Raw genomic sequence first — 144179 nt, forward strand, 5'->3', positions numbered from 1 at the left:
GGTGTTAAAGAAAAAGTGATTGATTTCATTGGTAGATATAAGCATGTGTGCTCAAATTTCTTTTCATGTACCTGATAATGATATTAAAATAATTTTCATTTCTAATTTACAAAGAGATATCAAGGAAAAGATTCTTTTGTATGAGTTTACTTCCTTTCTGCAGTTGTGCGCAATACTCCACAATTATCAATTGGTTGTGAGTCAAATGGAGCATTCCACTCCTATGGCTTAGAGTGATAAGGGGGAGAGTGTTCAACAACCATTTGTGAAGTTCAAACCAACAAAAATCTTCATCAAGTTCAATGATACAATCAACAACCACAATGTGAATTCTACAACAGGTGTGCCTTCTATTTCTAAATTTTTCCAAAAAGAAAGACAATTTACTTCTTTTAATGAATCTTTACATAGTATTATGTCTCAGTTGTTGCACATAAATATTATCAAACTTCTTCCTATAAAACTGGTTGATCCTTCTAAAGTTGCATCCCCTTATTTTGATAATAATTCATTTTGTCAGTTTCATCGTCAGCTTGGTCATGATACCGAGAAATGTTTCACATTGAATGATAAGATTCAAGACTTGATTGATAATTAGACTATATCTATGGCAGGTGTGAATGATAAAGGGAATAAATCAGTAGCTCCTCCTGATAAAAATCTTAAGATTTTCACTGATCCCTTGCCTTCTCATACCTCTAACGTTATTGAGATTGTGCCTAATTCTTTCTCTTCTGAAGAAATACCTCTATGGCTCCAAACTTGGTTAATATGGTAGAAACACAAGATACGCCTAAGGATCCTTGTATTAAATTTGACCCTAGCAAGACCATTAGAGCATCCAATGGCCCTTTATACATAGTTGTGAAGGTTAATAATATCCCTTTCCGTGGTGCCCTTATTGATCCCTCTTCCATAGTTAATTTCATAACTAAAGAGTATATTTTCGCTTTGCGATTGCATAAACCAATATATGGTGCTTCTAATGTGGTTGTGAAGTTATTTGATGGATTCTCTTATCCTACCATTGGCTCTATCACCCTTCCTATTGAAGTTCATACTAAATCCATGGATATTGACTTTGTTATCATACACTCTTCTGAGCAATTCCATGTGAAGTTGGTTTATCCTTGGCTATCTTCCATGAAGGCTATTGCTTCTCCAATCCACAAATGCCTGAAATTTCCTAACAATGGAGAAATCATAACCATGAACCATAGCTTATTTCATCCATCTGAAAGAATCCTCAGTGTTCCTATTGATTTCTTTTGGCCTAAACAATTTCAAACTCTTCCATCAAGGAGTGATGCTCTTTTTCAATCTTATCAAAAATGGAAAAAAGATATGATCTTATCTTTAAGTAAACCTAGATCCCCAACACTTGACATTCATATTATTCTTCAAGATGAGGTTCTTCCCCTCACGGATAAAACTAATCTCCCTCCTAAGGAAGATCGTCAACCTATTCCTATGGATGTGACTAGACCTTCTCTTAAGGAGAACAACAATATTCCCCCTAAGGTTAGACCTATACCTCCTCCTCATGATGGACCTAGTCTTCTTCCTACACCTACCATTCCTCCTTTCTATGTCACAGTTCCACCTCCCTCCTCTTATCGAGAGAAGAGGCCTGCTTCTCCTCCTGTTCAACCTAAAAGACCTCGACCTAAACCTTCAAGTATCAAGGAGAGAAACATTCCTACATTTTCAAGTGTTCCTCCTCCTCCTCAGCCTTCCACTAAGACTCGCTGGAATCATTGTGCAAGATAACATAGATGAAGACATTGTGTTCGAGCTCATGAAGCTATCCCTCAAAATACTCAATCTCCTCAAACTCCAGCAGCTGACATGGTTCCCTTTTCTCCTAAGAAAGATGTTCAACCTACATCTCCAAATCATAAGTTGCACAAAACATGTGATGGTTTTACTCCTATTCGTGTTCTTGCCCCTCTTTCTCTAAACTGTGATGAAGAAATAGGTGAAAATTTTATTCATAATGGCAACACAACTCCTAATGCTTCTGATAGTGAGTATGAATATGTTGATGTGGACAAGCACTTATCAACTAAATTTTCTAAAACCCTAATCCTAGCTCCTAGAATCAAACAAAGTGACTTACAATATGAGCATAGTCCTTGTTTGGATCTTGTGATAGCTCCATCTTCTATGCTCGATGTCTCTCCTCTAGCGTGTTTCTCGCCTTCTTGAAATAGTGATCAGCAAGATCGAGAGGCGGATGTCATGCTAGATTAGCAATATTAGCACTGTAGATCTTATCTCTCTCTCTCTCTCCTTTTTTGCTCTTTTGTGACCATTCTTCTATGTGTATCCCTGTTCTTCTATTATTCCCTAAATGTCTACTTGGGGATGATGCAAAGCACTAACATATTTTCTTGGTCTCTTTCATGTTGACTCAAAAGACATCATCTCTTCCCTTTCTTTTAAGGTAGTGTCCTTCTTTGGGGAATGATGATTATTATATGTACATATACATACATGATATACATGAGTTATCATATAACATACTGACCCCGAGGAAAGTGAAACTACCTCATACCTCATGTTTTATGTTCATTATCCTTGAGTTTATTTCTCAATTGGGGGCTACATCCCTGCGATAATGTGTTTCCTCTCTTCTCTCTCTTGAATTTCCACTGGGGGCTTGGTGCATCTTGCCTCCTTGACATGGTAAAAGTATTTCAATCTTGTTTCCTTGTACTTTACCGATAGTATTGGCATACACTTCTACTCCCGCTAAACTGGTGGCTAAATGTAGTGTCATAAAATTGAGAGCCTAGCAATTTTTTACTGCATTAGGGTCCTCACGCATGCGAGATCGAATTCTCTAGCCTGATTGGAGACCGAAGACTGATCAACCCTTAGAATCGGCTTCTAACTTGGCCTCTGCACCACCCTGTCTACACTCTACCCTAGAGAAAGGGGTAGGACAGGGGTACTTGTCCTCCCAAGACAGGGGCATGGCGCCCCTATCCCTGTCCTATTTTGGGGCAGGACCTTTCCTAAAGCATGCATTGTAGGTTGTGCAATGAGCGGGAAACTTTCCCGATATCAGCCTGTGATGAAAATCAATTTCATTAACCCTAATTGACATGTATTTAAGTTGAATTTTCCCTCTCATTTGGGTAAGTGGTAAGTTGGTCAAGTTGGATAAAATTGTGATCAAGCATTCAAGAGCATTCAAGCATTCCTTTCTAGCATTGAGCATTCTCAAGTCTCCCTTCAAGGCTAGGTATTGTATTCAACTGAAGGATTCAACCATTGAAGAGGAGATTGATTCCAACATTAAATTACACACAAGGATTCTATCAAAATTGCTATCACAACCTCCCTTGAGGTGATTTACATTTCAGTCTTTTATTTACATCTACTTGCAAGTACTTTCTTTCATTACTTGGTTAATTCCAAAATTGGGGTTTGACCTAAAGGCAAACCCCCAATCCCAACCCATTTTCCTCTCTTTTATGTGTGTAGGTTACAGGTGTGCAGATGTACTTTCAGATTCAAGCTCCATTTGAAGAGGCGGAAAAACTCTTTTCATTTCGCGGATTTTTTCGGAGGACCGTGTACATTCCTGCCACGATCCAGGCAACTTTTCCTCAAATTCGTAGGGCGACTTTATCTCGACATATTACTGCCAGATCCAAGTGCACAAATTCATCCTATACTCTGATCTCAAGTTATGATCAGTTCTTTGTCACTTTTGCACTACATAATTTAATCAATTCCATTCCACTTCAAATAGGAAGATGAGGATTAGCTTATCATTCCTATTTCACTCAGAATTATATCTTCTTCTTTTAAGGTTGAATCTAGTGAATTATCCTCTCCTCTTCCAATGTAATTGGGTGAAAAGAGTTTGAAGGGAAATCCATAATGAAACTCTCATCTCTCCTCGAAGGGAAAGGGTAGTTTTCCTCTTGATCTCTCATTCACACATTCATCACATTGCAGGGGTATTACCCCTTCCTAGTTTGAACTAGTGCATTTTTGGCAATGTATTAGTCTAGGGAACTTCAAGCATATTTTATCCTAGACTAATTTTTTGGGCTTCTGTTAGGACCCAGAGGCAACTAAGAGGGGGGTGAATCAATTATCTATTAATTTCAACCCAAATATAACTTAATCAAACTTGATGCATAATACCGGTAAACCAAACTTAATATCGGTTGACAGTTTAACAATTAATAGCAATATCAGTGAAGCTTAATGCATGAAACAAAAAGAGAAATAACATCCACTACACATAACACAGATATTTGTACATGGAAACCCTGTAAGGGGAAAAACCACAGTGGGAAACCTTACCCACAATCAAATGATACTACTTCAGATAGTATGTGTGTACAAATGGGGTCTACACATGCAAAAAGGCCAACTGCCTAGAGCTCACTGCTCAATCACAAAATGAGAGTCACACTGACTACAATAGGATGGTTAAATCCTAGATAATGTACTGCTCAAAATAGCATCTTCATATGTTGGATTCAATACCAGTTAGGCTCATATTATCTACTTCATACCTTCCTTTAATCTTCAAATGATGTCTACGTGAGTAGCTCTACTTATATTCACATATACCAAATATCACAACTTTATTTCATCTCCTATCCTTCTACCATGTTAATCTCACAATTGAGATCTTACATATATACCAAAACCTAAGACCAAATGTGTAGGTCAGCTCACTAAGAATATTATGATAAAATCAATTACAAATGAATCAATATATGATGCATCATGTCGGCTCAATGTATTTATAATAATAACCAATTAGTAAATCATCTCCATAACGTGTCATGCTGCTCTGGAATAGATAACGCATACCGGTACATAACTTAGACCAATTTGCTAGTAACAACAAATATGCCAAGTCGATTAGACCAATAACCAAATCACCAAAACCAAGTGTCCAAACCATGTCTTTGACATAACCAAGTAACCTCTAGATGATAACAAGCCATCCTCTATGTCGGTGAACAATATAACCTATCAGTGAACCAGATACCTGTGACTGTGCATAAGTCACTGAACATGCCAATGAACATAATGTGTCAGTTCAACATAACCAAAGATCTCCAGAAAGATAAGTGTTGACATCAATGACAAAACTAGTGCAACATATCCATAATACCAACAATCTCCCCCTTTGGCATTGATGGCAACACAAGATGGAAAAACCATCTAAGTGCCAAAGCAAAAATGCCAAAAACCAACAACCTCTCGAAGAGATCAATTACCAAAAATCAAAATACAGATGCAGAGAGTAACAATCTCTCCCCCTATTAATAATCTCTCCCCAAAAGATAATGTGTTTTTCCATAGATATCTCTCCCCCTTTAACATCAAATGCCAAAGCATTACAAAAACCAGATACAATCTAATTACAAATAACTACTCCCCCTAAGAAGTAGCTCTCCTTCATCAAAGCCAAAAAAAGGTTTCTCCTTAAATTATGTTGGTTTGATGCCAATCTCCAACTATCTAAGTCTCTACCGGTGAGGGTATAACCCCAAGCTTCTCTCTGAGATATTCAAAAGTTTCCTTACATAACGGTTTAGTAAAGATATCTGCAATCTGCTCTTTAGTATTCACATAAACTAGTTTCACTTCTTTTGCTTCAACATTCTCTTTCAGAAAATTGAATTTTATAGAAACATGTTTAGTTTTGGAGTGAAATACCGGATTCTTAGATATATCAACTACTGTCATATTATCACAGTAAATAATTATAGGCTCTTTGCATTTTACCTTTATGTCCTTTAACATTTATTTAATCCATAATACCTGAGTACAATTAGTTGTTGCTACAACATATTCTGATTTTGTTGTTGATAATGATGTACAACTATATTTCTTGCTCAACCATGAAATCAATCTGCTACGAAGAAAGAATGCCTCACCAGTGGTTCTCTTTCTGTCATCTACATCTCTTGCCCAATTATCATCGGTGTATGCACTTAAATCAAAATTTTCATCTTTAGGATACCATATACCAAGATTTGTTGTGCCTTGTAGATACCAGAAAATCCTTTTTACTATTGATTCATGATTTTCCTCAGGATTACTCTGAAATCTTGAAACAATACATACTACATTCATAATATCAGGTCTTGTTTGTGTCAAATACAGTAAACCTCCAATCATAGATTTATATCTTGTCAGATTAACAGGTGTTGAATCATCCTTCAATGATAGTTTATCAGTTGTAGTCATAGGAGTACTTACCAGTTTAGAGTTTTCCATACCAAATTTCTTTAGTAATTCCTTCAAGTACTTTGATTGACATATTAATACCTTTATCAGTCTTTGAAATCTGCAATCCTAAAAATAATTTTATCTCCCCAATCATAGACATTTCAAATTCTTCTTGCATCTTATTAGAAAAGTCCTTACACAATCCATCTTCTCCTCCAAAAATGATATCATCAACAAAAACTTCAATAACCAAGATGTCATCATAAGTCACTTTGAAATATAAGTTGTTGTCATTATTACCTTTAGTGTAACCAAGCTTCAAAAGATATTTGTCCAATCTAGCATACCAAGCTCTAGGAGCTTGCTTCAATCCATATAAAGCTTTCCTTAACCTGCAAACCATATCTTTGTCATTTGTCAAAGAAAATCCATCAGGTTGTTCAATGTAAACTTCCTCTTCAAGATCACCATTCAGAAATGCACATTTAACATCCATTTGATATACTTTATAATTCTTGTGTGTTGCAAATGCTAGGAATATTCTAACTGCCTCAATTCTAGCTACCGGTGCAAAGGTTTCATTGTAATCAATTCCCCCTTTCTGTGAATATCCCTTACACACTTTACACACTAATCTTCCTTTGTTTCTAATTACCTTTCCATCTTCATTGAGTTTATTTCTGAATACCCATTTAGTTCCAATTACATTTTTTTTATAGGCTGAGGAACCAATGTCCATGTGTTATTCTTTTCAATTTGTTCCAATTCATCTTCCATAGCCTTAATCCAATGTTTATCTTCACATGCCTCATTAACTGATGTTGGTTCAATTTGAGAAATTAAACATACCTCTTCATTTTCCAATCTTCCTCTTGTCGTAACTCCTTGATACTTATTCCCAATTATCTGACTTAAAGAGTGATTCAATCTTACATACCTAGGTGTATTCACTTGTTGTTGTTCTTCAGTCACTATGGAATTCTCTAATGATGCTGGTGTGACTGGATCAACATTCTGTACTATTGTATTCTATATAGGTTCATTTTTTATTATCTCAACTATCAGTTCAGAGTCCATAGACCTTGAATCTCTTCTAAAGTGTTCATCAATCTTCACATTTGCACTCTCAATGATTTTCTTCAATATTTTATTAAAACATCTATATGCCTTGCACTTAGATGAATAACCAAGAAATATTCCTTCATCACTTCTAGGATCAAATTTACCAATATACTCATCTCTCCTAATGTAACATTTGCTTCCAAACATTCTAAAATATTTAAGAGTAGGAGTATTACCAAACCATAGTTCATGAGGGGTCTTACCGGTTTCACCTTTGATGTGAACTTTATTGAATGTGTAAACCGTTTTATTCACTGCTTCTCTCCAATATACATGAGGTAGGTTTGCTTCTTATATCATGCTTCTAGTTGCATCCAGAATAGTTATGTTTTTCCTTTCCACAACTCCATTCTGCTGGGGTGTCTGAGGTGCTGATAGCTATCTTTTGATTCCATTCACTTCACATAATGTGTTAAATTCCTTAGATGTGAATTCACCTCCTTGATCTGATCTTAAATATTTAATTTACTTACTGGTTGCATTCTCTACCATTGCCTTGAATAGTTTGAATTTCCCAAAAGCTTCTGATTTCTCCCTGAGAAAAGTAACCCAACACATTCTAGAATAATCATCAATGATTGGCATAAAATATCTATCTCCTTGTAGACTTCTAGTTCTTGCCAGACCACATAAGTCAATACAAATTAAATCAAGAACATTATTTGATTTTTCTGAAATACTCTTAAAAGTTGTTCTAACTTGCTTTCCAAATTGACATTCCTTACATACCAGATTGTAAGGTTTTACAATCTTAGGTAAATCCCTTACTGTCTTAGTTGTACTGATCTTTACAATGCAATCAAAATTCACATGACAAAGTCTCTTATTCCATAACCAACTTTCATCAATATGTGCAATCAAGCATGTCTTCTCATTGTTATTCAAGTGAAAGATATTACCACTAATCTGATTACCATTTGCAATTTCCAAACCAGTTCTATTCATGATTTTGCATTTACCATTCTTGAATTGTAACTGAAATCCTTTTTCAACTAATTGACCAACACTTAGAAGATTATGCTTCAAACGTTTAACATAATAAACATTGTCAGTGTTGTGCTTACCATCAAAAGATATAGTGCCTTTTCCTCCAATCAAACAAGCTTTATCATCCCCAAATCTTACTAGACCTCCATTGTATTCCTGAAAAGTTAGGAATTTACTTTTATCACTAGTCATATGATGTGAACATCTGGAATCAATGATCCATTCATCCTTTTCTTCAATTTTAGCTTCCAGGGCCTGCTCTACCAGTTGTATAGTAGGTGTCAGTTGATCTTCTATTATAGCAACAAAATCCCATCCATTGTCTGCCAGTTCTTCATCAGAATCATCAGTAACTCCTTCATCAGCATAGTAACATGATTTGTCTTTATTCTTCATAAATTTGTATCTCTGATATTCAAGGTTAGGCTTATATGTTCTTTTAGCTTCTTCTCTCAATCTTTCATGTCTATCAGGTCACCTAGATGCCATATGACCAATTTTATTGTAGTTAAAACATTTAAATGGTTATTTACCTTCATACTTACTTCCAACTAGACCTTTAGGCATTTTTCTTGCAAATAGTGCTTCAAGCTCTTCAAGTTCTTCATTTTCTCTTCTGATGTCTTCAAGTTCTTTTGCATAAAGTGCTTTCCAATTAGATTTCTCAGATGATGATGATGATGTTGCAGATGATGATGATGCTTTGAAGGCTAAATCTATTTTAATTGTAGCAACAGGACCAAATTCCTCAAGCTCAAAAGCTGAAAGTTTTCCAACCAAAGTATCTCTAGATACTGAGGTATTAGGCACTGTTCTCAATTCATTAATAGTAGTTACTTTCATTTTGTATTCTGGTGGCAATGCTCTTAAAACTTTAGAAACAATCTCATCTTCACTTAAGGATCCTCCACAACATTGTATACCCAAAACAATTTCATTAACTCTTTCCATAAAAGCAGAAATTCTTTCATCTTCTTCCATTTTCAGATTTTTATACCTGACCTGGAAGCATTCCAATTTTCCAATTTTGATAGTGGTATCACCTTCATTCAAAGTCTCCAATTTGTCCCAAATATCTTTAGCAGTAGATCGGTCTGATAATCCCATGATTTCTTGATCTGACAATGTGCTCAAAAGTGCTTCTCTTGCTTTGCAATCATTCTCCTGATCTTTAGCCAAGTTTGGTTGATTAGGTTGACTCTGTGTAGGACCAACATAGCCATTCTTTGTAACATCCCATATGTCTCTTCCAATGCAATTCAAATGTGTCTCCATTATGATCTTCCATATACCATAGTTAGTTCCATCAAGTTTCAGACTATCCTTTCTGAAATAGTTAGTTGCCACAGAATCTCCTCAAGTTGTTAAACTTCTGCAAAAAGAGGACTTAGCTCTAATACCAATTGTTAGGACTGAGAGGCAACTGGGAGGGGGGGTGAATCAGTTTTCTATTAATTTCAACCCAAATATAACTTAATCAAACTTGATGCATAATACCAGTAAACCAAAATTAATGTCAGTTGATAGTTTAATAGTTAATAGCAATACCGGTGAAGCTTAATGCATGAAACAGAAAGAGAAATAACATCCATTACACATAACACAGATATTTATACGTGGAAATCCTGTAAGGGAAAAAACCATGGTGGGAAACCTTACCCACAATCAGATGATACTACTTCAGATAGTATGTGTTTACAAATGGGGTCTGCACATGCAGAAAGGCCAACTGCCTAGATCTCACTGCTCAATCACAAAATGAGAGTCACACTGACTACAATAGGATGGTTAAATCCTAGATAATGTACTGCTCAAAATAGCATCTTCATATGTAGGATTCAGTACCAGTTAGGCTCAGATTATCTCCTTCATACCTTCCTTTATTCTTCAAATGATTTCTGCGTGAGTAGCTTTGCTTATATTCGCATATACCAAATATCACAACCTTATTTCATCTCCTATCCTTCTACCATGTTAATCTCACAATTGAGATCTTACATATATACCAAAACCTAAGACCAAATGTGTAGGTCGGCTCACTAAGAATATTACAATAAAATCAATTACAAATGAATCAATATGTGATGCATCATGTCGGCTCAATGCATTTACAATAATAACCAATCAATAAATCATCTCCATAATGTGTCGTGCTGATCTGGAATAGATAACACATGCTGGTCCATAACCTAGACCAATTTGCTGGTAACAGCAAATATGCCAAGTCAATTAGACCAATAACCAAATCACCAAAACCAAGTGTCCAAACCATGTCTTTGACATAACCAAGTAACCTCCAAATGATAACAAGTCATCCTCTGTGCCGGTGAACTAGATACCTGTGACTGTGCATAAGTCACTGAACATGTCGGTGAACATAATGTGTCAGTTTAACATAACCAAAGATCTCTAGAAAGATAAGTGTTGATAAGTGTTGACATCAATGACAAAACCAGTGCAACACATCCATCATACCAACAGCTTCCTCTTGTTTCTTACCTTTGTCTTTCATGTCAAAGGGGGAGAAATATAGTCATTTCTCTAAGAGTTGGAGACTGGGAAGATGATATTTGAGTTTGTTATTGACATTCAGTGAGTGGTTTGTGCTCTGCATTTTTTCTATTTACAAATATGTTCAAGAAGTGTTGGTATGTCATTTGATATTGTCTTGAGATACTCTTCTTGTGTTTTGGTGGTCCACATTTTGTGCTCTGGAGGTTTGTTCAATGTTGGTGTTGTTTTCTAGCAAAGTTTGCAGAGCTCTGCATTTTCAATTTTATTGATTAAATTTTGAATTTATGTTATTCATGTATTTATATTTGTTATTTTGTTTTGGCATGTGATGATGAGCTCTAGAATTATAGTTGTTGATATGTTTATTACGGGTCTGGTTGACCTCAAATGATTCTGTTTTTGCTCCAACATTTGTGGTGTATAGATAACGTGTTGATTTGATTGATATTATGCATTGTGGTGTGGTCCACTTCTCATTCCTTTCCTATGCAGGAATGTTTTATGTAGACCTATTTAAAATTGTGTTTTGGTAAATTATTGTTTGGCCGACTTGGAGAAATTCTTATTTCAAGAGATCAGTATAAATTGAAGATGATTGTAATGTGAAAATATAATTGAAGCTAGTGGACTGAAAAGGAAGATCTATTATTTGTGAATGTGTGCGAAGTTGTGAAGAGTTGTGGTAGAGAAGTGAGATTGTGTGTTGTTGTTGTTTGATACTGAAGGTAGTGAGCCAAAGGTTTCTTCTAACATTGTAGTGTTGTGGTAGTTGTGCTTCAATGGTGGATTCTTTCTTTTTATTTATTCTTCTTCCGAGTAGTGAGCCACCTGCAGTGAGCATTTTGGCAGTGAGCCACCCTTTATAAAAATAATCTTAACCGATGTCACCCTAATAGGTGTTTCATAATTGAGAATTAGCATTATTCTTGGTTTTTCCCTTCTTAGATTTTCCACGTATATCTAGTGTTCTTGTGTGTTCTCTTTCATGCTTATATTTGTTTGTGTTCACAAGTTTGTTTACCAGATCTCTTTCTATTGGAAAATGTTGTCATTGATGTCAACTAGGATAGGTTGCAATTTTAGGTTATGGAAGAGATAAGAAGCATAAATCATCAGTTGTAGAGGTGAAAATGGTGTGGCATCATAGTTCTGAGTTGGCCTCATAACATGCTCAATCCATCAGGTCTAATATATTCTTGTTATAGATTAAAAATGGTGAAAATCAATGTTTTTGACAGTTTTCATCAAGACCCTCCTTCAATCTAAGCGACATCCTTGTGTTTCATTGTGACTTGGTATATCGCTATGATTGTTTTTGGGATATGCAAACCTTTTTATGTTATACCGATAGAGTCTTTTTTCTGTGTAACAGTGTGGTTGTCATGTCGATAAGGTTTTGATTTCGATGTGACACGGCTTATCAGCATGACCCTTTTTTCCCTCTCGTCATCCCTTGGAGCTATACCAAAATAGCCCCCTCTTGTGTTCGGTGTGTCCCCACCACTTTTCCCTTGTGTCTACTTGCATCTAGCTAGAGTTTTTCAATTGGTCCACACAATTCATGATGTAATCCTATGGGGGGGCCTCTTTTTGTTGTGACATAGTGGTTTGGCAAGACAAACTTTGGTCTATATAGAACCCCCAACTCTTGTCGATATCCCTTTGTGTGTGGTGAGTGATGTTGGATGGCAAGGGCCACCTCATTCTAGTGTCTAATAGTTTCTATGTGGCAGTCATTATTTGGTCCACCTGTGCCATGATTATTTTTCGTGGGGCCCTTGGTGATGTGGCTCTCTTCTTTCGGTGTGACCCTCCATTTCAGTAAGACTAAATTTGGTCTGTGTATACCTCCTACCTCTTATCGACATGCTCCTTTTGTGGGGTTCATTGCTTCTCTGTTGGCGGTTGTCTATTGGTCCATGTGTGCTTTTTTCTTTTCGTGTGGGGCCCATCTATCCTCATCGAAAATACCTTTCCTTTTGGCAAGACTAAACTTGCCTCTTGCAGACCCGTGGGAGATATACAAAAAAGACCCACGTTGGTGTGACTTGCATTGTGTCCTACCAAGATAGTGTTCTTTTCGGCATGACAGGAGAACATGTCTCACCAATATTGTCTCCTTATCAGTATGTGTTAGCGGCAAAGAGGAGGAAAACTGAGAGCAGGGGGGGCGGGGGTGAATCAGTTTTTACCAGATCTAAAAACTTAACAAAACTGATAAACTACATTAATAATAAAGATAAGGAAATTAATAGCACAAAACACAACACCAAGATTTTGACATGGAAAATCCGGTTAAGGGAAAAACCACGGTGGGAACCTACCCACAATAAGATGATACTTTGCAGTAGTATGTGTAAATATTACAATAGGGAATGCACATGCATTCAACACACAGCCTAGAGCTCACAACTCAAAAGATAATGACATGGAAGGCTACAAACCTTAGGGAAGTCTCACTAACTTACAACAAGATTCAAACTACAATCCGGAAGGAATGAACTTCACCTATTTATACAAATCATCAACCTTGACAACAAGGTGAGCTAAACCCTCAACTCACAATTACAAAATTACATCACATAATACAAAGATTGACCATTGAACCAATATAATGATATACATGACATAACATGGACCTAAACCAAATTTCCAAATGCTCATCACCATCGATAATCACTTGATTGCACATACAACACTTTGATAATGCAGACACAACCTCGACACCTAAATTACATGAATATATCACCTATTTATACAATTCATCAACCTTGATAACAAGGTCGGCTAAACCCTCAACTCACAATTAAAAAATTACATCACATGATACAAAGATCAACCACTGAACAAATATAATGATTTACATGACATAACATGGACCTAATTCAAATTCCCAAACACTTAACTCCACTGGAAATCATGCCAAGAACAACCATAACATGTTACACCACGAGAAATACTCCATAACACAAAAATCATCACCAGTTCATAGAAACCATCAAAAAATTGCAAAACAATCAATGCAGATCACCAGAACAAATAGGAAACAACTAGGAAACACCATCAAGCATGTTAAAATCATCAAAAACAGCTGCACCAACACCACTTATCAAATCTTCATCTGTCAACGACTGAAAACTCAAGAACAAAACCAATCAGCAACCGTCACGAAGAAAGGTAACTTGCAGAGTGCCAAATCATGAACCATATGAAATAAAGATACAAAAGACCATTACAAACAATCTCCCAAAATCTCAGCTCAAGATCTGATCACACCAAAATATACAGGAGGAAATACTGAACTCTGTAACGCATTGATCAGATAAACAAACTACAAAGCGGGATCAAATGATATGATCAATCTGCAAAGACTGAACCAATTCATAGAAATATGTTGATATCAATGACAACAACATATCTAATCAATAGCAATGTCCAACAATATGACTTGGGGTTTCCCTTGACCCAAATCGGTTCTTGCAGACTGTGGAAGCTATAGCGATAAGAAGGTTCTTTCACTGTGATAATGACAGGGTCTTGGCGAAATCCTTCAAATGGCAAAATTTGACCAAATGACATGATTTTATCCCTTTGAATGCAGCCTAATTGATAATTTGTCCATATGGACAGTTGACCGGATGATAGAGACAAAGATTTTGATGATTTGGAGCACGCAGAATGAATGAAAGCCCATCAGAATGAAAGAAGATATTGCTTGCAAAGATAGTGCACATAAATGAAGTAGTTTTCTATCCAATCAGAGCAAGTCAAGAAATAATGATGTTGCATTTAATGGTGGCCCAGTTTTAGTCTAGTTTGAAGCTAAAGAAATCATATTAGATCTAAGATTACTAAGTATAGGAATCTAATCACCAGGGAATAATCTGAACTTAGAAGGTTACCAAGAGGATACATTTATTAATGACATACAATTGTCTGAAACCAATGTATAGAGAATCTAGTCAGTTTGTAGACAAGAATTCTCATAGGCTAAAAAGATTAATTTTTAAATTCACTCTTGGAAAGAAATATATTGTATGGACTAAGTTGACCGAATTGAAATGTTTTTGTGAGTTGGCAAAGTGATGTTGGAATGTGAGGTAGAGTTGGCCGAGACAATGAGGTGTATGTTAAATTGAAAAAATGAGTGTGCACTCCAAGTGTTGGAGAAGAAGAAAAATAACTGGCAGAGAGAAGAAATTCAAGTGTGTTATTGAACAAAAGGAGGTATCCTTTTGTGATTTGAGAATTGTCGAAAAGAGAGGTGTGGTTGCAAAGAAGAAAGAGAGAAGAAGAGAGAAAGAATTGGATGCTGATGAGAGAAGTGAAGCATGCAGGCACATAGGTGTATAGAAATAGTGAGTTGTGTGTAGAAAGAAAAAGCAATAGAAGTAGAGAAAAAGAATATGCTAAGAATGAATATTGAAGGCAAATTTTGAGTGTAGGAGAAGTAGAGCGCATGTTGATCAAAGAGTGCATAAGCAAGTGGAGTAAGAGCAGAAGATAGAGACTAAAACAATATAGTGCAGTGACAAACAAAAGGGGATAGTCACACCGAGTGTGAGAGAGGCAAAGAATTAGGTCAAGCAACAATCAAAGAGATTGTCTAGAGAAATGCAAAATACAAGAGAAGGAGAAGTTAATTTGCAGAGGCCTAAAAGAAAAAAATAAATATCAGAAAGTAAACATTGCATAGCAGCACGGTATGCATGTCATTTTGATTCTAAGGGTTGCAAAACTCATTTGTAACAAGGCTTCTCATTGTATTGTTTTTAATCATTGAATCATTGTAATTCTCTGAGTGGGTGCTTAGAGCAGGGGTAGGTGCTCTTTTGAGTAGGTTCTCATAAAATCAGGGGTTGGTTCTCCTTAAGGTATGTGCCCATAAACTTCAGGGGTTGGTGCTCCTTTGGGTTGGTGCCTGTTTATGGTAAAAATGGAAACAACAATATTGAAAGACTAAAATAGATTCAACTACAAAACCCTAGCCTAACAACAACAAAGATCCACCATAACATATGAAGATTATATAAGACAATGCAAATCAACAAAATCACAAAGATTATACCATCATATGTCCACTAGGGTTTGAATCTCCATTCTTCCTATCTCCATTGATCTTGCTTGATATATTTTCTCTCAGATTTTATTGTGTGCACAAGAGCTCAATAAAGAACGTAAATGTGGTTGCAAGTAGGCTTGATTGCATATGACAGTTTTGAATGTGTAGTTGAGGGTTGATAATGAAGGAAGAATCCTCTTATATAGAAGACGTTGTAAGAAATGGAGGGATAAGATTGAGAGGTGTAAAAGATAGATGGTCAGCTAGAATTAGAGGGTAGGTAGAGGAAATAAGAAAATAATGAGAGGGTAGGTAGTGTAGGAATTAAGAGATGAATGACATGTGTCATGGGTAGAAAAGGCTAATGAATTAATTAAATAAATAAATATTTATTTAATTAATAAAGGAAATGGGATCAATTAAATAAATAAAGTATTTATTTAATTTAGGGGAAGGAGATTATTTAAATAAATAAATATATTTATTTAAATGAGAAATAAGGCTAGAAGAGGATAAAGTGAATTAATTAAATAAATAAAGATTTATTTAATTAATAGACGAATTAGGCTAAAATAATTAAATAAATAAAGATTTATTTAATTAATAGAAGAATTAGGCTAAAATAATTAAATAAATAAAAATATTTATTTAATTAGACAGGACAATTTTAGGTGTCTACATTTTGCCCCTCTTTGAGACAATGCAGCTTGTCACGGTGTTTCAAAGAAGATAAGATGAACTGATACAAAGTTGCCCCAAGATGGGAATGATATGCCCCCTCGAGAGATTGGATGAAAAATGTTTGAAATGATCACAGACAATCTCTCGATAAGAAAGAAAGGCTAGAAAGGACTGATAAGATAGGATAGAGTGACAGTCACGGGATAAAGAAGACTGACACAAGAGACTAGGGATAGGGTAGTATATAAGATAGACTATGAGGGAAAACATCCACATTGTCATCCGCACACCTAAGAGATCAGAGTGCAGAGAGAGTAGAGAGTAGTCAGCAATGATGGCATTGGTGCATAGATTTGATCACATTCACTGATATCAAAGGCTAGCAGAAGCAGGAGAGATAGTGAGTACCACAAAACCTCCTTGTACCTTGTTGCATTAATTGTTGTCATAAATGCATGTTAGGTAGGGCTAGAAACTTGTCAAGCGGGGGAAAAAATGTTAAGGCACATTTGTGTTGGTGCCAAGTGCGTCTGGGTAGGTTAGCCATGTTTGCGTCGAGTTCAAACACATCTATGGTTTTAAAGGTGTCTATGTCAAATGTGAGCGTGTTTGCGAAATGCAGGCGCGTTTATTCAGGGCAGGTACGTCTATGTAGAACAGAGGCACGTCTGTGTGTTTCACACACATATGTGAAATGCATAAATGTCTATGAAGTATGTAAGTGTGTTTGTGTCATGAATGTGCATGTATGTCTTCAAGGTCGAATCGGAAGTTTTGTGATAAACATATGTTATCGATTGGATAAGTTGCTAAGAGGATACACTCAAACAGGTCCTTTAGGGAAGACTAGGATAACAGATAGGGATAGGATTGATAATTTTGTGATAGAACATATGTTGCCAATTAGGAAACTACTCAAGAGGATACACTCAAGTAGAGGCCCTAGGATAGGATAGAGCGAGGCACTTTGTGGTGAATAGGGAGTACCATATAAATTGACAATTTTGTGATAGAACATACGTTGTCAATTGGATTAAGCTAAAATTGACAATTTTGTGATAGAACATACGTTATCAATTGGATAAGATACTCAAGAGGATACACTCAAGTAGATGCCCTAAAAGATAAGATAAAAGGGGCACTTTGTGATGAACAGGGAGTACTAATAGGATAGAGTGTCATATGATAAATATAAGCACTAGGATAAAAAAAAAGTAGCACTTTGTGATCAACAAGGAGTACTACTAGGATAGAGTACCATATGATAGATATAAGCACTAGGATAAAAGAGAAGCACTTTGTGATGAATAGGGAGTACTAATAGGATTGAGTTCCATATGATAGATATAAGCACTAGGATAAAAGAGTAGCACTTTGTGATGAATAGGGAGTACTACTCAGATTGACATAGCTGATTTGCTTGACTGCAGGAGGACCTACCTATGCTAGAGTCACAGGAGAGATGCCCTTTGACTCTGAGATTACAAGTAGAGCTGACATTTGAGGATAGGGAAGTAGTTGAGGCCATGGGCTTGTGATACATTATGTATATACTTGAGTTTCAAGCAAACATGGCATTGTTGACTGCATTAGCCAAGAGATGGCACTCAGAGATATGCACGTTTCATTTGTCGATGGGTGAGATGAGAGACACCTTAGAGAATGTGTACAGGGTACTACGGATATCGATCAATGGGGAGTTGGTTCCTTATGATTGAGAGGGAGATCAAGAGGCAATGAGACGAGTGTTTCAGGATCCATGACTAGAGATGAGGGCAAGACATGTGGCTTGGGATACTATGACAGCTACAAGATTGGTTGTATCGGTGGTGCTGGCAGGAGTGATCAATGGGTTCCTCTGTCTAGAAAGTGTGACATGAGGGTTGGTTGTGGGATGGGAGAGGACTCTCGAGACATTGGTGACTGAGCACATTGGCTTTTCATGGGGGCCATGTCTACTAGTACACTTGTATTATGAGTTACATCAGTTTATATATCATGGATCAGCAGGATTGGGGTGTGGAGTCACATTACTGCAAGTATGGGCATATGAGCATCTTCCAGTTACACGGTCGATACACTTTAGAGGTAGGGGAAATGGGCACACTTATGTGCATCTGTATGATATGATTACTTCCCAAACATGGATTGGGAGGCTAGATTATTGGCGCCAAGTGATTGATGAGATAGACAGTGTGGTATGGAGGCCTTATCGAGATTGTGAGGAGTGGGAGGATGACGCAGTGGAGCTGCCATATGTGTTCAGGAGTAGTTATTTGATTGGGCAGACACCATATGTTATTGAGCAATAGTTGATTGACAAATTATGCAGGCAATTTGGCAAGATACCATGGATGCCACGGGGTTCAGGGATTAATGCGCAAACACTGAGAGATCAGACTCATTTAGGTTTGTTATTGTCTTATGATCAAGCAATGACATAGATGCAAGAGATGGTTCCCATTCCTTGGTATATTTGGGTAGATGTGGAGGATGCAGGGATGGATGCTGAGTATAGTGCATATTGGGCAGAGTATTCATTTCCACGGTTGATGGATCTAGGGGAGCCGATAGAGGGTGATGGTGGAGATGGTGGAGATGATAGTGGGGATGCTTGAGGCTGAGGCAGACAGCGAAGGTGAGGGGTAGTAGCAAAGAGGAGAGTGGCTCGGAGGAGAGAGGAGAGATAGGTGCATGTAGTCAGGGGTAGAGGTGGATTGCCTTTACAAGTGCCAGCAGCACAGGTTCCCAGATAGGGATAGGGACGGGGACAGGGGGACGGGGGAGGAGAGGAGGAGGGTGAGCTACTATACTTGACCGAGATCTGCCAGGGATAGGAAAATGAGATCCAAGATCCAGAGCAAGATGGGGCTAGGCTCAAGAGATAGATGAGGGACATTGAGTGGGAGAGAGATTAGGCTATTCAGCACTACACAGAGGCTGAGACAACACTGAGGGTAGGCACGTAGGTAGAAGAGGACACAAGGGCTGGATACACCTATGTTCTATGGGCAGGGGAGGAGATAGCCTACTGGAGAGACCTGTATTATGGAGTGGTGCCAACAGATCAGCAGGATAGGAGCTTTCAGAGACCATCACAGACTGCGACAACCACTGGAGGGAGAGATAGGAGATAGGCATCTAGTGGTGGGGTCATGGCTCCTCCACCACCACCAGAGAGAGGGGGTAGGAGAGATGATCGTGGGGCGAGGACTTCCAGGGCTCAGACTCCATCAAGGCCAGTTGGCTCTAAGAGAGGGAGTTCATCGTAGCCATAGAGGGCTCCCTATGTATCAGTTTTGTACCATTTTTGTATGATGATGTAGACACCTTCGGGTGACTTTGTAGCCATGTGTATTTTGACATCATTGTATCATGACACTTATGATTTTTGAGATATATATATATGAGATTATTCATCCTTATAGCAACTATATGCATGTGTACCTATGTGATGTTGCTTCTAGGTGATGCATGTTTCTATATTATGCAATTTATGATAGGGACACATATACATATACATATACATGATGAAATGCAATATTTTTGTTCTTTGTATGTTTTTATATGTTATGCAAATGTAAATGTATGAAATGCAGATGAATATGATACAAATAACTATTTACATTATGAGAATGTAAAATGTGCTATCATTTATTGTGTGTAGGATGTGATGTAATTGTGATATCTATATGTATGTATGAAATGCTAATATGTGATAATGCAGGTGCAAACTACATGAAATGCAAATATTTTTGGTGTGTCATTATACTCATTCATGTGATAGCAAGCTACACGGACTCAAGAAGGATGATGGAGTTTAATAAGAAAGGGGGATGGAAGATAGAAGATATGGAATTGAAAGAGATTCTTGTGCTATTATCATCATTGAGATTTATTATGACAAATAGGTTATGAAAATTGAGGTATATGTTTGACCCAGAAATTCATTGTACCCATTTGCATGGAGATCAGACAGTCACAAACAAGGAATGCCCCAATTCATACTAGACTTACAGTTTCCTCATATCCTTGGACCAGTCATAGCATTAGTAAGAGACAATCCACAGACAGTAAAACAATAGGTGAATATATCCCATCCTCGCCTTTCTATTCAAAGACATCCTCGAGATAAAATTTCTAGTCAGAGACATCCCAAAAAAGATAAAAGGCATGTCACCAAAAGATAAAATCAAAAGAAAACCAAGACTTGATACCAACATCCACTATAATCCTCAAGTTTAGTGTCTCTTGTCACTTGTATAAGTCTATTTGATTGTGGTCACAATTTTTTCGTTCACAAAATGATAAATAGCCCTTAACCATAATGTTGTTTTAGTATGTTGAAAGATTTGATTTATTGAAATCCCACTGCTGCTTGTGTCTCATCTGAAACTGACTGAATCCATGAAACTAATACTTTATTGCGAAGAAGACAGAACTTTATTGTGGATCTGTGATGCAATTGCTCTTTTATTGCGGATTGTGTGTGGATAGACTAAAGAAAACTAGAAGAAATTGTACTCCTCAGAACATGTGATGCTCTTAGTTCCAGACCCATCACTAGACTTAGGATTTGCCTTAGCCACAGATAGGAGTTGATTTTTATGGATGGAAAGGGGTGAAAAGAAGGGATTATTATGAATGGCTAACCAATCTTGGGTAGATCAATAACAAGCCATGATGGGAATGGGTAAGTTTATTATGGATGGATAGGTTGTGAGTGTGTGTAAAGTGAAAGGATGAGATTGAATCCCGAAGGAGGGAGGAGAAATATCTCTACACATGGCGACAGTAACCTGGTTTTCACCATGGTACTTTCCCAGGGCGCCACCAAAGTGGTTTTCATCATTGGACAAATTTATTTCTCTTTACTTTTTTCGATTTTTTTTTTGTGTCACAAGATGCCTGTTGCCAGGTTTTCACCAAGTAACGATTTTTTATTTTTATGATTTTTTTGTATTTTTTTTTATTTTTATTTTTTTTTGTATTTTTGAATTTGTTGATTTTTTTTGTATTTTTGAATTAGGATATGCTCATCAACTATGTGTAAAACCTGCAAAGGTGCATGTTGTTGATAGGATCCTCCAAATTTTCTCCCTCTGGTATCAAAATTTGATATGCACCAGATCCATAGACTGATATGATGATGTAAGGACCAAGCCAATTTGATTCGAACTTGCCCGTCTTCTCTTTGTCTTGCCAATTTTTGGAATTTTCTTTGAGAACTAAGTCACCTACCTCAAAAAGATGAGGCTTAAATTTATGATTGTAACTCTGACTCATTCTTTGTTGATAAGCCTTGAGGTGATTAAAAGCAGTTTGTCTTTGTTCATCCAATAGTTCTAGTTCTTGTAAGCGAGAGACCCTGTAGGCTTCATCGCTGATAATGTTGTGTAAAGAGACTCGCAAAGATGGTAACTCAACCTCCATAGGAAAGATAGCTTTTTCACCATAGACAAGTGAATAAGGTGTGGCTCCTTTAGGTGTGCGAACACTTGTGTGATAAGCCCAAAGTGCGGGATTAAGTTTGATGTGCCAATTTCGGCCAGCGTCATCGACTATCTTTTTGAGGATTTTAAGAATGGTTTTATTAGATGCCTCATCTTGACCATTACCTTGGGGGTAATATAGAGTGGAAAAATGATGGGTAATATGGAAGAGATCACAAAGTTCACGAACATCCTGGTTCTTGAAGGGATGTCCGTTATCGGTGATAATGGAAAGAGGAATACCGTACCAACAAATGATATAATTAAGAATGAATGTAGCAATCTGTTTTCCAGTGACCTGTGTAAGAGGCATAGCTTCAATCCATTTTGTGAAATACTATGTGGTAGTGATAATGAATTTGTGGCCATTGGAAGAAGGGGGTGAATCTTTCCTATGAGATCAAGTCCCCACTGACAAAAGGGCCAAGGAGTCGCAATCAGTTGAATTTCTTGTGTTGGCGCATGAATAAGGTCTCCATGAATTTGACATTGCTTACATTTCTTGACAAACTGATATGAATCTTTTTCCATACTGGGCCAGTAATATCCAGTCCTGATGAGTTTCTTGGTTAAGGTAGGACCACTAGAATGTGGACCACATATACCTTCATGAACTTCGTGTAATGCAATCTGAGCTTCATCCCCTTCTAAACATCTAATAAGAGTGTCATCTAGACCTCGACGGTATAGGATATCGAGTAAAATGACATATCAGGAAGATTGGTGAATGAAAGTACGGGGTTGGTTGTTGGATAAGTCAGGAGGAAGGATATTGTTATGAAGGTATGTGAAAATGGAACCATATAAATGGGAATCAGGACCAATGACACATATCATCTCAATAGGAGTGATCTCATACGAGGGAACCAAAAGGTTATCCACCAAGAACTAATAGCGGATAATAGCGGGTTTCATTTTGCGGTAGATCAATCAGTGAGGCAATAGTAGCCATGGCATCTATAGCTCGATTTTGTTCTCTTGGTATATGATCAAAGGTTATCTTTATGCAATATTGCTTGAAGTCATCTACCATTTTCTTGTAGGGCATTAATTTTTCGTCCTTTGTTTGGTAGTCATCAGTTGCTTGACGAATTACAAGTTGAGAGTCCCCAAAAACATGAAGCTCTTGGTGTAGACACCTAAAATTGTCCTGTCTAATTAAATAAATTAAATAAATCTTTATTTATTTAATTAATTCATTAATCCTCTTCTAAGTCTTTTCTCATTTAAATAAATACTTTTATTTATTTAAATTTTCCTTCCTCTAAATTAAATAAATATTTTATTTATTTAATTGATCTCACTTCTTCTATTAATTAAAAAAAATCTTTATTTATTTAATTAATTCATTAGCCTTTTCTACCCATGACACATGTCATTCATCTCTTAATTCCTACACTACCTACCCTCTCATTATTTTTTTATTTTCTCTACCTACCCTCTAATCCTAGCCGACCATTTATCTTTTACACCTCTTAATCTTATCTCTCCATTTCTTATAGTGTCTTCTATATAAGGAGATACTTCCTTCATTATCTTCCTCCTAAGCATTTTCTAGCATTTGAATTTTCATATGTGATCAAGCTTACTTGCAACCATATTTTTGTTCTTTGATGAGATCTTTTGCACACACAAAATTTGAGAGCAAATATATCAAGCAAGATCAATGGAGATAGGAAGAATGGAGATTAAAACCATATTGGACATATGATGGTATCATTTTGTGATTTTGTTGATTTACATTGTTTTAGGTAATCTTCATATGTTATGGTGGATCTTTGTTGTTGTTAGGCTAGGGTTTTTTGGTTGAATCTATTTGTCTTTCGGTATTGTTGTTTCGATTTTTACCATAAACATTTTGGCACACCCGATGGGACACTTGTCCCTTTTGCATTTAACATATTTTGTTGTAGATTTTGTGTTTTTGAAGTCTTAGATCTAATATTTTCTGACAACATTTTGACATTTTCGTGTCTACGCATTCTGGAACCACATTTTTGTTTTTCTGCCGCATCTGTGATCTCTAAAATTGTGTCTGTGTCACCGATAACATTTTATATTTTTCCAGATTGCAGAGCCATGTCTGTGTTCCCGAATCGCATTCATAATCATTTTAACCACGTCTGTGTTGCAGAGTCGTGTCTATGTTTCAGAACCGCGTTTGTGCAGAATCTAATCGCGTATGTGTTTGGTTCTAGCAGTTTTTGTTTTGTTTAAGTTTTTAGGGTTTCATTTCAGATCTGGTTTATTTGAGCTGTTGTCTTCAAAATCTGATTCTCTTTAACATCCTTAAAATAATATGGTTGAACTCAGTGCAGAAGAGGCATCAAAGATAAGGAAATTCTCAAGACAACATATGACAAGGTTTGATTGAACCTTCTACACTTTGAACTTACTAAGAGCCCAGGTGGGTATACCTTTGTGAATTGAATTCACACTTTCAAACATAAACCCATAGCAAACCAGTCCAGAAAACTAGTGGATCTATTCACCTTGAAATTAACTAAAAACAAGGAATGGAAATTATACTTAAATTCATCATTTCGATCAACAAAACATGCAATAAACAACTTCAATCAATACCAGTGCCTTATCCAAGGTCATAGAGTCATCTAAACTCAAATAATACTCCTCAAACAAAATATCTTTATGCATCCCATTGGCTTGGTTTCTATTAATCCTTGTATATGCCTGACACCTACGAGAACTTATGCATTCTTAATTAAGCTATGATCATCAAAATTCAAAGTCTCTTCCAAAGAGTTTACTGGTATGAGTGATCCCCGCATCTTTAATTTCCCTCCTAAAGAGAAAAACTAGCAAACACTTCTACTAAAAATTGCTTTGCAATTCCATTCAAACAAAATAACCCTAGATTATTCAGAATGAAAACAATAAACAAATTGTAAACACACTTGAAGACGACACAAAGCTTCACTCAAAACCGATGGTCTGTATATTGATATTAAGTTCAATAAATAGTACAAGAAGTTTTTTGAATATTCTCCATTAGACTTAGAAAAGCTCAGATAAATTTCTGTAGCATTTTCTTACAATTCTTTTGCGATCCCTTTTCCTCTAGTCCTCATATCCATTTATAACAACATGGATGCACAAAGCTTCGGACTTCTCGAGGAGAGTTTGTTACAATCATTTCTTTCAAAATAAAGAGGTTACAAGCTCTTTTCGGCCTCTGCAGTTTCTTCAACAAGTTGTTCGGTTGCAACCTCTTCTACCTTTTCAGGGGCACTCTCCAACTATTCCGGATCATGGGTGGCATATTTAGTTGTCCACTCATCATACACCTCTTCTGTCGGCCATGAGAAATTAATCACTTTATCCTTAGTCTTAGTCAACCTTTTCCAAGAATTTCTCATTTTGTTAACTTCTGAATTGAGAAAACCATAATGTGACTTAATTTTCTCTATCTCTTGTATTGTCAAAACAAAGAAAGAAGCATCATCTAAATCAATAATTCCTTTAATTCTTGCTGACAATTTAGCTTCTATCTCCTTAAGCCACATTTGTTTGTCCTTTAATTGATCTGGGCTAGCAAAAACTCCTGGGAGCAACTCAAAAACTTGATCAGTATACTCCTTTTTGCACAAACTAACCTTCCTATCAACATTATCCACCTTTGCTGCTAATTGTACTAAAACTTTAGTGATGTCAAAAGTGGATCTAATGATGGGATTGGCCCTTGCTTCATCGCAGGATACACACATAAACTCTAAATCTTGCTCCCTAGGCCTCCATTTGTCAAAAATAGGTGTCAAAATGGCCTTGTCTCCCCTGAGCTCATTTCATATATCCACAATTTTACCTACATTGTTGTAGAGCAATGAAGCATTCATTGTATCTGCAAAACTGGAAATTGTAGCCCTTACTCTCTCCTCATACTTCTTTGCATATAAGGCCTGAGCCTATTTTAAGTTTTCTAATTCTTGAGGAGTAATTTCAACCATTTGAGAGCTGGAGGGTGCTAGAGATGGTGGAAACTCAATGATAGGGCTGGTAGGTGGAGGTCTTGCAGGAGAAGAGGAGATCATCAATGTTGAAGACTCACCTTGATGATATTGTCCAGTCAACTGGCTCTGCAGCTTAGCAATGATGCTATCTTTACCTCTTACCTCCTCCTTAGCATTGTTATAGGCCTTCAAAACTGTTTCCAACTTGACTTGGAGGGCCTCTTTCTCTTTGGCTTCCTTTTCTGCTACTGCAACACTAAATTTTGCAGTCTCTAACACAGTGCTAGCAGCTTCCACTACCCATGTACTCTGCACTCTCTTCACCATCATCACACCAAGGTAACTTGACCCTGGGGTGTCTTTGCTTTTCTTACTCTCACTTCTCTTGAGAGACCACATGACGTGTGTAGCATTATCCTTATTGAAAGTAATCCCCTCCATGGGTTTGGTCTCCTTCCTCACTGCGTCTAGTACCAGGGCATCTGCTATATCCCACTTGGGTAAAATAAGCACTCCAGCTTGTGCCACCATAACTCTCCCTTGCTCAGGGGTGATGGTTTTGAACTCTTCCATCATCTCTTGCTTTATTTCCTCTTCAACTAGGGCTGGATCTTTATTAGGCTGCTTAGCCTTTCTCTTTTCACATCTAGCATTATATTTATCTATGTTTTGTTTCCATATAAACTGCATAAATGCTTCTGAGGTGATAAAATTGTTGTCAGCCAAGAAGGCATTACTTGCCTGCTTTATCTCAGGATCCCACTCCTGGCCTTTGAGTTCAGTGGTGGTAATATCCATTTTAGCAGCAAGGGGTTCTTCTGGCATTCCTTCTTCCACTTCATCATAAGTGTAGGCAATTTCCCCTAGACTACCTAACTGTAGGAGTTGCTCAGCTGCTGCTTGCTCATTTCCTATATGGATAGGGGATTGGGATGGGGAATACAAAGGTGTATCTGATTGTACTTCTTTCCCTACCCTTTGCTTCTTTGGGCTTTCTTGGATGTCAATGACATCTTGTATCTTCCTCTTTTCTTTAGAGGTAGAGGGCTCCCCTATTGTAGGCATCAGCACATTATAACTGGATTTCTTATGCAGTGTATAATCACCAGGAGGGATTGCTTTGCTGGAAGCTGACCTACTTAGGATCATTCTCACCTTTTCAAGGTTGCTTTTGATTATAGCTTCCCTCTTCTCCTTCAGGGTTTGCATCACATCTTCAAAGCAAACAATTAAAAACTTCATTTTCTCCTCCAGAGGGAAAAAGCTAGATAATGGGTCATAGCTGGCATCAAACTGATGCATGAAATCCAAGGCTTTCTTATAAGCCACCTATTTCTCTTTCCTTATCTCCTACTCATCTAGATCAAACTCATTTCTGATGAGGTCTTCAGGAAACTGAAATTGATGGGGCCTACCTCTACATGTTGCCTTCTTTCTAAACATGTCGTTGAAGAAGTCTTCTGGATCATCACACCTGGACACTGCAGTAGACAAATGATAGGGCTTGAGAAAATCCTCAAAGCAATTCCAACCTCCCTTTGTTATTACAAATTGGTGGGCTATGGTAGCTGCAGGGAAAATAGTCCCTTTACCCCTGCCTGTCAACTCTGCCTCTTATACACCACCAATTTGTCTAAGGATCTCTGCAATTCCCACTTTGAGAGGGACCTGGCAGGGTATCAAGAATGGGGTGCCTCTAAAACCAAACACTCTTAAAAATGTCAAGACTGGATACAAGTAAATGTCACCCCAGTTATGAACAATTTTTATGTTCTCTGCGAATTCTTTTGGTCTTATGAATTCTAGAAGAACCTTGGGGATTCTTGGGTTCTCCAAGCAGAGGAGAGTCCTAATCTTGGATGCAAAGTATTTGTCAAACTTCAAGAAATTGGCATCCTCTCTATCCCATGACAACACAGTACTCCATAATTGTACCGGCATTTTTTCTCCTTCTTTCTCCTTGACAAGGTCTAGTCCACTGGCAAAGTAATCACCACCTTTGAAAAGAAATAGATGTATAAGGAGTGAGTACCATCCGAAAGGCCTATCCACCTTTCCATTCTTTATTCATGTTAACCCTCCATGGATAGCATCAGCAATGAAAGAGGCATAATCAAATGTAATTGCAAGAGAAGGATTCAAAATCTGAGCAATCATTAATAGGTAGTGATTTGGCATATTTGCTTCAGCATCTTCTCCCAAAACTTGGCAAAGTGCCTAATACATTCCTTTAGCTCTCAAGGTGAACATACTTAATGAAAAGGGCTCTTGTATGTTGGGTCCTACAACTGTCAACCCACCTATCTTCACAAAAAACTCCTTGAGAAGCCCGTTCCTGAGATGACTCCTCTGTGCACTGTAAATTTGAGCTAATGATTTGAAATTTATGGGTTCTAGAAAATTGGTAAACTCATTAAGCCCAAAAGCTTTCCTGAATTCTTCAGCATTAATCTCAATAAGGGTTTTTCCATTTATATCCTGAATGCTTCTTGTGACTGGATCATAGTTGAGTGCAATTTGGGTCAACAAATCTATGTCCATAAATACCCCTGGGACTACCAATTTTCCAACATCTAATTCCCAAATACTGTTTTGCGGGGCCGGAGAATTTCTCATTCCAAATCCAATCTTAAATAACCCCAACCTAGACAATCCAACCTGTGGGTCTCTCAACCAGTTACCCTTGTCATACAGTCCTTCTCCTATCTTTAAACAAGGAGCTCTAGGCACTAATTCTTTTACCTTTGATGCTTGACTAGTTGACAACGTCAACTGTTCTAAAAAATCATCACAGACACTCCTTTCTGAATAATTGACTTTGCCAAAAAATTCTCTTTTAGGAGCCATTTAGAAAACGTAAGAAATGAATATCACTCCTAGACACTTATGTGACGAATCAATTATCTTATATAAAACACACCACACAGGAATTACTACACAGGAGTACGAGAAAACTTGTTCTTGACTTGAAGGAATTTGCTCTGCAACTGAATTGACTTGCTTTGTACCTGAAGAAAATAGCTCTGCATCTGCTCCTCTGCAAAAATTCTTTAAAAAACTATCTTCACCCGGTTGATAGGAAATCAAATATTGTACTCAAGGTCTTAACTACAACATTGATTCTGCATGCTTCGGTCGTCCCTTCAAAATTGAATTCATAGGAGAATTCGTATTTTTCGCTCCAACAGGTCACAACATTCCTACAAGTCTTTCATTTTTCTCTTTCGCAACTTCGTGATGCATAACTATCGAGCAGCTTGGTCTTGCGAAATAGCGTCGACCGTCCGATCAAAAGAAACTTGATCAAGTGTTAGACTAACTAACAGCTTTGGCTCCGCGCTGGGTCCCGCTTCTCTATTCACTACATGATACCACGTGGCACCCAACCACTAGCCTTGAAATGTCTTTCACATTTGACTTAACGCTAGCCGCGTGTCCTTTTCTTATGTTGTCGGTTCCACCTTGGCGGGCCCACAGCTTTCTTCTAAGACCACGTGTCACTGGACACGTTGCCATCTATCATGACACATGGACGGCTCTCATTCACTCTCGCTATTTTGTAGGGTATAAAGTACGAGCATCTTACCCTTGTGAAATAGCACGGGCCGTTAGATCATCTTTTAATTGATCGGCATTTGACCATCTGAATAGGCTTCGGGAGGGGTGGGCCCGCTGACTCACTTTGAACACCTGGCATCCAGTCACCTTCAGAGCTGATTCGTTGTTTTTTCATTTGCCAAGAGAAAGCACTGGGCTCCAGTTAATTCTTGACAATTGTATTCGCCAGGTCATCTCCTAACTTGTGACCTGACTCATCTCTGGGGCCCGCCTTTTAACCTTTAATCCTGACCTGCTGACTGTTGTGACTTATGCCGCGTGCCGCCATTTTATTTGCTTTCATCAACCAGCTAGACCGCCTAGGTGGCATGCCATGTCATTTTTGCAACTTTGCTGGTTTTAAACTATGCGCAACTTCGCCTAGCGAAATAGCAAAAGTCGTAGATCCATCCGCGAGATGCACACTAGTTACTGGGCTCGACAACTTTAGGAGAACAACATATAAGGCATAAATTTTGTGATTAATTAACATGACCACCTAGGCAAACAACAAGGGGGGACACTTCCTACGATCCCATGACCCATTACTTAAGTGAATAAAGTAACGAAAGAATAGAAACCAGAGGGTTTTAAACAAACATTGGAGGATCTAAAATCAAAAACCCTTGAACCCTTGAGGCCTAAAACAAAGCTGAAGTATTTGAAAAAGCGCCCTACTCAAAATTTCAACAAACCATAGCCAATCATGGGAAAAGAAAAGCCCATTTTTAATCAGTGATAACATGAGCTATCTTCTATGATCTAGCTAACAAACTGGTGCAGCTTGTCTTTAAAGAAAATCGCATTGTCGAAGGCCCCTTTTTCACGAAGCCTTTTGGATATAAAATTTACCTAACTTGTGTGCTTGGAGAAGGGGTATTATTGCAAAATACTAACAAATCTTTGTTGCAGAACTTTGGTAAAGGTTTTCTTTTGATCTTCATTGTGTGCCTTTGTTGTCATAGATTAGCAAACACTTCAATTGGTGCACTAAAATTGAAACAGTGTCTTTTGTGTCTTGAGCAAAAGGCTCTTTTTGTTTAATCTTTAGAGAGCCTGTCTCCCCATGTGGTCACTAGGACTACTAGTGAGGAGGGAACGACCCAAGTGATAGCAAATAAAACCCACCTCTTCTGAACCACTATAAATAATTGTATCCATGGTGAAATCCATGGGTAACATGTGTTGATTAGTTCATACCGACACTATGTCTCCCCATAAACACATTTGATCAAATTTATCTGATTAATAGTAGGGCGTAACCCCTACCGACTGGGAGCCTTCTGTATTTATAGAGATGAAAGTGTTGCATGTATGGTCACATGAGCATATGCCCTTTCTAGCACCTTTTTGTTTTAGAAAGCCAAAATACTTCTAGTTGTTGGGGCAGGAGGTCGGACCTCTGGAGCGGACCACACACATATGGTTCTTAGTAGAGATACAAAGTTTGCCATGAGGAGTTTTTGTGAGGACTGGTGCTTGGCTGCCCTAGAGAAGTGAGAGTCGAGGGTGGAGCCAGTGGGATCAAGCATCTAAGTATCTGCTTTGAATAGCATAGCCTCGAGGGAAACCTCATGTGGGATCAACAACTATTGTCCTGGCCAACCATAAGAATTGTGTTTGTCTTATTTTAAACATTCAAACATTCAAGATCAAACATCAAAACATTGTGTCTTTTGTGTCTTCAAGTGTATGCAAAACATTTTTACATCAAACAACACACTTTTCTTTGAGTCATTTTGAGTCCAAACACTTGCAAATATTAAGTCCTCATCAACATTGTGTCCTCTTGTCACAAAAACAATCAAAAATTTAGATTTGGTCACAACAAATAACTTCACAAATTTGAAAAATTGCACTCAAATTCTGGAAATGCGTCTGTGTCTGATAGAAAAACATTTGTGTTATGTAACTGCATCTGTGTAGGATAGAAACAAGTTTGTGTTATCATAAGCAAATTGCATTCACAAAATTCTCATAAACGCATTTGTGCAGTATTTAATAGCGTATGTGTTCGGAAACCGCGTCTGTAAAGTATACATGCATGTCTATGTTCAGTATTGGAAAAATTTACAGTCCAGTAAACAAGAGCAATTAGTTTCAGAATTCTTGAGATTCCTAGGTTATTTCTCTGGCTAGCATTCAACCTATTTTTGGGTCTCACAAAGTTCATCATTGCCTTACATCTTGTATTACATCCACATTTGTCTAAAATTGAGTCAAAAGGTCACTTGCTTATCCTCATATTGCTTTGTCAACACAATACATACAACAACATTTTGCTAAGTGGTCCCTCATCAAGGTATATCACCTTTGGGTCTCATTTGGTCTTACTTAGAGTCAAGGTCAACTTACCTCATCAAGAGATCTATCATCTCTTTGGAAGTCACACCTACTCTACCACATACATACTTGGTCTTATACTTTGGACATTGCAAGTACACCTCAAATTCATTTACATTCCATCCAAATCTTGGTCTTCCATACTCTTTCCATTTTCATCTAGTCTCACAAATCTTGGTCAAGACCTAGTTCATGGTTGAAACCTATTCCAAAAAATCTAGGAGAGAAGCTAAAGAGGATCAAGAGTTCATAAACATGAGTGGTTATGAGTATGACAATGATATGTTTTTCAATTCTGATCATACCACATTACCTGACATGGACATCTATAGAAACATTTAGAATGTTGAGAACATAGATAATACAAACAACAATGATACACACAATGACAATGCAGACAACATTTCAGTACATTCAGTAAAAGTGGAAGACTCTATTATGGATCCCCATTTTAATAGATTGGTTAAGTAAATCATGAGAAGAGATAGACAATATTTCTTAGAAATGATGACACAAAGTGGAGGTAATATACCTCATGATTTTGACATGTCACAAATAGTGGAAAATCGACCTATGCAAGAAACTCAACTCAACATGGATCAAAGAAGACCTAATAGTGGAGGTACTAGAGGACCATGTTTCATGTCTGAGTCACCATCATTCTTGTTTCAAAAACCTAAGGTTCCAAATACACATTGTCAAGCTTATGATACTCATGAAAGAACATCTCATGAACAACTCCATCTATATAGACCATTATGGAAATCTTATGCAGATTAATACACTCAATTGCATACCAATTCTAAGGACCAACCTCCAAAAAAATTGGATATCTAGAGGCTTTCTCAAAATTTGGACACAAAAAAAACCCATGTCAAATTTAGGGGCACTACACAAGAACAAGCTCATGACATGCCTATAGAATATGATATGCATGGACAAAGAAGATATTCCATTCCTCATTATGACTCTATACCAGGTGGTCCCTATATGTAGTATCATTATAGACCTCCTCCATAAGAACATGTTTATGATCAATACCATCCATAAATGCAGTATCCTCCTCCTCCACCTGGTGGCTTAGGCATGGGATATGGTCCAAGAAGTCGGTCTCCACCCAAAAACAATTTGGAACAATAGATAAAAGACTTAAAAAAGAAGATGGAGGACGTCAATACACCAAAACTAGCTTACATAATGAGAGATATATGTCCCTATCCATTTGAAAAAAGCATTCCAATGCCTCCATTTCCTTCACGATTTGTGACACTAAAGTTTGATAAATACAAAGGAAATGGAGACCCTAAGGAACATATAAGACACTTTTTCACAGCTTGCATTGAGGTAGCAGTAGAAGAAACATACTTGATGAGATTGTTCCCACAAAGCTTAGGTGATCAAGCTATGGAATGGTTCTCCCAACTTCCACTTGGAATAAAGTCATGGGGTTATCTAGCAGAAGCTTTCATACAACATTTCTCATATAACATAGAGACAAATATATCAGTTACCACTTTATGCAATACCAAACAGAAAGATGGGGAGTCATTTTCATCATTCTAACAAAGATGGAGGAATTTAGTCAGCAGATGCTCTTGTAAAATTCCACAAAAACAAATGGTAGAGATGTTTACACAGAATGTCAATAGAGAAATTGGTTATGACTTGGGGAAAGCTTGTTTGTCCACTTTCAAGGACGTCATTGAGAAAGGCTTAGCAATAGAGAAGGTCTTAATTGAGCAAGGAGTCATTAAGATATTCAAAGAAAATAAAGAGGACTTTAAAGGAAAAGACAAGCCATGATTTTGGAACAAGAACAAGAACACGGTAAATGATGGCATTGTTGATGCTAACACAGTGAGACCAAAAATCATTCTTTTTGGATCAAGTTCTACAAACAACCAAGTAAATACTCAAGCAACTTCAAAACCACGAAGGAATTACACCCCATTGGGAGAACCATTTGAGTCAGCCTTCAAGAAGCTAGTGGCAAACAAGATAATAACAATTCCAGAAAATCCTCCATATGAGCCAAAGGTCAAACCGAATTGGTTGAATGATGATGAGTATTATTAATATCACAAGAGCAAGAGGCATAAAATAGGAAATCGCCATCGCTTGAAGAAAATTATACAGGATCTTATTGATAGAGGTGACATTGAGATCGAAGGACATAAATCCAATCAAGAACATGAGATGTTTAAGGAACCATTCCCTAAACATGACAAGGGAAAATCCAAAGCCATAGATGAGAAAGCCAGCTATACCAAAGCATCCTATAACTATGATTCAACCATTAATCACATTTCAATGGATAACTATGTTTATAATATTCTCATAAAGGACAAAATGCTTGAAAGTTCTACCCAAAGATCCAAAGTTGTCTTGAAAGGCACTAGACCTTCTTCTGAATCTACCTCCAAATAAAATTTTAGAACTCGTCGAGGTAAGGTCACCCTGCAAGGTGCTCCAGCTAAAACCGCTGCTTCCTCTACAACCAAACCTGAGTACGACCTAGTAGAATAATTAGGGAACACACCAGCACTTATCTCCATCCTTGAGCTTTTACGCATATCCCCGCACATAAAGCCATCCTTGATAAAAATTTGAGAGAAACCTTTGTACCCATTGATCTGAACGTGGACCAATTTCAAGCCAAGGTGGGATATCTTTCTGTTCCACATTCCCTTAATTCACTGAAGCTAATGACACCTCTATGAGCCAACCACATAATGCACCTTTACACATTGAAGCCTTCCTCCACAAACATCGAATTAAACGAGTCCTGATAGATGGAAGAGCTGGTCTCAATATATGTACTTTAAACACAATAATACAATTAGGATATTATGATAAAGTTGTGAATGCTACAGACAAAACTACCATCAAGGCATATGATGATGAAGAGCATTCATCCAAGGGCATTGTCACCTTACCTCTTAGAGTAGGGCTGGTTACAAAGGATGTGGTTTGCCAGGTCCTAGACCTTGATCTCACATACAAGATATTGCTAGGACATCTATGGATTCATGAGATGAGAGTAGTCCCATCTACATACCATCAATGCATTAAGTTTCCTCATAATGGAGTTGAAGTAACAGTTAATGGTGATCCTAATCCATTTATATACTGCAATAATTTGAGGCCAAAAGTTGAGACAATCATTCCAATTAATAGAGAGGCTATCCCATCTTCTACATATATTGACATTGAATCATTAAAACCTTCAACATCAAAGCAAGGTGAGCTTAAAGGGAAATATCAGGATAAAGGCATGGGTTAATACACTCTAAATCAAACCATGTGCTTGCAACAAGTTATGAGTTCACCAAAAGAATACGGACGACCACATCCTTCTAAACGGGTATCTCTCATTACTCTAAAATGGGATCCTACTATATTCCAAAAGGGGTGAAATGGAAAAAGAAGACTTATACAAAATGCTTTATAGAGACCCTGAAGATGATACACAAGATCTCATCAAGATACCATGTGAAAAATATGGCAAAGGATTCAAGATCCTATAAAATTTTGGGTACAATGGTAAAAGTCATCTTGGCTTAAGAAAAGAAGGTATAACTCAACCTTTGCAACCAGAATTGACATTTAAAAATAAGCGCTCAAAAGGGCTTGGTTTCATATCTTCCAGGGTAAACAATCGAAAATTAGAAGAATCATTACAAATCATGATTTCCAATGATCAACAAGAGAACCGCTATTTCACCGACTCTAATGAATGGGAATGGGGTTTGGACAAATCCTCTAGTGATTATGAACTCACCGAGACATTCAAAGAACTAGGTGAACCCACAGAAGAAGAGAAATTTTATAAAAAATTCAGATTTGGTCAAGAAACAACCCCTGAGGATCCCACACAATCTTTGTTTTTAGGTTATAGGTCGAAATCATGAAGAATGAGGACACCCATTCTGGAATGCACTTTTAGTGATGACAATTTGGACTCGCACGATCAAGACAAATGAGGAGAGTTCTAGCGATGACCTCGACAACTACCTTGATATACCTGAATATAATTGTATCTTCACCCTTACTCCCACTGACTTTGAAAACATTGAAGGCCTTCCCCTTATCCACCACCAACTTATTGATTGGGAACATGAAGGACCTTTACAGTTCGACACATTCTAAAATGATGAGGCCTTCATCAACTATTTAGGCATATGAGATGATCTTCTGCTTGGGGACCATAAGGTGGGATACACTATAGAACTCAACACCGTGGCATATTTTGGTGAGTGTGTTGGGCCTTCCAGTCGTAAAATATAAAAATAAAAACAAATCATGGGTTTTATGGTGAAAAACACATTGTGGAACTGTCTAACCCCAAAAAGGTAAAAAGAAAGGACATATTTGAGGGTGAAAACCTCTCTAAGGCACCCAAAGATGGAAGGCCTGACATTCTCCCAACATCATATGAAGAAAAATCATCCATGTTAGTAGAGGAGACTATCAAAATGAACATCGGTATAGAAGAGATTCCACACAACATATTCTTGGCACAATCTTCGACAGAGAGAGAAAGACCAAAGTTCATAAGTTTCTTCGCAGAGTGACATATCAATTTTGCATGGTCATATGCCAATATGCCTAGACTGGATCTAGATTTAGTAATGCATCATTTGACAGTTAAACCAGGAGCAAAGCCAGTGAAACAAAAATTAAGAAACATGCATCCACAAGTGGCATTATTAGTAAAGGTGGAGCTTGAAAAATTGTTGGATGTTGGATTCATACAACAAATTGATTATCCTGAATGGATCTCCAACTTAGTACCAGTCAATCAGCCAAATCGCAGCATCAGATTATGTACAGATTTCAGAGACATCAACAAAGCTTGTCCTAAGGATGACTTTCCATTACCAAACATAGACCTAATAGTAGATCTCATAGCAGGTCATGCGATGTTATCTTTGATGAATGGATTCTTTGGCTACAATCAAATAAAAATCGCATCTGAGGATCAGCACAAAATAGCATTTACTTGTCCCTAGGGAACGTTCTGCTGGAATGTCATGCCCTTCGGGCTAAAGAATGCATACGCTACATACCAGAGAGCCATGACTATTATCTTTCATGATCTTATGCACATAACTATAGGAGATTATGTGGATGACCTCTTGGGAAAATCAGTAGACAGAGACACACATTTGGACATCCTTTCAATCATTTTTTATTGGTTAGAAAAATACAAAGTGAGACTAAATCCCAAGAAATGTGTCTTTGGAGTAACCTTCGGGAAGCTCCTTGGATACATTGTTTCACAAAGAGGAATTGAATCTGATCCAGCAAAAGTAAAAGTGATATTAGAAATGCCACCTCCAAGAAATATCAGTCAACTTCAATCTTTACAAGGAAGACTCCAGTCCATACGAAGATTCATAGCACAACTTGCGGATAAATGTCATTCTTTTTAGCACTTTCTACACAAAAACATCAAATTAAAATGGGATGATAACTGTCAACAAGCTTTTGAGATACTCAAATATTATCTTCTAAATCCACCAGTCTTGATGCCACTAGTCCCAAAACTACCCCTGTTACTCTACATATCAGCTACACCTACAGCACTGGGGGCACTCTTGGTGCAACAAGATGCTGAAGGCAAAGAAAAGGCAGTATATTACATCAGTCATACTTTGGTTGGTTATGAGCTTAACTACACACCAATTGAGTGTGTGTGTCTCACTGTGGTTTTTGCTTCGCAGAAATTATGACATTACATGCTAACTCATAAAACTAAGCTTGTCGCAAGGATCAATCCATTTAAGTATCTTCTCAATAAGGCGTGTCCCTTACTCGTAGACTAACCAAATGGGTGATGATCTTGAGTGAATTCTGTTGGCATATGGACACTCTAATGAGACATTGTGTGTGATTGAAGGTTTTGTCATTGATGGCAACCTTGCAGTCATATGGCACCGGCAAAACATCATACTGGCAAAGCATTATTCAAGCAAGATAGTGCACCGACATCAACAAGATCACTCTACACCAGCACTGACACTGGCACAAAAGAAAAGATGTATACTGGCATAGAGGCCGATAGGATTTTTGTTATGTAATATTTTGATTATTATTGCAAGCCGACTTGGCAAATTGTAAAATGACTCTTGTATATAAAAGAGATCATTGTAGATGTAAATGTAAGGAAGCAAAAAAAAAAGAAAGGGAAAATTATTAGGCAGACCTAATGTGTGAATTATAGGTCAAGGGTATATGTAAAGAACAGAGTTAGAACCGGTACTAAATCTGGCATTGGAGATGCTATTATAAAGCAGTACAGATCATTGGATTAGTATAATCCTCATTGTAAGTCAGTGTGACTTCTCATTGAGCAGTGAGCTCTAGGCAATTGGTCTTCCTGCATGTGTAGGCCCCTATTGTAAGTAATATTCTCTTATTGGCTAGTAAGTGAATATTGTGGGTCACAAATCCCACCAAGGTTTTTCCCACACTGGGTTTCCTCGTTAAACATCTTATTTTATGGTGTTCTTTTCATGTGGATGTTTTTGATTCTGTTTATTACATTAATTCTTGCATACCGGTACACTGCTACTTTATGTTCTGCATGTTTTAACTTAAAAAAATTTGAATACCGGTTAGATACTGATTCACCCCCCCCCCTCTCAGTATCTGTGGGAACCCTAATAATTGGTATCAAAGTCTGGTCCTCTATTTTCAGAAGCCTAACAGCTTGAGGAAGATCTTGACACCGATAAAGATGGAAAATATAATGAAGCAACTTGAAGGAGCTCTTACTGACTATGATGTAGAGAAGTTGAAAAATATCAAATTAGAAAATGATTTAAGAGCAGCTCAGGATATCATTCAGGCACTTCAAGAAAATCTTACTGTTACAAGAAATAAGAGAAGAGAACTCTGTGAAAAATTGCAAAATGAGAATGATGAAAAGGAATCACTTAATGATATGATAAGCAAGTTGAAACAAGAGATCATGACAACAAAAAATGAAATACAGGATATGACTATGAGATTTTGCAAAGAGATTGAGGACAGAAAGAAGAATGAAGAAGAATTGACCAGAAGACTAAGTGATGCAGTAAATGAGAACACAAGACTTAGCTATGAAAATGACATGTTGAAGATAGATCCGATGCATACTCAGAATGACTCAAATGAACTAATGAGACAAAAAGAAATCTTGGAAAGGGAATTGGAAGCTGCAAATCAACATAAAAAAAAATTCAAGAAAAGCTCAAAAGAATTTGGTACCTTATTGAAGAATCAAAAACCCAAAGGTGACACTTCTGGAATTGGATTTGAAGTTGGAGAAAGCTCTGGTACTGCAAATACTCAGGATCGCAGCAAACCGGTAAGACCACCTAATACTTATAAATTCAATGGAAAATGCTTTAACTGCAATAAATATGGTCATAGGGCAAATGAATGTAGATCTAGGAATTATCAGAATATCAATCCACCCACCGGTCAATGCTCCAAATGCAACAAAGTTGGTCATAACTCTGAAAACTGTAGAATGAATGTAAGATGTTATGTTTGTGAAAGATTTGGACATCTATCAAACCAATGCAGAACACAAACCGGCATAGGTTATGGGAAAGCTATTCAGAAAAATAATGTAACTTGTTATGCATGTAACAAGATTGGGCATATTGCTAAATTTTGTAGAAGTAAAGTTACACCAGTAGACAACAAAAGTGCTAACTTGAAAGGTAAAGAAAAAGTTGAAGAGGTTAAGCAAGAATTCTCAAAGCAATGGAATAGAAAAGCTGATCTAAATATTGGGAATACTCCTCCACTGGCAGGATAGAGTGATGCTCCACTGGCAAGACAGAGCAGTTCTCCATCGGCAGGAAGTTCTTCATCTAATTAAAGAAAATTGTCTTGAGGGTTTGGCAATCTAATGACACATGTGTTATTATTCCCTCGGTTAGAGAAAAGAAGTTGAAAATCACTTATTACCAGCAGATAAAGTTAAGTGAATACATAACCGGCATGCAATTAATATGGTAGGTAGCATAAAGGACTTTATAAAATAAGGTTTTGGCTCCATTTCATTTCACCATGATTTCAAACCTTCAGAGAGCGCGAAGATTTCCGAGCTAAGGCATTTCGAGCAAGAAGCAAGCACACTCCAAGCTATCATCCATCCAAGATAGAAAAAGGTATTTTATCATGGCATCCACCTCTGCAATTGAATACATAGTGAACCCTACTGTTGTGGAAGTAATTAAAAGACCTAGGCCCGTATTTCAGTTGGTCCCCGAAATAGCAAAGAAGGATGATACCTTAGGTGCATTTTCTCAAATCCCTAAAGGTGTTGTATATGTTGAAGACCCTAGAATGTATATTCACTGCAATATTGAAGAGTTAGGAGATGAGGAAATCAAAACCATGTACAAAATCGAGATATGTGATGATACCAACAATGTCAAAGTTGAACACAAAATCATTGAAACAATAAGATTCACAGAAATCCTTAGCATTCCTGAATTTCCTAAGGATGTGATTAGGATAGTGTTAAGCAGAGTTCATGGAGAATTTTTCTGGTTAGATGCAATTCATAAGATCACCAAGAAAGTGGTAAAGGCTATCACAAGATTACTGGCCACCGATAAAAGACCAGACAAAAACAAGAAAGTTTCAAATGATTTAGTCATAGACCTAACAGGTGCAACATTTGATAAAAGATATTTAAGGGTTAATGATGTAAAGGATACAAATGTAAGATTCATAAGCATGATATTAGGTTACAATGCCACTCATGCCAATAGACTTAACTTAGTTTCAAGTTTATGCATTAAAAGTGCTTATGACATGATAACAGACAATGCAAAAATTGACATCTGTGAATGGTTAAAGGATGAACTGATAGACAACCTTGGAAAGATAAAGAAGGATAAGAAAGGAACCTTCAGATTTGGAAATATGTTAGTGTGTCTAATGCTTCATATAACAAAACAAGTTCCTGGTATAGGACACAAAGAACTTGGATATGACATACCAGTAGGAAAGCAACTGACAGAACTGTTCAATACAATAGGTGAGAATAAGGAAAACAACATTCATGACTTTTTCCAAGCACTAAAGACAAAAATGAAGAAAAGGACAAGGTTATCTTAGGAAATTGTAGATAAATACAAAGATGATATATGCTTTGTTATCAAAAAGGATGAAATATGGATGGAAGCAGTCATCCCAAGGACAATCTGGGTAACAGAAATGGGCTATGAGATAGATGAACACATAGTTGAAACTTATGCCAAAGCACTTTTGGAAGCCCCCAATGAACCTAAGGAGGAAGCATTTGGTAGTGCTGAAACAATAGAAAAACAAATACAGTCTAAGAAAAGAGTGAAGAAGGTAGAAACATTTGTGAGAAAAGGATCAAGACAAGCAAAAGCCATTAAGGAAGATGTATTAAAGAAAACCGGCATAACTGAAGATGAGTTAGCATCCCCAAAACCTGAAGCTCATCTATCACCGGTAGGTACTTCTTCAGAAGGAGACATGCGAGCAACCTTTAAAAGAGTTGTTAGGAAAAGAGATCCCTCATCGACAACCACTCTTTCACCTAGAAGGACAAGGCAGAAGCAACAAGCTGTGAGATCTCTGGTCAGAAAGGTCACACCTAAAAAGAAGTTGACCCCTAAGAAAAAGAAAAAGGCAAAAACTGACTTGGCACCTCTAGACATTTTGTTAAATGAGATCACAGAGGAAGGAAAACTGAAGAACATAGCGAAAATTTATGACACCCTATCGGCTGATGAGAAAGGGAAAGTTGAGGAGAGTGTAATATTACACATGGACATGTTCAAAAAGTTTTTGATGGAAGTCATAAATGAAATTCCTGATGATTTATACAAAAGACTTGAGGCCAGAAGGCAAGGAGTAATTGAACTAGACAAGAAAATAAAGATAGAAAAACTACTTGCTGTATATCTGGTAAACTCCCCAAAAGAAATTGATGATCTGATAGCTCAGGCTAACCGAACAGTTTTTTCCACTGCACACCAGCATATTTCACTGATGGCAGGTAGAGTTATAGAAGTTTCAGAGGAAACAGAAGATGGTTGGGACATATTTCTGGTTGAAAAAGAGAAACAAGAAGAATATAGGAATCCCAAGCCTATTAAGGTATATCAGAAGGATAAGGACAAAGGGAAAGGGAAAACTGCTTGACCTCCAAGCATAAAGGTTAAAGATAACCTACCTCCACCTATAAAAATTACAATTCCTGAAAACCAACCGGCAGCTGAAAGCATGGATGTAGAGGATAGCAATATAAATCCTGAAGTCCTATTCACTGTAAATACTAATACCCAAAAGATCAACATAACAGTTGATAAAGACACAAGTGAAAAATTAGATATGACTAAAGAGCCTCTGGTAATAGGAAATACAGAGCAACCGGCAGAGGATACAGGGAAAAAGATGGAATCTGAGCACAAATAGAGAAACCGATAGAGCTAAAAGCTCCAGAACAGATGCCATTGGTAAGCAATGAAGCAGGAAAACTAGTGCTAAAGGAAATGCGGACACAAACTGACCTACCAGAGGTCAATACAAGCATGGTCACTTCCACCGGTACTCAGTTTGTTGGGTCACCATCAAAGTCAACAAATGTGACTGAGGTATTACTTGAATCCATCAAGAAAATAACTTACTATAGTTCACAAGCTTATAAAGCAATAGATGATTCAATACCAATTTTGAAGATAATTGCTCCTGATTGTAATATAGATAATAAAGATTTTTTAGGACAGTTGGATACATTATGTAAATACATTTCTGGAAATATTGAGAAAATAAAGGAAGAATCTGTAAAGGACATTGTAGAAAAGGAGAAACAGAAATTCTTTGAGGAAGAAATTAAGAAGTGTAACAGAGACTTTGACACACTTCTACCAGAACTGTGTAGTTTGTTAAAAGAGTATAAAAATCTGTATAAAGACACATGCAAAACAAACTTCCTGACTATAGATATTGACAAGAAAATAAGCAAGACACGAGAAGAGATAAACAAGCTTGCAGACAATTTTGTCAACTCACCGGATTTACTATCTGTTTTTGAAGATAAGTTAGCAAATTTTGAGGCAGAATTACTTAAACAGGAGAAAGGGAAAGAGACAATAATAAATAAGGAAAAACACTTGAGATCTAAACTAAGTCCAAGATTGGACTATCTAGCATCTCTATGGATGGAAATCTCAGAAGCATTAACACCAGGAAGTAAAACACCGGCAGAACAATTGCAGCATCTCACTGGTACTGTGAAGAGGACTGAAACAGCAATAAAAGATAGCAAAAAGTTTATGGATAGTATAAACTTAATTTTGGGCGATCTTTTTCAGATAATAACTACTCAACTACAAGGTTGAGGATATGGACCGGTATAACTACAAACTCTACTAACATCTTGACAACCTTTGTCATTGATGCCAAAGGGAGAGTAGTAGGATGAGAAAGTTCAAAGACAGGAATCATATGCTCATGGGGAGCCCTTCATATTTTTGGTAAATTTTTGGTCTACACATTTTGGACACTTTTTTGAAATTTCTCATGAGTGTTGCCATCAATGTCAAAGGGGGAGATTGTTGGCATATGGACACTCCAATGAGACATTATGTGTGATTGAAGGTTTTGTCATTGATGGCAACCTTGCAATCCTATGGCACCGGCAAGACATCATATTGGCAAAGCATTATTCAAGCAAGACAGTGCACCGGCATCAACAAGATCACTCTACACAGGCACCGGCACCGGCACAGAAGAAAAGATGTATACTGGCACAGAGGCCGACAGAATTTTTGATATGTAATATTTTGATTATTATTGCAAGCCGACTTGGCAAATTCTAAAATGACTCTTGTATATAAAAGAGATCATTGTAGACATTTGTAAATGTAAGGAAGCGAAAAAAAAAGAAAGGAAAAATTATTAGGCAGACCTAATGTGCGAATTATAGGTCAAGGGTATATGTAAAGAACAGAGTTAGAATCAGTACTGAATCTGGCATTGGAGATGCTATTATAAAGCAATACAGATCATTGGATTAGTATAATCCTCATTGTAAGTCAGTGTGACTTCTCATTGAGTAGTGAGCTCTAGGCAATTGGCCTTCCTGCATGTGCAGGCCCCTATTGTAAGTAATATTCTCTTATTGGCCAGTAAGTGAATATTGTGGGTAACAAATCCCACCGAGGTTTTTCCCACACCGGGTTTCCTCGTTAAACATCTTGTGTTATGGTTTTCTTTTCATGTGGATGTTTTTTATTCTATTTATTACATTAATTCTTGCATACTGGTACACTGCTACTTTATGTTCTGCGTATTTTAACTTAAGAAAATTTGAATACCGATTAGATACTGATTCGCCCCCCCCTCTCAGTATCTGTGGGAACCCTAACAAATTCGACATTAAATATGTGGATAGAAAAGTAATAAAGGGACAATCTATCACAGATCAGTTAACAGATGCACCCATGATAGATGATGCTCCTCTAACTTCAGAGTTCCCAAATGAATCCATCCTGACGGTATCACACATGAAGCCTTGGCAACTGTACTTTGACGGCTCGTACATGCAACATGGTGTAGGAGCTAGCATCATCTTTATCACACCTCAAGGGGATTCCATTCCAAAATCATACCGATTGTCATTTCCTTGCACTAATAACATAGCAGAATACGAGGCATTAACAACTGGATTATGAATTGCAATTCAGTAGAAAATCTAGGAACTTCATATTTTTTGGGACTCTCAACTTGTAATTCGTCAAGCAACAAATGACTACCAAACAAAGGATGAAAAATTAATGCCTTACAAGAAAATGGTAGATGACTTCAAGCAATATTTCATAAAGATAATATTTGAGAAGATACCAAGAGAAAAGAATCGAGCTGCAGATGTCATGGCTACTATTGCCTCACTAATTGATCTACCACAAAATGAAACCTGCTATGAGTTCTTGGTGGATATCCTTTTGGTTCCCTTGTATAAGATCACTCCTACTAAGATGATATGTGTCATTGGTCCTGACTCCCAGTTATACAGTTCCATTTTCACAGACCTTCATAACAACACCCTTCCTCCTGACTTATCCAACAACCAACGCCGCACTTTCATTCGCCAATCTTCCTGATATGTCATTTTAGCCGATATCCTATACCGTCGAGGTCTAGATGGCACTCTTCTTAAATGTTTAGAAGGTGACAAAGATCAAATTGCATTACACGAAGTTCATGAAGGTATATGTGGTCCACATTCTAGTGGTCCTACCTGAGCCAAAAAAACTCATCAGAAGTGGATATTACTGGCCCAGTATGGAAAAAGATTCATATCAGTTTGTCAAGAAATGTAAGCAATGTCAAATTCATGGAGACGTTATTCATGCGCCACCACAAGAGCTTCAACTAATTGCTACTCCTTAGCCTTTTGTCAGTGGGGACTTGATCTCATAGGCAATATTCACCCTCCTTCTTCCAATGGCCACAAATTCATTATCACTGCCACAGAGTATCTCACAAAATGAATTGAAGTCATGCCTCTTACACAAGTCACTGGAATACAAATTTCTACATTCATTCTTAACTATATCATTTGCTAGTATGGTATTCCTCTTTCCATCATCACCGATAACGGACGTCCCTTCAAAAACCAAGATGTTCATGAAATTTGTGATCGCTTCCATATTACCCATCGTTTATCCACTCCCTATTACCCCCAAGGTAATGGTCAAGTTGAGGTGTAATAAAACCATTCTTAAAATCCTCAAAAAGATAGTCGATGACATTGGCCAAAATTGGCATATCCAACTTAATCTCGCACTTTGGGCTTATTGCACAAGTGTTCACACACCTACAGGAGTCACACCTTATTCACTTGTCTATGGCACCAAATCTATCCTTTCTATTGAGGTTGAGTTACCATCTTTACGAATCTCTTTGCACAACATTATCAGTGATGAAGACTACAGGGTCTCTCGTTTACAAGAACTAGATTCGCAGTTACAATCATAAGATTAAGCCTCATCTATTTGAGGTATGCGACTTAGTTCTCAATGAAAATCCCAAAAATCAGCAAGACAGAGAGAAGAAGGGCAAGTTTGAACCAAATTGGCTTGGTCCTTACATCATTACAGCAGTCTATGGAATAGGTGCATATCAGCTCTCAACACTAGATGAAGAGCCTTTGGAAGATCCAATAAATAGCATGCACCTTCGCAGGTTTTACACATAGCTCTTCAGAATATCCTAATATCAAAAATACAAAAAAAATTCAAAAATACAAAGAAAATCATAAAAAATACAAAAAAATCATAACATATAAAAAATTTTCACTTCGTGAAAACCTGGCAAACAGGCGCCTTGTGACACAAAAAAAGTTGAAAAATCAAAAAAATTAAAGAGAAATAAATTCGTCCAACAGTAAAACCACTTCGATGGCTTCCTAAGCAAGTACCATGGTGAAAACTGGGTTACTAGCATCATGTGTAGAGACATTGCTCCTCCCTCCTTCAGAATTCAATCTCATCCTTTCACTTTGCACACACTCACAACCTATCCATCCATAATAAACTTACCCATTCCCATCATGGCTTGTTATAAATCTACCTAAGATTGGTTAGCGGTTCATAATAATTCCTCCTTTTCACCCATTTCCATCCATAATAAATCAGGTCCTATTTATAGCTAAGGCAAATCCTACATCTAGTGATGGGTGTGGAACTAAGAGCATCACACATTCTAAGGAGTACAGTTTCTTCCAGTTTTCTTCAGTCTATTCGTGCACAATCCACAATAAAGCAACACTTGCATCGCCAATCTGCAATAAAGTTTTGCCTTCTCCACAATAAAGTATCAGTTTCATGGATTCAGTCAGTTTCAAATGGGACACAAGCATCAACAGGCTTCAATAAATCAAATATTTCAATAGACTCGGACAACATTATGATTTAGTGCTATCTATCCTTTTGTCAAGGAAAACATTATGACCATAATCAAATGAACTTATACGAGTGACAACAAACACTAAACTTGAGGACTACAGTGAATGTTGGTGTCGAGTCTTGGTTTTCTTTTGATTTTATCTTTTGGTGACATGTCTTTTAGCTTTTCTCGGATGTCTCTGACTAGAGATTCTATCTCCAGGATGTCTTTGACAAGAAAGGCGAGGATGGGGTATCATCACCTATTTTTCTTTGTTGTATGTGGATTGTCTCTTAGTAATATTATTACTTGTCCAAGGATATGAGGACACTGTGAGTCTAGTATGAACTGGGGCATTCCTTGTGTGCAACTGTCTGATCTCCATGCAACAAGGTACAATGACTTTCTAGATCGAACCTATACCTGGATTGTCATAACCTATTTGCCATAATAAAGCTCAATGATGATAATAGCACAAGAATCTCTTTCACTTCCATATCTTCTATCTTCCATCCCTCTTTCCTGATTGACCTCCATCGTCCTTCCTGAGTCCATGTAGCTTGCTATCACATGACTAAGTATAATAAAATGCCAAAAATATTTACATTTCATGTAGTTTGCACCTGCATTACCACATATTAGCGTTTCATGCATACATATAGATATCAAAATTACACCATATCTTGCACACAATACATGTTAGTACATTCTACATTCTCATCATGTTCATCGGCATGTCATACATTCACATTTGCATAACATATAAAAACATAAAAGAACAAAAAATATATTATATTTCATCATGTACATATTTGCATCCATATCATAAGCATCATATAGAAACATGCATCACATAGAAACAACATCACATAGGTACAAATGCATATAGTTGCCGCAAGGATGAATCATCTCATATATATATCAAAATCATAAGTGTCATGATACAATGATATCAAAATACATATGGCTACAATCACCCGAAGGTGTCTACATCATCATACAAAAATGGTACAAAAACTGATACATAAGGAGCCCTCTAAGGCTATGATGAACTCCCTCCCTCGGAGCCAGCTAGCCTCGATGAAGTCTGAGCCTTGGAAGTCCCCGCCCCAAAATCATCTCTCCTACCCCCTCTATCTAGTGGTGGTGGAGGAGCCATGACCCCACCACTAGATTCCTGTCTCCTATCTCTCCCTCCAGTGGTCATCGTAGTCCGCGATGGTCTCCGAAAGCTCCTAGCCTGCTGATCTGGTGGCACGACTCCATAGTAGTGGTCTCTTCAGTAGGATATCTCATCCCTTACTTGTAGAACATAGGTGTATTTGGCCCCTGTGTCCTCTGTTTCCTGCCTTCCTTCCCTAACTGTTGTCTCAGCCTCCATGTAGCACTGAGTACCCTGATCTCTCTCTCGCTCAGTGTCCCTCAGCTGTCTCCTGAGCCTAGCCCCATCCCTCTCTGAATCTTGGATCTCATCTGCTTGTCCCTAGCAGATATCTCTCAAGGATAGTAGCTCATCCTCCTCCTCTCCTCCCCCCTCCCCTGTCCCTGTGGCTACTCATGTGGTTGTCCTTGTCCCTGTCCCTATTGCTATCTGGGAACGTGTGTTGCTGGCACCTATAGAGGCAATCCACCTCTACCCCTGACTACATGAGCCTGCCTCTCCTCTCCTCCATCTCTCATTTGAGCCACTCTCCTCTCTACTACTGTGCCCCACCTCCACCATCAACCTCTACCTCCACCATCTCCACTATCATCTCCACCATCACCCTCTATCGGCTCCCCTGGATCCGTCAGCCGTGGAAATGGATACTCTACCCAATATGCACTATAATCTGCATCCATCCCTACATCTTCCACATCTGCCCAAATATCCCAAGGCATCAGAACCATCTCTAGCATCTGTGTCATTGCCTGATCATAAGACAATAACAGACCTAAATGCACCTGATCTCTCACTGTCCGTGCGTACATCCCTGAACCATGTGGCATCCACTGTATCCTATCAAACTACCTGCATACTATGTCTATCAACTTCCGCTCAATAACATATGGTGTCCAACCAATCAGATACCTAATCCTAAACACATATGGTATCTCCACTGCATCATCCTCCCACTCCTCACAATCTTGGTAAGGCCTCCATACTACATTGTCTACCTCATTGATCACTCGATGTCAATACTCTAGCCTCCCAATCTATGGCTGGGAAGTAATCATATCATACAGATGCACATAACTGCACCTATGTCCCTTGCCTCTAAAGTGTATCAGTCATGTAACTGAAAGATTCTCATATGCCCATACCTGTAATAATGTCACTCCGCACCCCAATCCTATTGATCCATGATATACAAACTTATGCAACTCATAATACAAGTGTGCCAACAGACACGACCCCCATGCAAACTTGGTGCACTCAGTCACCAATGTCTCGAGAGTCCTCCCTCATCCCATAGCCAACCCTCATGTTTCCCTATCCAGACATAGGAACCCACTGCTCACTCTTACCAGTACCACTGATAGAGCCAATCTTGTAGTTGTCATAGTATACCAAGCCACATGTCCTGCTCTCATCTCTATTCCTAGATTTTGGAACACTCATCTCAGTGCAACCCTATCTCCCTCTCGATTGTAAGGAACCAACTCCCCATTGATCGATATCCTCAGTATCCTATACACATCCTCTAAGGTGACTGTCATCTCACCCATCGACAAATGAAAAGTGCATGTCTCTGGGTGCCATCTCTCAGCTATTGCAGTCAGCAATCTCATATTTGCCCGAAACTTGGGCATATACATAATGTATCGCAAGCCCATAGCCTCAACTATGGCTCTATCCTCAAATGTCAGCTCTGCTCTTAATCCCTGAGTCGAAGGGAATCTCTCTCATGACTCTAGCATCAGTAGGTCCTCCTGTAGTCAAGCCAATCAACTGTGTCAATCCTAGTAGTACTCCCTGTTCATCACAAAGTGTTGTTTTTTATCCTAGTGCTTATAACAATCATATGGCACTCTATCCTAGTAATACTCCTTGTTCATCACAAAGTAATGTTTTTTTTCTTTTAGGGAACCTACTTGAGTATATCCTCTTGAGTAGCTTATCCAATTGACAACGTATGTTCTATCACAGAATTTTCAATTTTAGCCTTATCTAATTGGCAATGTATGTTTTATCACAGAATTGTCAATTTCTTTGGTACTTCTTGTTCATCACAAAGTGCCTCACTATATCCTATCCTAGGGTCTCTGCTTGAGTGTATCCTCTTGACTAGTTTCCTAATTGGCAACTATGTTCTATCACAAAATTGTCAATTTCTTTGGTACTCCCTGTTCATCACAAAGTGTCTCACTCTATCCTATCCTAGGGCCTTTGCTTGAGTGTATCCTCTTGAGTAGTTTCCTAATTGGCAATGTATGTTCTATCACAAAATTGTCAATCCTAGCCCTATATGTTATCATAGTCTTCCCTAGAGGATCTTTTTGAGTGTATCCTCTCAACAGCTTATCCAATCGACAACGTATGTTTATCACAGAACTGTTGATTTGACCTTGAAGACATAAACACGCATTCATGTTACAAATGTGCTTGCATACTTCACAGACATTTCTACATTTCACAAACACACCTGAAACACATAGATGTACCTCTGTTCTGCACAGACATGTCTGCCCTACATAGACGCACCTGCATTTCATAAACGCACTCGCATTTGACATAGACACTTTTCTAATCATAGACGTGGTTACACTTGATGTAGACGTGCCTAGCACAATGCAGATGTGCCTTCCTGTCTTTTGACCCTCTTGACATTTTTTTATACCTACCTAATATGCATTTATTGAGCTACCTAACATGCATTTATGACAATAATTAATGCACCAAGGTACAAGGAGGTTTTGTGGTACTCACTGGCTCTCCTACATCCACTGGCCTCTGATATCCGCAAATGTGATCAAATCTGTGCACCAATGTGTTGGTATTTTGGATGTATTGCACTGGTTTTGTCATTGATGTCAACACTTGTCAACACTTATCCTTGTGGAGATTCTTGGTTATGTTCACCGGCATGTTCAATGACTTATGCACAGTCACCGGTATCTGGTTCACCGGTAGGATATATTGTTCACCGACACTGAGAATGATCTATTATCATCTGGAGATTACTTGGGTATGTTGAAGATATTGTTTGGACACTTGGTTTTGGTGATTTGGTTGTTAGTCTAATCAAGTTTCCATATTTGTTTTTACCAACAAATAGGTCTAGGTTATGGACCGGCAAGCATTATCTATTCGAGATCGGCACGGAACGCTATGAAGATGATTTGTTATTATTGTAAATGCATTGAGTCGATATGATGCATCGCATATTGATTCATTTGTAATTGATTTTATTGTAATATCTTTAGTGAGCCGACCTACACATTTGGTTTTAGGTTTTGGTATATATGTAAGATCTCATTTGTGAGATTAATGTGTGAGTGTGGAAGAGGAATATAATAAGGTATATGTGAATATAAGCAGAGCTATACATGCAGACATCATTCAAGATTCAAGGAGGTTTTGAAGAAGGAAAATTAGAGCTTAACCGGTACTGAATCCAACATATGAAAATGCTATTTTGAGCAGTACATTATCGTTGGATTTAACCATCCAATTGTAGTCAGTGTGACTCCCATTTTGTGATTAAGTAGTGAGCTCTAGGCAGTTGGCCTTTCTACATGTGTAGTCCCCATTTATACACACATACTATCTGCAGTAGTATCATCTGATTATGGGTAAGGTTTCCCACCGTGTTTTTTCCCTTTACAGGTTTTCCACATATAAACATTTGTGTTATGTGTTGTGGATGTTATTTGTCTTTCTATTTCATGCATTAAACTTTACCGGTACTATTATTAACTGTTAAACTATCTACCAACATTAAGTTTGGTTTACTGATATTATGCACTAAGTTTGGCTAAGTTATATTTAGGTTAAAATTAATAGACAACTAATTCCCCCCCCCTCTTAGTTGCCTTTGGGTCCTAACAATTGGTATCAGAGCCTAGTCCTCTTTTTGTGGAAGTTTAACAGCTTGACGAGATTCTATGGCAACTAACTATTTCAGAAAGGACAGTTCAAAGCTTGATGGAACTAACTATGGTATATGGAAGATCAAAATGGAGACTCATCTGAATTGCATTGGAAAAGACATATGGTATGTTTCAAAGAATGGCTATGTTAGTCCTACACAAAGTCAACCTAATCCACCAACCTTGGCTAAAGATCAAGAGAATGTTGAAGCAAAAGAAGTGAAATTGGTTTATGTGAATACTAAAGAGCATATTGCAGATATTTTTACTAAGCTTTTGCCTAAGGAAACTTTTGAATATCTCAGAGAGCAGCTTGGGGTTATACCTCCACTGGTAGAGACTTAGACAGTTGATGATTGTCATCAAACCGGCAGAATTAACATAGAAATCTTTTTTTCCGACTTCGATAAGGAGAGCTACTTCTCAGGGGGAGTAGTTGGATAAATTGATAAGTTGGTATTTTGTAATAAATGTTTGAATCTGGTTTTTGTATTGCTTTGGCATTTGATGTCAAAGGGGGAGAGATATCTATGGAAAAACATATTATCTTTTGGGGAGACATTATCCATTGGGGGAGAGATTGTTACTTTTTGTATCTATATTTTGATCTCTGGTTAATGATCTCTTTGGGAGATTGTTGGTTTTGTTTCTTGGCAATTCTGTTTTGGCACTTAGATGGTTTTTCCATCTTGTGTTGACATCAATGCCAAAGGGGGAGATTGTTGGTATTTTGGATGTATTGCACTGGTTTTGTCATTGATGTCAACACTTGTCAACACTTATCCTTGTGGATATTCTTGGTTATGTTCACCGGCATGTTCAGTGACTTATGCACAGTCACCGGTATCTTGTTCACCGGTAGAATATATTGTTCACCGACATTGAGGATGATCTGTTATCATCTGGAGATTACTTGGTTATGTCGAAGACATTGTTTGGACACTTGGTTTTCATGATTTGGTTATTAGTCTAATCGAATTTGCATATTTGTTGTTACCAGCAAATAGGTCTAGGTTATGGACCGGCAAGAGTTATCTATTTGAGATCAGCACAACAAGCTATGAAGATGATTTGTTATTATTGTAAATGCATTGAGCCGACATGATGCATCACATATTGATTCATTTGTAATTGATTTTATTGTAATATCTTTAGTGAACCGACCTACACATTTGGTTTTAGGTTTTGGTATATATGTAAGATCTCATTTGTGAGATTAGTGCGTGAGTGTGGAAGAGGAATATAATAAGGTAGAATATAAGCAGAGCTATACATGCAAACATTATTCAAGATTCAAGGAGGTTTTCAAGAAGGAAAATCAGAGCTTAACTGGTACTGAATCCAGCATATGAAGATGCTATTTTGAGCAGTACATTATTATTGGATTTAACCATCCAATTGTAGTCAGTGTGACTCCCATTTTGTGATTGAGCAATGAGCTCTAGGAAGTTGGCCTTTCTGCATGTGCAGACCCCATTTGTACACACATACTATATGCAGTAGTATCATCTGATTATGGGTAAGGTTTCCCACCGTGGTTTTTCCCCTTACAGGGTTTCCACGTACAGATATCTATGTTATGTATTGTGGATGTTATTTGTCTTTCTGTTTCATGCATTAAACTTTACCGGTATTGTTATTAACTGTTAAACTGTCTACCAGCATTAAGTTTGGTTTACCGATATTATGCACTAAGTTTGGTTAAGTTATATTTGGGTTAAAATTAATAGACAACTGATTCCCCCCCCTCTCAGTTGCCTCTTGGTCCTAACACAATGCCATCGTTGTTGACTCCTCTCTACTCTCTCTGCACTCTGATCTTTTAGGTGTGTGGATGACAATGAGGATTTTTCCCTTGTAGTCTATCTTATAGACTACCCTATCCCTAGTCTCCCATTTTGGTCTTCTTTATCCTGTGACTATCACTATATCCTATCTTGTCAGTTCTTTCTATCCTTTCTTTCTTATCGAAAGATTGTCTGTGATCTTTTCAAACATTTTCATCTAATCTCTCAAGGGGGCATATCATTCCCATCTTTGGGCAACTTTGTATCAGTTCATCTTATCTTCTTTGAAACAACACAACAAGTTGCATTATCTCAAAGAGGGGCAAAATGTAGACACCTAAAATTGCCCTGTCTAATTAAATAAATTAAATAAATCTTTATTTATTTAATTAGCTCATTAAGCCTCTTCTAAGCCTTTTCTCATTTAAATAAATACTTTTATTTATTTAAATTGTCCTTCCCCTAAATTAAATAAATATTTTATTTATTTAATTGATCCTTCTTCTATTAATTAAATGAATCTTTATATATTTAATTAATTCATTAGCCTTTTCTACCCATGACACATGTTATTCATCTCTTAATTCCTACACTACCTACCCTCTCATTATTTTCTTATTTTTTCTACCTACCCTCTAATCCTAGCCGACTATTTATCTTTTACACCTCTTAATCTTATCCCTCCATTTCTTATAGTGTCTTCTATATAAGGAGATACTTCCCTCATTATCTTTCTTCCAAGTATTTTCTAGCATTTGAACTTTCATAAGCGATCAAGCCTACTTGCAACTACATTTTTGTTCTTTGTTGAGCTCTTGTGCACACACAAAATATGAGAGCAAATATATCAAGCAAGACCAATGGAGATAGGAAGAATGGAGATTCAAACCCTATTCGACGTGATGGTATCATCTTTGTGATTTTGTTGATTTACATTGTCTTAGGTAATCTTGATATGTTAGGGTGGATCTTTGTTGTTATTAGGCTAGGGTTTCATGGTTGAATCTATTTTAGTCTTTCAATATTGTTGTTTCCATTTTTACCATAAACACCTGGATCTTCCACTGAACTGCAATTTGTAATCCAGTTGTTAATGTCTCATATTCTGCTATATTATTAGTGCAAGGAAATGACAATCGATATGATTTTGGAATGGAGTCCCCTTGAGGTGTGATAAAGAGGATGCCAGCCCCTGCACCATACTACGTGTATGAGTCGTCAAAGTATAATTGACAAGGCTTCATGTGTGATATCGTTAGGATGAATTCATCTGGAAACTCTTAAGTTAGAGAAGCATCATCTATCATGGGTGCATCTGCCAACAAATCTATGATAGCTTGTCCCTTTATTTCTTTTTTGTCCACATATTCAATGTTGAATTCACTCAAGATCATCACCCATTTGGCTAGTATGCTAGTAAGCGTTGCCTTATTGAGAAGATACTTCAAGGGATCTATCCTTGCGACCAGCTTAGTTTTATGAGTTAGCACTTAGTGTCATAATTTTTGTGAAGCAAAAACCACAGCAATACATGCACGCTCAATTGGCGTGTAGTTAAGCTCATAACCAACCAAAGTATGACTAATGTAATAAACTGCCTTTTCTTTGCCTTCAACATCTTGTTGCACCAAGAGTGCCCCCAGTGTTGTTTGTGTAGCTGATATGTATAGTAACAAGGGTTGTTCTAGAACCGATGGCATCAAGACTCGTGGATTCAGAAGATAATCTTTATGTATCTGAAAAGCCTATTGACAGTTATCATCCCATTTTAATTTGATGTTTTTGTTTAACAAGTGCTGAAAAGGATGGCATTTATCCACAAGTTATGCTATGAATCTTCATATAGACTGGAGTCTTCCATATAAAGATCAAAGTTGACTGATATTCCTTGGTGGTGGTATGTCTAATATAGCTCTGACTTTTGTTGGATCGGCTTCAATTTCTCTTTTTGAAACAATGTATCCAAGGAGCTTCTTGGAGGTTACTCCAAAGACACACTTCTTGGGATTGAGTCTCACTTTGTATTTTTCTAACCGATGAAAAATAATTGAAAGTGGTGCAGGGCACCTCTACTTTTCACAGTGTTTTCATGACTTAGAGGTGTCTGGTGATTGTCTTGTGTTTACTTGTGTTACAATAATGGGTTGGATCTCAAAGATCACCCTGGATGTAATAAAATGCCTTTGTGTGGTCAATAACCTCTCAGGTGCACATATAAACCTAGAGGTCTATTACGCCATGTGGGCTTCAATTATGAATTTTTTGTTTTATGGTCTTAGAATGTTGTCTTAGGTGTTTTGAAGGCTAATGATGACCTTGGATGTGTTTGACAAGGTTTAGGTGTTTAGGGATTAAAAGTTGCAAAAGTTGCACAATTGTTGTCATTGTTGTCAAGCAACTTTTCAAAAGTTGTGTTGTTCACCAAATCTGGTTAACCCAAGAACACCTGCAATCCTTGTATGAAATAGTCAATTTCAGTCTACAAAACACATCAGGGCTTGGACAACATAACATAGGACCCTAATTGATCCTCCTGCACTTTAGGTTCTGCTAGACCTAGGGGGGCACCCTTTTGATACATTAAATACAACAATCACAAACATATGACTGCATCAACAATAAGTAGATAGATCATTCCACAAACTCACCCAATTTAGGAACACAGTACAGATTAGCTAGATATGTATAAATCATAGATGAAAACAGAGCTTGGAATGAAAAGAACACACCCCTAAACATAAAGGGAAATAGATTTGTCTTTTATATTTGAAAATCTGAAACTATCCCCAGACCTGCAAGACCAGTGCCTTGTTCATTGGGCAATAGAGTCATACACAGAACTGCAAATATGCATCCTAGTCACAAATTGGTTTTCCTTAAACAATATTCCTACATTAACACCTTATACTAATGCATTACTTAATTCCAATCACAAAATTATCAAATCTGAGACACATTCCATTATTCATGACTGATTATAGAGTTTAAAACCTTCACTGAAGGATACCTATAGACAATCACACAATCTCCTTGAAATTGACAAATTTCATCCTCCTTAAGGATTCAATTCATAATAATGGAAATACATACACAGAGACAATACTGTGGGAAATTTACTCATGCCTGACACAAGTAAGATCTGCAACTAGAAAACATATGCTATCCTGCAATATAATCTTTGTACCCTAAAACAAACCAAAAAAATTTACAAACTTGGGTCAAGAAGTTTAGAAATGGAATCCATGAAAACTGGAGCACTTCCTCCAAAATTTTGGAACCCTTACAATTGAGAAGAATTGAGAATAAGAAGAGGAGGGAAAGATCATATCTACATAACACACTACCAAGTGTCCTTTTTTTCTAACTGAGTTTCAATCCCTTTCTCTTTCCCATGGAAACTTCTCTCCAAATATCCCATATTTGTTAAAATTAACTTCCTTATTGGATTCCTTATCCCGATAGCTTTCCGGCGATATATAATACCTGGCATTTTGACCAAAAATAGACCTCTGGGCGAATTAATCATTTTTGTGTGCACAATCATTTAAATTTTTGAATTTTTTATATAGTTTCAACTATAATATTTAACTTTGATTTTTCCCTCTTTTTTGGCCTAACGCCCTGCCACATGGTGACCTGTGATTTGTCGATGGGATCCACTGGGCACCATCTGGGATGACACCTCATCCATCTGCCATGTGTCAGCCACCTATCCGCCACATCATCGCCACTGGACGGCCAACTGGACACCACGTCACCGCCACCTATGCGCAAAGTCAGCGACACCTCAGCAGGACCCGGACTGCAATCTGTCTTTTGCCATTTCACGATGGCTAACCAATGTGCACCTTTCCTTCGCGAAATGACGCTAACCGTAGATCACCACCGAACTTGCACGATCTTTACCCTGCTCATTTTCGCAGAATGCTTTTCGCCATTTCACAGAGGGTAACGGACGAGCATCTTTGGCTTGCGAAATCACACTCATCGTCGATCTTCTCTGAACCTGCTCACTGGTTAAGCCATCTGTTTCCTGCAAAACTCATCTGCCTCGGGATCTGTGCCCGTGTGGGGTCCACATGTCGCCATCTATCAACCTCCTTGGTCACCTTGGGAAGCGTACCCATGCGCATGGAGTCCGCTTGGGCACCCATCAGCAACATCCATCAAAAGCCTCTTGAGGCTTTAACACTATGGTTATATGAAGCTTTGGATATAAATATCAAAAAATGCTCCCGCCCAGCCAATGTGGGATAATGTGTTATGCCTGGAATGCATTTTGTGAAGGTTTTCTAAGACTCTTCATGGTATTTTCGACCTGCTACTTTGATCCATGCCATAGAAGAGGGAGAAAATTGGAGTTTAAACACCTTCCATCATGCTCCCTGAAGATCCATGCCATAGCAGAGAGGAGGACCTGGCAATACACTTGCCAATGGCATTTGCTTGAAAGATTTGGTGGGTTTTATACCAGCCACGCAGAAGATCATTTCCTTTACATTGGCCAATGAACAAGCTTGGGAGCTGATAAAAAATCTCAAACTCCACTCCATCCATCTTCAATGTCTTTCTGCATTTGTTAGGAAAGTTCTAAGTGCTCAAAAACCACGCAGAGGGGAGGCACGTGAGGGAGTTTGACTATTGTTACACCTGCCAAATCTGCATTTGAAATTTGTTTTAAAAGACATCGCCTTCCAAATGACCACGCAGGGAGGAGGGAAACACCACTTGCTACAGTTTGAAAACCCCCCATGTGACCTGCCAGTTTCCATTTTCCACGTGAGAGAGGGGAAGATGGCTTTACACCAGCCAATTTGCATTTTCTTTGATTTCTCTGCAGCTGCCAATTGTACAAGCTTGATAGTTTCTACAACCTTGCTTATACACCAAACGCAGAGGAGAAATTGACATAGGCTGTGGAATTTGGTTATACAGCAGCTAATTGCATGCCTGAAGATTTATTAATTTGCCTTTACCAGTCACGTGGGAGGAGGAACTGCACCAATTGCATTTGCTAATGTAAACACATAACTCACGTTTTACACAGTCATTGCATTTGTATTAAATTTAAAAACTTCTTCACTGTTGACTCCCATGGCAGAGGGGAGGAGGATGTTGGCTGGGCTTTATGCCTGCCAGATGCTTTTTCATAAAATCTAAATGTCTTTCCTAATCCATGCAAAGGCTAGGGGATGAGTGTAAGGTTTGGCAATTATGTATCATTTGAAAGCTTGATAATATATTTGTTGATCACGCCATGTTCAGAAGTTACAACCTTCTGGCTTAAATGGAAACCTTGCCATACCTTTCACCGGTTCTTTCAAACAACACAAAAGCACATAACATTCTACCAATTGCTCTAACTCCCTCTAACAAGCCTCTTCTCTGAAATGTCAATATCATTATGGAATTGCTCGAAGGGCCAAGTCACCAGTAAAATTAATACTGCAAAGGCATGAGCCAGGTTGGGCCCCAAAGTGGGTCTGACTAAAAAAAAAATTGTTTTCATGCAAATGACCTTCGGAATGCTTTAGTAACCTTAAACTTACCTCTAGAATCGATCGGCACCATTTTTGGATCATTAAATTGAGTTTTGCAACTTTCAGGCACCTGTGCCACATTTTCGCATTTAATCGCGAAGACGTAATTTTCAAATCGATCAAAACACCTTTCTGGACCTCACCATCTAACAGGCGTGTACTCTAATATACAAGCATGAACTCTACCAAACGGTTTCTCCAGATGAATCTTGAGTGAAGAGATATTAATTGTCGAAAATGACCAACTGGCTTTGTCGACACTGCAAACCTAATGAAGTCAATGTTCTGGCAACACGATGCCTTTCTCAAAAATACCAAATGACCTCCATAGACCCTCAAATCTGATACATATGTACCTTGAAGTACATATTAAAACTTAGAATACTTATTTCGACCAAAAGGATGACTTCGTGCAAACGGCGCGCTCATGAAAATAGCAACTTTAACTGATATGACAATGAAAGTACAGATCACTGAAACATATGGCTCGAGGAACCCTCTTGAAAACCGATCAAACGGATTGGTAGGAGCTTGAGATTTGAAACATAGCTTTTCATTTATACCAACAATAGCCCAGAATAAACATTTTGACATGCCATTTACTGAGGCAACTTTTACACTTATGCAAAACAGGGCTCCGACTAGCAGTTGAAACAGGGACTTGCCAAAACATACAAACTGCAAATGGATTCATGAAGACTTGAAATTTTCCATGTTGACTCACATTTATGCATACAATTCAATCCATTTTGAAATTCTTCATGACGTTTAACAGGGCAAAATATGTAGACACCCAAAGTAGGCTACTTGATAAATTCTGCATTTGTGCCTAAAATATACTTTCAACTCACCCCTCGAAATGGGTACTTGGTAAACTTATCCAAACTGAATTCTGAAAGTTGCACATCACTGCATAGGCCAGAAGAAAGGTGTACAACAATTTTCCAAGCCTTACCCCTTGAAAAAACAACTAGCTCCATTTTGCCCTCTTTCTGACTAGGCCATTCAGACTGACTCATTTGGAAATGCAGAGCAAAATTTTGAAATGGGCCTCTAAACTTGACTCAAATTTAATGAGTCCCAACAAGTTGTCGGTTGGAATGTAACTTCTCCCCAACAGTCATTGTAATACCCTAAAAATGGTCATCTAAACCATGAGCTCCTAATCTCGACAACGTCAGCAAGGTCCTAACCGAATGCAATTAAATAAATCTTGAGCACACAATTAATTTCTAAAATCATCAATGTCACATGGCAAAATTAATCAACCAATATTAATTAAATATTTGTTTAATTAATTAAATCATTCCAAATAAATCATTTTAGACAATTATCTTATTTATTTTATTAAATATCCTAGCATATTTAATTAAATAAATCAATTTGCCATTAAATCATCAAAAAGAGGAATTAATTTAAAAGATAAATAAAAATTGTCATAAATCTTCAAAAAAGGAAACAAATCAAGAAAGAGGAATTGGAAATTATGAGCACAAATCTTTAAAAAATGAATTAATTGACAAAAAAAAAATTAAAATTTGAGAAAAGAAATCAATTGGAGATAATCTTGAAAAAACAAATTAAAAATTGATAGATAATCTCAAAGAAAGTAATTAAAACAATTAAATATTAAAATTGAATGTGTAGTCACATAAATCTATCCACTTAATTAAATGAATGTTTAGTATTTATTTGATTATTTAACCATCAATCAATAATTAATTAAATTAATATTTAATTAATTCATCTTAACCCTCTTCTCCTATTAATTAAATAAATTATTCAATTTATTTGATTTAATTCACTTAACCAAATTCAGACCATTAATTAAATAAATAAATCATATTTGTTTAATTAAAATCTTCTCTCACATTTAAATAAATTAATATTTATTTAAATCCCCCAAAATCCCATCTTTCAAATTTAAATAAATTAACATTTATTTAAATCACCTTTATTCTCCACCCACTTGCATTTTCCTACAAATGTAAGTTGCACAACTATTTTAAATAAATAAATTATTTATTTAAAATCCTATTTATCCTCACCCACTTGAAACCTTTAATGGTTTCCCTTAAAATCTTCAAACTTAATGGCTTCCTTCTAGAGTCTTCTCAAACCTTTAATGGTTTCCCTTAAAGTCTTCAAATTTAATGACTTCCTTCTAGAGTCTTCTTAAGTCTTTAATGGTTTCCCTTAAAGTCTTCAAACTTAATGGCTTCTTTCTAGAGTCTTCTTAAGTCTTTAATGATTTCCCTTCAAGTCTTCAAGCATTTAAATGCTTTATCTTCCTTTTTCTCATTTTAAATAAATTAAGATTTATTTAAAATCCAAATTTCACATTCACATTTAAATAAATTAATATTTATTTAAATATCTATCTAAATGCAAATAACACCATTTAATTGAAATAAATGATTTTATTTAAATTGAAAATCTCAAAATTCCTCCCACTTGCATTCTCCTACAAAATCCACTTGCATGCCTAAATCCCTTCTAGATTCTTCTAACTCCTCCTAATTAGCCTAATCCTATCCTAATCATTGTCACATTCCTAAATAAAAGGAAGTCACTTCTCAAAAACTTCCAAAGTCTTCAATAACCATTAAAAGCTTTATGTCTTCAAATGGTTAACCTCTATAGTCTTCCAAACCATTAAAGGCTCTTACATAACCATTTATGGTTAACTCACCTTTTACCTTTGGTTCGAGACTTTCCTCTAACTTAACCATCCTTTTGACTCATGGGTCTCTTCAAAGCATTTATTTCTTTGACTAAGGTAACCCTTTAACCCTTGCACATTCATTTATCCCTTGGATAAAAGGAATATCCAATAACCTAACCCTAACCCAACCCACTAGGGTAAACATCATGTCCCCTCAAGCATTTAATGCTCCTTATCTCTCCTCTCAAGTCTCCTCATGGTGACACTTGTCAACATGGGATTGGGTTGAAAGTCTCACATGAATTGAATATCTTTTAATCCTAACCCTTGTTAAGATTTCTCAATCTTAACCCTTCATTTTATAGAACCCTTCTCCTCAAGCAAAGAAGGAAGCATTAGAGTATTGTTGTTATATTGGTATTAGCATAGAGTTTTTTCATAGCATCACTATCTACACTTGCATAGCATTTGTTTATCATTTTCAACCATCTTGAATCTCCATATGGCATCCATGGCTAGTGCTAAAAGCTGAGAGCTACACTCATGCGAAACTTGGAGAGGAGAGGATCAAGGGAGGAGTAACTATGAGCATCTTGATTAGCATTTGGAGGAGTATAGTTTATCTATTCTATATTTGTATGTTTTCTATTTCATACTTAATATCTCTCTTGATATGCCTGTTTAGGATAATCTTTTGTTGCTAACACTAACGTTTGTTTCTTGTGCTCTTGTGTGTGTTGCCATCAAACAGATTTTCTAATCCTTTTTGCAGAGCATCATTTGGTGAACCCGACGTGAAAGAATAGAATTTTGCTTTTAAATTAGCTTTCTTTCTTTTTTTTGAATAAGCCTTTTTAGTTAGTTGTTTAGAATGTTTTTTTTATTAAATGGTTTCTTTTTTTAGAATAGACTTTTAAATTAGTTGTTTAAATTTTATTTTTTTAATTAGTCTTTTAGAATAGATTTTTTTTTAAGTTTCTTAAAATAGTTTTTATTTAAAATTATATTTTTTTAATTTTTTTTAAGTAGTCTTTAAATTAAGTTTTTTCTAAATTAGTCTTTCATTTAGTTCTAATTTAGATTTTAAATTAGTTTTTAATTTAGTTTTCGATTAGATTTAAATTAGTTTTATTAATTTAGATCTAATTTGTTTGTTAGTGTGATTTGTGTTAATATGATTAATTTAATTTTGGGTTTACATCTTGTGCAGGACATAAGGAGCGTCTTTCTAACATATTGTTGTAGGTGTTGAAAGTGTCAAATTTGCAAAAAAAAATTCCTTAACATGTTCTAATTGGAAAAATTGATCAATTCTAGGATAGTCATTCACATTGTCTTCATTTTGCTATCTTGGCTAAAAAGAACATCATGGTTGTTGGAGAGCAACATCTCCAATTAGATAGAACATTATTGCAATGACAAGTTAAAAAGAACAAGTGTATTTTGTGTTTGGCACACTTGTGCAAATAGAGTTTGTCGAGTGGTCCCACTTCTAACACACACTATCCTCTCCCTTGGCTTTCGTGGTCCTAGGTGCAAGAGAAAAGTGTTAGTAACACTCAAGTTTTATCTTTTTAAGAGAGGCCTGCCAAGAGATCGATCACTCTTGGGAATGACCTCACGCGGTAAATCCTTTGAGCCGCTATAGAAATCAGGTGAGAGCAAAATCTATAGCCTTGGGTATAGTTGTTCCTATAGTGTAACTTGCCGAAAGGACAAATAGGCCCCACCACAAGTTACAAGGCTCTTAAGTGAGTCACTGCAAAATGAACTTATGTCCAAAAACATTGAAAATTACTAAACACCTTTAAGTAGTAGCCCACCCATTCTATTGATTGAGGATATTTGTGATAAATTCAGTGCAAGAGCATAGAAGGTTTTTCTCCCAAGATACTCACCATACATATTTCCTTGAGTAGAAACATAGCTTTTTGAAAGGTTACTTGTAGCTCGATAAAAGTGGTGACTCCCCCATCATAGGGATCATCTATTTGTTATTCTCATGCAAGACTTAGTATATCACATCCTTACCTGCCACGGCGGGATTCATAAGGTATGTAATACCAAAGTCGAAGAAATATCAAGATGTGGGCTGAAATTATCGCAACTGGCCATTTGACCTTAGGGATAAAGAGTGTTTGAAGTGTTTTCACTTTTAGTCAAGACCAGTGAAAATTGAGCCGACTTCAGGCTTTGGAAACACCTAAAATACATTTGAAGGAAAGGGTCATAAAAAGTTCAAAAGATTGGGTTGATCTAGACCCATACTTACTTGTGCCTTTTTAGGCAACATTCTTGTGTTTGTGTGCTTGCTTTGTTTTTTTGTCAAAGAAACATCATAAATCCAAATCAGAACAAGTATTCATCCAACAACAACTTTTTCAAAAACACAAAAGATCAAAAACAAAAAAAAAAACAACGAAAAGTATCAAACTATATGACCATTCTTCACATCTTGAGAAAGAAGAATCTTCATCAACACATCAACTTTAAGAAAAGACCATTGAGCTCAAAGGTTTTTATCAAAAGGAGGAAATTATTCTATCTTAATAGAAAAATCTTTGTCTCTCATAGAACCTTCTTGCATCACATGCGTCTATACCTTCAAGGGAAATCAAACGAGTTTGATCAAGAATCATTAAACCGTGAAGCTTTTACTCAACATAGAGCTTTGAGTTATCATCAAAACAAAGGAGGAAAAATCAATCCTACCTTCTTTCCAGATATTTGTATCACATATAACGTAGCTCAGGAAGAACCACCAACTCCCGAAAGAGAAGAGGAAGAGTTTGTTCCTTTTGTGACACAAAGCTTTTATTGAAGTTCACATCTCATCCATTATCATATCCATATCTCATCAAATCCACTTCCAACTCTCAAAACATCAAAAGGTTTTTGTCCTAAGTTCTATTTCAAAATATTGCTTCAATCAAACACAAACAAATCACTTTTAGATTGTCTCTACATCTAGGATAAACTCTTCCTAAGAGGCATTTCTACACAGGTTAAAACTAGTCTATGAGTAAATCCTCTCATTGTTAGGTAGTTGAGTCTGTAACACATCTCAGATCTCTCTAAACCTTAGCACATAAAACTTTGTCAATCAAACACAACAAGCAATTCAAGAAAGAACTTTGGTAGCATCTACCTTTAGTGCTAGGGATCTGTATGCAAAACACTTCACCAAACATCAATCTTTCATTTCATCACCAACTCATCATCATTTTCATCAAACTTCAACAAAAAGTTATAAACAAAATGGCTCATACTAGATCAAGATCTAGACAACAAGAAATTGAAGAGGAAGAGGAGGAAAATATCAATGAATTCCAAGAAGCCCTTGGAGGAAAAGTAAATGATGACAACCCAAGTACTCCTACTCCTGTGGCAATAGAAAGGGCACAACACAACCCTCTCTTTAATAGACTTTTTGATGAAATACTTAGGAGCAATGTTGATGCTCAATTTTTAAAACTTGCTCAAGAAGGGGCTAAACTACCTTCTAACTTTGACGTTGCACAACTAAGAAAAGCATCAGAACGCCAAAGTCATAATGAGGATGAAAGAGGTCGAGATCACATCAGATATAACCTTCATCAAGGTAATCCCCCACCTCCTCCTCCTTCAAATGAAATAGACATGTTGCGGCAACAAGTTGAAAATCTCGCCCAACAACTTCATAGTGGTGTAAAAACAAATCAATTTTCTCACAATGACATTTGTCCCTATCCCTTTGATAGAAATCTTCATATGCCACCTTTTCCGCGAGGGTTTGAAACACCCAAGTTTGAAAAGTATAGAGGAAAAGGAGATCCTCATGATCATGTTAGAGAATTCCATTCAGCTTGCCTCGAAGTGGCATACGAGGATACTTACCTAATGCGACGTTTTCCCTAAAGCTTGGGAGGAACAACCACATCATGGTTTTCCCGAATACCAGGTGGCATTAGGACATTTGAAGAACTCATCCAGAAGTTCCTAGCACATTACTCACACAACATTGAACGTGATATCACAATGGCTGATCTATGTAACACTAAACAAAAACCAAGTGAGCTATTTCCAGTCTTTCTACAACAATGGCATCAAATGTCTAGCAGACGTTCTCTTTAGTTACCTGAACAAGAACTAGTGGAAATATTTATTTCCAACTTAATTGACGAAATAGAATTTCACCTAGACGTAAAAGACACAGACTCTTTCAATGACATGATCACCAAAGGTCTAAAATGTGAGCAGGCTCTCATCAAAAAAGGGTTTATCAAAATATATAATGAACCAAAGGATGGCCCTTGCCCGCGCTTCAATAGTGGCAAGCCTAACTTCTGGAACAAAAATAAAAACATCGTCAACGACGGGGTTGTGGATGCAAGAACTATCAAAAGTGCACAATTTATGGTACAATTTGTAGGACAGAACCCCCCACCTAGAATAACACAGTTGCTCCTCCAAGTCAAGGACGCAATACATCTCAAGAGGAACCCAGACAACATCAACAAAATTTTAAACCTAAACGAATATACACTCCCTTAGGGGAACCCATTGAAATGGTGTTACGTCAGTTGGTTTCTCAGAATCTGGTAACCTTACCCAAAACATCAAATTATGAACCTCAAGTCAAACCTTCATGGTGGAGGGATACTGAACATTGCAGTTTCCATCAAGGGAAAGGACATAAGACAAGCATTTGTCACAGATTGAAAGATCTTATTCAGGATCTTATTGACCGAGGTGAAATTGAAATCGAAGGACATGACCCAAAGACAACAAACAATGATCATCTCATGTTTAAAAATCCACTTCCATCACAAGATCAAAGGGGTCCTTCCACTTCAAGATGAAACACAGATACCACCAATTATACGCAAGCCGCATATAATTACACTATGAATCACCTATATGATGTTAGTGAACAAATTGCAACTATTACCATCAAAAATCCCAGCTCCACTTGCAATGTTGTTACACGTCATGGCAAGATTACCATAAAAGTAGCTCCACAAGGCACCCCATCTATCCCAAATTAGTATAACCTTGTGGAACAGTTAGACAAAATGCCCGCACTGATATCTATCTTAGAGCTATTGCGCCTATCTCCATCCCATAAAACAATCTTGGATCAAGCTCTCCAAGAGGTGTCAGTCTCTACAAACCTAAATACAGATCAGTTCCAAGCTATGATTGGAAACCTAAGATCATCACCTTGTCTCACTTTCTCTGAAAGTGACAACTCATCCTTCCAGCAACCTCACAACGCCTCACTCCACATTGAAGGGTTTATCAACCAACATAGGATCAAGCGAGTTTTGATCAATAATGGAGCAGGCTTGAATATCTGTATGCTGCAATTAGTCACAACTTTGGGATATGCAATTGAATCAGTGGATCCCCTCAAGAAGATAACAACCAAAGCCTATGATGATGCAGAGCGTTCATCCAAAGGAGTTGTTGTGCTACCAATCTGAGGGGGCCCTGTGGTGAAACACATCATCTGTCAAGTTTTGGACCTTCCTCTTCCATACAATTTATTTTTAGGAAGACCTTGGATACACATCATGCAAGCCGTTCCATCCACTTATCATCAGTGTATCAAGTTCCCGCATAATGGTGTAGAGATCACAATCCTGGGCGATGCAAACCCCTTTGCATATTGTCATAACATAAGTCATCAACCAGAGATTGTTGTTCCCAACAATAGAGAAGCCATCTCCTCCACATCATACGTAAGTCCAGCCTCTCTTTCCAGTTCAAACACAACTATACCCAAGCAAGAGAAGCTCAAGATGAAAATAGCAGAGGAAGGTCCTAGGGAATACAATCTCAGCCAACTCTTTTGTGTTGGATAAATGGCCACTTCTCTTAGAACATATGGCAAACCTCAATGGTTACTTCAAACTGTTAGGTCCCAGAGACAACTGAGAGGGGGCGGGGGTGAATTAGTTGTCTAATAAATTCAAAGCAAAAACTAATTAACCAACTTAATGCTTAATACCGGTAAACCAGTTAAGTATGCCTGTAGACAGTGTTAATAGTAAATTGCTATACCGGTAAGGATTAATGCATGAAACATAAACATAAAGTCATCCACAACACATGACACCAATATTTGTACGTGGAAACCCTGTAAGGAGAAAAACCATAGTGGAAAACCTTACCCACAATCAGATGATACTACTGCAGATAGTAAGTGTACATAAATGGGGTTTGCACATGCAGAAAGGCCAACAGCCTAGAGCTCACTACTCAATCACAAAATGGGAGTCACACTAACTACAGTTGGATGGTTAAATCCAATAAAAATGTATTGCACAAAATAGCATCTTCATATGCTGGATTCAGTACCGGTGTAATGCTAATATGCTTTTACAAAAACCTAAATTCACCTTCAAATGATGTCTTCGTGTATATCCCTGCTTGATCTCGCATATACCTTCACTCAATTCATTTTCGCATTCCACACTTGATCTTACATTTATACCATACCCTAAGACCAATTTTAGTAGGTCGGCTCTACAAGATATTACAATAAAAATATTTTCATACAATATAATATCCGATGCAATAACCGATTAAACATGTTGGCTAAATGCATTTACAACAATAAATAATCATCTCCATAGCATGCCAAGCTGATCTGGAAAAGATAAACCTGTCGGTGTAACCCTAGATAACCTAGACCTATTTGCCGGTAAAAGCAAATATGCAAATATGAATATACCAATGATTAATTCTTCAAAACAAAGTGTCCACACGATGTCTTCAATATTACCAAGTGTCTTCCATATCATTCCAGGTACCGGTGAACAGTATATCTTGCCGAGGAACCATATACCAGTAACTGTTGCACAGTTTACTTGCTTGCAGGTGAATGTTGTTGGATCTTCAGAGTAGGTGTTGACATCAATGACAAAACCATACCAAAATACCAACAATCTCCCCCTTTGGCATTGATGGCAACACAAGATAGAAAAACCATCAAAGTGCCAAAACAGAAATGCCAAATACAAAAACCAACAATCTCCATTTCTCCCCCTGTGAGTAACATGTGTTTATCCAAAGATTTATTTTCAATACCAATCTCTCATACCAATTTCTCATACCAATCTCTCCTTAAATGTGTTTTTCAAAATCTCTCCCCAAAAAGATAATGTGTTTTTCCATAGATATCTCTCACCCTTTAACATCAAATGCCAAAGTCAAATTTATAAAAAATACCAACCAATTCAATATACCAACTACTCCCCCTGAGAAGTAGCTTCCTCATCAAATACCGAAATAAAAGATTTGTCTTTTTAATTATGTCGGTTGATGACAATCATCAACTGTCTAAGTCTCTACCAGTGGTGATATGACTCCAAGCTGATCTCTGAGATACTCAAAAGTCTCCTTAGGCAAAGGTTTTGTGAAAATATCTGCAAGTTGTTCTTTAGTATTCACATAAACCAGTTTTATCTCCTTTTCTTCAACTTTTTCCCTTAGAAAATTCAGTTTGATAGAAACATGTTTTTTTTTAGAATGTAATATCGGATTCTTAGATATATCAATTGCTACAATGTTACCACAATATATAGTAATAGGCTCCTTGCATTTTACCTTTATGTCTTTCAACATTTTCTTAAGCCATAATACATGTGTACAGTTTATTGTTGCTGCAACATATTCTGATTCTACTGTTGATAAAGATGTGCAACTCTGTTTCTTACTCAACCAAGAAACTAATTTCTTTCCAAGAAAGAATGCTCCTCCAGTGGTGTTTTTTCTATCATCTACATCTCCTGCCCAATTTGCATCTGTGTATGCACATAGATCAAAATTTTCATATTTAGGATACCATAATCCAAGATTTGTTGTGCCTTGTAAGTACTGGAAAATCCTTTTTACTGTTGATTCATGATTTTCCCTAGGATTACTCTAAAATCTAGAAACAATACATACTGCATTCATAATATCAGGCCTGGTTTGTGTTAAATACAGTAAACCTCCTATCATAGATTTGTATCTAGTTGGATTAATAGGTGTAGATTCATCCCTTTGAGACAATTTTTCATTTGTAGTCATAGGTGTGCTTACCGGTTTAGAGTTCTTCATCCCAAATTTTTTTAGTAATTCTTTCAAGTACTTGGATTGACTCAAAAACATACCTTTATCAGTCTGAGAAATCTGCAAACCTAACAAGAATTTTATTTCTCCAATCATAGACATTTCAAATTCTTGCTGCATTTCAAGAGAAAATCCCTTACATAATTCATCTTCTCCTCCAAAGATTATATCATCAACAAATACTTCAATAATCAAGATGTCATCATTAGTTATTTTGTAATATAAATTGCTATCTGCATTTCCTTTAGTAAAACCAATCTTCAAAAGATACTTATCCAACCTTGCATACCAAGCTCTTGGGGCTTGTTTCAATCCATACAGAACTTTTCTTAACCTGCAAACCATATCATTGATATCTGTCAAAGAAAATCCATCAGATTGTTCAATATATACTTCTTCTTCAAGATCTCCATTCAAAAATGCACATTTAATATCCATTTGATAAACTTTATAGTCCTTGTGAGCTGCAAAAGCCAAAAATAATCTAACTGCCTCAATTCTGGCTACCGGTGCAAAGGTTTCATTGTAATCAACTCCTTCTTTCTGAGAATATCCCTTACACACTAGTCTTTCTTTATTTCTGACAACCTTACGATCTTCATTATGTTTGTTTCTAAATACCCATTTAGTTCCAATTACATTTTTATCTTTAGGCAGGGGAACTAATGTCCAAGTATTATTTTTCTCAATTTGTCCTAATTCTTCTTCCATAGCTTTAATCCAAAATTTATCTTCACATGCCTCATTGATAGATGATGGTTCAATTTGAGAAATAAGACATACCTCTTCATTTGCCAATCTTCCTCTTGTCATAACTCCTTTAAATTTGTTTCCAATTATCTGATCTTTAGAATGATTCAATGTTACATACCGGGGTGTCTTAGTTTGTTGTTGTTCTTCAATTATTGTGGAATCTTCTAATGATACCGGGGTAACTGGATCTTCATTTTGTACCGGTGGATTCAGTATAGGTTCATTTGTCACAATTTCTGTTACCGGTTCAGAGTCTATATACCTTGAAGTTCCTCTAAATTGTTCATCAATCTTTACATTTGTACTCTCAACAATTTTCTGCAATCTTTTATTAAAACATCTATATGCCTTGCTCTTAAATGAATAACCAAGAAATATTCCTTCATCACTTCTAGGATCAAATTTGCCAATATACTCATCTCTTCTAATATAACATTTACTTCCAAAAATTTTGAAATACTTAAGAGTGGGAGTATTACCAAACCATAGTTCATGAGGGGTCTTACCGGTTTCACCTTTGATGTGAACTTTGTTGAATGTATAGACAGCAATGCTAACTGTCTCTCTCCAATACACATGTGGTAGATTTTCTTCTGATAACATACTTCTAGCTGCATCCAAGATAGTTATGTTTTTCCTTTCAACAACTCCATTCTGTTGTGGTGTCCGAGGTGCTGATAACTGTCTTCCGATTCCATTTACTTCAGAGAATGTATTAAAGTCCTTAGATGTGAATTCTCCTCCTTGATCTGATCTTAAACATTTGATTTTCTTACCGGTTTCATTTTCAACCATTGCTTTGAATAGTTTGAACTTTCCAAGTGCTTCTGATTTCTCTCTGAGAAAAGTAACCCAACACATTCTAGAGTAATCATCAATAATTAGCATGAAATATCTATCACCTTGTAAGCTTCTAGTTCTAGATGGACCACATATATTAGTGTGAATTAAATAAAGAGCATTATTGGATTTTTCTGGAATACTTTTGAAACTGGCTTTAACTTGTTTTCCAAATTGACATTCCTTACAAATTGTATTCTGAGGTTTCACAATTTTAGGTAGATCTCTAACTGCCTTAGAAGTACTAATTTTTACCATGCAATCAAAGTTTACATGACATAGTCTCTTATGTCATAACCAACTTTCATCTATATGTGCAATTAGGCATGCCTTTTCACTGTCATTCAAATGAAAGATATTTCCTCTAGTCTGATTACCGGTTGCAATTTACAAACCAATTCTATTCATGATTTTACATTTTCCATTTTTAAATTGTAACTAAAATCCCTTCTCAACTAATTGACCAACACTTAAAAGATTATGCTTTAATCCTTCAACATAGTAGACATTGTCAGTGTTATCCTTACCATCAAGAGATATTGAACCTTTACCTTTGATTGAACAAGCTTTGTCATCTCCAAATCTTACTAAACCTCCATTGTATTCTTGAAAGTTCAAGAATTTACCTTTGTCTCCAGTCATATGATGTGAGCATCCTGAGTCAATAATCCATTCATCCTTTGCTTCAAATTTAGCTGCTAGGACTTGTTCTACTGGTTGAGCAGTAGGTGTCAGTTGATCTTCTGTTATAGCAACAAAAACCCATCCATTGTCTGTTAGATTCTCATCAGAATCATTAGTCACACCTTCATCAGCAATGTAACAAGATTTGTCTTTGTTCTTTTTAAATCTGTATCTCTGATATTCAAGATTAGGCTTGTATGTTCTTCTAGCTTCTTCTCTTAGTCTAGCATGTCTATCAGGGCACCTTGAAGCCATATGACCAATCTTATTGCAGTTAAAACATTTAAAGGGTGCTTTACCTTCATACTTACTTCCAATTGGACCTTTTGGCATTTTCCTTGCAAATAGTGCTTCAAGTTCTTCAAGCTCTTCATTCTCCTTTCTGGATTCTTCAAGTTATCTTGCATAAAAGGCTCTCTAGTCTTATTTGTCAAATGATGGAGTAGATGATGTTGATGCTTTAAAGGCCAAATCAATCTTTATAGTAGCAACAGGACCAAATTCCTCAATTTCAAAGGCTGAAAGTTTTCCAATCAATGTATCCCTAGTTACTGATGTATTAGGCATTGTTCTTAGCTCATTTATAATAGTAACCTTCATTTTATATGCCAGTGGAAAACCTCTTAAGATTTTTGAAACAATTCATCCTCACTCAAAGTTCCTCCACAACATTTAATACCCAAAACAATTTCATTTACTCTTTCCATAAAAGCAGAAATCCTTTCATCTTCTTCCATTTTTAGATGTTCATACCTAACTTAGAAGCTTTCAAGTTTTGCAATTTTGATTGTGGAATCTCCTTCATTCAGTGTTTCCAAGTGATCCCAAATAGATTTAGCAGTAGACCTGTCTGATAATCCCGTGATTTGTTGATCTGATAATGCACTCAAAAGTGCTTCTCTTGCTTTACAATCATTCTCTTCATCTTTAGCTAAGGTAGTTGGAGCAGTCTGACCAGCTACAGCAGCAGTACAACCATTCTTAGTAACTTCCCAAATGTCTTTACCAATGCAATTCAGATGTGTCTCCATTCTGATCTTCCATATTCCATAGTTGGTTCCATCAAGTTTAGGATTGTCCTTCCTGAAATAATTAGTAGACATTGGATCTCCTCAAGTTGTTAAACTTCTGTAAAAGAGGACCAAGCTCTGATACCAATTGTTAAGTCCTAGAGACAACTGAGAGGGGGGGGTGAATTAGTTGTCTAATAAATTCAAACCAAAAACTAATTAACCAATTTAATGCTTAATACCGGTAAACCAGTTAAGTATGCCAGTAGACAGTGTTAACAGTAAATTGCTATACCGGTAAGGATTAATGCATGAAACATAAACATAAAGTCATCCACAACACATGACACCAATATTTGTACATGGAAACCCTGTAAGGAGAAAAACCATGGTGGGAAACCTTACCCACAATCAGATGATACTATTGCAGATAGTAAGTGTACATAAATGGGGTCTGCACATGCAGAAAGGCCAACAGCCTAGAGATCACTACTCAATCACAAAATTGGAGTCACACTGACTACAGTTGGGTGGTTAAATCCAATAAGAATGTACTGCACAAAACAGCATCTTCATATGTTGGATTCAGTACCGGTGTAATGCTAATATGCTTTTACAAAAACCTAACTTCACCTTCAAATGATGTCTTCATGTACATCCCTGCTTTATCTCACATATACCTTCACTCAATTCATTTTCGCATTCCACACTTGATCTTACAAATAAGATCTTACATTTATACCATACCCTAAGACCAATTTTAGTAGGTCGGATCTACAAGATATTACAATAAAAACATTTTCATACAATATAATATTCGATGCAATAACCGATTAAACATGTCAGCTAAATGCATTTACAACAATAATAAATTATCTCCATAGCGTGTCATGCTGATCTGGAAAAGATAAACCTGTCGGTGTAACCCTAGATAACCTGGACCTATTTGCCAGTAAAAGCAAATATGCAAATATGAATATACCAATGATTAATTCTTCAAAACAAAGTGTCCACATGATGTCTTCGACATTACCAAGTGTCTTCCATATCATTCTAGGTACTGGTGAACAGTATATCCTACCAGTGAACCATATACTAGTAACTGTTGCACAGTTTACTTGCTTGCCGGCGAATGTTGCTGGATCTTCAGAGTAGGTGTTGACATCAATGACAAAACCATACCAAAATACCAACACAAATGCCACTGGACAAGCCAACATGTACTTTGATGCCATTCATCGTTGGAAAGAGTCAAGAAGAAGAGACCAGAGATGAGGACTTAGAAGAATGGATCTATAAAGATCCCATCACCACCGATATTCCGCAAGCTAAGCTTCCCACAGATCAGTATGGAAAAGGCCTTCTCATTATGCAAAGAATGGGTTATGATGGTCAGAGTGCTTTGGGACCTTGCAAGCAAGGGCGACATGAGCCGCTGTAGCCATAATTAAAACCCAAAGATAACACAGGCTTAGGCTTTCAAAAGGAGATCCTTCCTAAGATCAGATTTAAAGGGAAACCCAGCAAACCACTATATCAGCCTATTACAAAGAGGTCACCTTTGGTTATATCAACAACACCATGCACCACACCAACTGCTCCATTAAGGCTAAAAATCCCAGCAAAACCATCTACAACACTCTTCATCCCACCAATCAAAGCAGTGATCCCATCAGCAGCAGCAATAACATCAATAGCACCATTAGCAGCAACAACTGTATCAGAACCCACAGCAGTATCTAAGACACCAGCAGTTCTAGTAGAAGCAGCAAAGTCAACACTACCAATACTCCCTGTATTGGATTCATTGATCCCCATAATCCTTCCTGCAGCACCAATCATTTCATCTATAAAACCGATCACACCTGTAGTGTTTAACTCAAAGGACATCCCAGTATGGTATAGTAATCGGATACTGGAAAGTGACTCAGAGACTGACTCATATGAATGGGAATTTGATTCCATCCAGCTTAATACTTCAGATGAGGAAGACACATCACTACCTCCACGCCACAAAGACATCCCTGTTTACGGAGAAGCACAGATAAAGACCTCTTGGGTTTCTGAGCTGGAAACATCTTCCACAGACCCTACGTCACATCCTATGCCTGATTCTGATAGGGAGAGTACCATCAATGAACTTCACCACAATGTCTTAACCCTCACTGACACATCTAACGAACTTAACCTAATCGATGAGGTAATGCCCATTATCCATCCTAAACTCATAGAATGCAACCAACCTAATCCCCCATGTCTTGACCATTTCCAAAATGATGAGGCACTCATTGACTTCTTGGAACTATGGGATAACATACCAAGCGGGGATCACAAAGTTGGATTCATCATTGACCTTAATAGCGCAACATACTTCGGGGCGGATGCCAAACCTTTTAGCTGCAAAAATATAACAATAAAACATGGATCTTCCAGTGAAAACCACACTATGGCACTGTTTGATCCCACAAAAGTAAAAAGAAAGAGCGTATCCAATGGTGAAAACCTCTCTGAGGCGCTTGAGGATGAAAGGTTTGACATCCTCCCCTCTTGTACACAACAGGAATGATCAACGATTCTCATCAAAGAAACCAAAGAATACAATGTGGGGACTCCTGAAACTCCTCACCACATACATCTGGCATCTCTTTTAACTTTAGAGGAATAGCCCGAGTTTGTCAAATTCTTCCAGAAGTGCCAGATTAACTTTGCATGGTCATATGCAGACATGCCTGGTCTTGACCATAGCAGAAGGAGCCAAGCATGTCAAGTAGAGGCTTCGCAAGATGCATCCTTGGATTGCAGTACTAGTCAAAGCAGAACTTAAGAAACTCTTGGATGTTGGTTTCATTTGACCAATTGATTATGCAGATTGGATCTCCAATATTGTGCATTTTGGCAAACCAAATGGGGGCATTTGTATCTATACTGACTTTAGAGACCTGAACAAGGCATGTTCTAAAGATGACTTCCCCCTACCAAACATCGACATATTCATAGACCTAATAGTAGGACATGCCATGCTTTCACTAATGGATGGCTTTTTTGGGTACAATCAGATAAAGATTGCACCAGAGGATCAACATAAGATGGCCTTCACATGTCCATGGGAAACATACTGTTGGAGTGTAATGCCTTTTGGTCTAAAGAATGCAGGAGCGACCTATCAAAGAGAAATGACCACCATATTTTATGACATGATGCATACTATAATGGAAGATTATGTTGATGACTTACTGGCAAAATCACTAACAAGATAAGGTCATATGAAAATATTAGAGAAAATATTTAACAAACTAGAACAATATCATGTTCAACTCAACCCAAAGAAATTTGTCTTAGGAGTAACCTTAGGGAAGCTTCTAAGGTATATTGTCTCAAGCAAAGGCATTGAGGTTGACCCAGCAAAGGTCAAAACAATCATGGACATGCCACCTCCAAAGAACATCAGCCAGCTAAGGACACTACAAGGGCGGCTTCAATCTATCTATAAATTCATTGTACAACTGGCAGATAAATGTCACCCATTTACACACTTGCTACACAAAAATATCTGCTTTCAGTGGGATGCTAGATGCCAGCAAGCATTCTAGATGCTTAAATATTATCTCATGAATATGCCATTGTTGATCCCACCAGATCCCAGTAAGCCTCTATTGCTCTATATTCAGCAACAAGTACAGCATTGGGTATACTATTGGCACAACACAATGCAGAAGGGAAAGAGTGTGTTGTTTACTACATCTCTCGCACACTGGTTGGCTATGAACTCAATTACACCCCTATTGAGAGAGATTTCCTAGCAGTAATCTTGGCAGTCACTAAATTGAGCCACTATCTATTAACACATAAAGTACAACTCATTGCAAATATTGATCCACTCAAGTACTTACTCAGCAAAGTAGCATTGATAGGTCGTTTGGCAAAATGGGTGATGATTCTCAGTGAATTTGACATCGAGTATGTGGACCGTAAGGCTATCAAAGGACAAGTTACTGCAGATCAATTGGCTGATGCACCACTCATAGGTGAACATCCTCTCATTTCCAATTTTCCAAATGAAGAGCTATTCATGATCATAGAAGCACAACCATGGAAACTATACTTTGATGGTTCATACACTAGGCATAGCTCGGGGGCAGGCATTCTATTTATCACACCTCAAGGTGATAGCATCCAGAAGTCTTACAGCCTCACATTTCCATGCACAAACAACATAGCAGAATATGAGGCCTTGATCACAGGACTCAGGCTAGCCATACAATGGAAGTTACAAGAACTACAAGTATATGGAGACTCCCAATTGGTCATTCAACAAGCCATTGATGAATATCAGACTAAAGATGACAAACTCATGTCGTACAAACAAATGGTGGATAGTTTAAAGGCATCATTTAATACTATCACTTTTGAGCAGATACCAAGAGATCATAATCGAGCTGCTATCGCTATGGCTTCTATTGCATCTCTTCTAGATCTTTCAAAAAAATCAACACGCTATGAGTTCTTGGTCGAACAGCTTTGGATTCTTGCTTATGATATCCCTGAATTTTAGATGATATGTCGTATTGTTAGTTCTGAATCCCCATGGTATGGTGAGTTTTACACCTACCTCCACGATCACACACTTCATCCTAATCAATCGAATAACCAACGCAAAACTTTCATTCACCAAACCGCTCGATATACCATTATTGTTGAAACCCTATACCGACGCAGTCTTGATGGTACTCTCCTTTGATGTCTGGAACAGGATGAGATAACAAAGGCCTTGGAAGAGGTACATGAAGGAATTTTTGGAACTCACGCAAGCGGTCCTTCCCTAGCAAAGAAGATCATATGCGCTAGATACTATTGGTCGTCTATGGAAAAAGACTCCTATTACTTTGTTAGAAAATGCAAAAAATGTCAAGTTCATGGAGACCTAATACATGCACCAGCACAAGAATTGCAACCAATCACAACACCATGGCCTTTTTGTCAATGGGGACTTGACCTTGTGGCTAAAATCCATCCATCTTCATCCAACAACCACAAGTTCATCATTACCACCACCGAATACTTCACAAAGTGGATTGAAGTTGTTCCACTTACCCAAGTCACTGGCAAGCAGATCGCCTCATTCATCCTTAATTACATCATCTGCCGGTATGGTGTACCCATGTCCATCATCACAGATAACGGTCTTCCTTTCAAAAATCAGGATGTTCATGAACTCTATGAGAAATTTCACATCCAACACTGCTTTTCCACTCCCTATTACCCACAAGGCAATGGTCAGGCTGAAGCATCAAATAAGAACATATTGAGAATCCTAAAGAAGACAGTCAATGATGTCGATCGTGATTGGCATGTTCAATTGAATCCAGCACTACAGGTGTATCGAACTTGCATTCAAACCCCTACAAGCGCAACTCCCTACTCACTAGTCTATGGCGTAGAAGCTATCTTACCTATCGAGGTCGAGATACCATCTCTATGGGTTTCCTTGCACAATCTCATCGATGATGAAGCATACAAGGTCTCACGTCTTCAGGACTTAGAGCTACTTGATGAGAAATGACAAGCTGCATACCATCACCTCAAAGCCTATCAGCAATGTATGAGCAGAAGCTACAATCACCGAGTTAGACCTCATACATTTGAGGTAGGTGATCTTGTTCTATGATAAAATCCTTGTAACCAACCCAACCGAGAACATCAGGGAAAGTTTGAATTGAACTGGCTGGGTCAATATGTTATCATTGTTGTATTTGGGTCCGGGGCATATCAGTTGGCTACTTAAAAAGGAGAACCACTAGTAGATCCAATCAACAATATGCACCTCAAATGGTTTTATACCTAAAAAGTTATACAGAGCATCAGGCTCCCATACATACCAGAAAAACACCAAAAACATTTAGAAAAATGTCCTAAAGAAAATACAAAAAAAAAAATAGTAAAGAAAAATCATGCATCCAAACGGTGAGAAACCACTTCGGTGGCACCTTGGGTAAGTGCGATCGTGAAAACCTAGCAAACAGGTGCCACTCGTAAAGGTTATGGCTCCATAGTCTTTTAGGCTTGTTGCGATCACATTCATTACATGTGCACATCCATCCGCCCAAACCAAGGCTTGTTATTGATCTACAATCAAGGATAGTACTTCATGCATCTGGCATCCCGCTTTTTCATAGTCATGTCTAAACTGGGGGCAAAACCCTTAATCTAGTTTGATGGAAGTGGATTCTGCATTACTTGTAATTCGTTGGGTTCTTCATTCAAAACTATCTCACAAAATACCAAAAACATTCAAACTCACAAAAATCCAAAAACATCAGAAAACATCAAACAAAAACATAGCAACACCTTGTACATACTCATCCGAGCTGATACCAAACAAACATTGTGAAATACTTAAAATGATGATCACTTATCCGATCAACCAAACAATCAACATCAACACACCAACTATCTTACATAAGGATGCATCGTTCCTTACCAAAACAAAGACAAAATAACATTTTCTTTGACAAGAAAATTTTGTTTAAGCTATCAAGTATTTTGTTTATGCTACTCTGGGATATCCACAAGTGATTAGAGTGGTTGGGATGGTTCCTAAGAATTGTTTGTATGTCTTCTGCGAATTATTCCAATGAAGTTTTGGGGTATGTACTAATGGTTTCTACATGGGAAGTTCACTAAACTACGTGATCTTATGCAAAATACAGTCATGGATCACTACGACTTGCTGACTACAACGTATACCTTGACCATATGAGCATGAACCATTATGGAGGGTCTATATTCTTTATTATTTATTTATGTTGTTTGCTTACAGGTACAATGCTCCATCTTTGGTTCCTACTGCCTCATCCATGCTCGATAATGATTTATCTCTTACTACGGTATGAACTTGTCTCAGGATATGATCGGCAAAAGATCAAGGAGGACGTTCCAAGTCATGCATGAAAGGAGATAATCCTTGTCTGTTCTACAAGCAATACTCAGGTCAACTTGATCCATTATATCAAGTTGCTTGTATTAACTTGCTATATCAAAATCCATGAAAGGAATACTCGAGTCATCTTGAATCATTATATCAAGTTGCTTGTATTTTCTTACAACATTTTAAAGCTCAATGATGAAAATAAAGCACTATGGATCATCATTTCATCTCATCTGTATATATATTGCATTTCGTTGCATTCCATCCATCCATACATTCATAATAGATGCATATCATTAATACATAGTAATGACAATGGGTGCATACTCTATTTTCCTCTTCTTCCATAGGAATGAGTCATAGGTCATCCATTTCTTCTATCTAACATCGAACCTCCCCTCACCCTCCCCATCTCGATAATCAACATCACATACCCTACATCATGTTCCAATCAACCTAATCAAGCCATTTTCATCACTATCCATCTCTAACAGGAGGGGTTGTTTTTCACATCCTAAGTCACCCAATCAAGCCACTTACTCTATCTGCATAGGTACATCGACTCACACACACCTAGACTATCAACAGATACTCTGATCAAGTTGTTATCACTGTTTTTAAAATTGGGTTCTTCTTTCCCCATAATTGGCTATGGTACCTTGAAAATTTTCCGAATGAAGTGTAATCCTAAGTGCTTCAGCTTTGTTCTAAACCTTAGGGGTTTAAGGGTTTTAATTTTTTAGACTCTTTCCTTGTTAAGCCCTCTGGTTTCTATTCTGCCGTTACTTTATTTCACTTAAGTCATGGGTCGTGGGGTCGTAGGAAGTGTCCCCCCTTGTTATTTACCTAGGCGGTTATGTTGATTATTTGAAAAAATTTCGCCTTGTATTATTTCATTCTAAAGTGTCGGGCCTAGTAAACGCTGATCAACTTGAGAAAGGATCCGACGGTCAGCGCTATTTCACAAGGGTTAAGTGCTCACCCTTTAAAGCCGCGAAATAGCGAGAATGAATGTCAGCCGTCCATGTGTCATGACGGAGGAAGTAAAAGGTATAGTTGTCAGAGGTAGTTGGAGCCCCATGGGTTTCTTCTGGCGTATTAAAAGGTAGCAGGTGGCACAAGTCACCACAGTCAGCGGGTCAGGACCAAGGGTTCAAAAGTGGGCCCCAAAGATGAGTCGGCTTACAGGTGGAGATGACTTGGCAGGGACAGCTCTTACAATTTATTGAGACCCCGTGGCTCCTTCCAGCAAATGAAAAATTGACAGGTCAGCTCCGAAAGTGACAAGGCGCCAGGTGTCCATGACGTATCCGTGGGCCCACCATCTCTGAGAGCCTTCTTAAGGGGTTAAATACCGATCGACTGTAGAGATGATCTGACGGTCAGCGCTATTTCGCAAGGGTAAAGTGCTCACCCTTTAAACCCGCGAAATAGCGAGAATGAATATCAGCCGTCCACGTGTCATGATGATGACATAAGAGACAAACCTGTTGAGACGAAAGTGGGACCCCCCATGGTTCTTCTTCTGGCCAGTGACAGAGCAACAAATCAGCACAGCAGGTGACTAGGTGCCAGGTGTTAGTGACGACTCAGCGGGCCCACCATTCCTGAGGACCTTTTCGAAGGATTAAAAGGTGATCAACTTGAAGGATGATCGGACGGTCAGCGCTATTTCGCAAGGGTGAGGTGCTCACTTATTAAAGCCGCGAAATAGAGAGAATGAATATCAGTCGTCCACGTGTCATGATGATGACATGGCCAAAAAGGGAAAATATGGGCCCGCCACAGTATAAAGGGAGACATTCGGCCAGTATCAAAACAGAATGCGAAGGGATTTTCTAAGCCAATGGTCGGATGCCGCGTGGTATTATGTAGCCAATAGAAAGACGGGATCCAGACTAAAGACAAATCCGTCAAAATGAAATTAACAGTGAGACACTTGCAGGAAGGCTACGACCCGTTGGAGCTAAAATATGAATTCTCGTATGAATTCGATTTTAAAAGGACGGTCGAAGCATGCGGAATCAATGTCAAAGTTAAGGCCCAGAGTACAAGCATTTGATTTCTTAACAACCAAGTGTAGATATCTTTTAGAAGATTTTGCAGAAGAATAACGCTGAGTTATCTTTTTCAAATACAGAGAAGGTGAATCAGTTGCAGAGCGAATTCCTTCAAGCAAGCATCAGGTTCTTTCTTATTTTGCAGCTATTCTTGTGTGGTGTAATAAGTGAAATTATTCTCGTGTTACAAGAGTGTTTAAGAAGTGATATTCATCTTGTTGCATTTTCAAATGGCTCCTAAAAGGGAATTTTCTGGCAAGGTTGATTATTTAGAAAGAAGCGTATGTGATGACTTTTTAGAGCAGTTGACGCTATCAACTAACCAGGCATCTAAGGCGAAGGAGTTAGTACCCAGGGCTCCCCGTCTGAAAATTGGAGAAGGATTATATGACAAAGGTAATTGGTTGAGAGACCCACAGGTTGGAATGTCCGGGTTGGGGCTGTTTAGAGTCGGATTTGGAATGAGAAATTCTCCTGCTCCTCAAAACAGTGTTTGGGAACTAGATGTTGGGAAATTAGTAGTCCCAGGAGTATTCATGGATACAGACTTGCTAACCCAAATGGCATTAAATTATGATTCAATCACAAGGTGCATCCGGGATGTAAATGGGAAAACCCTCGTGGAAATCAATGCAGAAGAACTGAGAACAGCGTTTGGGCTCAGTGAGTTTACAAACTTCTTGGAACCCATAAACTTCACACAATTAGCCCAAGTGTACAGTGCATAGAGGAGTCATCTTAGGAATGGGCCTCTTAAAGAACTTTTTCTGAAAATAGGAGGGTTAGCAGTTGTAGGGCCCAACACGCAAGAGCCTTTTTCATTGAGTATGTTTACCTTGAGGGCGAAAGGGATGTATTGGGCACTTTGCCAAGTTCTAGGAGAGGATGCTGAATCAAATATGCCAAACCATTACTTGTTAATGATTGTTCAAATTTTGAATCCTTCTCTTGCTATTACAGTTGATTATGCTTCTTATGTTGCCAATGCTATCCATGGTGGGTTGATAGGAATAAAAAATGGGAAGGTGGATAGGCCATTCGGATGGTACTCACTCTTGATGCACCTTTTTCTCTTCAAAGGTGGTGATTATTTCGCCAGTGGAATGGACCTGGTAAAAGAGAAGGAAGGAGAGAAGATGCCAGTACAACTATGGAGTACTGTGTTGTCATGGGACAGAGAGGCTGCTAGTTTTCTAAAATTCGATAAATATTTTGCATCCAAAATAAGGACTCTCCTTTGCTCTGATAACCCAAGAGTCCCCAAGGTTCTTCTGGAATTCTTAAGGCCAAAAGAATTCACAGAGAATATCAAGATAGTTCATAACTGGGGTGATATGTACTTATATCCAGTCTCCACAGTTTTCAGAGTTTTTGGTTTCAGAGGCACCCCATTTTTGTTACCCTACCAGGTCCCCCTCAAACTAGGAACAGTTGAGATCCTTAGACAAATTGGTGGCCTACAAGAGGTAGAGCTAATAGGCAGAGGTAAAGGGACAATTTTCCCTGCAGCTACAGTAGCCCACCAATTTGTAATTACAAAGGGAGGCTGGAATTGTTTTGAGGATTTCCTCAAACCCTACCATTTATCCACTGCAATGTCCAGATGTGTTGATCCAGAGGGCTTCTACAATGGTGTGTTCCGGAAGAAGGTAGCATGCAGAGGTAGGCCTCATCAATTCCACTTTCCTGAAGACCTCATCAGGAATGAATTTGACTTAGATGAATAGGAGTTGAGGAAAGAAAAATAGGTGGCTTACAAGAAAGCCCTGGATTTTGTGCATCAATTTGATGCAAGCTATGACCCATTGTCTAGCTTCTTCCCATTGGAAGAGAAAATAAAATTTTTGATAGTGTGCTTTGAAGATGTGATGCAAACACTAAAGGAGAAGAGGGAAGCTATAATTAAGAATAACCCTGAAAAGGCAAGAATGATTTTAGGCAAGTCAGCTTCCACTAAAGCAATGCCTCCTGGTGACTACACCCTGCATAAGAAATCAGGTTACAGTGTGCTGATGTCTACAACAGGGGAGCCCTCTTCATCCAAAGGAAAGAGGAAGGTACAAGATGTCATTGACATCCAGGACAGCCCAAAGAAGCAAAGGGTGGGGAAGGGAGTGCAATTAGATACACCCTTGTATTCTCCATCCCAATCCCCTATCCACATAGGAGATGAACAAGCAGCAACTGAATACCTCTCTCAGTTGGGCAGCTTGGGAGAGATTGCATACACTTATGATGAGGTGGAAGAAGGGATGCCAGAAGAGCCCACTGAAGCACAAATGGACATCACCTCAAATGAACGTAAAGGCCAGGAGTGGGATCCTGAGATAAAGAAGGCCAGTAGTGCCTTTTTAGCTGATGATAGCTTTGTCACATCTGAAGCATTCATTCAATTTATCTGGAAGCAGCATATAGATAAATATAATGCTAGATGTGAAGCAAAAAAGGCAGAGCAGCCTAATAAAGATCCAGCCTCAGTGGAGGAAGAAATAAAACAGGAGATGATGGAAGAATTCAAAACCATCACTCCTGAACAGGGAAGGGATCTAGTAGCACAAGCTGGAGTGCTCATTTTACCAGAATGGAATATTGTTGATGCTCTGGTGCTAGATGCAGTAAGAAAAGAGACTAAACCCATGGAAGGGGTTACATTCAGTAAGGACAATGCTGCACTAGTCATGTGGTCCCTCAAAAGAAATGAGGACAAGAAAGGTAAAGACACCTCAGAGACAAGTCACCTTGGTGAATTGATGATTAAAAGAGTAGAGAGTACAGAGGTAGTAGAGGCTACTAGCACTGTGTTAGAGACTGCCAAATTCAGTGTTGCAGTGGCTGAAAAGGAAGCCAAAGAAAAGGAGGCCCTCCAGATTAAATTGGAAACAGTTTTGAAGGCCTATGACAGTGTCAAGGAGGAGGTAAGAGGCAAAGATAGCATCATTGCCAAATTGCAGAGCCAGCTGATGGGACAACGCCAACAAGGTGAGTCTTCAACATTGATGATCGCCTCTTCTCCTGCAAGACCCCCACCTACTAGCCCCATTATTGAGCTCCCACCATCTCCTGCGCCTTCCAGCTCTCAAATGATTGAGATAACTCCCCAAGAATTGGAGAACCTAAAGCAAACTCAGGCCTTTTATGCGGGGAAGTATGAGGAGAAAATAAAAGCCACAATCTCCAGTTTTGCAGACACTATAAATGCCTCACTGCTTCACAATAGTGTGGGAAAGATCATGGAGATATGGAATGAATCAAGGAGAGATAAGGCCATTTTGACACCCATTTTTGACAGATGGAGGCCTAGGGAGCAAGACTTAGAGTTCATGTGTGTTTCCTGTGATGAAGCAAGAGCTAACCCCATTATCAAATCCACTTCTGATATCACTAAGATCTTATTGCAATTGGCAACAGAAGTGGATAATGTGGAAAGAATGGTTAAATTGCTTAAGAAGGAATACACTGATCAAGTTTGTGAGTTGCTCCCAGGAATTTTTGCCAATCCGGATCAGTTGAAAGATAAGCAAATATGGCTTAAAGAGATAGAAGTCAAATTGTCAGCAAGGGTAAAGGGAATCATTGATCTTGATGATACCTCTTTCTTTGTTATAACAATAGAGGAAATAGAAAAAATTAAGTCACACTATAGTTTTCTTAATTCAGAAGTCAACAAACTGAGAAATTCTTGGAAAAGGTTGATTAAAAGTAAAGATGATGTGATTAATTTTTCATGGCCGACAGAAGAGACATATAATGAGTGGGAAGTTAAATATTCCACCCATGATCCGGAGCAGTTGGAGAGCGCCCCTGAAAAGACAGAAGAGGTTGCAACTGAATAACCTGTTGAACAGACTGCGGAAGCTGAAAAGAGCACATAACTGCTTTACGCAAAAATTGTAACGACATCAATTTTGGAAATAATTGTAACAAACTCTCCTCGAGAAGTCCGAATCTTTGTGCATCCATATTGTTATAAATGGATACCAGGACTAGAGGAGGAGGGATCACAAAATTTTGTAAGAAAACGCTGCAGAAATTTATCTGAGCTTTTCTAAGTCTAATGGAGAATCAGAATTTATTGTAATACTCTTTGAAATGAATATCAATATACAGGCCATCGGTTTTGAGTAAAAGTTATGTGTTGTCTTCACATTTGTTCACAGATTTATTTACTGTCTTTATTCTAAATAATCCAGGGTTGTTTAGTTTGAAAGGAATTGCAAAGCAATCTCAGTATAAGTGTTAGTTTGCTTTTCTCTTTAGAAGGGAAATTAAATACGCGGGATCACTCATACCAGTAAATTTTTTGGAGGGAACTGTGAATTTTGAGGACCTTAGCTTAGTCTAGAATGATTGAATTCTTGTATGTGCCAGGCATATATCAGGATTAGTGGAAACCAAGCCGACGGGAAACATAAGGATATATTGTTTCAGAAGTGCTATTTGAATTTAAATGACTCTGTAACCTTGGATAAGGCACTGGTGTTAATCGAGGTTGTTTATTGCATGCTTTGTTGATCAAATATGCTGAAGTTAAGTATTGTTTCATCCTTTGTTTTCAGTTGCTTTCAAGGTGAATAAATCCACTGGTTTTCTGGACTGGTTTGCTGTGGATTTGTGTTTAAAAGTGTGAAGTTAATTCACAAAAGGTATACCCACCTGGGCTCTAAGAAAAGCCCGAAGTGTAGAAGGTCTAACCAAACCTTGTCATATGTTGTCTCTGGAATCTCCTTATTCTTGATGTCTTCTCAGCACCCATTTTAGATCATATTATTTTAAGGGCATTGAAGGGAATCAGATTTTGAGAACAACAAAAGTGGCGACTCTGCTGGGGACCAGTTATAACAAAGATAAAGATATAGATCTGCGCCGAGACTTGAGGAGAGTATTGTTGTGTTGTGAGTAAAACTGCTTGTTTTTGTTTTTCCCATAGTTTTGTAGGTGGCGACTCTGTTACTATTGAACCAGTCTTTGTGAGAATACGAATTTTCTAAAAGAAAGACAAGCAAGATGCAAGGAAATAAGAACATAAGATCATTCATGAAGAAACATCCTCGTGAAACCTTGCAAGAAGGTCTACCAGAGCAGTCACGAAGAGGCCAGAAGAGATCTGTGATGCATGAGCCATCAAATGCTGTGTGGGTGCAAAAAAGCAACAATACTGGTAAGATGCCTGATTGACCTGTCTATGCCAAGTCAAATTCATCTTCTAGAGATTCAGAGCATGATATTTTAGGTTTCCATTCAGGATTGTTTGGAAATATTGATGATGCACCTATTTTAAGTCGAGACCTATCTCATGTTAGTGTTTCTGTAAAAGATAGAACCAGTTCAAATGCAATTAGGCACTCTGTTCCTTGGACAGTAGATGGGAACATTAGTCTGATTGACATAGATCAAATTAATGCATCAGACTCTGAAGAAAATTATCCTGATGAGGATAAAATGTCTCAAGAGATTGAAGAGTTAAACAAAAGAGTTCATCATTTAATATCCCTGAGAGCCCAAAAGGAGGCAAATAAGGAAAAGGAAGTTAAAGACAAAATAATGGAGAGAGATAGGCTTCTTAGGCAGATAGCTGATCTTGAAGTGCTTGCTAAGGAAAAGGAAAAAGGTGATGAAGAGGGACCAGTGATTAGGGAGATCTTAATCCCTAAGATAAGACCAGTTTCTAAGTCAGTAGCCCAGCCAATTAAGGAAGTATCTAATGACTCCCAGCTTCCTAAAGTCAATTTAGACAAAGGGAAACAGATATGGGTAGATGATGAAGTAGAGTCTAAAACTGCAGAAGGGATTTCTCATAGGATCCTAGCACATGAGAGAGAGATGGAAAGGATGAGAAAGGAAAAGGAAGACCTCCAAATGGAATTGGAAAAGGCTGAGTTAGGAGCAGCAAATCAGGAAGTTAAAAGAAAGATAAACTACTTAAAAGCTCCCCCTATTACATTCCCATCGGAAGATCTTAGCAAGCCTAATCCCCAACACATCTCTTTTCCTCAGGTCAATACTCAACCTGCAGTACATACTAACATTGCCTCAGCAAGCCAAATACCTTCAAATAAACAGTACACCCAAACATCTCAATCCCCAATCCCAAAAGCTAAAATGATCATGCGGAATAATAGTACTGTTTCCCCTTTCCAAAGAAGGCCAATTAATCTAGAACAATATAGGCAATTGTTTTTTGATGGGATCCCAGGGTATCCAAATCATGTTCCCACTGAGCTAAGAGATAAACTCCATAAGTTTGCTGGGAACAATGCAGTCAGTGTTGAAGAACATTTGAAATCTTTTGGGGATCTGATAAATGATTATGAGATAGCAGATGAAGATGTCATTATGAAACTGTTTGTTCAATCCCTGGTTGATGATGCAAGAAATTGGTACAGAGGTCTTTCAGTAGCTAGCATAGGTTCATGGGAAGAGTTCAAAAATTGCTTTCAAGAACAGTACGGTGATAAGACTAATGTGAGTTTCATGCTGAATGAGTTCAATAATATTAGAAAATCTGAAAATGAAATAGTCACTGATTTCAATGCTAGGTTCCAAAAAGCTATGCATAGATTGTATCAGGTAATAAGGCTAGATGACAATATGTGCCTTAATACATATTACAATGCATTTGATTCCAAGATGGCTTATATCTTGAGAGATAAAAATCCTCATAACCTGAGGGATGCCTTTAGAATTGCCATAAATGTAGAAAGTAATAGAAAGGCATCTGGAAAATTAGGAAGAAGGACAGATGGAAGATTATGGCATGAAACCAAACAGCAACCTAACAAAGTTGCTAAACAGGAGGATAAAATAGAAAAACTAGTTACTGCTATGAAATATTTGACTACTAAGGTCAACAAAAATGATAAGCCTCACTATAACTGGCAGGATAGACCTCCTAGATTACATGATATGCCATACAATACAAATTGGAAGGATGGTAAACCCCAAGTTGAGAAGCCTAAAATTGCCCAAAGCCAAGACACACCAGATCCTTTGAAAGGGAAAACTGTTAATAATATAGAAAATACTCCTTGGTGTATTGCTTGTGATGGACCACATTCTCCCCATCAGTGTGCAGTGGCTCAAGCTCTGGAAGAATCTATGAGGCCAGAAGCAGAGCCTGACATTAATATGTTTGAAACCATCATAGAAAGTGATGAGGAATCTATGCAAAGTGAATACAGTGATGTGTTGGATAATGAAAGGTTAGTGCAAGGACAGTTAGCCTTAAGTTGGCATCCTACCTTGAATGTGGTAACAATTGAAGATGAAGAAGTTCATCTTAGGAGGCCTAGTGAGGAAGAAGTTAAAAATCTCACTAAGGCTGCAATCGCTAAAGCAAAACATAACTACAATCTGAGAAGCACCAAGAGAGACACTGATCAAGGTGAGCCTGGTTCTATGTTTGTAAAAGAAGTCACAAAGAAAGGGGCATCAAGCAGTGTTACTGCTATTCTTAAAGCCAGTCAAGAAAAAGAGGAACAAGTTAAGGACTTACCTAAAAGCATAGATGACCAAAGTGCTGGTGATGTGCAAAAGGCAGGAATGGAGAAGAAGACCAGTCAATTCAAAGCAGAAAAGGTTAAGGTCAATACTGGAAAATGTAATAATTCTGCATTTGATATGGCCCAAGCTTTAACTCAAATGAAAGTCACTGTTCCATTAATAGAATTGCTAAAGATTAAAGAACATAAGGATGCAGCTTTGTCTTTATTCTCTAGTATATCTGATAACGACTTAGTATTACCCACCTGTTCAGATAAAGTTGGAAAGGATCAAGAGTTCCAAATCCCAGAGGTATATGTTGGAACCACTATTACTCAGGAGCCTTCTCAGGTGGATCCCTTCTATGTTACTTTGCTAGTCAATAACCGGTTAATTAAAAACTGCATGATAGATTCAGGAGCAGCTGCTAATGTAATGCCCTATGGTGTTATGAAAGAATTAGGATTGTCAGTAACTACTGTGTATGGGAAATGTTATGCCATGGATAACAGAGAAGTGCCTGTGATAGGTACAATGAAAGATGTAGAAGTAAAAATAGCTGCATTTCCTGAAGCTACTTATAAAATGGATGTTATTGTCACTGATACTAAACCCCATTATGGCATGTTGCTTTCTAGGCAGTGGGCAGCAGCAGTAGGGGGAAATGTTCAACTGGACTTGTCTTATGCTACTATTCCTATTGGTGGCAATCAGGTCAAACTATACAGGGAGCCACGAGCTCCTAAGGTAATTGAAAAGGTGGACCCTAGTATGCTTAATTGTATGATTGATGTGGATTTAGATAACTTCAGACTTCAGCCAGTATCACCTCAGTTGAAGAACACTGACCCAATTGTAGTTGAGTTACAAGCACAGCAGTATGGGTTGTGGCAGATGTATTTTGATGGAGCTTGCTCCAAAGAAGGATCTGGAGCAGGGGTTCTTTTTGTATCCCCATCAGGTATAACTTTTAAATATTCATTCTTATTGGCATTCCAGTGCACAAATAATACTGCAGAGTATGAAGCCCTGTTATTAGGACTTGAGGTTGCAAAAAGGCATGGAATCCGATTGTTGAAAGTGATGGGCGATTCAGAGCTGGTTGTCTCTCAGGTAAGATCTAAATATGCATCCAAGAATGATAAATTGAAGCAATATAAGCATGCTGTTTGGGATATTATTGAATATTTTGATGCCTTTTCTATCAATTGGATAGAGCGAGCAAAAAATATTATGGCAGATTTCCTAGCTAATGTTGCTTTAAAAAATGATGATGCAACACTAACTGGTATTTCCACTGTGGAAATAAAAGCTAGGCCCGCTATCCCTGATAATGTATATAATTGGCAAGTTTTTGCTGATGATGAAGATATTCTTAGGTTTATCCAATGTGTTGATGATTATGATGGACAAAAAATTGATTGCAATGCATTGGTGGAAGTGGTGAATGACAGAGAGACAGTGTTTGGAAATGATATTGTCCAGTTGGAAACTAACGAGATACCTAAAGGGTTGGTGGAGTCAGAAAGTATGTTTAGTTATAATGATAGTCATTTACACCAGCAATCTACCACCAAGTTAGAAGAGTTGGAGGAGGTCAACCTGGGGACAGAATCATCCCCCAAGTTGGTATATATTGGAAAGAAATTACCCCCTCATGTTAGGACTAATCTTATCAATTTATTGAAAAGGTATAAGCATGTCTTTGCTTGGTCTTATGAAGACCTAAAGGCGTATAGACAAGATCTTTTTCAGCATGAAGTTCCTTTACTTCCAGATGCTAAGCCATTCAGACAGAAACAGAGACCTATCAACCCCTTATTAGAAACAAAAATGCAACAAGAGTTGACAAAATTGAGAGAAGGGGGAATTATTAAACCAATAAGGCATTCTTCATGGGTCTCTAATTTGGTCCCAGTAAGGAAGAAGAATGGAGACATCAGATTGTGTGTGGATTTTAGGAATCTGAATGTTGCTTCCCTAAAAGATAATTATTCATCTCCAAACATGGAAGCAATGCTACAAAGAGTGACAGGTTGTGATCTTTTGTCCATGATGGATGGTTTCTCGGGATACAATCAAGTGCTTGTAAAGGAGTCTGAACAGTTTAAAACAGCTTTCACTACTCCATGGGGAACCTATGTATATGTGAGAATGCCATTTGGATTAAAAAATGCAGGGGCTACATTTCAGAGAGCTATGGATGTGGCCTTTAAGGAATTCATAAATATCATTATGGTGGTTTACCAAGATGATTTAACTTGTTTCCCAAAGAGAGCTGATGATCATTGTGGACATCTAGAGAAGGTGTTCGATAAAGCCTTGGAATTTGGTGTATCACTGAATCCCAAGAAATGTCATTTTGGGGTCACTGAAGGAAAGTTATTGGGACACATAGTTTCCAAGGAAGGGGTAAGAATAGACCCTGAAAGAATTGAAGCAATTAACAGAGTCTCTGAACCTAAAAATATGAAAGGTATTCAATCCTTTTTAGGCAAAGTGAATTTTGTCAGGAGATTCATTGCAAACTTTGCCGAGATAGTGAAGCCTATTGTCAAGTTGCTCAAGAAGGATGCAAAGTTTCATTGGGATCAAGAAGCCTCAAAATCTTTTAATGAGATTAAGAAGGCAATCCAGGAAGCACCATTGTTGAAATCCCCGGATTATGGTAAGCCTTTTTCTCTGTTTTCTTTTGCTTCATATCACACGGTGGCTGCAGTATTACTACAAAAGGACAATGAAGGATATGAACATCCCATAGCTTTCTATAGTAAATCTTTGCAAGCGGCAGAATTAAAATACGAAACCATGGAGAAACAAGCTTATGCCTTGGTTAAAGTTGTTAAAACCTTTAGGCCATATCTGGTGAATGCAAACATCATTGCATATGTTCCACATGCTACAGTTAAAGATATTTTGTCTCAGTCTAAGGTTACTGGGAAGAGATGTAGGTGGATCAATATAATTCAAGAGTTCAATTTGGAAATAAAGATCACTAAATTGGTGAGAGGGTTAGGTTTGGCTAAGCTCATGACTGAGTCAAATCTCATGAATGTAGAAGTGTACAATGTTGAGGTTAAAGATACTTTGGTTACTAGTATTGAGAGACAACCATGGTACACAGAGATAATGCAAGTATTGAAAGGTAATATGCTGTCAGAGGAAATGACACAAAATCAAAAGAGAACTTTAAAGCTCAAGTCTCAAAAGTATGTGCTCATTCAGGGTGATCTTTTCTGGAGAAAGAAAGATGGAGAGTTACTAATGTGTTTGGATGAATTTCAAGCCAAACAGGTGTTAATTGAAATGCATGATGGAGTATGTGGAGGCCACTATTCTGCTAAGACTACTGTTGGTAAGATAATACGGGCTGGGTATTATTGGCCTACCTGATTTAAAGATACCCATGCATATGTTCGAAGATGTGATCCATGTCAAAGATTTTCTTCTAAGCTCAAGTATGAAGGAGCCTTACCCCTAAATCCAGTCTCTGTAGAAGCTCCTTTTGTCCAATGGGGTATTGATTTTATTGGAAAGATTGTTGAAAAGTCAGGAAGAGGTCATGGATGGATTATACTGGCCACTGATTATTTTACCAAATGGATAGAAGCCATACCTACAAAAAGAGCTACTAGTAAAATTGTCATTGATTTCCTGATGGATAGTATTGTGACTAGATTTGGAACACCTGCGAAATTGGTAATGGATAATGCTATGTGTTTTAGATCAGAAGAATTTGTAGGTTTTTGCAATAGTCACGGTATTCTCATGTCCTACTCATCACCTTATCACCCTCAGGGGAATGGATAGGCAGAATCCAGCAACAAAAGCTTGTTAAATATCATCAAGAAAATCTTAGAAGAAAACAAGAGGTCTTTGGATCAAAAGTTGAAGTTAGCCTTGTGGGCAGATAGGATAACTGTTAAAAAATCCATTGGAATGTCACCTTTTGAGTTGGTCTATGGTACCCAAGCCAGATTACCGGTAAATAACCTTCTTCCAGTGTATAAGGTTTTGCAGGATGAGGACATGGAGATATCTGAACCGATGGAAAACAGAATGATCCAAATTGTAGAAATGGAGGAGCTTAGGACTTCTGCCCATAAGAAAAATCAGAAGATCCAGTTGCAGTCAAAGTATCTGTTTGATAAAAGGACATCATTAAGGAAGTTTCAAATTGATGACATGGTTCTTCAGTGGAATGCAAAAGGACAAGATAAAGGAAAGCATAAAAAATTTGAATCACTATGGATTGGCCCTTTTGTGGTTTGTGACCTGAATGGCAAGGATTCATATTTTTTGAAGAATATGAATGATGAAATGCAGGAATTTCCAGTGCATGGACAATTCCTGAAGCATTATCTCTCCTAATGTCCATGCACGGTAGGTCCTTTGTTTGTATATATTTTGTTTTCTTTCCTGTTTTCTGGTTTTGGTCTGTGTTTTGGTCTATTTTTCCAGAGTTTCTGAGTTTTCTTGTGTTGATCTCGCAATCAACCATCCCCAGTCAGAGCCGTTGTTATCACTGTTTTTAAAATTGGGTTCTTCTTTCCCCATAATTGGCTATGGTACCTTGAAAAATTTTCGAATGAGGTGTAATCCTAAGTGCTTCAGCTTTGTTCTAAACCTTAGGGGTTTAAGGGTTTTAATTTTTTAGACTCTTTCCTTGTTAAGCCCTCTGGTTTCTATTCTGCTGTTACTTTATTTCACTTAACTCATGGGTCGTGGGGTCGTAGGAAGTGTCCCCCCTTGTTATTTACCTAAGCGGTTATGTTGATTATTTGAAAAAATTTCGCCTTGTATTATTTCATTCTAAAGTGTCGGGCCCAGTAAATGCTGATCAACTTGAGAAAGGATCCGACGGTCGGCGCTATTTCGCAAGGGTTAAGTGCTCACCCTTTAAAGCCGCGAAATAGCGAGAATGAATGTCAGCCGTCCATGTGTCATGACGGAGGAAGTAAAAGGTATAGCTGTCAGAGGTAGTTCGAGCCCCGTGGCTTTCATCTGGCGTATTAAAAGGTAGCACGTGGCACAAGTCACCACAGTCAGCGGGTCAAGACCAAGGGTTCAAAAGTGGGCCCCAAAGATGAGTCAGCTTACAGGTGGAGATGACTTGGCAGGGACAGCTCTTACAATTTATTGAGACCCCGTGGCTCCTTCCAGCAAATGAAAAATTGACAAGTCAGCTCCGAAAGTGACAAGGCACCAGGTGTCCATGACGTGTCCGTGGGCCCACCGTCTCTGAGAGCCTTCTTAAGGGGTTAAATACCGATTGACTATAGAGATGATCTGACGGTCGGCGCTATTTCGCAAGGGTAAAGTGCTCACCCTTTAAACCCATGAAATAGCGAGAATGAATATCAGCCGTCCACGTGTCATGATGATGACATAAGAGACAGACCTGTTGAAATGAAAGTGGGACCCCCCATGGTTCGTCTTCTGGCCAGTGACAGAGCGACAAATCAGCACAGCAGGTGACTAGGTGCCAGGTGTTAGTGACGACTCAGCGGGCCCACCATTCCTGAGGACCTTTTCGAAGGATTAAAAGGTGATCAACTTGAAGGATGATCCGATGGTCGGCGCTATTTTGCAAGGGTGAGGTGCTCACTTCTTAAAGCCGCAAAATAGCGAGAATGAATATCAGCCGTCCACGTGTCATGATGATGACATGGCCAAAAAGGGAAAATATGGGCCCGCCACAGTATAAAGGGAGACATTTGGCCAGTATCAAAATAGAATGCAAAGGGATTTTCTAAGCCAATGGTCGGATGCCACGTGGTATTATGTAGCCAATAGAAAGACGGGACCCAGACTAAAGACAAAGCCGTCAAAATGAAATTAACAGTGAGACACTTGCAGGAAGGCTACGACCCGTTGGAGCTAAAATATGAATTCTCGTATGAATTCGATTTTAAAAGGACGGCCGAAGCATGCGGAATCAATGTCATAGTTAAGGCCCAGAGTACAAGCATTTGATTTCTTAACAACCAAGTGTAGATATCTTTTAGAAGATTTTGCAGAAGAATAACGCAGAGTTATCTTTTTCAAATACAGAGAAGGTGAATCAGTTGCAGAGCGAATTCCTTCAAGCAAGCATCAGGTTCTTTCTTATTTTGTAGCTATTCTTGTGTGGTGTAATAAGTGAAATTATTCTCGTGTTACAGGAGTGTTTAAGAAGTGATATTCATCTTGTTGCATTTTCAAATGGCTCCTAAAAGGGAATTCTCTGGCAAGGTTGATTATTTAGAAAGAAGCGTATGTGATGACTTTTTAGAGCAATTGATGTTGTCAACTAACCAGGCATCTAAGGCGAAAGAGTTAGTACCCAGGGCTCCCCGTCTGAAAATTGGAGAAGGATTATATGACAAAGGTAATTGGTTGAGAGACCCACAGGTTGGAATGTCCGGGTTGGGGCTGTTTAGAGTCGGATTTGGAATGAGAAATTCTCCTGCTCCTCAAAACAGTGTTTGGGAACTAGATGTTGGGAAATTAGTAGTCCCAAGAGTATTCATGGATACAGACTTGCTAACCCAAATGGCATTAAATTATGATTCAATCACAAGGTGCATCCGGGATGTAAATGGGAAAACCCTCGTGGAAATCAATGCAGAAGAACTGAGAACAGCGTTTGGGCTCAGTGAGTTTACAAACTTCTTGGAACCCATAAACTTCACACAATTGGCCCAGGTGTACAGTGCACAGAGGAGTCATCTTAGGAATGGGCCTCTTAAAGAACTTTTTCTGAAAATAGGAGGGTTAGCAGTTGTAGGGCCCAACACGCAAGAGCCTTTTTCATTGAGTATGTTTACCTTGAGGGCGAAAGGGATGTATTGGGCACTTTGCCAAGTTCTAGGAGAGGATGCTGAATCAAATATGCCAAACCATTACTTGTTAATGATTGTTCAAATTTTGAATCCTTCTCTTGCTATTACATTTGATTATGCTTCTTATGTTGCCAATGCTATCCATGGTGGGTTGATAGGAATAAAAAATGGGAAGGTGGATAGGCCATTCGGATGGTACTCACTCTTGATGAACCTTTTTCTCTTCAAAGGTGGTGATTATTTCGCTAGTGGAATGGACCTGGTAAAAGAGAAGGAAGGAGAGAAGATGCCAGTACAACTATGGAGTACTGTGTTGTCATGGGACAGAGAGGCTGCTAGTTTTCTAAAATTCGATAAATATTTTGCATCCAAAATAAGGACTCTCCTTTGCTCTAATAACCCAAGAGTCCCCAAGGTTCTTCTGGAATTCTTAAGGCCAAAAGAATTCATAGAGAATATCAAGATAGTTCATAACTGGGGTGATATGTACTTATATCCAGTCTCCACAGTTTTCAGAGTTTTTGGTTTCAGAGGCACCCCATTTTTGTTACCCTACCAGGTCCCCCTCAAACTAGGAACAGTTGAGATCCTTAGACAAATTGGTGGCCTACAAGAGGCAGAGCTAACAGTCAGAGGTAAAGGGACAATTTTCCCTGCATCTACAGTAGCCCACCAATTTGTAATTACAAAGGGAGGCTGGAATTGTTTTGAGGATTTCCTCAAACCCTACCATTTATCCACTGCAGTGTCCAGATGTGCTGATCCAGAGGGCTTCTACAATGGTGTGTTCCGGAAGAAGGTAGCATGCAGAGGTAGGCCTCATCAATTCCACTTTCCTGAAGACCTCATCAGGAATGAATTTGACTTGGATGAACAAGAGTTGAGGAAAGAAAAATGGGTGGCTTACAAGAAAGCCCTGGATTTTGTGCATCAATTTGATGCAAGCTATGACCCATTGTCTAGCTTCTTCCCATTGGAAGAGAAAATAAAATTTTTGATAGTGTGCTTTGAAGATGTGATGCAAAAACTAAAGGAGGAGAGGGAAGCTGTAATTAAGAATAACCCTGAAAAGGCAAGAATGATTTTAGGCAAGTCAGCTTCCACTAAAGCAATCCCTCCTGGTGACTACACCCTGCATAAGAAATCAGGTTACAGTGTGTTGGTGTCTACAACACGGGAGCCCTCTTCATCCAAAGGAAAGAGGAAGGTACAAGATGTCATTGACATCCAAGACAGCCCAAAGAAGCAAAGGGTGGGGAAGGGAGTGCAATCGGATACACCCTTGTATTCTCCATCCCAATCCCCTATCCACATAGGAGATGAACAAGCAGCAACTGAATACCTCTCTCAGTTGGGCAGCTTGGGAGAGATTGCATACACTTATGATGAGGTGGAAGAAGGGATGCCAGAAGAGCCCACTGAAGCACAAATGGACATCACCTCAACTGAACTTAAAGGCCAGGAGTGGGATCCTGAGATAAAGAAGGCCAGTAGTGCCTTTTTAGCTGATGATAGCTTTGTCACATCTGAAGCATTCATTCAATTTATCTGGAAGCAGCATATAGATAAATATAATGCTAGATGTGAAGCAAAAAATGCAGAGTAGCCTAATAAAGATCCAGCCTCAATGGAGGAAGAAATAAAATAGGAGATGATGGAAGAATTCAAAACCATCACTCCTGAACAGGGAAGGGATCTAGTAGCACAAGCTGGAGTGCTCATTTTACCAGAATGGAATATTGCTGATGCTCTGGTGCTAGATGCAGTAAGAAAAGAGACTAAACCCATGGAAGGGGTTACATTCAGTAAGGACAATGCTGCACTAGTCATGTGGTCCCTCAAAAGAAATGAGGACAAGAAAGGTAAAGACACCTCAGGGACAAGTCACCTTGGTGAATTGATGATTAAAAGAGTAGAGAGTACAGGGGTAGTAGAGGCTGCTAGCACTGTGTTAGAGACTGCCAAGTTCAGTGTTGCAGTGGCTGAAAAGGAAGCCAAAGAAAAGGAGGCCCTCCAGATTAAATTGGAAACAGTTTTGAAGGCCTATGACAGTGTCAAGGAGGAGGTAAGAGGCAAAGATAGCATCATTGCCAAATTGCAAAGCCAGCTGATGGGACAACGCCAACAAGGTGAGTCTTCAACATTGATGATCGCCTCTTCTCCTGCAAGACCCCCACCTACTAGCCCCATTATTGAGCTCCCACCATCTCCTGCGCCTTCCAGCTCTCAAATGATTGAGATAACTCCCCAAGAATTGGAGAACCTAAAGCAAACTCAGGCCTTTTATGCGGGGAAGTATGAGGAGAAAATAAAAGCCACAATCTCCAGTTTTGCAGACACTATAAATGCCTCACTGCTTCACAATAGTGTGGGAAAGATCATGGAGATATGGAATGAATCAAGGAGAGATAAGGCCATTTTGACACCCATTTTTGACAGATGGAGGCCTAGGGAGCAAGACTTAGAGTTCATGTGTGTTTCTTGTGATGAAGCAAGAGCTAACCCCATTATCAAATCCACTTCTGATATCACTAAGATCTTATTGCAATTGGCAACAGAAGTGGATAATGTGGAAAGAAGGGTTAAATTGCTTAAGAAGGAATACACTGATCAAGTTTGTGAGTTGCTCCCAGGAATTTTTGCCAATCCGGATCAGTTGAAAGATAAGCAAATATGGCTTAAAGAGATAGAAGTCAAATTGTCAGCAAGGGTAAAGGGAATCATTGATCTTGATGATACCTCTTTCTTTGTTATAACAATAGAGGAAATAGAAAAAATTAAGTCACACTATAGTTTTCTTAATTCAGAAGTCAACAAACTGAGAAATTCTTGGAAAAGGTTGATTAAAAGTAAAGATGATGTGATTAATTTTTCATGGCCGACAGAAGAGACATATAATGAGTGGGAAGTTAAATATTCCACCCATGATCCGGAGCAGTTGGAGAGCGCCCCTGAAAAGCCAGAAGAGGTTGCAACTGAACAACCTGTTGAACACACTGCGGAAGCTGAAAAGAGCACATAACTGCTTTACGCAAAAATTGTAACGACATCAATTTTGGAAATAATTGTAACAAACTCTCCTCGAGAAGTCCGAATCTTTGTGCATCCATGTTGTTATAAATGGATACCAGGACTAGAGGAGGAGGGATCAGAAAATTTTGTAAGAAAACGCTGCAGAAATTTATCTGAGCTTTTCTAAGTCTAATGGAGAATCAGAATTTATTGTAATACTCTTTGAAATGAATATCAATATACAGGCCATCGGTTTTGAGTAAAAGTTATGTGTTGTCTTCACATTTGTTCACAGATTTATTTACTGTCTTTATTCTAAATAATCCAGGGTTGTTTAGTTTGAAAGGAATTGCAAAGCAATCTCAGTATAAGTGTTAGTTTGCTTTTCTCTTTAGAAGGGAAATTAAATACGCGGGATCACTCATACCAGTAAATTTTTTGGAGGGAACTGTGAATTTTGAGGACCTTAGCTTAGTCTAGAATGATTGAATTCTTGTATGTGTCAGGCATATATCAGGATTAGTGGAAACCAAGCCGACGGGAAACATAAGGATATATTGTTTCAGAAGTGTTATTTGAATTTAAATGACTCTGTAACCTTGGATAAGGCACTGGTGTTAATCGAGGTTGTTTATTGCATGCTTTGTTGATCAAATATGCTGAAGTTAAGTTTTGTTTCATCCTTCATTTTCAGTTGCTTTCAAGGTGAATAAATCCACTGGTTTTCTGGACTGGTTTGCTGTGGATTTGTTGTTTAAAAGTGTGAAGTTAATTCACAAAAGGTATACCCACCTGGGCTCTAAGAAAAGCCCGAAGTGTAGAAGGTCTAACCAAACCTTGTCATATGTTGTCTCTGGAATCTCCTTATTCTTGATGTCTTCTCGGCACCCATTTTAGATCATATTATTTTAAGGGCATTGAAGGGAATCAGATTTTGAGAACAACACAAGTATCTTCAGATCTCAACAGGTAATCGATCATGGTAATCCTAGACTACATCAGGCATTTACCATAATGACCTAGTCTGAACGGGGCTGCTATGATTAACCACAACCATCCACCACACACACACACTATCAATTGATCAACCAATCAAACACAATCCAACCGACAATTACATCAATTGTCTAAGTCTCAACGAGTATTTTGCTTCAAATAACTTGACTTCATCGGGCAATTCCATCAATTGTCTAAGTCACCATCAGGTCACTTTGATTCACTTACTCAGACTTTATCATGTCCAAGCGAACAACTGACATCAATTGTCATTCTTTGACTCGACCAGGGCAATTAAACCGATTGCATCAGATTGTCCAACCAATTTTGATCAATTGTACAGTATCAATCAAAATCACAACACCAGATTTGCACTGTATCTCTTGCATAACCTAGGGTACTCACTGGCTTGCCATTTCTCCGTATTCACTCTGTTTTCTTCCATTCTTTCACCGTTATTGCTAATTTCTTTTATTCTACCTCCCCTCCACTTCTCATTCTTTTTCGAGAGATCGCCCGATTCTTCAAAAACAAAATTCGGCCCATCTCTCAAGGAGGCATACCACCCACTAAATTAACATCTATAGGGCATATTTCTTCACACCTATTTTTCTTTCTTTGAAATGACACGATAAAATCGCACCGTCTCAAAGAGAGGCAAATGTAGTCACATAAATTTGTCCACTTAATTAAATGAATGTTTAGTATTTATTTGATTATTTAACCATCAATCAATAATTAATTCATCTTAACCCTCTTTTCCTATTAATTAAATAAATTATTCAATTTATTTGATTTAATTCACTTAACCAAATTCAGACCATTAATTAAATAAATAAATCATATTTGTTTAATTAAAATCTTCTCTCACATTTAAATTAATTAATATTTATTTAAATCCCTCAAAATCTCATCTCTCACATTTAAATAAATTAACATTTATTTAAATCACCTTTATCCTCCACCCACTTGCATTTTCTTACAAATGCAAGTTGTACAACTATTTTAAATAAATAAATTATTTATTTAAAATCCTATTTATCCTTACCCACTTGAAACCTTTAATGGTTTCCCTTAAAGTCTTCAAACTTAATGGCTTCCTTCTAGAGTCTTCTCAAACCTTTAATGGTTTCCCTTAAAGTCTTCAAACTTAATGGCTTCCTTCTAGAGTCTTCTTAAGTCTTTTAATGGTTTCCCTTAAAGTCTTCAAACTTAATGACTTCTTTATAGTGGCTTCTTTAGCCTTTAATGGTTTCCCTTAAAGTCTTCAATCATTTAAATGCTTTATCTTCCTTTTTCTCATTTTAAATAAATTAAGATTTATTTAAAATCCAAATTTCACATTCACATTTAAATAAATTAATATTTATTTAAATATCTATCTAAATGCAAATTACACCATTTAATTGAAATAAATGATTTTATTTCAATTGAAAATCTCAAAATTCCTTCCACTTGCATTCTCCTACAAAATCCACTTGAATGTCTAAATCCCTTCTAGATTCTTCTAACTCCTTCTAATTAGCCTAATCATATCCTAATCATTGTCACATTCTTAAATAAAAGGAAGTCACTTCTCAAAAACTTCCAAAGTCTTCAATAACCATTAAAAGCTTTATGTCTTCGAATGGTTAACCTCTAAAGTCTTCCAAACCATAAAGTCTTCCAAACCATTAAAGGCTCTTACATAACCATTTATGGTTAACTCACCTTTTACCTTTGGTTAGAGACTTTCCTCTAACTTAACCATCCTTTTGACTCATGGGTCTCTTCAAAGAATTTATTTCTTTGACTAAGGTACCCCTTTAACCCTTGCACATTCATTTATCCCTTGGATAAAAGGAATATCCATTAACCTAACCCTAACCCAAACCCCTAGGGTAACCATCATGTCCCCTCAAGAATTTAATTCTCCTTATCTCTCCTCTCAAGCCTCCTCATGGTGACACTTGTCAACATGGGATTGGGTTGAAAGTCTCACATGGATTGAATACCTTTCAATCTTAACCCTTGTTAAGATTTCTCAATCTTAACCCTTCATTTCCCCATTTGTTCTATAAATAGAACCCTTCTCCTCAAGCAAAGAAGGAAGCATTAGAGTATTGTTGTTATACTGGTATTAGCATAGAGCTTTTTCATAGCATCACTATCTATACTTGCATAGCATTTGTTTATCATTTTCAACCATCTTGAATCTCCATATGGCATCCATGGCTAGTGCTAAAAGCTGAGAGTTACACTCATGTGGAACTTGGAGAGGAGAGGAACAAGGGAGGAGCAACTATGACCATCTTGATTAGCATTTGGAGGAGTATAGTTTACCTATTCTATATTTGTATACTTTATATTTCATGCTTAATATCTCTCTTGATATGCCTGTTTAGGATAATCTTTTGTTGCTAACACTAACGTTTGTTTCTTGTGCTCTTGTGTGTGTTGTCATCAAATAGATTTTCTAATCCTTTTTGCAAAACATCAGAATGAAATAGAGAATAAATCAGTTTTTTTCTTGATTTTATCTAAATTTTAGTTTAATATCCTTTAAAACTGAGAAAAGCATCCAATCACATCAATTCACCTGGATTGTGCTTCATCTTGGAAAATCTTGACCGCTCATCATCATTTGATCTCAGCCGTTGGTTTCTTTATGAATTTTCTATAAATTCAGGCTCTCATCTCTCATTCAGAAATCCTGGAGAATATATTGTTATTATGTTGTTTTTTCTTAGGTTCATTGAGAATTTGTATTGAGATATTGCATATTAGTTATTTCATATTGTTTACATTATTTAGCTTAAATATTTATATATTGCTTAAATCATGTTAGATTAATCTTGCATATCTAGCTTACATCTTGCATCCATTTAGCTCATATTCATCCTCATATAGATTTAAAAATCCTTCATTTAGGTGTTGTCTAGTCATTGGATAGCTTATCAATCTGGAAGAAATCTAAACTTGCATCTACTAGAAGGCAATGGGTCGCTTTGTAATGGTTTATTATTCATTGATTATTGATTTCCTAACGATGCATCTAATGACTTAATTGAAGTGTTGTGTATTCCAGCTTACAGATACAAGTCCACTTTTCACACACATAGTCATAACCATTTAAAAGTTGGTTGTGGTCATTGAGAGTAGCCCATATATGCTTTCACAAGCGAAAAATAAAAGTTGTTGATAGTGGTTGATGATTTTGAGAAGTTTGGTGGAGTGTTTGGAATAAACAAATCTGATTTTGCCAGAACTATGTTATATTTCCATATTGTCCGAACAGGGCATTGAATGGTTTTGTGAAATTTTGCCTTGGTAAGGAAGAAGACTAGGTTACCTTTCAAATGAACCTATTCTGACCTCTTGAAGTGGTGTTTGAAGGAAGATATTGACAATTTACTCTCTACAGGTTCGAAACCCTCCATTTTCCTAGGGTGTCATATAGATGATACCCTAACTTGCAATCTATTCATTGGTTGTCAACGGTCATTGGTAGAATGCAATTTAAGAGGGTGTATTATGAGATTCCAAAGGGGTGAGGTCGGAGGAGTTGGTTTGGCATTTTGCCACCAAGCCCTAGTCTAAACTTTGTGAGGGTTTAGATTAGAATAGTCAAAGATTGATTGATTGTCAGATGGGTATCAATGGTAAATGAAGTTAGGTGATTGAATTGGTGTATTTAGACCTTAGACAAGCCCTTTTAAGCATTGGATCTTCCTTGTGATCCCATTCTCATACGCCTCCTTTGCAACCCAGGTCTAATTTGATCAACTAGGTCTGTGACCCAAGTAGGTGCCTAGGAGGGTTGGAGCAGGTTGGAGGTTTGATTCTTTGGAGTTTGGAAGAGGTTCAAAAAGGGTATTTGAAACTAAAAAAAATTTGGAGCCTTGTTTGGCACTTTTTGGAGTAAAGATCGAAACAGAAGGAAAATAGGGCTATTAGCCGGGTAGGTGTGACTAGGGGTAAAAGAGAAAAGTCATTACTCTTGTGAAAAAAGAAAGTTGTGAAAGGTCTTGTCAAGACCTAAGAATGTTGGAAAGGTTTGTTCCAACCCTTGTGAGGGGTAGAAGCTCAAATTTGTTTTTTGTGTGAGTTGAAGCCTTTAAAGGCTAGAGATTGGAAGAGTGAAAGGTGAGTGTGAGTGGGGGTTTGCCACCCTACTATTGTTGTTCTCTGCATCAGGTGGTATCAGAGAACTATAAGAACCTTGGGAAGAGTTTAAACCATGGGAGATAGGACAAATGGATAAAATGAAGAGGAGATACCCTCTAGAGTCACCAATATAGAATTGGCTAGGATAGTGAGGGAGCAAATAGCCAAGAATAGAAAGATGGAAGCGAAAATAGAAAAGTTGAAGAAGGATCAAGCTGGGAAAGAAGTTGTCTCAGACTGACGAAGAAGAAGGAGGAGGAGAACAAGGAGAGAATCTAGTTGTACCTGTAGATCAAAGGCAATTTATTGAGGCCCTTAAGAGAGTAGGTGGAAGCGATACTAAGGCAGAATTACCCATGTTTCAAGGGAAGATGAATCCAGAGGAGTGCATGGATTGGATTGAGGCCTTAGAAAACTATTTTGAATATGAGGAGGTGGTAGACAACCAAAGAGTAAAGGTGGCTAAGTCAAAATTGAAGGGTCCTGCCCTTGGTGGAATGTCCTACGAAGGGAAAGAGTGGTGGAAGGTAAGAACCCCATCACTTCATGGAAGAAGATGGTGGCAAAAGTTAAGAAGCAATTTGTCCCTAAGGATTATGAGATAATCCTACATAAGAAACTACAAAACTTGAGGAAAAAATATTTGGATGTTACTGCTTACACCGAGGAGTTCCACAGAATGACACTTAAAGCAAAGATACTAGAGAGTGAGATACAAAAGCTAGCAAGGTACATGAATGGCCTTAAGTTCAATATTCAAGATGAACTAAGTTTGTTTAATCCTGAATCAATGCATAAGTGTTATCAAATGGCACTTAGAATTTAGGAGAAGCAAAAGAGGAGAGGAGAACACCATTGTAGAGGAAGGAGTACAAATTTTAGAGTTAAGGGCAGATTCAATGGTAGAGGATCATATCCTAAACCCCAAGGAGAAACAAGCAATCAGGAACATGAAGGAGAATTAGTGAACAGAGGTAGTTTTAGAGTAAGAAGAGCAAGTGGTAGCGGAAGGTTTGGAGGAAGAGGACCTAGTGTTTTCACCGGTAGGTGTTTCTCTTATAACCAGGATGGACATCAATCCTTTAGGTGTCCAGAGAAGCAAGGAAATGTGGTGCAAGAGCACCTAGGACTTAGGCTCATAGTCCTTCTACAATTTTGGCTTGTATTGACCTTATCCAAGTCAGTTTTCTAATAAGGACTCCATGAAGGTCCAAGGTGTGTGTGTAATGTTTAATTTGAGTCAAGTGTAGGCCTAGTTGTGATAGTTTCCTTTCTAGGTTTGCACTTTATGAGTAGGTGTTAGAATGAGTAGTTAAAATGGCCTTCTTGTTGGTCAAAAGAGGCATAACTTGGTGAGAGAATTAGAGAGGTTTACAATAGTCTTAGGAATGCTGAAAAAGACATGAATAATGACATGTAATAGGTTGTCTAAGTTGGCAAAGCAAAATTTGGAAAGTTGTAAAAGTTGTAATGACAAATTTGGTTCTAAAAAGAGCTTAGCGATGGAGTTAGAGTTAGCATATTGACCTAAGATGCCTCCACACATGGGGAAGACTACTTAAACCTCGTCTTGCATGGTTACCAAGGTTGGAAGTTTGATTTTTGGTGAATGACAGTCTGAAACCACTCATTTTCAGACTGTTATCACTATTTTTGTCTTATTTTGAATAAAAAGTGAACACAAATGGATTGAATCCATTGATCCAACTTTGGATAGTTGTTCTTTCATGTGTTCTAGTACTATTTGGTCCATTTAATTCTTTTTTGATAGTGTTTATTAGTACTTTTACTGTCTTGTTTTCAAACAACCAGTTTTGGCTTGTAAATAGCAAATTTGTGTAAAAATGGTTGCCCCAAAAAATCCGTTTGTGCTACCATCTTGGCCTATTAGGACATGGAAGGCAACCCTATGTATAGTGTAAATATGCAGGGAGGAGTTCTGGATGTGAAATTCATCATAGTTGGCACCTTGTTCTAGGCGAGTCCAGGAGCAACCCGGCTAGAGAAAACAGGGTGTAAATTGAATGTATATTATAGGGGTCGATCCAAAACCTTAACCTAGTCATTTGGGATGGTTCATGATGTCCATATAGAGTTGTAGTTGTAAGGGGAAGCCTTGACAAGTCCTTTTGATACCCTTTTCACAAATTTGGACAGTCACTGTCCTAGAAACCAAAGATGAGAGGAAGAAAGTAGGTAAAACTCCCATCTCTTCTTGGAAAGGGATGTTAGTCAAAATCAAAGAAGCCTATCTCTTTGATGACTATGAAATGCAGATCCATAGGAAAAGACAAAACCTAAGAAAAAAAGACCTTGATGTAAGTGGTTATACGGAGGAGTTTCACAAACTTAGTCTTAGATCTCATGCGGTGGAAGAAGAAAGCCTTAAGGTAGCTAGATACCTAAATGGACTAAGATGGAACATCCAAGAGGAAATTAGTCTATTGAGCCCAAAGATAATTCATCAAAGCTATCAACTTGCCCTCAAAGTGGAAGAAAAACTGAAAAGAAAGAATAATTCAAGTAGTAATAGGGACAGAGGTAGAGGAAAAGAAAAAAGAGGCCATAGGGGAGGCTTTGGAGGAAGAAACTCAGAGAAAAGAACACAAGGTGAGTCTAAACTCACTGAGAAGCAAGAAGGTGGTACTGGTAAAGGAGGATTCAATAGAGGAAGGGGGTCAAATAGTGGTTTTAGAGGAAGGTCTAGTTGACAAGGTAGAGGTTCCTCATATTTTGCCTCAATGAAATTTTACCATTTCAATCAGCTTGGTCATCTAGCATATAGATGTCCAGAGAAGGGGTCATCAACACAAAGTAGTGAGAGGAGAGTGAACTATCTTCAAGAAGAGACTTCAAGCAGCAAGACTTCAGAGGTTGCCTTAGAATCAGAGGTAGGTGACAACCTAATGGTAAGAAGAACTTTGATAAAAGAGCCTATTAGAGAAGAGCCTAGCCAAATGAGATCATTATTTAGGATCAATTGCAGGATTATAGACAAAGCTTGCAAGGTGATCATTGACTCGGTGTCAACAGACAACATTGTGTCAGAAGAGGCAGTGAGTAAGCTTAAATTACAAAGGATACCTCACAACAACCCATATAAGGTCACTTTGTTGAACAAAGGCCAACATGTCCTAGTCAATGAGCAAGCATGGGTGGATTTCACCATTCGGAGGTATAAGGACAAAGTGTTGTGCAATGTCCTACCCATGGATGCTTGCCATCTTATATTAGGAAGACCATGGCAATTTGATAGACAATCTATCCATGATGAAGTCAAGAATGCATATTCATTCAAGAAAGATGGAGTCACATTCAAGATAAAATCTATCCTTGAGGAAGGTGAAAAGAGGGCAGCAGGTCCTAATGTCCTTTTGGTGAGTGAAAAATAGTTCCTGAAGACACTTGAGGAAGGTGAAGGAATAGGGTTTGCATTAGTGATGAAACCTAAAGAGGAAGACAAGAAAGAGAAACCAGATTTGCCAATGGAGGTTCAAGACCTATTGAAACAGTTCAAAGGGATAGTGAGTGATGGACAACCAGCCACCTTACCTCCTAAAAGAGCCATAAGCCATCAAATTAACTTCATACTTGGAGAATCCTTACCTAACAAGGAGGCTTACAAGATGACTCCCCAACAAAATGTAGAAATTGCTAAACAAATCCAAGAGCTTTTAGACCAAGGCCTAATTAGGAAAAGCATTATCCCTTGTGTTGTACCCATTGTTTTAGCCCCAAAGAAAGGTGGTACTTGGAGATTGTGCATTGACTCAAGGGATATAAATAGGATCACTATTAGATATAGGTTTCCAATTCCTAGAATAGAAGACTTAATGGATTGCTTAGGGGAAGCCAAATACTTTACCAAGATTGATCTTAAAAGTGGATACCACCAAATTAGGATTAAGGAGGGTGATGAATGGAAAACAACATTCAAGACAACAAAGGGTCTTTATGAATGACTTGTAATGCCATTTGGCTTGTCAAATGCTCCAAGCACCTTCATGAGACTCATGAATGAGGTGATGAAGGACTTCATAGGTAACTTTGTGGTGGTATATTTAGATGATATTCTCATTTTTAGTAAGGATGAGGCAGATCATGTTAATCATTTGCAAATTGTACTACAAAGATTGTATGAAGAGAAGCTAACCATGAACTTAGACAAGTGTGTATTTGTTAAGCAGGAGTTGGTTTACCTTGGGTTGTTTTGTCACAAGGAAATATCAAGATGGATCCTAGCAAGGTTGAAGCCATAGTAAATTGGCGTACTGCTAAGTCAGCAACAGAGGTGAGAAGCTTCCATGGACTAGCTCAGTATTATAGGAAATTCATTAGGCAATTCAGTGCTATATGTGCACCAATGTTGGACACTATTAGAGATGGAATGAAGGCAAAGTTTCAGTGGAATGAACAAGAAAATAGAGGTTTTGAAACCTTGAAAGAAAGGATAGCCATTCAACCGGTGTTGGTGTTGCTTAGTTTTGAAAAACTCTTCACAGTGGAATGTGATGCAAGAAATGTTGCAGTAGGTGTTGTCCTAAATCAAGAAGAAAGACCAGTAGCTTTCCATAGTGAGAAGCTAAGTGATGCTAAGAGGAAATACTCCTCATATGACTTGGAGTTATATGCATTAGTGCAGGCTTTGAGGAAATGGAGACAATGCCTCCTTCCTAAGGAATTTGTAGTCTACACAGACAATAAAGCTTTGAGCTTTCTAAACTCACAAGAAAAACTTAGTCACAAACACGTGAAGTGGGTAGAATATATGCAAGCCTACACCTTTACCATCAAGCACAAAAAAGGTCAATTAAACAGGGTTGCCGATACATTGAGCAGGAGACTCTTGACAGTCCGAGAAATTCAATTAAGAAGCATAGGTGTTGACAGTTTTAGAGACCTATACCCGGATGATGAAGACTTCTGAAATGCCTACAAGGTATGAAAAGAGTATCAAAATCATTTTAATAGTGAGTATTCTGATTTTACCTTGCAAGATGGGTTATTGTTTACAGGAGGGCAACTTTGTGTGCCTAGAGGGTCAATAAGAGAAAATCCCATACAAGAGAAGCATAATGGTAGTCTTAGTGGTCATTTTGGAGTCAACAAGACTCGAGAGTTAGTTCAAAGGTATTACTACTGGCCTAGGATGAATCAAGATGTTAGGAATTATGTGAAAACTTGTATTATTTGTCAAAAGGCCAAGGGCACTTCTTCAAATGTCGGTTTATACCAACCTCTTCCCATACCAAATAGACCTTGGGAGTGCATTAGTATGGACTTTGTAGTGGGTTTGCCAAGGACAAAGTAGGGATTTCACAGTATTTATGTCATAGTGGACTGGTTTAGTAAAATGGGCCACTTTGTACCTTGCAAGACCACTCATGATGCATGTCATATAGCTCATTTGTTCTTCAAGGAAGTGATAAGGATACATGGTTTACCCATGAGCATAGTTTCAGATAGGGACTCAAATTTCATAATTCATTTATGGAAGACACTTTGATAAAAACTTGGTACCAACATATCCTTTGGATCATCCTACCATCCATAAACAGTTGGGCAGACCGAGGTGGTTAATAGAAGCTTAGGAAACTTATTGAGGTGTCTTACCAAGGAGTATGGTCAAACATGGGATCAAGTGTTGTCACAAGCTGAATATGCTTACAATGGCACAATAAATAGAACCATAGGCAAGAGTCCTTTTGAGGTATTCTATGGTCTTCACCCAAGGGGTATACTGGAGTTAAGGGACTTGGGAAATGCAGCAACAAGGAGTGGATATGTTGAAGATTTTGCTCAGTCAATGAAAGAGGTACATGCATCAGTCAAGCAGGCATTGAAGGAAAACACAGGTAAGATCAAGCAAAAGGTTGATGAGAGAAGGAAGAACCTACAATTCCAAGTAGGTGATCTTGTAATGGTGCACCTTAACAAGGCAAGGCTACAGCAAGGAGTACCTAATAAGTTGTAGACGAGAAGGTTGGGTCCATGTGCCATCCTAGCCAACTATGGAGAAAATGCATACAAGGTCGACCTACCAAGGGAAATAGGACTGTCGCCGGTTTTCAATATAGCAGATTTAGTGGCTTACAAAGGGAAAATTCTAGGTTCAGATTGCAGTCACTCAGAGATGTCAGATGATGTAAATAAACTTCAAGTACTAGCAAAATCAAGTCCAAAGGCTGAAAAGGTATTGAGTTCAAGGATCGCTAAGAAGAAAAGACACCAAATCTATTGCGAGAACCTAATCAGGTGGCAGGGTATGGATGATGTTGAAGCTACATGGGTGCTTGAGATAGAGTTCAAGAAGCTAGGCATTGATCGGAATCTGATCCCCAAAGAGGTGACTTAATTTCCTTTTGTTCAGGAGAATGGTGCAGGAGCACCTAGGACTTAGGCTCATAGTCCTTCTATAATTTTGGCTTGTACTGACCTTAGCCAAGTCAGGTTTCTAATAAGGACTCCAAGAGGGTCCAAGGTGTGTGTGTAATGTTTGATTTGAGTCAAGTGTAGGCCTAGTTGTGTTAGTTTCCTTTCTAGGTTTTCACATTGTGAGTAGGTGTTAGAATGAGTAATTAAAATGGCCTTCTTGTTGGTCAAAAGAGGCATAACTTGGTGAGAGAATTAGAGAGGTTTATAATAGTCTTAGGAATGTTGAAAAAGACATGAATAATGACTTGTAATAGGTTGCCTAAGTTGGCAAAGCAAAATTTGGAAAGTTGTAAAAGTTGTCATGACAACTTTGGTCCTAAAAAGAGCTTAGCAGTGGAGTTAGGGTTAGCACATTGACCTAAGATGCCTCCACACGTGGGGAAGAATATTTAAACCTCCTCTTGCATAGTTACCAAGGTTGGAAGTTTGATTTTTGGTGAATGACAATCTGAAACCACTCATTTTCAGACTGTTGTCACTGTTTTTGTCTTATTTTGCATAAAAAGTGAACACAAATGGATTGAATTCATTGATCCAACTTTGGAAAGTTGTTCTTTAGTGTGTTCTAGTACTATTTAGTCCATTTCATGCTTTGTTGATAGTTTTTGTTAGTACTTTTACTGTTTTGTTTTCAAACAGCCAGTTTTGGCTTGTAAATAGCAAATTTGTGTAAAAATGGTTGTGTCATGCCCAAAATTTAGGGCAAAAACGGAACAATTTTTTTTTAAAAAAATACTAATTTAATTAAAAGCACACTCTTGCGACAAGCGCTAGAGAAAATTCCATTAATAAATTCGAGCTCATTTTGAAACGAACGAAGCATCGACAATCAGTTATATTCTAATCGCGGAATAACCTACTGGTTTAAATTTTATCTCCAAAAGATATTTAATTAATAGTTTTATTAAATTAATCATACTAAAAGTATTAGGAGAGATATTTTAATTTATCCTCCATTATGACTATATAGTCTCTTTAATTCTATATATATTTCTCTTTATAATTTAACCAAAATTAAAATCAGGATTAAATAAATATATACATATATACATAATTGATTATGCATATATTTATATATTTAAAATTTAATTACTTATACAAAACTGCTCAAATTCATACATTTATATACATATATATAATTTCCATATGTATTTATGGAAACATATATATATGTATATTTAACTAAACTGGTAAATATTTTAATAATTATTTTAATTAACATTAACCTGCCCTAACCTCCACTCGGTTAGGGTTTTAAACCCTATATATTATTATATTTTTTTTTAACTGTTAAACTTCATGGCCGGGCCGAAGCCCTTGGCGACCATGAATTCCATCTATATTTTAATGCAGGTAACGGAGGAGCAAAACAGGTCCGGCCGCGTGCGCGCCACTGTGTGAGCGCACAGTGGGCGCCGCTAGCGGCACCACTGTGTGGCCACACAGTGGCGGCTGTGGCCGTCCACTGTGTGCCCACACAGTGGGAGCCGCAAGCAGCTCCACTGTGCGTGCACACAGTGGGCGCCGCGCGGTCGTCCACTGTGCGTACGCACAGAGGAGCCCGCGAGGACCCCTAAACTTCGTTTTAAAAAAAAAAATTTAAAAAATTTTTTTTTTTAAATAAAACATATAAATATATATATATATATTGGCAATTACAAATTAAATAACAAAGATAAGAAGATAAACCTAAATTCAATATAACATTTATATATATATATATTTTTTTTAAAAGAATTTTACTTGCTACAATTAAACTAATATAGTAAAGGGAAAGAATATGAAGTTAATTCAGAATTAAAAGTATATATATTTGTTTATATAAAATCATTGAGCTTTTAAAACAATGCTAATCCCAAAATACCATATTGAATACTTTTAAAGGATTACAAAATATTTTCCTAAATTAAAAGGAAATCTTTCATTGATTTTTTCTCCACTAATCTAATATTTCATAAATCTATTTCTTGTTAAAATTACATAGAAATCTTTCAACAACAAAAATCTTTTATTTGCCAAAAGTGAAATATAATTAAAGTCTAATTGGAAAACAAATCTTTTATTTCTTTCCATAATACAAGAAGCTTTTTGCATGCAACACAATTTAATCCTTTCTTTTTTTAAAAAAAATTAGAAGTAGAAATAACAAGCTTTTCTTTCTTTAAAACACCTCTAAAATATACTACCATATTTACAGAATGTTTTCTCTGAACAATTACAACAATAAGACTTCAAGTCTATTATTACAAAATTACAACTTGCTTCTCCTTTCTCTTGAATAAGGCATTTATTTACAACAACTTTAAATCAACATCTGCAACTGAATTTCAAATATCTTCAAAAACAATCTTCTGAATATCTTTCATGAATCCTATCCTCTTTCCTCTGAATTTCCTGCATAATAAAAAAAAACACAAAACTGACCACGGAGTGCTCACCTCCCAGCCTAGGCTAACTGGTAGCCACCCCCGAGCTCGGAGAACCAATTCCTAGACGGGTAACAAACAGGCAAACACAAAGAAACACAAAGCATACAAATATTCCAGACACATTCCCAACCTGGCTTTCACAGCACCACACTCTGGTGGTGGACATTTTCAAAGGGTGGTAGTGGACCAAATACCCTGAGGAGAATCTGCAAGTATGTAATAACCAGAAGCCACCTCATGGCACAAATAAAATATCAAAATCTCAACCCCATAATCCTTATGCCCCCCAAAGGCATTCTAGCCTTATAACCCTCCTTATGACCCCCATTGCATAAGCAGGCCATGCAGCAAGGGTCACACAAAGATCCCTTGTGATCGCTCTCTAAAGAGAGTCTCTCACTCAAGGGCTGTCACTGCTACCACCCTCAAGATCCTCTTCTCTCCCAAGAGAAAGAGATCTTGAGAAAAACTCCCAAAACACTTTTATTCACAAAAACAAAACCAAAAGATTTTCAAACATTCATTTTCAAGGATACAGATTTTCTTATTCAACAACTTTCAGAAATAAACAAAAAACAAGTCATTAAAAGTAAAAATGAAACCAACCTTATTCTGCCCAAAGGTTATAATGATATCTGAAGAAGAGCTGCCCAATCCACAATTCTTTATTTTCCTTAATCAATTTCTTTATCCCACAACATTATTTTTCTTCCAAATTTTCTTCTGTCTCCAAAAATGGAGAGTGGGTGATTAACCAGCTATTCCCAAAAATCTTCCTTAAGAAGCTCACTCTCTGAGTTCTCACAGGATTCTAAAAGAATCAACAAAAAGAAGGAAGAAAGCAAAAATGCAAAAAGACTTTCCTTCCAAGAGGGAAAAATCTTGATTTGATTTCACTTCCATTTTCCATTTTCGCTCAACCCAAAAAAACCAATTTTTAAAGCGTTAAAAAGATCATTATAAAGTAGAAACTTGCCTAAAATTACCCCTAACCCCTAGGTATACCTTATGGGCTTCAGGAAACCCTAATAAACTACCCCTAGGTGTTCATTTAACCCATTTTAAACCCCTCTGAAGTTTATTTTCGGGTCAAACATAAGTTGACCACTCCAAATATTATATTCTCAAAATATCTTTTTTAACAACACATTATTTTATTTAAAATTAATAATAATTACCACCTTCCCATCAAGAGACAAAATAAAATATTTAAATTTAAATCCACACATGTGTCAAGTGACACTAATAAAATACTTTTACGAAAATAAACATGAAATTGTCTCTTGAGGTTTTTACACAATAAATTTAAATAACACATAACACTCATGCCACATATACTGATACGAATAAAATACAACACAAACGGGGTGTTGTCTCTCCAAATAGACAAACCCTGGCTTTACGAACACACATAAGTCTAGGTTTGATTCTCCGTAATTTTCCATGGTCACATGGTAAATTTCCTGCGCATCTCAATTTACACATTAGTACTCCCAAATATTCATATAAAATATAATTCAATAATACAACAATGCACATCATTACTTTCATACAATTTTCATCTGCACAGATTGAATACATCTTTTGTCAAGCAAATTCACATAAACAATTTTTCATCCCAATTCACATAAACTAAACATACATCATAGTTCTATATTCAAAGTAAAATCCTGCAAATTCATTAACGACATATATCATTGCAATATCATTCTATCTAATAATCATGTAGTGTTCTATCTCATAAAGCATGTAAGTAAAACATCAATTCATAGCAATGTTATCCAATATCCTGAAATCATATAATTTCTAAGTCTCAAAATGCATCAAAACAAAGTATCCATAGTAGTCTAAAATATAAAATCCACTGAATGTCAAACTGAGTCGAGGTGAGGCCTCACAGGTTGCCCCATAAAATCCCTTTGTGCTACCATCATGACCTATTAGTACATGAAAGGCAACCCTATGTACAGTGTAAATATGCAGGGAGGATTTCTAGAAGTGAAATTCATCATAGTTGTCACCTTGTTCTAGGCAAGTCTAGGAGGAACCCGGCTAGAGAAAACAGGGTGCAAATTGAATGTATATTGCAAGGGTGGATCCAAAACCTTAACCTAGTAATTTTAGATGGTTCATGATGTCCATATAGAGTTACATTTGTAAGGGGAAGCCTTGAAAAGTCTTTTTGATACCCTTTTCACAAATTTGGACAGTCACTGTCCTAGAAACCATTGAAACCCTAGTCAAACCCTCATTTTTGGGTTGGGGCATTGTACAGCAAGATGGGAGACTAAAACCACAAAAATCTCTTGAGGATGGGTGATTAATTGAAGAAAAATAAAACTCCTTTCAAGGTCTTTTGGACTGTAAAACCAAAAACCCTTAAAAACTGGATTTAGGAGGCCTAATTGGGGCTCATCCTTGTAGCCCTATTTCTAGGCAATTTTATGAAATCAGTAAGGGAGTTGAAGATTGCACAACCCCAAATGGACCCATTTGAACTCATTCCATGGTAAATACCACCTCCACACCTCTGTAAGATCTTATAGCAGCATGCGGGTGAAAAGTAGTTGTCAAGGTTGCAAGGTTGACAAGTAGTTGTCAAGGTTGCAAGCTTTGTAAAGAGAAAGTCCTAGAAGAGATTGGGAAGGACTTGGGGGTCTTGAGCATAGCTATACCTAGTGAGGTTGGTGGAATTGAGCAACACCAACTAGGTGAAGTGTGAGCAAGCTAGGAGAAGCCTATCAAAATGGTAGCCAACGGGGTGAAAGAAGAACACGTTAGATTCAAGAGGAAGATAGTCAAAGTATGACCTCCTATCACACATCAAATTCAAGACCTGCAAACTTGGAGCAAGGAGAGCTCTTGATTATCAAAAGGACTCTCCTGAAGGAGCCAAACAGCAAGGAACCACCTCAGAGGAAATCTCTTTTCAAAACCACCTGCAAGGTACAAGGTAAGGTTTATAGAGTCATTGTAGATTCCAAGTCCACAGATAATATAGCTTCTATTGAAATGGTCACCAAGATTAACTTGCAAAGAATACCTCATCCCTATCCCTATAAAGTATCTTGGTTAAACAAAGGACAACAAGTGTTGATTAGTGAACAAGTTTGGGTAGACTTTTCAATTGGTGAATACAAGGATAGAGTGTAGTGTGATGTGGTAGAAATGGATGCTTGTCATTTGTTACTTGGTAGGCCTTGGCAATATAATGTAGATGCTAGGAATGAAGGTAGGAAAAATGTCTATACCCTCACCAAAAATGGAGAGAACTTCACCATGACCCCTCTCCCGGATGACAGTAAGGATAAGCACATTGTGACTAGTGTCATGCTAGTAGATGAGAAGGAGTTCATGAAATATTTGAAGGAGAAGGATACCCCTTGCTTTGCAATAGTTGTCAAGCCTAAGGATGAACCTAAGAGGCATCCTAAGAGCCAAGAGGCAAAGAGGAAATTAGGTCCTAAGGAGGTTCAAGATCTTCTAGATAAGTATAAGGGAATAGTTGCAAACATTACCACAAATACCTTACCTCCTCAAAGAGAAATCAGTCATTGCATTGGCCTTATACCAGGTGCTACATTGCCTAACAAGGCAGCCTATAAACTGACCCTTGAGCAAAATGCAGAAGTTGCAAGACAGATCCAAGAATTGCTAGAGAAAGGGTTCATTAGAAAGAGTATAAGTCCATGTGCAGTCCCAGCAGTGCTAGCTCCTAAGAAAGAAAGAACATGGAGGTTGTGTACAAATTCTAGAGCTATTAACAAGATAACAATAAGATATAGATTCTCAATGCCAAGAATAGAGGACTTGATGGATTGTCTAGGAGGGGCCAAGTACTATTCCAAGATAGACTTGAAGAGTGGTTATCACCAAATTAGGATCAGAGATGGAGACCAATGGAAGACAGCATTTAAAACCAATGAAGGCTTATTTGAGTGGATGCTAATGTCATTTGGGCTTTTTAATGCCCCTAGCACATTTATGAGGTTAATGAATGAGGTTCTTAAGCCCTTTATCAATCATTTTGTGGTAGTATACTTGGATGATATACTGATTTTCAGTAAAGATAGAAATGAACATCTAATGCACTTTGTTGGTGTTGAAAAGGTTGCATGAGGAGCAGTTGAAGATCAACTTGGATAGATGTGTTTTCTTGCAGGAAGAACTAGTCTTTCTTGGATTTGTTGTTTCCAAAGGTAATCTAAAAATGGATCCATCTAAGGTGGAGGCAATCCTTAATTGGCCAACACCTAGGTCTGCAAGTGAGGTAAAAAGTTTCCATGGCTTAGAAAGCTTTTATAGAAAGTTTATTAAGAACTTCAGTGGGGTTAGTGCACCCGTGATAGATACCATTAAGGGTGGAAGAAAGTGTAAATTTGCTTGGAATGATGAATCTAATAAGTCTTTTGAGCTCTTGAAAACAAAAATTGTATAGCATACTCTCTGATTTTCATAAGGTTTTTACTATTGAATGTGATGCATCTAAGAAGGCTATAGGAGGATTCTTGAGTTAGGAGGGTAGGCCTATGGCCTTTTTTAGTGCGAAGTTAAATGAAGTAAAACAAAAATATTCAACCTATGATATAGAGATGTATGTTTTGGTGCAATCTCTTAGGAAATGGAGGCATTATCTATTGCATGTGAAATTCGTTGTATATATTGATAACCATGCCCTAATATTTTTGAACATGTAGGAGAAACTCAATCACAGGCACATGAAATGGATGGAGTACCTTCAAGCTTTCACATTCACTATCAAGCATAAGAAAGGAGTAGCAAATAAAGTTGCAGATGCTCTTAGTAGGAGAAACTTGGTAATCCAAGAGATTCAATTGGAAAGCATGGGGATCACTACTATGAAGGATATGTACCAAGAGGATGCAGATTTCAAGGAGGCTTATGAGGTTTGTCAAGCTATGAATGAAAGGTATCATACTGATTTTTCTAAGTATATGCTTCAAGAAGGTTTACTTTTCAAGGGTAGTCATCTTTGTATTCCTAATTGCTCAATGAGGGAGAATATTGTCAAGAAAAAGCATTGTGGGAGTTTATCAAGACATTTTGGACTTGATAAGACACCTAAGTTAGTTAGAAAATTCTATTTTTGGCCCAGAATGCAATCAGATGTGAGGAAATTTGTTTGAGAATGTGTAGTGTGTCAAAGGGCTAAAGGCACAAGTTCAAATGCAGGTCTTTATACTCCTTTACCAATCCCTACCAAACTATGAGATTCGGTTAGTATGCATTTTGTCTTAGGCCTTCCTAGGACTAAATCAGGGTATGACAGTATATATGTTGTGGTGGACCGGTTTTCAAAGATGGAACACTTTTTGCCATGCAAGGTTACACATGATGCTTCTAATATTGCAGGTTTATTCTTCAAGGAAATTGTTAGACTTCATGGGTTACCCTTGAGCATTATTTTGAACAGGGATCCTAAATTTTTAGGACATTTTTGGAGAACTTTGTGGCATAAGTTAGGGAGTAACTTGTCTTTCTCTTTTGCTTATCATCCTCAATCTGATGGGCAGACTGAGGTAATAAATAGGTCCCTTGAAAACTTTTTAAGGTGTTTGACCAAGGATCATGGAACTACTTGGGATATCATTCTTCCATGGGAAGAATTTTCCTATAATGACTCTGTGAACAGAAGTACAGGGTTAAGTCCTTTCCAAATTGTGTATGGCACACATCCCAGGGGTATTCTTGAACTTAGAGATGTGAAGAATCTTGATAGAAGGACCACTCAGGTAGATGACTTTGATAAAGTCATGAAGGATATACACCAACAAGTAAGAGACAAACTGATTCGCACCTCTGAGAAATACAAGAAAGCAGGAGATCTAAAAAGAAGAGATGTTCAGTTTAAGGTGGGAGATATGGTGATGCTTCATCTCAACAAAGCAAGACTCCCTAAGGAGAAATACACCAAGCTATTCATGAAGAAGATAGGTCCATTTAAGGTCCTCAAAAGATGTGGAAACAATGCATACAAAAGAGATCTACCCCCGGATGTAGGATTGTCACCTATATTCAATGTTTCTGATGTATATGCATATAGGGGTACTGTTGATGATTTTTGTGATGCAGGTCGGTCTGATTCATCTACTGCAGACATGAAGGAAGGACTTACCACACAAATCAAACCTGAGATTGAATGTGTCATGCTCTATGAATTGTACCTATACCTGCAACCACAATGCACTCAATAAATCATTACAAGCATGGTTAGTAAATTAAAACAATGAAAGACAAAACCATAGCTAATCAACTTATTGCCTCCTAGTAAATGTGAGTATGAAAATGCTCTTAGATCTGATTATGCATATTCCAGTGACTTGACTACACTTAGATGGAGTATTTGAATGATGCAAATGCATGATCTTAGCAAGAATAGCATGATTAAGCTACATGAATGATTGATCTAGCATGATTAAGCTAAGATTTAAGCTAAAATTGAGCATGATAACATTGCTGAAACTGATAAACTATAAGCTAGATGCCTATAATAACAATGCTTGAGCTAAGAATGAGATGGATAAAATGATATGAAATTGGGACATGAAATTGAATTGGGACCCTTTGAGCTCCAAAATGGGGTCTATTTATAGGATTTCCCAAGGTTAGGGGTGAGTTGGCATGAATCAACGGTCAAGATTGATCTGAAGATATCAATGGTTAAATTGGAGGAGGTTGGCAAAGGGGGTTGGATTAAAGGGAACATATGTCATCTCTATGGTGACAAGTGTCAAGAGGCTTCTAGAAGGAGTTAGATGAAAGGGAACACTTAGTGACAAGTGTCACGAGGTTCTAGAAGATTTTGGATGAAAGGGGACATGTGGGTAGGTAGAATGGGTTAAATTTAGGAATGATTAGGTTTAGGAGTGGTAGAAGTTAGGAGAATTTGAATTTAAAAATTCAAATAATATGAAAAGGATAATTAATCTCAACAACTCATGAATTTGATTTGTTTTAATTAATTAAAGGCTTAGAAGAAATGATTTTGTATGAGGGAATTAATTAATCAAAGTGGATGAAATGAACCTATTAAATAGATCCTTAGATTTATTAATAAGTACATGAATGAGAGATTTAATCAAATTGCTTAGTGAATTTAATTAAATTGGGGAGGAAGATTAATTAAATAATTGCTTATTTAATTAATTATCTTCAAACCATTTTTAGGTGTATACAGAATGTATTCTGGATCAAAGGGTCAGTAAGAAAACAAGGAGGAAGACTCATTTGGAATACTTAGTCAAATAGAGGAATCAACCTTTAGAAGATGCTACATGGATGACTTATGAAGCCATTGAGAAGATAGGAACTAAAATTGCAGACATTCCAACTCAAGGGACTTGAGTTTCTTTCGCCCGGGGGTATGGTTTGGGGAACCTCTACTTTTCACAGTGTTTTCATGACTTAGGGGTGTCTAGTGATTGTCTTGTGTTTACTTGTGTTACAATAATGGGTTGGATCTCAAAGATCACCCTGGATGTAATAAAATGTCTTTGTGTGGTCAATAACCTTTCAGGTGCACATATAAACCTAGAGGTCTATTAGGCCATGTGGGCTTGAATTATGAATTTTGTGTTTTATGGTCCTAGAATGTTGTCTTAGGTGTTTTGAAGGCTGATGATAACCTTGGATGTGTTTGACAAGGTTTAGGTGTTTAGGGATTAAAAGTTGCAAAATTTGCACAATTGTTGTCATTGTTGTTAAGAAACTTTTCAAAAGTTGCCGGTTGGAATGTAACTTCTCGCCAACGGTCATAACCATTTAAAAGTTGGTTGTGATCATTGAGAGGAGCCCATATATGCTTTCACAACTGAAGAAGAAAGGTTGTTGATAGTGGTTGATGATTTTGAGAAAATTGGTGGAGTGTTTGGAATAAACAAATCTGATTTTGCGAGAACTGTGTTACATTTCCGTACTGTCCATACAGGGCATTGAATGGTTTTGTGAAATTTTGGCTTGGTAAGGAAGAACACTGAGTTACCTTTCAAATGAACCTAGTCTGACCTCTTGAAGTGGTGTTTGAAGGAATGTATTGACAATTTACTCTATGTAGGTCCGAAACCATCCATTTTCCTAGGGTGTCATATAGATGATGCCCTTACTTTCAATCTATTCATTGGTTTTCAATGGAAATTGGTAGAATGCAATTTAGGAGGGTTTCTTATGAGATTCCAAAGGGGCAAGGTCAGAGGAGTTGGTTTGGCATTTTTCCACCAAGCCTTAGTCTAAACGTTGTGAGGGTTTAGATTAGAATAGTCAAAGATTGATTGATTGCCATATAGGTTTCTGTTTATGGTAAAAATGGAAACAACAATATTGAAAGACTAAAATAGATTCAACCACAAAATCCTATCCTAACAACAACAAAGATCCACCATAACATATGAAGATTACCTAAGACAATGCAAATCAACAAAATCACAAAGATTATACCATCACGTGTCCACTAGGGTTTGAATCTCCATTCTTCCTATCTCCATTGATCTTGCTTGATATATTTGCTCTCGGATTTTACGTGTGCACAAAAGCTCAACAAAGAATGGAAATGTGGTTGCAAGTAGGCTTGATCGCATATGAAAGTTCAAAAGCATAGTTGGGGGTTGATAATGAAGGAAGCATCTCCTTATATAGAAGACACTATAAGAAATAGAGGGATAAGATTGAGAGGTGTAAAAGATAAATGGTCGGCTAGGATTAGAGGGTAGGTAAAAGAAATAATAAAATAATGAGAGGGTGGGTAGTGTAGGAATTAAGAGATGAATGACATGTGTCATGGGTATAAAAAGCTAATGAATTAATTAAATAAATAAAGATTTATTTAATTAATAAAGGAAATGGGATTAATTAAATAAATAAAAGTATTTATTTAATTTAGGAATAAGATAATTTAAATTAAAAAAAGCATTTATTTAAATAAGCAATAAGGCTAGAAAAGGATAAATGAATTAATTAAATAAACAAAAATTTATTTAATTAATAGAAGAATTAGGCTAAAATAATTAAATAAATAAAGATATTTATTTAATTAGACAGGACAATTTTAGGTGTCTACATTTTGCCCCTCTTTGAGACAATGTAGCTTGTTGCGTTGTTTCAAAGAAGATAGGATGAACTGATGCAAAGTTGCCCCAAGATGGGAATGATATACCCCCTCGAGAGATTGAATGAAAATGTCTGAAAAGATCGCAGACAATCTCTCGATAAGAAAGAAAGGCTAGAATGGACTGATCGGATAGGATATGTTTGGATTAATGATAGTCTCAAAGATACTGAGAGGGGGGGTGAATCAGTATCTAACCGGTTAACAGAATATTTGACCTTATTAAGTATTTTGCATTCCAAAACAATTTACCGGTAAATAAGAATTAATGCAGTAAATAGGAACAATAAAGACAGCATAGAAAACACACCATAACACAAGATTTTTAACGGGGAAACCCGGTGTGGGAAAAACCTCGGTCGGATTTGTGACCCACAATATTCACTCACTGGCCAATGAATGGATATTACTTACAATGTGGTGCATGCACATGCAGCCAGGCCAACTACCTAGAGCTCACTACTCAATCTACAAAATGGATTATGAGAATCCAATATAATGTACTACTACAATTCAGCATCTGTTATGCTAGGTTCAGTATTAGTTTAAGCTCATACTATAACCATAAACCTTACACAAAATTTGCCTTAATATTCGTTCATCACTTCTACCATATCCATATCTTACATCATTATAAAATGATTTACAATATCTCATACATATATGAGTCTATTACAATATGTCATGTCGCCTTTACAAAAGATATTTACAATTAAATACAATAAACAAAAGTTTGTTCCTATTGGTTGGGGTGTTGATATACATTATTATCACTGTCGGCGAAGTGTCTGTCGGTGAAGGTCGGTGGTTTACCAGATGAATGCCACAAGGTTCCTGAAGGTTTCCACAAGGTTGCAAGGTTGCCATCAATGACAACACCTTCTATTCTCATTAAAGTGTATAATGCCAACAACCTCCCCCTTTGGCATTGATGGCAACACTCATGAGAAAAATCCAAAAATCTGTTCCAAAAATGAAGTCCAAGATTTTACCAAAAATGTGTGCTCCCCCTGAGCAGATGATCTCCTCTGATTAGCCATTTTTCTCTATCCACTACTCCCCCTTTGACATCAATGACAAAGGTTGTCAAAAATTGTCAAATGAGTGCAGAATTTCACCTTGAAGTTTGTAACCGGTTGGTTACAATCTGAAATATGTTGGCCAAAACCAAGTTTAAACTCTATATAAATCTGTTGTTGTCCTTCATGGTTGCCTCATTTCTTTGGATTGTATCGGTGAGATGATTCATATGCTCCTTCGGTGACTTTTTCCCTTGAATTAATGCCTCAGAGATCTCTTTCCTCAGAGAGATAAGGTTGTCTAATTTAGGACTGAGTTTGTGCTTAAGCTCTCTGGCATTTGCCTTGATCCTTTCTTTCTCTTTCTCTAATTTCTCCATCTTTCCCTCAAATCCTTCTATCTCTTTCTCAATAACTAATATAGGTTCAGATGAAACAATGATATTATCAGCTATATCATCTATCTCTTTTTGTACTTTGCTTATTTTCTTTTCAATATCCTGTGTTAAGAGATGTGGCTTGCATGTGTCCCTGTACAGTTCCTTGTACTCCAAAATTGTTTTACTCGGTGCCGGTAAAAGTGTATTAATGTGTTCCATGCACTTCTTTATTGTTTCCTCAAAGAATTTTTCCTTTTCCATTTTCTCTTTGAATGTTTCCTCATTTATTTGATCAACTGTTAAAATATTTCCAACAATGAATTTAGACAATGTATCTAACTGACTTAAAGAATCCTTTACATTATCTACATTGCATTTTGGTGCAATCATCTTAAGAATAGAAATAGTGTCATCAATTGCCTTATAGGCCAATGCATTACAATCCATTATCTTCTTTATTGTGTCTAGAAGTACCTCTGTCACATTTGTAGGTCTGAATTCGCTCAGTGAAGTACTAGATTTCTAACCAACTACCTTTTTTATCTCAGTGCTTGCAGTGCTAGCAACCAATTTGCTTGAATCAACCTCTGGTGGATCAGTCTGAGTTTGCATTTCAACTAGCAATGTTTTGGGCTTCTCAGTGATTACCGTTTGTACTGTCTCAATGTGTACCTATGTATCTGCCGGTTTATCTGTTGGTTTCTCTGTATTATCTACTGTCGGTGTCTGTGTCACTGTCTCTGTAGGTTTCTCAATTTGCATTCCAACCTCAATATTTTTTGTCGTTTGCTCAATGTTTTCAGTGTTAGCAATATTATTTTCACCTCAATGCTATCCTTGTCCACTACAATGTTCACTTCCTGAGTATCAATGTTCATGGTGAATGAAATTTTTGACTCAGGGTTAGTGTCCTCATGTGGTGTGTCAACATTTTCAATAGCCGGTATGTCCTTAGTATTTCTCGGTGTAGTGACCAAAGGTGGTGGTAGGTTGTCAGTTACTTTTATGTTTGGTAATCCACCAACTTTACCTTTTCCTTTGTCTCTGTCCTTTTGATAAACCTTGAAAGTTTTCTTAGGTATGTTCAACTCTTCTTGTTTTTCCTTCTCTACAAAAAAGATATCCCACTTGTTTGTTGTTTCCTCTACAACTTCATTGACTCTTCCATCCATTAGGCTCACATGTCGGTTACCACTTGCAAAAACTGATCTGTTAGCTTCACTAATTAGTTCATCAATCTCCTCTACAGAGTTAACCAAATGTACTGCTAGAAGTTTTTCAATCTTGAGTTTCTTATCTAGCTCCATAACTACAATCCTCTTTGCATCTAACCTTCTCTACAACTCATTAGGCAAATCATCTACAACTTCTATTAACACTTTCTTGTAAATTTCAAGATGTAGAATAATGTTGTTCTCAATACTTTCCTTTTTCTGCATCAGTGAATGTATTATACAGTTTGATCACATTTGATAAATTATCGTCATCAATGATTTCACTCAATAAGTTATCCAAAGGTGGTATAAACTATTTTTGTTTCTTCTTTTGTGTCAACTTCTTTGTCGGTGGTCTTACTGCCTGTTGCTTCTGCCTTGTTTTCTTTTGTGAAGGAAAGGGTACCGGTGAGGGTTTTCTCTTCCTATATACTCTCTTAAACTCAGCAGGTATTTCACTTTCAGATGATGTACCAACTGGTGAGATGTGTGCCTCTAGTTGTAATCCTTCTAGGTCACTTTCTTTTATTCCAGTTATGTTCATGATGTTTTCTTTTATTTATTTTACTTGTTTTGTTGCACTCCTTATGTACTTTTATCTTTTCTTTCTTTATTTCAATGTCTGTACACCACTTTCAATTGTTTCTACATTACCAAAAACCTTTTATGTGGCTTCTCTAGGTGCTTCTAATAGGGATTTAGCATAAGTTTCAATAATGTTTACATCTGCCTCATACCCCATTTTAGTTACCCATACAGTACTAGGAAGAACTGCTTCCATCCATATTTCATCCTTTTTAATCACAAAACATATTTCTTTGTTGTACTTGTCTACTACACTCTGTGGTAGTCTCTCCCTGGTTTTCATTTGTTCTTGGAAGGTTTTAAAATACTCAGTTATTTTGTTTCCTTTATCAGTGCCCATGTCGGTGAAGATGTCTAGCAATTGTTTGCCTAACGGTATATCATATCCAAAATCTTTCTTTCCAATACCGAGAACTTCTTTTGTGAAATATAACATAAGACATACCAAAAGATTGTCAAAATGAAATGTTCCTTTCTTGTATCCTTTTATCTTTTTCAGGTTGTCTATTAATTCATCCTTTAGCCACTCACATACATCTATTTTTTCATCATTATTCACCATATCATATGCACTTTTAATGCAAAGACTAGAAATTGAATTGAGTCGGTTTGCATGTGTGGTCTTGTAGCCTAAGATCATGCTTATGAATCTGACATTTACATCCTTGATGTCATTTTCTCTCAGGGATCTGCTATCATGTGTTGCTCCTGTTAAGGTCATGACAGTGTTGTTAGGTACCTTTCTAGTCTTATCTAGCCCGCTACCGGTGGAGGGTAAACTTGTCACTGCCCTAATTGCTTCCTTAGTGATTTTGTAAACTGAATATAGCCAAAGAAATTCTCCATGAACCCTGCTAAGGACAATTCTCACTACCTCCTTAGGAAATTCAAGGATGTCCAAGATTTCCACAAAACCTAAAGTTTCAATTACCTTGTGTTCGGGTTTGACATTTCCATTTTCATCACAGATAACAGTTTTAAACATCTTCAACACTTCCTCAGAACCTAATTCCTCAATATTGCAGTGAATATAAATTCTAGGGTCTTCAGCATAAGCAACACCTTTAGGAATTTTTGAAAATGGGCCTATGGCATCATCTTGCTTGGCTATTTCAAAGATAATCTTAAAAACGACTCTAGGGCATTTCACAACTTCCACAATAATAGGGTTTGCAATAAATTCCGGAGCACAAGAGGAAGCCATTGAGAAATACCTTAAGCTGCCTAATAATGGTTGAGTGCTTGAAAGAAATCACTTCACTTCTTCGCCTTGGATGCATTTGCTCGGATTTCACACTCTTTGAAAGTTTGAATGCTCGGTGAATTGAAAAAGAGGGAAAACCGATGATTTATAATGTCTTTTCTTCCAACAACCGCATTAAATGCTCATCGGTTAAGTGAAACTTAACACATCTGTCGATAGAGAAGAAATCCTTCTTCTCACCATTAACTGAGCGTAAACTGCATGATATTCAACTTGTTGCAATACCCCCAAAGGGTTAGTTTTCAATTGGATGAAGAATCTCCCATCGGTGGAGTAATACTTTGTTCTACGGTTGAAGGAATAGTTTCATCAACATTCTAATCTCTCTTTCTAATCCACTATTTTGAAAACTCTTGCTTTACATCATCTACCTTCTCTTTGCCTTTCAAACTAGGTCCTTTATTATTTGTCAGTGAAGTCTTACTTCTACAAAATTTTGTAATGTGTCCAATCTTGTTACAAGCATAGCAAGTCACATTATTCTTCTGAATAGCCTTTCTATATCCTATGTTGGTTTGTGTTCAGCATTGATTAGATAAGTGCCCAAATCTTCCACAAACATAACATCTTACATTCATTCTGCAGTTTTCTGAATTGTGACCAATTTTGTTGCATTTGGAACATTGACCAGTGGGTGCATTAATGTTCTGATTGTTTCTAGATCTACATTGATTTGCTCTATGACCATACTTGTTACAGTTAAAGCATTTCCCATTAAATTTGTAAGCATTAGGTTGTCTTACCGGTTTACTATGATCATGATTGTTTGCAGTACTAGAACTTTCTCCAACTTCAAATCCAAGTCCATTAGTATCTCGATTAGGTTTCTGACTTTTCAGGATATCATCAAGTTCTTTTGAACTTTTTTTGAATTTCTCTTTATGTTGATTTGCAGTAGCCAACTCATTTTCCAGAATTTCCTTTTCTCTCATAAGTTCAATTTTATCATGTTGCATGTGAATCAAATATGTCTTCAACATATCATTTTCATGACTGAGTCTTAGATTTTCATTTCCAGCATCATTGAGTCTCCTAGTCAAGTCATCTTCATTCTTCTTTCTGTCTTCAATGTCTTTACAAAATCTCATAGTCATATCTTGCATTTCATTCCTCATAGTATTGTTTTCTTGCCTCAATTTGTTCACAATATCATTAAGAGTTTCCTTTTCATCATCATCACTCTGCATCTTCTCATGAAGTTCTTTTCTTTTATTTCTAGCAATAGTAAGATTCTCCTGAAGTCCTTGAATGAACTCCTATGCAGTTCTCAGATCATCTTCAAGTTGATATTCTTCAACTTCTCTACATCATAGTCCATAAGAGCTCCTTCTAATTGTTTTCTTAAGCTCTCCATCTGTGTCGGTGTCAGAATCTTCCTCAAGTTGTTAGACTTTTGAAAATAGAGGACTAGGCTCTGATACCAATTGTTAGGATTAATGATAGTCCCAAAGATACTGAGAGAGGGGGGTGAACCAGTTTCTAACCAGTTAACAGAATATTTGACCTTATTAAGTATTTTGCATTCCAAAACAGTGTACCAGTAAATAAGAATTAATGCAGTAAATAGGAACAATAAAGACATCATAGAAAACACACCATAACACAAGATTTTTAATGAGGAAACCCGGTGTGGGAAAAACCTCGATGGGATTTGTGACCCACAATATGCACTCACTAGCCAATGAATGGATATTACTTACAATGTGGTGCCAGCACATGCAGGAAGGCCAACTGCCCAGGGCTCACTACTTAATCTACAAAATGGAAGTCTCACTGACTTACAAAATGGATTATGAGAATCCAATATAATGTACTGCTACAATTGAGCATCTTCTATGCCATGTTCAGTACCGGTTTAAGCTCATACTATAACCATAAACCTTATACAAAATCTGCCTTAATATTCACTCATCACTTCTACCATATCCATATCTTACATCATTACAAAATGATTTACAAGATCTCATACATATATGAGTCTATTACAATATGTCATGTGGGATTTATAAAAGATATTGACAATTAAATACAATAAACAAAAGTTTGTTCTTGTCGGCTGGGGTGTCGGTATACATTGTTTCTGTTGTCGGCGAAGTGTCTGCTGGTGTCGGTGCCTACCGATGAAGGTGTCAGTGGTTTACCAAATGAATGCCACAAGGTTACAAGGTTTCCATCAATGACAACACCTTCAATTCTCATTAAAGTGTATAATGCCAATAGGATAAAGTGACAGAGTCACGGGATAAAGAAGACTGACACGGGAAATGAGGGCTAGGGTAGACTATAAAATAGACTATGAGGGAAAACATCCGCATTGTCATCCACACATCCAAGAGATCAGAGTGCAGAGAGAGCAGAGAGCAGTCAGCAGTCAGCAGTGATGGCATTGGTGCATAGATTTGATCACGCTCACCAATATCAGAGGCCAGTAGATGCAAAAGAGTCAGTGAGTACCACAAAACCTCCTTGTACTTTGTTGCATTAATTGTCATCATAAATGCATGCTAGGTAGTGAAATAAATGTGCATTAGGTAGGTTGCAAAAAGTGTCAAGCGGGGGAAAAAATGTCAAGGCGTGTCTGTATTGGTGCCAAGTGCGTCTATGATTTCAGTAGCGTCTGGGTTCAATGCGAGCATGTTTGTATCTTTCAGGTGTGTTTGTGCAGGATAGGCACATCTGTGTAGAACAAAGGCATGTTTGTGTGATGCAAGCGCATCTGTGTAGAGCAGGCGCGTTTGGGTAGGATGCAAGCGTGTTTGTGTCTTCAAGGTTGAATCGACAATTCTGTGATAAACATACGTTGTCGATTGGATAAGTTGCTGAGAGGATACACTCAAGCAAGTCCTCTAGGGAAGACTAGGATAACAAATAGGGCTAGGATTGGCGATTATTTGATAGAACATACATTGCCAATCAGAAAACTACTCAAGAGGATACACTCAAGTAGAGGCCCTAGGATAGGATAGATCGAGGCACTTTGTGATGAACGGGGAGTACCAAATAAATCAACAATTTTGTGATAGAACATACGTTGCCAATTGGATTAGGCTGAAGTTGACAATTTTGTGATAGAACATACATTGTCAATTGGATAAGCTAGTCAAGAGGATACACTCAAGTAGGTGCCCTAAAGATAGGGTAAAAACAGCACTTTGTGATAAATAGAGAATGCTACTAGGATAGAAAGAAGCGCTTTGTGATGAACAAGGAGTACTACTAGCATAGAAAGAAGCACTTTATGATGAAGAGGGAGTACCACTAAGATAGAGTGTCATATGATAGATATAAGCACTAAGATAAAAAGTAGTACTTTGTGATGAATAGGGAGTACCACTAATATTAACACAGTTGATTTACTTGACTGTAGGAGGACCTGCCTATGCTGGAGTCATGGGAGAGATTCCCTTCGACTCAAAGTTTATGACCAAAGCTGACACTCGAGGATAGAGCAGTAGTTGAGGCTATGGGTCTGCGATATATTATGTATGTGCCTGAGTTTTGGGTGAACATGGGTTTGTTGACTGCATTAGCTGAGAGATGGCACTCAGAGACATGCATGTTTCATTTACTAATGGGTGAGATGACAGTCACCTTAGAGGATGTATACAGGATACTGTGGATACCGATCAATGGGGAGTTGGTTCCTTACGATCGAGAGGGAGATCAGGATGCACTTAGATGAGTGTTCCAAGATCCCAAACTGGAGATGAGGGCAAGACATGTGGCTTGGGATACTATGAAAGTTGCAGGATTGGCTCTGTCGGTGGTGCTGGCAGGAATTTTTAGTGGGTTCCTCTATCCGGATAAGGCGACACGAGGGTTGGCTGTGGGATGGGGAGGACTCTGGAGACATTAGTGACTGAGCACACCAAGTTTGCATGGGGGTCATGTCTGTTGGCACACATATATTATGAGTTGCATCAGTTTGTATGTCATGGATCAGCAGGATTGGGCTGTGGAGTGACCTTGTTGCAGGTATGGGCATATGAGCATCTATCGGTTACATGACCGATACAATTTAGAGGAAGAGGACATGGGCACAGTGGTAGAGAGGAGACTGTCTCAGAGGAGAGACAAATATATGTAGTGAGGGGTAGAGGTGGATTGTTGTTACAGGTACCAGCAGCACAGGTTCCCAGATAGGTATAGGGATGGGGACAAGAGCAGCCATAGGAGCAGCCACAGGGACAGGGTGAGGGGAGAGAGGAGGAGGATGAGCTACTATCCTTGAGGGAGATCTGTCAGGGACAGGCAGATGAGATCCAAGATCTGGAGAGGGATGTAGCTAGGCTCAGGAGATAGATGAGGGACACTAAGCGGGAGATGGATTAGGCTATTCACCGCTATACAAAGGCTGAGGCAGCACTGAGTGGCAGGCAAGCCTGTAGCACATGACACAAGGGTCGGATACGCCTATGTTCTATGGGTAGGGGAGGAGATAGCCTACTAGAGAGACCTGTACTATGGAGTGGTGCCACCAAATTAGCGGGCTAGGAGCTTTCAGAGACCGTCACAGACTACGACGACCACTAGAGGGAGAGACAGGAGATAGGCGTCTAGTGGTGGGGTCATGGGTTCTCCACCACCACCAGATAGAGGGGGTAGGAGAGATGATCCTGGGGTAGGTCCTTCCAGGGATCAAACTCCATCGAGGCTAGCTAGCTTCGAGGGAGGGAGTTCATCATAGCCTTAGAGGGCTCCCTATATATCAGTGTTGTACCATTTTTGTATGATGATGTAGACACCTCTTGTGATTATAGCCATATGATTTTGACATCATTGTATCATGACACTTATGATTTTTGAGATATATATATATATATATATGAGATGATTCATCCTTGCGGCAGCTATATGCATGTGTACCTATGTGATGTTGCTTCTATGTAATGCATGTTTCTATATGTTAATGATATCGATGCAAATATGTACATGATAAAATGGAATATTTTTGTTCTTTTATGTTTTTAATATGTTATGCATGATGCAAATGTGAATGTATGAAATGCAAATGACTATTTATATGATGAGAATGTAAAATGTGCTAACATGTGTTTTGTGCAAGAAGTGATACAATTGTGATATCTATATGTATGTATGAAATGCTAATATGTGGTAATGCAGGTGCAACCTACATGGAATGCAGAAATTTTTGGCTTGTCATTATACTCAGTCATGTGATAGCGGGCTACACGGACTCAAGAAGAATGATGAAGGTCAATCAAGAAAGGGGGATGAAAGATAGAAGATATGGAAGTGAAAGAGAATCTTGTGCTATTATCATCATTGAGCTTTATTATGAAAAATAGGTTATGACAATTGAGGTATATGTTCAACCTAGAAAGTCATTGTACCCATTTGCATGGAGATCAGATAGTTGCAAACAAGCAATGCCCCAGTTCACACTAGACTCACAGCATCCTCATATCCTTGGACAAGTCATAGCATTACTAAGAGACAATCCACAAACAACAAAGAAAAATAGGTGACGATACCCCATCCTCACCTTTCTAGTCAAAGACATCCTGGAGATAGAATCTCTAGTCAGAGACATCTCGAAAAAGCTAAAAGACATGTCACCAAAAGATAAATTCAAAAGAAAATCAAGACTTGACACCAACATCCACTGTAGTCCTCAAGTTTAGTGTCTCTTGTCACTTGTATAAGTCTATTTGATTATGGTCACAATGTTTTCTTTCACAAAAGGATAGATAGCACTGAACCATAATGTTGTCTGAGTCTATTGAAAAATTTGATTTGTTGAAGCTCATTGTCGTTGTTGTGTCTCATCTAAAACCGACTAAATCCATGAAACTGATACTCTATTTCGGAGAAAACGGAACTTTATTGCGAATTGGCGATGCAAGTGTTATTTTATTGTGGATTGTGCGCGGATAGACTAAAGAAAGTTGGAAGAGACTATACTCCTCAGAATGTGTGATGCTCTTAGTTCCACACCCATCACTAGACTTAGGATTTGACTTAGCCACAGATAGGAATTGATTTATTATGGATGGAAAGGGGTGAAAAGGAGGGATTATTATGAATGGATAACCAATCTTAGGTAGATCAATGACAAGCCATGATGGGAATGGGTAAATGTATTATGGATTGATAGGTTGTGAGTGTGTGCAAAGTGAAGTGATGAAAGAGAATCCTAAAGAAGGGAGGAGCAATGTCTCTACGCATGGCACTAGTAACTTGGTTTTCACCATGGTACTTGCTCAGGGTGCCATTGAAGTGGTTTTCACTATTGGACGAATTATTTCTCTTTACTTTTTTGTATTTTTCATTTTTTTTGTGCCACAAGGCGCCTGTTTGCTAGGTTTTCACCAAGTAACGATTTTATTTTTTTTATGGATTTTTTGTAGTTTTAAATTTTTTTATTTTTTTTGTATTTTTGAATTAGGATACTCTAAAGAGCTATGTGTAAAACCTGCGAAGGTGCATGTTGTTGATAGGATCCTCCAAAGGTTCACCCTCTATGGTCGAGAGATGATATGCATCGGATCCATAGGTTGTTGTAATGATGTAAGTACCAAGCCAGTTTGGTTCGAACTTGCCCTTCTTCTCTCTGTCTTTCTGATTTTTAGGATTTTCTTTCAGAACTAGATCACTTACCTCGAATGTGTTAGGCTTTACCTTATTATTGTAGCTGCATTGTTCCTTGACTGGATGATGTGTAGCTTGAGTGACTGTCTTCCTTGATAAAGGAACTGAGATAGAATTACTAATGTGTGGACTACATTTGTCCATATGCGTGTCACCTAAAGAAGTTTGGGCATCCCTGATAATAAAGTCCCTCGAGGAAGCTCCATTAAAGGTCCATGATGTATCGCTAGAAGGGAATAGATGTGTGGAACAATCAAATGAGTTATGAAGGCTTATGATTGCGAAAAGACATGAAAGTAAGATGGCATGATGGAGACTTAGGATCAACAAGTATGTTTTTTTACTTGAAATTTTAGAACTTTTGCCCCCAGTTATTTTGATATTAGGGGAGATCAACTCTTTCTCTTTTTGCTTCAAAGGATTTTTATCCTTGACTTTGATTTTTGTAGAGTTCAATAGCTTTTGATTTTGATTTGGACTAAAGTCCTTTTCTTTATATTTGACTTTTAGATTTTTCTTTTCAAAGCTTGATATTTTATCCCCAATAAGTAAGAGCTTTTCTAATTCTTGTTGATCTAAGTCTAGAAGCGAAGTGGAAATGGAAGGAGTGGATGAAATGGTAAAGCTATGTGAGTTCTCAAGAGGGTTGGCGATACGCTCAATAGATTTTTTTTTGGAAACACTCTTAGGACTATTGGTATCAAGAGATGCCTGCACCACTAGAGGAGATTTACATTCAGACTTAGTAGCCACAACACTAGGTGGTTCACACCCAATTCCTTGCAAATTGTTTATAAAATATTCTTGTCGACTAAATATCTTAGGAGATAGTGGGAGTTGATAAACATGAAAGATATAATCACCGCATCCTAGGTCTTTAATCTTGAACTTTTCTTTTAGCTCTTCTTGTTTGGATGTAGAAGCTTTCAAGGATTTTGGATCCACATATGTTGAAGAAGAAACAACTTCTCGATTGATTGGGATTGTTATTTCTGATCTAGGTCGCAAATTGTTGCAATATATGAATGGATTTGGATCATCTTTGACAGTCACTTCAACTTCATAGTTTGGGAACTTGATACATCAATGATATGTTCAGGGAACAACTCTCATTTCATGAATCCATGGGCATCCCAAGAGTATGTTGTATGTGAGATCTAGATCAAGAACTTGACAAACCACATCCTTCGTAACTGGCCCAACTCTGAGAGGTATGGTGACTATGCCCTTGGATGAGCTCTCTTCATCATCATATGCTTTTATGGTGATATCATGTGTAGAATTCACATCCTTTTCAGAATATCCCAATTGTTTAATAGTGTTCAATGTACAAATATTTAGACCTTCTCCTCCATCTATCAGGACTCATTTTATTTGATGTTTGTGTAGGAAGGCTTCAATGTGTAAAGATGCAGTATGTGGTTGGCTTACGGATGAGTCGTCAGCTTCTGTGAATGTAAGGGAGTGTGGAATGGAAAGGTATCCCACCATGGCTTGAAATTATTCCATGTTCAGATCAGTGGGGATGGAAGTGTCTCTCAAAATTTTGTCAAGGATGGCTTTATGTGTAGGAGATATGTGCAAAAGCTCAAGGATGGAGATAAGTGTGGGTGTCTTCCCTAACTGTTCTACTAGGTTGTACTCAGGTTTGGTTGATGAAGAAATGGTGGTTTTAGCTGGAGCACCTTGCAAAGTGACCTTACCTCATCGAGTTGTGACATTACATTTGGAGGTAGATTCAGAAGAAGGTCCAATGCCTTTTAGGACAACTTTGCGTCTTTGCGCCAAATTTTCAACCACTTTGTCCTTTATGATAATGGTAGAAACATAATTATCCATCGAAATGTGATTAACAGTTGAATCATAGTTATAGGATGCTCTGGTATAGTTGGCTTGCTCATCTATGGATTTGGATTTTCCCTTGTCATGTTTAGGGAATGGTTCCTTAAACATCTCATGTTCTTGATTGGATGAATGTCCTGTTAGACACAATGCACCACTAAGAGGGGGAGGGGGTGAATCAGTGGTTCTCAAATCTCTTTCTCTTTTGCAATCCTATGTGAGCATACCGGTTGATAGATTTAACTCAATGCAGACTTACCAGTTATGGAGGAGACTAACTTAAATGCAAACACACTCACAAGGGGACATCACATAACACCAACATGTACGAGGAAAATCCAAGATGGGAAAAACCTCGGTGAGCAATGTTGCTGGAGTCTACTACTCCAATCCAACCTCACAGTAAAACACAGTTACAAAGTTTAGGGCAACAACCCAAGGAGTACCAACCCCTAACTTTAGGGCACCAACCCAAGGAGCTACAACCCCTGCACCGAGCTACAACTCAATGTTCACAATGTAAGCATCAAATATATAAGTAGTTATCTTGTTACAAGTGAATCTTGCAACCATTATATATATATATATATATATATATATATATATATATATATATATATATATATATATATATATATATATATATATATATATATATAGATATATATATATATAGATATATATCTTACTCTGTCGGTGAGATATCTTCTTTGCTTCACTGACTCACTTGTCTGCTGCTCTTCACGTGTTGCTTCACTACTGGTAAGCCCTACCAGTTTATCTCTCTTCTATACTGCTCTCACTGAATCTCCTCCTCGTTGTTCTTCTCTTCACTGATTCTACTCTCTGTCGGTTGTCTATTGATCTTCTCTGCAGCCTCCTTCACTTCTGCTCTATTGATATGAACACTACCAGTTCTTCTCTCCAATCAGTTGAATGCTTCAACCAGGTTGTCTCTCACTCCTACTCTCTTCACAGATGCTCATTGAGCACTTGGCTGATTTGCTCTTACTTGCAAAAGTCTTTTTCTTTGCAATCGCACAATATTCTTCTACTCGTTAGCAACAAATAATCTCTTTGGCCTTCACACTTATACCCCAGACTTCCCACCAAAACTCAATTCAAAATCTAAGCGGTCAGGGTTTCCTCACAATCCTTGAGGCAAACCAAATCCAATCAAATCTTATCGGATCTTGTCTGATTTGATCTTTCAGACTATCAATCTGCACGACTCCATTATTTACACATCTCCTGGATCATGCCTTTCATCTCTAGCGACTTTCTTTTTACCCTAATAGTTGATCTCTTGGTCAAACATGAAAGATTTGTCATGCTATTTCCTCCATCGCCTTGATATTCTCAATCTCTCTTAGTTGACTCGTAGTTGTCTTCCAAACCTCAAGCCTCAAACCCCTGCAATGGCTCTGCAGCATGTCCCGTGATTTGTGTGACCTTTCATTAAAGTCAACCAACCCTGCAGCAACCCTGTCGGTGTACATTCCATCTTTATCCAAATGCATGTTCACCACATTGACTCCATGTGGCATTCATATCGACCAACTGCTAGCTTGGCACTTCATGTTGGTCCAGATAAGATCACCGACCAGTCACTCTATCGGTTCCTTTTTCCTGCCAGTTTGCTAACCTTGTCGGTATCACACACTGTACCGATAACCTCATCATGTTTACATTCTTCTGAACTATGGGTGGAACACCTTGACCGGTCGTCAGACATGTCTTTCTTGATCAAGCTCATTTGCTCATTTTCCCAAGGTGGAGAGTCATTTGCATCTGCACCTTTCTCATATTACCGGTGGGCTTACATACCGGTTATCACTCATGATGACACCAGTCATCAACCTTCACTAGACTCCTTCATTGGTTAGACCATTCTCCTCTGATTGTATCTGCTCAATCAGATTGTCTGAATGACAAACACATCACTCTTCTTCAGCATGCCTTCTCTGTCGGTCCAATGCATAACCCTGATCTCATGCACTTAAGGCATTCCCTCAATTCACCGGTGGATCTAGTGTGATCCTTCAATTCCTTGCTTTTACCTCTTCACTCTTATCTCACCAAACTATAATACACTCAATGCATATAGGAGATAAGCCCCACTTACTTGGTGGAGTAACACATTATCATCTGCTCATGTGAGTTCCATGTTTGTGTAGCATATCTTTAAACAGGCACATGTGAACCGGTGTAGAAACACTTACTGTTGGTCATTGCTTATGAAGATGACTGCATCTTCATCCGGTGGGAGTCTTGTTGTTCTATAACCTCACATCATACCGATGACCTGTTCAATCTTCTCTTCTGGTGTGGATGTGATTCAGATAACATTCTACCTCTTCATCACAAACAACTACTCAAATACCTCTTTATCTCATCACACAAGTTTGGCACTAACTTGTGTACTAATGACTCTTGAGGTCATCTTCCTTACCTTTACCGGTGTTCTGCATCACAAGGCGATATCCAAGATATCACATCATGTAGTCCTTCACAACAGTGTTGCACATACATCTCTTCTACCGATGGTCATCCCATACCGCTTGACATCAATGACAACACAATGCCAACAATCTCCCCCTTTGGCATTAATGTCAACACATGTAGTATCCGGTATACTACATAGTATTTCTTCCCCTTACTGTAATCCATGGATTCACACACATGTCGTATGTGGTATACTACAGAATCCTTCTCCCCCTTTAACAACAATGGCAAAGGGCATTGTCAGGATGTCATTCCTCCTTGTCTTTACCAACACTGACCAAATACTTTCTCCCCCTTGTCTTCATTGGATGTAACACTTCCTTTGATACCACTTGTTATCTTGTTACCGGTTGTTACCTTGTCACCGGTTGTTACATATTCTCAAGTCACAGCACTTCATGAGATGGGGAACTTAACCATCACTCTAATACCAATTGTTGATGTGTCAGTGAATACTAATCACATGTCGGTCAACCTGTAACACCTATGTAGTTTCCATCTCCTGCAGTTTGGGCTGTCAATATCCTTGCAAGTTCAAGCAAGCCAGCTCTTCATAATGAGAACTTGAACTCCCCCTGAGTCATACATCTCATATTCTTATCTTCGGTCAAGTACAGTACCGGGACTCCAATATTCTCCATATACTGGTTTAGTTGTGCATATGTGATCATATGATGATCCTTCAACTCCATTGTATCCACCACAGCCAATGACATGATCCTGAATTTTCCCAAAGCCCTACGATAACATCATCATGCAAAGAGACAAACCAGTTAGCCCAAAAACATGCAAGCCTGCATGACCAACAATTGCAGCCAACATATGTCTTTCAAGTCTTCATCAACATCTCCTGAGACATGATTTCACTCCATACTACCGAGGCTAATGCAATGCTCTCCAACCTCATTGTCTTACATAACTTGCAAGTACCTGTTGGCATCCATGATGGTAACATCCTGCACATACCGGTTAACATCTGATGCCAATTTTTAACCTTCACTCTTTGAAACATGCAGTGGTGATCCATCATTGATGTGTAGGTGTGTAGTCAAGGCAGCCTCTACACACACTTATGTTTACATTTTCATCCTTCATACCAGCAACAGCATGTTCTTCCATGTTGCCTTCTTCACTGAGGGGGTGAATAATAAATTCAATGTGCCACTTCCCCTGAGGTCCAGCATCTCCTTTAGGCCTTGGGAGATATCATCTGTGCATTTAGTGCATAGTGTCGGTCCATGGTCTTCTTCTTCCATACCTAATTGGTCTTATTCTTCTTCTCATTTTCAGGCTTGGGAGCAGGTCTTTCCTTCTTCTGCAGATAGGTCTTTCCATCTCCTAATTTCTTATCATAGCCAAAAGTAGTGCTATAGTAGCACACAACATCCATCCCAACTTCATGATTTGGGAATCTCTTTATATACCGATTTGACCATCTTCTCCTAGTCATGTTGCTTTGACTAGCAACCAGAATCGGTGGAGCTCTTACTCCTTCAGGGACATTTCTCCTTTGGTTCCATGTAGGTCTCTGCCTTCCATATGCTCTATTTTCACTTATCTGCAGAACATGGCCATTTTGTCAGCCTCCATGTAATTGCAGGTTCCTCTTCCTGCATTCAAACTCTCTATGGCCAAATCCATTGTAGTTATGGAAAACAATATTTGCATAACCCGGAGAAGAGACATGCATGTATATACTTCTAGATACATCCTTCCCATAAGAATGATTTCTATGAGATCCTACATTATCCTATCTAGATCTCTTTCTACATTCCCTTACCTTATGGCCATAATCATTACATGTAAAGCAGTAACCAGTAAATGACAGCATATGACTTACATATTTACTTTGCCATGCATGAGGAGATCTTGTCGGTTTTGCATCCCCATCTTTTCCTTTTTGAGAATGGATCCTTGGTTGTCCATTCTGAACACCTCTTTCATTTGATCTCTTCTTATTCGCCCACACTTGCTTCCCCCTGTGGGTGGTAGAATTTCTCTATCCTCTGCCAGTGGAGGGTCTCCTTTGCTGCTTCCTCATCTTCCTGCTTCCGGTGAAGTTTTCTTCTCCCATCTTCCCCTTACCTTTGGGATCTGCATGATTCTTCTTTTTTGCAGCATTGATCTTCACCCTTGTCTACAAGCCCACACCAGTTGTGGTCAGATCAACCTTCTTTTGAGGAGCATATCTAACTGGGAAGGTTTGGCCTTTGTTCTCTCCAAACAGCCACTAAAGTTTTTTGTCTTTTATCTCTAGCTGAGAGGCTAGATCTTCACACCGACATTTCTTGGTTTCTTCTACCTGATTCTTCAACTCTGAGATGCATTTCTCATATTCTTCAAGGCACTTGACTAGCCAGTTCTGCTCCACAATATCAACATTCTTGAATAGCTTATATTCCCTTCTAACTCTATTGAGTTCTTCAAGTGTATTTACAAGCTCTCCTTCAAGGTCAACTTCTGCTTCTTCTTGATTATCAAGAGGGTCTTGATGGCTAGATCTATCTACCATGTCTTCCTCTTCATCATCATCACTTCCCAACACATCTTATTGAGGGGAACTATTTTCCCAACCACTTTCAGATTCTAGAGCCACAAAGAGTTGAGCTCCTTCTTCATCACTGCTACGACTGCTAGCAGATCTATCTTCATTATCTAGATAAATATGTGATGGGATCAGATGGGATAAACTAGCCTAGTCTATGCTCTTGGATCCTTTCCTTGGATCACCTAGTGTTCTCTACACACCCTAGGGTCTCTAGGACTTCCCTTTGCTTGAGGAATCCCCTGACATTGCCCAATCCACCCACCAATGAGTTGCAATGCTGCTCCAAAGGTCTCACCTACTCATGAGACTCAAGTTCCCTTACTATGGCTAATAAGGGCTAATCTTGTTCTACACCTTCCAAGGTCTTAGCAAGGTTGTATCAGGTCTTTTCCAAGGTTTTTCCACCCATTCATGATCCCTCCAGAGGTTTCAAGCCTTTAACCCCTTACCGATTTCACAATTTAGTGTTTTTGCCTTCAAAAAGGGCTACAAGGATTAGGACCAATTAGGCCTCCTAACCGATCTTCTAGGGCTCCCTCTCACAAACGATGCACAAACAACCCAATCTCCCAAAAAGGACTGCCATTCATTTGGAAAAGACTCAAGGATTTTCTAGGTTTTAGGCCCCCAAGTGTCCGTACTTTGTCCTTGGTGGATTTTAAGGTTTTTGAGGGTTTTTGTGAGGGTTTTTAGAGTCTGTCTGGGTCACAGTGAAGGTTTTGTATTCTAGCCACCTTGTTTGGATTGGTGGAGGCTCCTCCTTCACACCAATGATGCTTAACTCACTCCTTTGCACTTCCTCCAAAGGATGCACTTCCCACTATACAACCTTTCTCTCCAAGACCTCTGCACCAACAGCCATTCCTAACCGGGCTCTGTCCAGTCTCGCCTAGGAATGGGTATTTGCTTGGCCTCCTTGCATTTCCAAGGGCCCTTCTTGCTTGGGACTATAGTACAAGGTCTCCACATCCATTCCCCATGGTTTCATGGTGGTTCCACAACGGGGAATGGAGTCAAGACCTCATTTACTCAAACCGGTCCAAAACTAGACAGTAAAACTGCAATTCACAAACTATTTACAAACACACTCAACCGGTAAACAAAAAGCTAATCTAATCACTCACAATGAAGATATATACACCCAAGAAGACATTCCACACAATTTTGATCACAAATCAATCCATTTGTTTTCTCGGTAACTTCATTCAAACAGACTGGTAACTCAAAAACAATCACAGTCAGTATAATTTGCTTGAGCCGTACAATCTCTGACAACCCACCCTTTAACTTAGGGTTTAAAACATCTTATACTACCCATACCTCAGTCGGTGTTCCACATTTAGGGTTGTCCATGCCAACCTAATGATTTTGACAACATGGTGGAAAAGTTGTTTGACAACTTTTAAAAGTTCTCATGCAACTTTTGCAACTTTTGAGCAACTTTCCCAATGTTGCTCTTCATGACTCCTAGACCCACAATGGGCCAACCTAAGGACACCACCATGATATGAAGGACCCCTAAACACCTCCAGGACACACACAACCTCCATTTTCAAAGCCATCACAATTTTGACTTATGACCCCTAAGATCTCCTATAGGACCCTACCTAGGACCTATGAGCACTTGGCTCATTATTTTATATACAATGGCTTCATAAGAAGCATAATACCAACAAAACAAGAAGGAGGGAGAGCTTGAAAGGGTGCTCTTACACCAATATGAGAGGTATTTCTCATATTTTCTTCGATTTCTAGTTCTACAGTTGAGGGTTCATTTCCAGAGAGCTTCTTTAATCTTTCCCATAAGCTCTTTGTTGTTTTAAACCTGTCCACCTATGAAGAGACATCACCAGTGAGTCCACTGAATATAGCCTTCATGGCTTCTTCATTGCACTAGTTTCTTCTTTCTTCTACAAATCCGATAGGAAGACTAACCTTTCTAGGTAGATCATTAACTACTGACATCTATACATCAAACCTTAAAGAGGACAGGAAAAGTTCCATTCTGCAACTCCAAATAAAAAAAATTCAACCATCAAATACAGGAGCAGAGATTGATACTAAACAAACCATTGTGTCCTTGAGCCGAAATCTACCCAAGTTGGAGAAAACTCTTCTAACTGGGAACCTAGGCTCTGATACCAATTGTTAGACACAATGCACCACTAAGAGGGGGAGGGGGTGAATCAATGGTTCTCAACTCTCTTTCCCTTTTGCAATCCTATGTGAGCATACTGGTTGATAGATTTAACTCAATGCAAACTTACCAGTTATGGAGGAGACTAACTTAAATGCAAACACACTCACAAGGGGACATTAGACAACACTAGCATATACGAGGAAAACCCAAGATGGGAAAAACCTCGGTGAGCAATGTTGTTGGAGTCTACTGCTCCAATCCAACCTCACAGTAAAACACAGTTACAAAGTTTAGGGCACCAACCCAGGGAGCACCAACCCCTGACTGTAGAGCACCAACCCAAGGAGCACCAACCCCTAAATTTAGCACACCAACCCAACGAGCTACAACCCCTGCACCGAGCTACAACTCAGTGTTCACAATGTAAGCATCAAATATATAAGTAGTTACCTTGTTACAAGTGAATCTTGCAACAATTATATATATATATATATATATATATATATATATATATCTTACACTTTCGGTGAGATATCTTCTTTGCTTCACCGACTCACTTCTCTGCTACTCTTCACGTGTTGCTTCACTGCTGGTAAGCCCTACCAGTTTATCTCTCTTTTGTACTGCTCTCACTGAATCTCCTCCTCATTATTTTGCTCTTCACTGATTCTACTCTCTGTCAGTTGTATGTTGATCTTCTCTGCAGCCTCCTTCACTTCTTCTCTACCAGTATGAACACTACCAGTTCTTCTCTCCAATCGGTTGAATGCTTCAACTAGGTTGTCTCTCACTCCCACTCTCTTCATAGATGCTCGTTGAGCACTTGGCTGATTTGCTCTTACTTGCAAAAGTATTTTTCTTTGCAATCACACAATATTCTTCTACTCAGCAGCAGCAAATAATCTATTTGGCCTTCCCACTTATACCCCAGACTTCCCGCCAAAACTCAATTCAAAATCTAGGTAGTTAGGGTTTCCTCACCATCCTCGAGGCAAACCAAATCCAATCAAATCTTATCGGATATTGTCTGATCCAATCTTTCAGATTGTCAATCTGCACGACTCTGTTATTTACGCATCTCCTAGATCATGCCTTTCATCTCTAGTGACTTTCTTTTTACCCTGATAGTTGATCTCTTGGTCAAACATGAAAGATCTGTCATGCTATTTCCTTCATCGCCTCTATCTTCTCAATCTCTCTTAGTTGACTTGTAGTTGTCTTCCAGACCTCGAGCCTTAAACCCCTGCAATAACTTTGCAGCATGTCCCATGATTT

This window comes from Cryptomeria japonica, chromosome 3 (genome assembly GCF_030272615.1).
Source record: "Cryptomeria japonica chromosome 3, Sugi_1.0, whole genome shotgun sequence".
In the NCBI taxonomy this organism is placed as follows: Eukaryota; Viridiplantae; Streptophyta; class Pinopsida; order Cupressales; family Cupressaceae; genus Cryptomeria; species Cryptomeria japonica.